The 144179-nt window shown below is 42.4% G+C and overlaps 7 protein-coding genes and 2 long non-coding RNA genes across 15 annotated transcripts; 4 read left to right on the forward strand and 5 right to left on the reverse strand.

The window, feature by feature from the left end:
* The first annotated feature begins 6887 nt into the window (after window positions 1-6887).
* LOC108930322 (uncharacterized) lies at window positions 6888-7569 on the forward strand. Its single transcript, XR_001965834.1, has 4 exons — window positions 6888-6962; window positions 7046-7097; window positions 7228-7323; window positions 7527-7569. It is a non-coding gene; the product is annotated as an uncharacterized LOC108930322 (long non-coding RNA).
* Window positions 7570-11853: 4284 nt separating this feature from the next.
* Window positions 11854-18733, forward strand: spaca6 (sperm acrosome associated 6). Its single transcript, XM_029260100.1, has 11 exons — window positions 11854-11867; window positions 12057-12138; window positions 12424-12499; window positions 12796-12882; window positions 13066-13137; window positions 13387-13410; window positions 15267-15344; window positions 15850-15883; window positions 16569-16768; window positions 17635-17821; window positions 18637-18733. The coding sequence occupies exons 1-11, from the start codon at window positions 11854-11856 to the stop codon at window positions 18731-18733; spliced, it is 951 nt and encodes a 316-aa protein (XP_029115933.1).
* A 5796-nt stretch (window positions 18734-24529) lies between these two features.
* Window positions 24530-39810, forward strand: LOC108930304 (B-cell receptor CD22-like). Its single transcript, XM_018745498.2, has 11 exons — window positions 24530-24594; window positions 30239-30299; window positions 30497-30838; window positions 30933-31181; window positions 32970-33239; window positions 36099-36398; window positions 36673-36939; window positions 37056-37143; window positions 37348-37393; window positions 38177-38391; window positions 39515-39810. Exons 1-11 carry the CDS (start codon window positions 24592-24594, stop codon window positions 39594-39596), a joined length of 1923 nt encoding a protein of 640 aa, XP_018601014.2. The 5' UTR covers window positions 24530-24591; the 3' UTR covers window positions 39597-39810.
* A 19180-nt stretch (window positions 39811-58990) lies between these two features.
* Window positions 58991-63498, forward strand: LOC114912580 (B-cell receptor CD22-like). The gene is made up of 3 exons (XM_029260101.1): window positions 58991-59267; window positions 61711-61881; window positions 63329-63498. Exons 1-3 carry the CDS (start codon window positions 58991-58993, stop codon window positions 63496-63498), a joined length of 618 nt encoding a protein of 205 aa, XP_029115934.1.
* A 10149-nt stretch (window positions 63499-73647) lies between these two features.
* LOC108930316 (B-cell receptor CD22-like) lies at window positions 73648-85881 on the reverse strand. 7 transcript variants are annotated; one of them, XM_029259909.1, is made up of 13 exons: window positions 85825-85881; window positions 85359-85400; window positions 84718-84787; window positions 82040-82387; window positions 81506-81733; window positions 80819-81088; window positions 80117-80383; window positions 78958-79224; window positions 77880-78140; window positions 76747-76831; window positions 75907-75961; window positions 75492-75703; window positions 73648-73857 (listed from the first exon to the last, which is right to left on the reverse strand). In XM_029259909.1, the coding sequence occupies exons 3-13, from the start codon at window positions 84770-84772 to the stop codon at window positions 73797-73799; spliced, it is 2109 nt and encodes a 702-aa protein (XP_029115742.1). In that variant the 5' UTR covers window positions 84773-84787; window positions 85359-85400; window positions 85825-85881; the 3' UTR covers window positions 73648-73796. The 7 variants fall into 7 exon arrangements, with proteins under 7 accessions (XP_029115742.1, XP_029115743.1, XP_029115744.1 ...); XM_029259910.1 differs by lacking the exon at window positions 85825-85881 and having other exon boundaries at window positions 84718-84784; window positions 85359-85509; XM_029259911.1 differs by lacking the exon at window positions 85825-85881 and having other exon boundaries at window positions 75492-75700; window positions 85359-85509.
* A 14822-nt stretch (window positions 85882-100703) lies between these two features.
* On the reverse strand, window positions 100704-110080 carry LOC114912581 (free fatty acid receptor 3-like). The gene is made up of 8 exons (XM_029260107.1): window positions 109920-110080; window positions 109280-109349; window positions 106585-106926; window positions 106273-106500; window positions 105586-105855; window positions 104884-105150; window positions 103197-103463; window positions 100704-101659 (listed from the first exon to the last, which is right to left on the reverse strand). The coding sequence occupies exon 8, from the start codon at window positions 101634-101636 to the stop codon at window positions 100704-100706; it is 933 nt and encodes a 310-aa protein (XP_029115940.1). The 5' UTR covers window positions 101637-101659; window positions 103197-103463; window positions 104884-105150; window positions 105586-105855; window positions 106273-106500; window positions 106585-106926; window positions 109280-109349; window positions 109920-110080.
* Window positions 110081-125067: 14987 nt separating this feature from the next.
* On the reverse strand, window positions 125068-126006 carry LOC114912582 (free fatty acid receptor 3-like). The gene has a single exon (XM_029260109.1). The coding sequence runs from the start codon at window positions 125998-126000 to the stop codon at window positions 125068-125070; it is 933 nt and encodes a 310-aa protein (XP_029115942.1). The 5' UTR covers window positions 126001-126006.
* A 4706-nt stretch (window positions 126007-130712) lies between these two features.
* LOC114912583 (B-cell receptor CD22-like) lies at window positions 130713-140099 on the reverse strand. The gene is made up of 8 exons (XM_029260110.1): window positions 140093-140099; window positions 139406-139675; window positions 138704-138970; window positions 137000-137266; window positions 135603-135699; window positions 131780-131816; window positions 131520-131600; window positions 130713-131174 (listed from the first exon to the last, which is right to left on the reverse strand). The coding sequence occupies exons 1-8, from the start codon at window positions 140097-140099 to the stop codon at window positions 131133-131135; spliced, it is 1068 nt and encodes a 355-aa protein (XP_029115943.1). The 3' UTR covers window positions 130713-131132.
* A 4-nt stretch (window positions 140100-140103) lies between these two features.
* Window positions 140104-143872, reverse strand: LOC114912554 (uncharacterized). The gene is made up of 4 exons (XR_003798316.1): window positions 143727-143872; window positions 143099-143168; window positions 140405-140746; window positions 140104-140320 (listed from the first exon to the last, which is right to left on the reverse strand). It is a non-coding gene; the product is annotated as an uncharacterized LOC114912554 (long non-coding RNA).
* Window positions 143873-144179: the final 307 nt, after the last annotated feature.

A 144179-nucleotide genomic window follows, 5' to 3' on the forward strand; every position in this document is an offset into this window, starting at 1 on the left:
AGCGACACAACCAGCCCGCGGGCAGTCAGTTAGGTTTTTTTGAGGAGTTTAAGGGAAAAACTCGGGGAACGGAGCACGCGTGTGGGAGACACCGCGTTGCACCGAGTTTTTTTTCGGAGTTGTTGGGGAGTGGAAGGTTAGGGTTTGGCCAGCGCGACTGGACCCGGAGAGAGAGTCGCCAGGACTCGCCATCATCGCTCCATCCTCACTGGAGAGTGAGGGTGGCTGTGAGGACGGGTCGCTGTCGGTTTCCTGCACTGCACGAAAACCGTGAGTAACGGCGGGAATTTCCCTCGGTGGTGGACAAGGAGCTCCAGACTAAAAAAGCGCGCCAACGAGACGACGGTACCAGAGACTGAGTCATATAAGGAAATAAACGTGTTCGTTTTTTTTGGTGGTGTGAATAATGTTTATTTGTGTGGACGTTTTATATTAAATGTTTGTTGGGTTTATTTCACCTGTTGTGACAGTCCCTGTGTGGGTGTGAATGTTTTTTTGGGGAAAGGAAGGCGGGGCTGAGGTTGCTAAGTGATGCATGGGGAGGTTTGTACTCACTGTAGTATAACAGTATAGCTGCACGACGCTAACTGGGCCTCTCCTCACCTTAGCGAGAGCCATACCCCGCAATTGGGGGAGCGACAGTGCACGCATCCCAAAGTTGTGTTGTAGACACCACCGATTAACCTCCCACGCTAGTAATGTTAAAAAAAAAAAAGAAATCAGAATTGAGCGGGTGGGCTACGTGTGTGTGTGTATGTGTGTATTATTTCCCCTTTGAAATTTGAAAAATTACAATTGTGAAGACAGTTGGAACTATGAATCAATTGAAAATATAGGACAATGGTAGAAATTTTTAAACCTAGACTTACAATATTTCCAGAAGTACGTATGTTAATTTTTTCCCCACCGCTGACACTTAGAAACACCATCCAATGAAAGTGTTGAGCTATGAATTTAAAATGCTTGTTAGTACAGTACAAATATGCTTCTGAAAGACCACACACATCATCTGAAACCGCTTGTCCCATATGGGGTCGCGGGGGGCCGGAGCCCAACCCGGCAACACAGGGCGTAAGGCCGGAGAGGGAGGGGACACACCCAGGACAGGACGCCAGTCCATCGCAAGGCACCCCAAGTGGGACTCGAACCCACCAGAGAGCATGACCAGGTCAAACCCTCTGCGCCACCACGCCCCCCCTATGTAGTAAATAGGAAGAGACTAAAAAGGAATTCTGTGGTTCTGAATAGAAATGAAATGATGTTGTATTGTACTCTTTACACATGGAGCTGTGCGCCTTGTCAATGGCATTCATCGCTGCTCAGGGATTGTGGAGATACATCACTCAGGGCAGTGGGGGACCGTGTCTGATGATGACTGGGACACAAATGATGCCAGGGTTGTGTGCAGGATGTTGGACTGTGGGGGAGTCAAAGAGGCTCCTGGATCAGCTAGATTTGGGAGTGGTGAAGGAACAATCTGGCTGGATAACATGCAGTGCTCTGGATCAGAGACCTCACTGCTATACTGTCAACATAGAGGTCTGGGGATGCACAACTGTAACCATGGCAAGGATGCTGGAGTGGTTTGTTATGGTAGGGTAAATATTACAGAAAGGGATGCACTGATTCTAATTTGAAAATGGTGAAATATTATGTGTAGTCTGAAACTTTTTCTGTGCAGTTACTTCAGTAACATTGATGTCTGCCAGAAAACTGTGATCAAGCAATCACTGCTAATTGTGTGTCGGTTTCTAAAGGCCTTAATCTGATTTGAAAGGACTTTTACACAGGTTCTGTTGTTTATTTAAAGATTTAATGCAAAAAATTCAAAGAGTTAATGTAAAAAATATAAATTAACAGGGTAGTCAGAAAAAATTATGAGAATTACATTTTATTGTTTTCTTTTAGTGTTAAAGAACTGTTAAGACTGAAGTTCTTCCTTTCTGATTAACCAAAAAAACACTTTCCTTAATTAAAATACAAATAAATCAAAATTTAACACTGCTTTTTCTAAACGGCCATCACTAGGATCTAGTCAGTGTGTTATGGCAGATATAAGCTATAGAAGTATATAGTGACTACAAGTATCAGTTACTATCAGTTCCTTCTTAACTTGAAGCGATTAGAAATATGTTTTTACAGTCCATTGCATGTGAAATACTTTTGATTCAGTTGAAATTTTCTCTGTCAGATGGACCAAAGAAGACTTCAGTATCAGCCAGTCCTTCTGGAGCCATGGTGGAGGGCAGTTCAGTGACTCTAACCTGCAACAGCAAAGCCAGCCCACCAGTAGACACATACACCTGGTTTAAGAATGGAGCTAAAATTTCACAGAGTGGATCATGGCAGAATTTTTACATCACTAATATCACCTCCGAGGATAGTGGACAGTACTATTGTGTCGCAACAAGTGGACATGGAACTGGAACCTCTGGATTATATACTGTAAATGTCCTGTGTAAGTGACAATACTTTACCCAATTATTAGTACTCAAAATTAACAGTGTCTGGAAAAAGGATAGGTAATTAAAATACAAATAAACTAAAATGTATCACTGTTTTTTCTAAATAGACATCAGTAAGACCTAGCTAGTGCACGGTGACAACAAATCAGGAATTGACACACACACACACACATTTTCGGAACCGCTCGTCCAATACGGGGTCACGGGGAACCAGAGCCTACCCGGTAACACAGGACATAAGGCCAGAAGGGGAGGGGACACACCCAGGACGGGACGCCAGTCCGCTTCAAGGCACCCCAAGCGGGACTTGAACCCCAGACCCACCTGAGAGCAGGACCCGGTCCAACCCACTGCACCACCGCGCCCCCCAGGAGTTGACACTCTCACCATAATGTGTACATTCCATCAAGAAGTCTGACTTCATAGCAAATTTAATTTGTACTATAAATCTCTAATAATGAGCTCAAAAATATCACTTATGAGGAGATGTCTTCTTAACAAATATGTCCATATGTGAAACATGTATTGTCTTTTATTATTTCAATTTTCCTCAGATTTCTTAATTCAGTAATCTTTTATTGTTGTGATGTATATTTGAATGTTTTGTAAAGACAGTATATGCATGACCCAAGGAATGAATTTTCTTTTGTTAGAAAAATTGACTTTTTATAGGAATTCCAGAGTTCTCTTTGGAGAGTGTAGTTTTTGTTCTTGAGTTCTGGATGTGGATGTACTCCTAACATGTTGCTTTTAATGTTATGTCCTAATGTTGCAGTGATCCAATGTTGCAACTGCAAAAAATCTAGTGTTGCAAAAAAATTCAAACTGAAATATTCTCTTTCAGATTCCCCAAAGAACACTTCAGTATCAGTCAGTCCCTCTGGAAACATAGTAGAGGGCAATTCAGTGACTCTGACCTGCAACAGCAAAGCCAACCCACCAGTGGACACATACATCTGGTTTAAGAGGAACGGAGCTGAAATCTCACAGAGAGGATCACGGAAGGGTTATTATATCACTAACATCACCTCTGAGGACAGTGGACAGTACTATTGTGTTGCAACAAATGGACAGGGAACTGGAACTTCCACATTATATACTGTAAATGTTCAGTGTAAGTGACAAAATACCTAATTATTAGTTCTCAAGGTTAGTTCTCAAGATTAATAGTGTCTAAAACTCTAATAATGAGCTAAAAAAATCTCACTTAAGAGAAACACCTTATGAGGAGATCAACGACATATGTGAAACATGTATTATCTTGTATTATCAAGTTCAAGTTGTTTAATCTAACCAACCAACCAATGTCTACAACAGCTTGTCCCGAGCAGGGTGGCAACAAGCTGGAGCCTACCTGGCAATGGAGGGTGGAGGTGGGAGGGGACACATCTTTGGCGGAATGCCAGTCTGTCGCAAGGCACCCCAAGCAGGGCTCGAACCCTCATAATTATTAATTCAGTTATTTTTATTGTTGTGGTGTATATTTGATTGTAAAGAATCTACTGTTGCAACAAAAAAATCGAATTTAAATATTCTAAAATGTAACATTGCTTTTCCTAAATGGGCATCACTAGGATCTGGTCAGTGTATTATATTGGCAAGTGGAAGAGTATCATAACTACAGCTGTCAGTTACTATCAATTCCTTCTTAAAATATATTATTTCTAATTGCTTCAAGTTAACATTCCACTGCCTGTGAAATAGTTTTTCAGCTGAAATTGTCTCTTTCAGATTCCCCAAAGAATATTTCAGTATCAGTCAGTCCTTCTGGAGACATAGTGGAGGGCAGTTCAGTGACTCTGGCCTGCAACAGCAAAGCCAACCCACCAGTGGACATATACACCTGGTTTAAGAAGAATGGAACTGAACTCTCACTCAGGGGGACAGCGCAGAATTACATCATTATAGATATCAGACCTCTGGACAGTGGAGAGTACTACTGTGAAGCAAAAAATAAATATGGCACTGCAAATTCTACAGCTGTGTCTGTAAATGTTGTGTGTAAGTAAAGCACATACATTTTACTTATCTTTGTCTTTCTATTCATTATTGCTGACATAACCTTCATCATACAGAAAGATATTCATGTCTCATCTGTCACCACCATTGTGAGATGTCAGGTCAAATGGTTTGGTCGTGAACGTTGAAATGTCACATGAGGTATCATTTTCAGCGCAGGAGGCTCCAGCAGGGATCCTGTGGTGTGTGTTTTTTACCACTGGACAGTGAGTTGAATCTACATCCACACATTGAAAAATCATGTTTGGTAGTTAAAACCAGGCTTTTAGAAGCTTTTTACCTTGTCTGTAGCTGAATCTTGCCAGAATCTTCATCGTCTCCAGACTGAAAGTATGCCTGGTTTTTCATGTGCTGATATAAGTGACAGTATGCCATATTTTGTCACTGCCAGCTGATGTTGCCATTGTACCCATGTTGACGTTTTTCTGTCAGTCAGTCCCAGGTAGTGACATTCACAGTTGTCACACAGAATTGTATCAACCCGCATTACCGGGGGATTTGGGCGGGAAAAATGGTCTATTGTACATAGTTGAACTCTGGGAAAAACTGAATTAAGTGTTCAACCACAGGGGGAACTTACGGGGGCTATAAGGGGGTGACTGTGTTTGCCAGTGGGGAAGGAAGAAAGCCTGAGGAGTGTTACACAGGCTGGTTTGAAGTGTATGTTCTTGAGGAAAAAGGGTTCTCAGATCAAGAGCATTATTTCTTTGCGTGCCAGTGTTTCAACACATGTTCACAATGAACGCTGTCTGTGAGTTCTTCTTTGCCCATCCGAACCCAGAGTACAGTGCTACAGTATTTTGGAGGTACCTCTCCTCTTGTTGAGATCAGCAAAGTTTTGTTGCTGGGTTAAGAATGCTGTCCACAGCACATCATCGGGTTTGTGAGCCAACTGTATGCCATATGTAGAAGTAGCTGGGATGTAATCTTGGATACCTTCTTGATGTAAGGACATGTAATCCACGTGTGTACTGGTGTGTCCTCGGCTTAGGGATGTCTACCATGGATGCATCTTCTGACAAAGATGCGTGGGTACCTGTTTAGTCTGAGTACATACAAGTGTTTCTTCTCAGCTCTACGAAGGGCGTTCATGCAGTATTTCATGGTGCGGTTGAGCTGGGCCCCGATACAGCTCTTCTTGAGGCAGGTGGAATGGAAAGTATTGTAACTGAGCAACAGTGTTTGTTGTTTGTTGCTTTTCTATAGACTAATGATTTCAAGTGTTCTTCGATGCCATGTTTTGCACAAACATCAAGGACAAGGCAGCAATTTTTAAGGTACTTGTCCACTGCATGTGAAATACTTTCTTCAGTTCAAATTTTCACTTTGAGATGTCTGGCTGTTGAAAGAGAAATGCATTGTGAGACATTATGCCCTGGTTCTGTGTGGCTCTGTCCCTTCCCAGAAGTGCTGAAATGGTATTTTTGGCAAACCATTGGCTGATCGATGTGAAAAGGGATGGCATTGAATGAAACTTTTATCTTGTCCTTTTCATCATGCTGTGAACAGACCTTCAGTATGCATTTTCAATATGCTTTTCAGTTTTGACAAAAACTGGAATCTGAAACTAGATGTCAGAGGAACCTAAATAATTCCAGATTTTATGTGGAAGGTCAGGGAAATTATACAATCAGCCAGGGACACCTTCCTCATGGATTTTCGCCCTAAAACTGTGCAATGTTTGTGTCATTAGCCCTCATCTCCCACCTTTCTGTTTCGAAAGCTGCCCCAAGTCCAATAGTTTTGTAAGCATCCAACTGATCTCCAGCTACTCTTAGTTTTGATATTGAATCCGCATTCAGTGTGACATAGGTGGTAGCGTCATTCAGTACTTGTTTTGCTTTGTTAATGTAGTACTCTCTAATGTAGCCAAAGAAAGGGATTATAATCATGGGCCCCTCATCAGGTAATATTATACTTCTGTCCATATGAAGTGCATGGTTGAGATCTTGTTAATGGGAAGTTGTTAAGTGGAATCTTTCTTCTGACAGCTGGTATGACAGCTTGTCGGATCAACTGCTGTGATACCTCTGGAAATTAATACAATCTAGTATGCAAGGCAATCTTTTTGCTCTGCATTTATAGTTGAATTTGAATTCTTGAATGAAGATGTCTTTTTCAGTCAGTTTTAGGGTTCCACTGGAGAAGTTCCTGACCCAGGAGGACCTGTCTGTTCTCAGTTCTTGTCAAGTTATTTTGAGAGTTTGTGTCTCAGAGCTTTTTTCTTCTTTTGCGTTATTCTGTGTTTTCTTGTTTTGTGTTAACCACTATGGTACATGCTCCTCTAAATAGCAAGAGTTAATAATGTATAAAATGTTCACATCATAGTGTTCAAATGTATTTTGTCTTTGAAACACTCTCATTAAACCTTTAACATCGTTCTTACTTTCTAGATAAGTCCAAACCACTTTTAGGTCTTTTTGTAATCGGTCCCTTGGTGGTTATTCAAATTCTGGCATTCATCATTTACATCAAGAGGTAAGTAAGCATCCCATCGTAGCTTGCATATTGTCGTTCATCATGGAAATTGTGTTTGTCAGTGGTGTTTTTCATTCTTTCAGAAAAACATCAAGAACACCAGAAGCAGAAAATGGTGGAACTTCAGTCTCACAAGTAAGCTGTTCATCTCCCTCCCCATGTCTTACAGTATCTTTATCCTTTATTGTCCAGCATCTTGTAATCACACAGGCAGAAAATATGCCTGTTTTACTGAATGCCTAAAAATGGTTCTGCTGTTCCACAGAACTCCAAGTTTGAGACTTACGATAATACCTATGAAAATATTAACATTTATGAAAATTTTAACTGACAAAATGAAGATCTTCATTCTGACAGTTTGGTGAGTTTTAGTGTATTTCACTACTACTGCATATCAATAATAAAGTATTCATTCTAAGGCTGTAAAGGATGCCATATATTTGAAGTTCTGTGTCACATTAATCTACAGAACAGGATTTTTTCTCTTTTCACATCATTTATCTATCCTTACTGTGGTGCAATTTGATGTGACTGGTTCAAGTCTCCATTAGTAATCTTTTACAGATTGTGAAGAATGTGACTAGACACGAAGACGCTGAACCCCAGGAAACAACACAATGCAATGAATGTGGAAATTTGGATTTTACATGAAAGAACCAGATTTTTGAGTTGAAGAAGATTATTTTAAAATTGGATATGTGCTTTATTTAACCTTTACAACTGTTATTTTGCAGAATGTGAAAAAATATATTTAGAATGTCAGTGTGCTCATTTCTTTATTTACACTTGCATATTAAGTAGTCTTCATTTTACTTGTATTATTCTTTTATATTGTTTGCATTTTTCCATTCTTACATATTTTACTGTGAAACTGTACATAGAGAGCTACGGGATACAAAGCACATCCGAATTTGGTAATTTTCTGCAAACATGGGGATCTGATGCTAAAAGACCTTAGATATATCATGTTTTGGGTACAGGAAGAAAAGTTAGTTTCAGGCTGTATTGAAAGACTCAGTTCAACAAGACAGTCAGATTGCAGAAAAGTTAATTTATTCATGCGAGCACATAGGTGAGCCTCCTAGAGAGAGTCACACACCAGCAGTTAAGCAAGCAGATATTTATACATATTCTAGGGCGGTTCTTAGCAAGCATGGTGAGATACATGTTTTGTTTCATCATCCCAGACATGTCAAGGTGCCCCCCCAATCTCCCGTCCTTTGATGAAAACACTCCCAAGCGTTGCCGGTGTTATCATTCTCATTACACACAGTCTCACGGGAACTACGTAAATCTGTATTCCTCCCGATATGTTATAGGAACAGGCTGACACAGAAAGGGACAGACTAGCACCAGACTGCTGCCTGGAATGTGGTGCTTTCTTGCATAGGCCGTTTCACTAGTTAGACATGGTAATACATAAGCATAAAGGCATAGTAAAGCTTTAGAATCAAACTTTCATACCACAGATGGAACATTGAAAGGCTGTCATGCAAGCACAGAGCGCATACATGAGACACACTGGAACATTATCATTAGCGCAGCTGTACATCCTGTGCAAATGTGTGTATGTGTCCTTGGAGAAGTGTGAAATGCACAACACATGATACAATTCTGGAGATCATCAATTGTACCATTTGTTGAATCGTTTTATGCCTCACCATTGAAACTCCAAAAAAAGAAAAAAAAAAAACAAAATTGACTCTAAAGGATCACTAGTCACAAAAATACTGTCATTGGTGAAATGTTTTCATTCAGTGCCTTTAAATTATAAGAAATTATATGCTTAAAAAAATTGCATTTTGGAAAAATGTTATTACATTAAATCATAGATAATTATAGCTGAAGACTTTGCTTTCTCTCATTCTACTCATAATTCAAAAAGTGCACGTAGCATTCAAGTGTCCCAGTCACATGTCTGATGACTTCCAAAGAGTAAACATTTGCATACTGTGGTCTTGTTCACAATAGTAAATACCCGATCAGAGCACTCACATTTTAAATTGGTATTGGTCATATGATCTGAGGAAATAATACAGTTTTGTACTAACATTCTTAATAAATCTTACTTTACATTTTTTTTGGAAAATCTTAGCAAACTGAAAGATGTCTCCCAGCATCTTCACAGCTTGTGATACTGTTCAGTGTTTCACTGTTGTAGTTCTCAAGCATTCATTACGGATTCAATCCAAATCACATATTTATACATAAACACTGCTGCACAAAAAGTATTCAAAGCTTTGAAAGTTATAAATGTTCGCTGGATCACAAATTATACTTACACATAATTTTCCAGTCAGTGTTTTTATTATAAACTCATATGCTCTAACTCTAATTGACAGAGTGAAAACATTTTCTTTGTAGATATTTTAAAGTAAATGGAAAAACTGAAATATGCATAAGCATTTAAACCCAGGGGCATCTGAGTAATAGTGCTGCTACATTTGGATCTGAATGTAACAGATGTTAATTCCCCCACCCCCCCATTTCAGTATCTTTGAGAAAGCTACTTACTCTAAATTGTTCCAATAAAGTTATCCATCTACAATTGGGTTAATTGTTACAGAAAGACCAATTTTGTAAGTTGCTTTGAAGAAAAGTGTCAGATAAATGAGGAAATACAACCTACTGAGTTCTGGAGACACCAAGTTTAAAAATGTCAACAGTGATGACATTTAAATAATGTTTTCTTGGTCTACATGTCAACTGGCACATATAACATTTTTGCATTTTACACTGCAACAGTGTAAGACTAGCTTCATCTAATGAAGCAAAGGAAATGTTGAACACTAGGGCATGTCCATTGAGTGACCAAGGAGAGACTGAGTGTGAGAGGATTTATGGTGCTTCTTTCTGAGCTGAAGAAGCCCAGTCAAACCAGCGGAGCCATCAAATGAAGTCTTTCTCTCTCTCAATTTCAATTTATATCAGAAATAGAGACATACACACACTGTCTGAAACCACTTATCCTGAGCGGGGTCATGGCGAGCCAGAGCCTAACCTGGAAACACAGGGCACAAGGCTGAAGAGGGAGGGGACACACCCAGGATGGTACACCAGTCTGTTGCAAGACACCCCAAGCAGGACTCAAACCCCAGACCCATAGGAGAACAGGCCTCGGCCAAGTCCAATGCACCACCACGCCCCCCACACACACACACTGACTAAAACCACTTGTCCCAAGCAGGGTAGCGGCGAACCGGAGCCCATCCTGGCAACACAGGGCACAAAGCTGGAAGGGGAGGAGACGCACCCATGACGGGACGTCAGTCCATCGCAAGGCACCCAAGCAGGACTCAAACCCCAGACCCGCCACAGAAAAGGACTCGGCCAAGTCCCATGCGCCACCACGCCCCCAGAAATAAATAGGTAAATAATAAATAATTAAAATTAATAAAATGATAATGAAAGTAAAAAAAAAAACTAATATCCAAATTTAGTGACAATAGTAACACTGCTGTTGATACTAGTTACTCACATATATATCTAATACTAGCCAGTACTCCATAATGAGTATCATCATTATTATCATAATATAATAATGGAATAATGATCTCTCAATTGTGTGCAGGTGAGTGCAGTCACTTTTCTTCTCTCTGTTTTTGTAGACATACGTAAAGTGCTTACAGTCTCTTTTTTTCTCCAGATAAGTACAGCAGCAGTTTGCTGTCCCTGAGATTATGAAAATCGAGGTCAGTGTTTGTAATTGTAGGGAGATGTGTCTCTCTGATTTATTTGTGTCTTTTTCAGCTGGTTAGGAAGTGCACCTCTGTTTCCACTGGTCTTGTGTTGCAGTTGGGGTACAGTTGCTCCTCCCTCTTCTCTGAGGTCTGCTTGTCTGTATGACCAGACCATGTTCAATGACTCTATACTTTGTGAAGGTTGCCCCCAGTCAGTCAGTGGTCAGCTCAATCTACAGTGTACTGTCTATTTAGGGAAAAGTAGCACTAAAGTCCGTTTCTGAGCTTTCCTGGCCTTAGTCCAATGGGTCAGATATTTGTTGTTTTTGGTTATTTGGTTATTAGTTTGAGGGAGTCGGATTCCCTGAGCTGGGGTTTCACTGGTCCAGCTGTTCCTGGTACTCTCAGACTGGGTCAATCTGCTGAGCCTTTGGACTATTTGGCTGAGGGGACTCTTCTATATGTTCAACTTCAGGCTTTTTAGAGTTGGGGTCACTTGTTTTTAGGTGATTCCAGAAATTTATGGTTCTTTTTTGGATTTTGATAAATAAGCATGCATTGTTAGGTGCTCTTCTCTGTAACCTGTGGACCTGCCAGCAGGAGACCCCATTGGTACCAGGTATGTTATGTCATGCTGTGTTGTTATGGGGTGCTTTGGTGAGAAAACAGGTAATTCATGTGATCAAAGCAACCGTCTTCCACTTGAAGGACTGTTATTACTGTAGCATCCTTCAGCAGGGTCCTTTGACAAAACTATTATGTCCACCTGACCTGGAAACCCTTAAACTGTGACTTTACTGAAGGTCACAGGTAAGGTCCTTGGGGACAAATGCCTTCCGAGAAAACCTTTGTTTTAGGGCATACCTATAAACACTGTAATTTAAGAAGATTTATTTTTTTCATAGCTGGATTTATGTTTCACTTATTTTAAAGGCTATAAAATTGGTATTTTATGATTGTTATTGTAACTGTTTGTCTAGTGTGAGGGTTGTGAATGTGTACAATTTGACCTCACTGCCACTGTGGGTATAATGTGCACTGTTCACTCTAATATGCTATTTATTTACTCTTCTCCTGGTGTTAAACAGGGGAAAATCTGTATTGTACGGACTCATGCTATTGCTCCTTAGCTTCAAATAAATGTAAATCTATCTAAGTAATAAAAATATGTAGATAAAATGCCATAAGACTTGTGGACACCACTGTGAGAAATGGCTGCTGAAAGGTGAGAAATGACTGGTGCCGTTATTTAATTTAGCAGGGACACATCACATAATACTTACCAGACACCTGAAAAATATACAATAATTTTAAAGTAATAAAATTTCAGAGCTAGTGCCCTGACTAATATTTCAGACAAAGAACCATAAAGTGAGGTATGGAACTGACCCACACTTTCATTATCACGTGAAAGCCATAGAACCTTTGAGTGGGGCAATGACAACAATGAACTTTCTGGGGGCTTCCATGACAACGACAACAACAACAACAACATGGTAACCAAAGAACTCTCTGGTGGTGACATCATGGCTGCTCCTTCGTCAGATAAACTTTTCTCATGCCACTGTGCTTCAGCTCTGTAATGTCATACATTTTTATCCATATATATGTCAATATATGTAGTAACTCTGGATATTTTTCAAGACTCGGTTGTTAAGATGAGGGTCTCAGCTCTATGGATTCTACTTTTGTGTACCCTTGCAGACTTTTGTTTGAGCTGTTTTACATGTTTTGTAGAACCATATGATATTTCTTTAATATGTGATGCCTATTTTACACAGAATCATCGAGACTGTGTTTTAATAGCTGAAAGAAGCATCGATAACAATCAGAAAGTATTGGAAGCTGCCAGAGTTGGTAAGAGCTATTCTATGTACATATAAAACACTCTTGTGCTGCTTGTACCTTATTTATTTTACTCTTATATTTTCACCAACTTTTCTGGGATTTCAGTCTACAACTTTCTGGTGACAGTTTCACTTTCTTAACTTGCTTTTAAATGTATTGTACCTATACCTGCACTTCCATATCAAACTAGATGATCCACTGGAATTCAATTTCACATGTGTAATATGATTAAAAACTTTAGTAAAAAGTGAAGAACTTGTAGGGTACAGCTCTTACCCTAATTCTCTGTGTGAAATTATTCTCAGGGCCAGGCTATGAAAATCAGCTGAAAGACCTCATGAATGCAGAGATCTCACCCTACCTGCAAAAGTTTGATGGGAACTTGAAAGACAGTAAGTGATCATGTTATCACCACTGACTTTCTGCTATTTTACTTTACTGGGGGTGGGGGGGGGGGCAGAGACAAAAGTGAAAATTGTTCACAGTTTGAATTGAAAGAGTTAATGGGTGAGTATAGGAGAAACAATACGAAGAGTCTGGAGAATACCACTGAAAGTAATACTTTTCCCTCATAGACATTTACTATGAAAACCTGTTCCAAAGTATTGCTGACAATTTCACCGCAGAAGCTTCCAAACTGCCCAGAGGTGAAATGCACACATCTTGATCCCTCCTTTGCTTTTCCTTTCCATTTCACATAGATGGACTTCCTTCAGTGCCTAAATTTATTTTTCATTTAGGAATCTTCTCTGCTGAATTTCATAGCAGACACTTTAATCCAACGTAACTCTATGTACATATCTTCTTTTTCTTTGTATTACTACCATTATTATTATTATTGTTGTTGTTGTTGTTGTTGTTTGACGTGGTTGTTCATTTTCTGTATTTCTTTTCAGCACCTGGATGCTTTCCCCCATGTGGTGAGTTGTGCTTATTCTTCTTGTCTTTTTTTAACCAGCATTTCTCTCCTGTTCCGTTTCAGTGAAGTTACACGACAACCCTCCCCAATCTCACGACTTCATTATGTTTTAATACTAACATATTCTGGACTAAAATAATGAGAAAAATAAAAAAAAATGATAATAACGATGTTAATTAAACCTTATTAATGGCTGGAAATATGAATGAATGAATGAACAAACGAATGAATAAATGAATGAACGAACAAACAAATGAAATCCACTTTTACTGCAGCAGCAGGTATTTTTTACCACAAATAAATCACAACTGGTGTAATTAAAAATATAACACATTGGTGCTTAGTCTCCTTTATTAGTGTTTCGCTGCTTAAATGCACCTCCTGAAATTATATTTTCTCAAAACTAAACACACAATTAAAACCTCACACTGGACTCACCAAGCCTTAGCCTTCTTGGATGCATACTTCAGTTTCAATGAAAAAATAAAAATAAATACAAACACTGAACATCAGGTGTAACAAATGGAATGCATTCCTGAATAACCCTTCATAACACAAACTCTTATACCTTGAAAACATAATTACCACAGTTTCAATGGCAAATATATGCATTTCTCAGCCGAAAAAGTGCCACCAAAGTGTCATTTATGCAAAATTATTACTGAATCCCATTAAAATTAACACATTAATGGCAAAATTCAACATAACGAAGCACTTTCCCTTCCGTAATTACTTCTTAATACCTTATTGTTGTTTAATGTCTCTCTCTCTGCTCGTTCAGCTCTTTCCAAGTTCTTACACACCATACCCTAGAACAACATACATAAACACACATGATCATTTGTGTTTACATATTAATTTGCTTCTAGGAGTTAAGTGCAATGTGTCACCTTGGATAGAAGTATCAGCTAAATACAAGTTAATACTCAATGTAATTCCCTTGGAGATAAAAGATCTGCTAAATTATTGTACATGTCTTGCGCTGCTCAACATGTTTTAAGGACTTGTTATGAATCAACTGCAACTATGGTGAGAAATTTTGCTGTGGTCACGGATCAAGGAGTACTGAGAAAGAAAGATATGAAAATTGTGGGTTATCATTTGAATGGCATACAGTATACTTATTATGCATTTATGGTTGTGCTCACGGATGTGGTTAATGGTAGAAATGCTGGCTCTTCCTTGAAAAATTATGTCATTGTCAGTTATGCCTTTCTACTTACTGTATCTTACAAGTCAAATAACATTGTTGTCAGGGTTTATTTTCACAATGGTTTCTATGATGGTTGTCTATAAAATTCAGCAAAAATAAGAGTATGGTTGGCTACCATGCTCCATTTCATAAAATATGATTACTCTCAACTTCATGCATTTTCTAGTCCCATACAGGGGCTGCAGTCACAAAAGAAACACACACCATCATTTACATATTTACATATTATACAGAGAACTAAGAAGTCACACACCTTCCCCATATTTTTACCCCGAGCCTTCAGTCTCCTAAATTTTCCTCTTCCTCCAGCTCCTCCATTTTTCAAAAAAAAAAAAAAAAAAATTCACTAGCGGCGCTACACTTGTACTCATCCTGCGGCTCATGCTCTTTGCATTGCTCACACTTGTACAAAAAAGATCACTTATTCAGAGTGTTGAACACAAAAAAAAAAGACTTTGGAAATTTTTGTGACAAGTCTACCTGTACAGACAAAGGCTTGAAAAGTGGTAATCTGAGAATAAATTTTAGTACGGCACCAATTCAAAAAAGCTGCAAGGGATAATAATAATAAATAATAAATGTGTTTTGGAGAACTTTGACTTCTCTACACCCCCCCACCCTCCCCCCCATTCTCCCACATTCAGGTTTCCAGGCATATGGTGCTGGCTACAACTGCATCAAATGTCAGTACGACACCTGTGAATACCCCATTGACTGCCCAAGTGAGACACAAAGCCTGTCTACAGTCATGTCATTTCAACTGTCTATTTAACCCTGTGTTATCTTTAAGATGATTCATTTCTATATTGTTCTCACTTTCAAATCCTTACCTGCATGGACTAATACTAGATCGTAACTTCTAGAACATTGAATAGGTGCAGTAAATCAAACAGAAGTCCAGAAGCTCTGTGAAAGAGCTTGGTAATGAAACCCTATAGAGAAACTCCCAAGGTGTTCTTTACCACCTTGGCTTCTATATTGCAATACTACTTTCAGACACATATCCTTATTCGCTTTCCATCCAATACACAATACTTGAAAAGTATCTTAATACAGCTTTCTGGGGCTACCACAAGGTGTAGAGCAGGCTAGGTTTAGTCACGATTGTTCTCTTGAGGAAATGGCAGCACATATGAGTGAGTCCTTTGTTTTGGCAGTCACAAGTCTAACAGTCAGTGAAAAGAAAAGGGTTGAGATGCGTTGTGATGCCCCTTTTCCCCTGGCAAGTGATGTGGAAGTTGCCTGGAAATATGCTGAAGAGGTAAAAAAGAACATTGTCACATTATTCCTATGAAGGGGTGGTGGTCCTAGGCCACAAGAAATGGGATATTGGTTGTGATGTCAATACAAAAGACCGATATGCAAAATTAATTGCTGAACAGTGACCTTTTAGAAATATTCTACTTCCTAAAAAAAGGCAATAAATGAGGTTTTGGTTAAATTCTCTGGTGGGTCTGGGGTTCGAGTCCCACTTGGGGTGCCTTGAGACAGACTGGCCTTCTGTCCTGGGTGTGTCCCCTCCCCCTCCAGCCTTACGCCCTATGTTGCCGGGTTAGGCTCCGGCTCCCTGCGACCCCAAATGGGACAAGTGGTTCAGGTAATGTGTGTATGTGTGATTTAAAGTATATAATTGCATATTTTAATAAAGGAAAGATATACACACACACACACTTTCTGAACCACTTGTCCCATGCAGGAGTCACGGGGAACCGAAGCCTAACCCGGAAACACAGGGTGTAGGGCTGGAGGGGGAGGGGACACAAGCAGGACGGGATGCCAGTCTGTTGCAAGGCACCCCAAGCAGGATTTTAACCCCAGACCCACTGGAGAGTAGGACCCGGTCCAACCCACTGCACCACCGCGCCCCCCTCTAGGAGAGATATAATTTATTCGTTATCAAGGCAAATATGCTAATCAAAAAAACTTGTATTGAGGTAAACAAGAAGTAGACAGGGTAGAATGTTTTTAACCTTGAAGTGTCTCTTAAAGGTTAAAACACAGCAGGTGGAAAAGTTCAAGGAGGTGACTGTGGGGATGGACCGACTCTATGCCATTCCATCTGTCCATTTTGACGACCAGGGCACATATCAGTGTGAAGTCTTCTCTCGAGGCAATTCCATTATTAGAATCTACTACTACCTAACAGGTGAGGGAGCAGTTAGCTAATGGAAGGGTACAGAGATATACAAAAACATAGTATACATTTCATTCAATACTGCAACCTTTTTTGGACTTTGTAATGGTTAAGATCAGATTTGGATTTCAGTTTCACCTAACAGAGATTACTGGCACTTGACAAGACAGTTAAAGGATATTTGAAAATGCCACGGTATCAGCTGCCATGATGGAAGATATATGATATGTTTCCAGCTTGTGTGTTCGATCCTGCTGTTATATTATTGAGAAAGGTGCTTAAACTGAAACGGGCTAGACAAAATACAAATGTTTTCCGGGATAAATAAGTGATGCAAAGAAATGATAGGATAAATAATGTCTGCATTCTGAGGAAACTTCATCGCTGAATGTTTGATTGTTTGACATTTTGTGACACCTAAAAGACATTATTACCAATACTGTAAAAGTCCAAGAACATAAAAAGTATGTTTTTGCTGTCAGTATGGTGTTTTCTTGTTAAGCCATAGTAGAATAGAGTTGCTACACACATCTGCTGACTTTAAGCATTTGTACTGTGTGAAGGCTTGTTAGATTAATCACAACTTATAGAAGCAGTTTAATAATTAAGCGCAAACAAGCCCGCCATGTCATATTTGTATGTTTTTTTTAATTCAGATTTTTAAATAATAAAAATTGTGTTATATGTGATTTTAAATTTCAGCTGGAGATTTCTGGAATATTTTGCCATTTTCTGAAAGTATAATACAATATAATAATATAATATTCTGAATGATGACAGAACAGTGATTCCTGTTGTCTCATACCATATTGCCTTAATTGACACAATTCTAAAATATAATGCATGTCTGTCATCCGCTAAAATAATCTCTTTGACAGTGACTCCTCAGGTGGTGGTAGGTCATGCTGAACTGCAGGATATATTTAACATCGCTCTCCTTCCGGGGGGTCAAATCCCACCCCACCTAGTTGCTGCACATGAACTCACCCTGATAGATGTTCCCTCCCCTGCTCTCCTGACTGCGTGTCTGACTGCAATGCTGTTGATGCTCTTCCTTTCCATGGGGTAAATGCAATCTCTTAAACATTCCTGTGAATTGTCTTTCTCTTCCTCTGTGCTCTATGTCTATGCTGTTTGACTTATACTTATTTAGTCTGGAGAAACAACTTCAGTCTTGGACACTGGCAACTGATTGATGTTCTAATAGGTGCTAGTTTTCACCTTAAGTATTTTTGTAATTGTACATGAACAGTTGCGCCTAACATATGCAAAACCAAACTAAATGTTGAAGAGCTGCTAAGAAGATTCTAAAAATGTTGTAGTACTGTCATCTTTTCCAGTGGTCAAGTTTCAGTAAAATAGTGCATACGAAAAAAAGGGTGACGTGGTGGCACAGCGAGTAGTGCTGCTGTCTTGCAGCATCTGGGTGTGGGTTTGATCCCTGCTCAGTTTGTGTGGAGTTTGCATGGAGTTTGCATTATCTCCCTGTGTCTGTGTGGGTTTTCCCCGGGTGCTCCAGTTTCCTCCCGCAGTCTAAAGACATGCTGTTCAGGTTCCCCCATAGTATGTGATTTAACACTGAAAGAGATTGTTCCACTGATGTATTAGATGAGTGACCCATTGTAAGTAGTGCCTCTAGCAGTGTGAGTCACCTTGGGGAGTTAGGTGTGTGAGCTAGTAACATTCCATAGTATTCTTAATTGTAAGTTGCTTTGGAGAAAAGCATCTGCTAAGTGAATAAACATAAAAAAAATGGTTAACCCTGTAATATTAGTAAAGAACACATTTGGCAGGGAGGCTGTTATTAACAGGCAACACATGAATGATTCAGTTTATATGCCACCCATTGATCTTGACTTTGATTTATTTTCTTGGTTTAGGTTTTTGTACTGGTGGTGGACTCAGAGAACAGAGTCCAGTCCTGATGAATATCAAGCTCTGAGCCGCCCAGTGACGAGAACAGTTTTGCTTCAGTGAAGGCCTTCAGATTCTCCAGATTCTTCTTTGAGCGGTTCTGGAATTTGACAATTTCTCACATTCATATAAACCCATTTCCTGGAATTACACTCACTTTTCTCAAAATTACAATCACAAAATCAAGAACTCATACTTCACCAAACAACAAAACAAAAATGACTGAAAAGCACATTAACTTTGTTCAAAATTTGCTTTCCCTTCAGATCACATTAACAGTAAACAAATTTTATGCCTTATTACTTGAACAGCAAAGCTACTTGTGATGCATTAACTTTTGTCTCTCGACATAAAATATTAGAACCTTTATTCTGCATTGCAAATCTGGAAGACATAGAGGTATTCATGTATCAACATCCTGTACTTCCAGGAATTTAACACTGGCCCAAATCCAGACTGTTACATTGTGTATTAGATGACACAAAAAATCTGCTCTGCTATTGTGAAATGAAATATTTCTAAGTCATCTGCAATCTTTTTCTCCCCTGGAAATTTAAATATACTTTTTTCTGAGTTCTGCGTGCAAGTTTTATCTAAATGTACTACCTAAAAGTAAGAGAAAGGGAGACAGGGATTTTGGGATGCAATGAAAGGATGAATCTGTGATAAAAGACCCTCAATTCCAGATTGAAACCTGATGGAAGGATATAGGATGGAGTAGCTGAATGAAGCCACTAGCAGCGGTGACACGTTAAAGTGATCCATGAAGATATGAATAGGGAAAGGTGGGCGATATAGAACACTCACTGAAAGGATACAGAAAAGTGGAGAAATTCAAGCATGAAGGAGGAAAGGGAAGAGATGGGATTCCAATTCATGGAGCAAACCTGTAGCTTGTACCCGTGTTAAAGGGCTGGTGGAAAAAGAATAGTTTGAGAAGTGATACACTGTAGTGGCTGAAAGCAAGATGTAAGCAGACATGAAATCTGCCCTCTGCAAGGCACTCTGTTATTTTCAGATACCATGATGAAACTCAAGAGGGTGGGATGAGCTCTAGGAGGTCAAACTAAGTTGCTAATGTCTGTGATGACATCGATTGCCTATACTGGTATCCTAGGTCAGAAGGAATAAAGCACATTTTCTTAACACTTTTAATACAAATAATGGATATTTCATCATTGGCATCCATCAGTCTAGAAAGACCATGGAATTGCGCCTTGGTTTTGTCCACTTCACGGTGGTTTGCATCGCCGGCCATGACTGTGAAGGCCCAAACGAGAATGACAATCCTTGCCGCAGTTGCAACAGATGTGCTGGGTGCTGTTCATATGTTCCACTTGAAGCCTGACCTTCCTGCGTCTTCGCCTCTCCTCAGCCTGTAGTCGCAGCTTTTGTTCGCCACGTCCCAGACCTTGATGAAGTTCCCGCCTCCAGCTGCAACGATCAGTTGCCAGCTCCTCCCAGCCGTTCACATTAATGTCAAGCTCTCTCAAATCCTTTTTGCACACATCCTTGAAGCGCAAATGAGGCCGTCCGGTTGGTCGTACACCAGAGGCCAGTTCCCCATACAGGATGTCTTTCGGGATCCTTCCATCATCCATCCGACGAACGTGCCCTAGCCACCGTAGCCTGCGTTGCCTGAGGATGGTCTGCATGCTTGGCAATCCAGCCAGATTAAGGACGTCACTGTTAGTAACTTTGTCCTTCCACGAGATCTGGAGGATGCGTCTGAGACAACGCAGGTGGAATGTGTTCAATCTTTTCTCCTGGTGGGCATACAAAGTCCATGTTTCACTTCCGTAGAGCAGAACTCCAAGAACGCAAGCGCAGTAAACTTTGATCTTAGTACGCCTGGAGAGCATGCCATTCATCCACACTCTCCTGCTGAGACTGGACAGAGTCATGGCGGCTTTTCCTATTCTTTTATTGAGCTCAGGCTCCAGTGACATGGTATCTGTGATGGTCGACCCGAGGTAATTGAATGCATGAACAACCTCAAGAGTGTAGTTGCCGATGGAGATTGATGGAGGTTGAGGGGTACTTTGTCCCATAACATTGGTTTTCTCCAAGCTTATTTTGAGACCAAAGGCCTCAACTGTGCGAGAGAAGCAATCCATTTGCCGCTGAAGCTCTTCCTGTGTATGTGACACCAGAGCAGCATCATCAGCAAACAGCATATCACGGATGAAAACCTTTCGTACCTTCGACCGGGCCTTAAGCCTTGCGAGGTTAAACAGGTTCCCATCACTTCGGGTATGTAGGTAGACCCCCTCTGTGGAATTTCCGAAAGCTTGCTTCAGCAGCACTGCGAAGAAGATCCCAAAAAGAGTTGGAGCGAGCACGCATCCCTGCTTGACACCACTTTTGATGCTAAAAGCGTCAGACGTTGATCCATTAAAACGGACTGTGCCCTGCATATCAGCATGGAAGGATTGAATCAGCTTAAGTAGCTTAGGCGGACAGCCGATTTTACTGAGAACCCGGAAAAGCCCACTTCTGCTGACGGTATCAAACGCCTTGGTCAGATCAATGAAAGCGACGTACAAGGGTTTCCTTTGCTCTCTACACTTTTCCTGCAGCTGCCTCAAGGAGAAGATCATATCAACGGTTGATCGTCCGGCACGGAAGCCGCATTGTGATTCCGGGTAGATCCGCTCTGCAATTTTTTGAAGCCTTCTGAGGACAACTTGAGCAAAGAGTTTCCCAGTAACACTGAGGAGTGAGATGCCACGGTAGTTGTTACAATCACTTCGGTCTCCCTTGTTCTTGTAGAGAGTTACAATCGTGGCATTTCGCATATCCTGTGGAACCACACCTTCTTCCCAGCACTGACACAGTAACTCATGGAGAGGTTGCAGAAGAGTATCTCTAGCACACTTGATGACTTCTGGTGGTATGCCATCCTGTCCTGGAGCTTTACCAGCAACTAGGTGGTTGATGGCGTTCTTGAGTTCCTCCACCGTGGGCAGGTCATCCAGCTCACTCATGAGTGGCAACTGTTCAATGGCTTCAAGAGCGGTGTCTGACACTGTGCTCTCGAGGTCATACAGTTCGGAGAAATATTCCAGCCAGCGCTCCATCTGTTTGGTTTTGTCGGTTATAATATCACCTGACTTGGACTTCAGAGGAGCTGTCTTATTCTGCCTGGGACCAATAGCTTGCTTGATGCCATCATACATCTCCCGGAGATGACCGAAGCTGGCATGGATCTGAATCTTGTTACACAAGTTGAGCCAGTAGTCGTTCGCACACCGCCTAGCTGTTCGCTGAACTTCTGCTCTGGCTGCTCTCAGCGCTCGCTTGGTATTCTCGCAGGGTGAACGTTTGTGTTCCAGAAAGGCGGCACGTTTCTTCTCAACGGCTGGAATCATCACGTCAAAGTACTCCTCAAACCAATCGTTCACTTTCCTAGACTTCCTCCCGAAAACTGCCAAGGCCGTGTCACGAATAGTGTCCCTTAGGTGATCCCACTTCGAGGTGACGCTTTCTGTAACGCATGTGGTGGGTAGCGTTTTCTCAAGGCAGTCATGGAATATCTTTGCCGTCTCTACATGCAGTGCCTTGTTTCCATCGATGCGGGGCTTCCCATAGGGTTTCGAATGATGTAACTGCTTGGGCATCAGCTTAACTTTTGAACACACAAGCGAGTGATCCGTATCGCAGTCAGCGCTCTGGAAGCTGCGTGTAAAGAAGACATTGTTCAAGTTTGCACGCCTAGTGATCACCAAGTCCAGTTGGTGCCAGTGCTTCGAGCGTGGATGTCTCCAGGAAACCCTGTGCTGTGGTTTTGTGTTGAAGAAGGTGTTAGTAATGCACAGGTTGTGATATGTGCAGAGTTCCAGCAGGCGCTGTCCGTTTTCATTCATTTTCCCACACCGAAATAGCTTAAGCATGAGGGCCAAGAATCCCGATTAGCTCCTACTCTTGCGTTAAAATCACCCAGAAGGTATACTTGCTCATTTGCAGGTATGCGTTCCAGGACGGCATGGAGATCATCGTAAAACCGGTCTTTTGTTTCAGGCGAAGCACCGAGGGTTGGTGCATAGGTGCTAACTAGGTGAGCACAGCCGGCACAAGTTTGTAGCTTGATGCAAAGTATTCGTTCTGATCCACCCGGACATACTTCCACCAGTTGCAAGAGACCGTTTCTGATAGCGAAACCCACCCCGTGTTCTCTTGGTTCACTGTCTGATTTTCCTTGCCAGAGAAATGTGTAGTCAGCCTCCATAAGGGATCCTGATGCAGCTAGCCTTGTCTCCTGTAGTGCGGCAACGTCAACACGAACCCTCTTCAGTTCATTGTTGATTACGGCAGTCTTCCGTGCGTCACTCACATTTTGTAGATTATCAGTCAGGCCAGTTAGCATAGACCGTACATTCCAGCAGGCAAGCCTAAAGACCTCCCTGTTTTTCTTGGTTATCTTTTTGCCTGGTGCTTTAATTACAGTCCACTTGTCGGGTTGAAAGCCTTAAGCCCCACGCACCCAGTGAGGCAGGTGAACTGTGGCGGGACAGCACCTTATTGGCCGGGGGCTGCCCAGCTTGAGACGGGCGGTAGCTGTCCAGTGAGACGCGATGATCTCTCCCACCGTCGGAGACAATCCCTGGCGTTCATTCTCTACGCCAATCGAGTAAGAACTTATAACCGGTATCTATTGTCTCCCGTGTTGTTTCGTTGGAGTGACTTCTCCAAGGCGCAAACCTGGGCAATGATTTCGGGGGTCCTGAGATGCCCAATGATCAGAACCCCCCCCTTGGCCGAGTTGGCATGTTCCAAAGGAGAGCAATGCAATACATTTGATGCCAGTCTGACTGCAGGAGCTGCCGGTAGGGTGTCAAGGACATCCATCCGCCTTCGGGGCTCCACTCCGGATTTTCTGTCTGGGTTTACTCCCATAGCATTACTGAGACCGCCTTCTTGACCGTTGGACCATTGGACCTTTCGTGGGTCTCATCCGCTCAGTCCGCCGAAATCCATCTTCACATACTTGGGTGAAGATCCCCTAACTCACCGAGGGTTTGAGGCCCATCAGCTACCCTCACCTGGTTTAGCCGGCCTGTCGAAGCCGTTGCCCGGGGTGTGGCCGCTGTCACATGCAAACAGCTTACGGGGAGCCACAGGTGAGAGTCGAGCAACAGGTGGGGACCAAAGGTAGACGAACCGCCCTGAAGAGGGTGCGACATGTTCGTCCACCTGAGGTGCTACCCCTCCCTGATACCCCATACACCCCAATGGATATTTATAGAAAGATATTAATAGAACAGCAGAATGTTCTAAATGTTTATAAGTCCCCAAAAGTCTTGTCATTTCCATGGACAGATATGTATAGTGATTTAACTCTTGTAATTTGCAGAACTCCTCTAACTTGCACATGTTTCAGATATAAAAATCTATACAGTCTTCCTATCAGTTGAACACAGCTATTTCCAGGCCAACCTGACTTTGCCAGGTGGAACACTGGGTGCTCAGCAGATCAAAACCACAAGTTTTGCTTTTTCCCATGCAGACACACGCACTCACACATACAGTTCCTTGCGCTGTCTCTGTAACAGTTGCCAAAAATTTGAGATTATTTTATTTCACTCACACCTTATCGTGTTTATGTCCTGCCTCTGTCCCTACAGCATAGCAAGAACAAAGAGAAGGGAAACAACTAATGATTTCAGTTATTATATTGCATTGTATGTTGATGTGTGTCTAACAATCCAGGCAGCACAAATGGAATATTTGAATAAACCGAAGGCATCCTCATTCTTTATTTGCTGAATAATAAAAAGGGGAAGGAACAACAGGAACAGGAACAGGAACTGAAGTAAATGCGTTCTGAATGTTTAGAACATCATTACCAGTCTGTCTTTGGAAGTGGATATGTCTATAGCCAATATTTTATTTTTGTCTTGGAACCTTTGGAGAGCTCTGTCATGGTGAGTTTATGAAGTTCTTCTCTCAGGTACACATACAATGATATGCTTCCAAAGATTGCTTGTTTATATTTTTGGGCTTTGTAAAAATTAATCATCTTTAAGAAATGGATACATCTGCCAAATCAAAATCCATCACAGCAATTACAGTAACAGTTTCTAGATTTTTTCCTGAGCTTACATAGTTTAATGAATTAATCAGAATCAGAATCAAAATGAGGTTCTGTTTGACAAGTGTGCTGACGCACACAATGAATTTGCTTTGGTGCTTGGTGCTTTCAGTATTGCAGACAATAGACAAGACAGACACCTGACACAGACACAGAATAACTAAATAGCATATTTACAGAGTAAAAAGGATAATACAATAAATTAGTAAATTACAAAAGTGATGGGATGTATTGTACTGATAGGAGACCTATAGGGGAGTGTAACTGTTCATGAGGGTGATGACCCGAGGGAGGAAACTGCTTATCGGCCAGTTGTTGATTGTCCACAGAGTGAGGGGTGAGGTCTTGTAGTCAGTCATGTCTTTCAGGCCTTTCCATGCTGATGCAGAGTCATTAGCTGCAAACTGCTTTTTCAGCTTATCAGAGCTTTTCTTAGCCACTCCTATCTTGTGTAACTGGTTAGAGAAGAGCAACTAAAAACAGGGCAAACAAGCAAAAACAACATAAGTACTGGAGAGTACCACACTGAGGCAGCCATTCGCAGCACCATCTTAGTCATCCAATTAATGAATGTTTGTGCAAAACAGTAGCGTGATGATTCAGAGCCTATTTAGGGAGTGTGGGGTATGAAACAGTTAATTGTGGATACTAGTCCATTGCACTGCAGAGTAATCTCACACATGCTCCTACTGCAAGCAACTTAGCTACACTTGCTGTGTAAAAGCTAATCAAAGTCTTGGTGATACCGAGCCTATCCCAGACGCCCAGGAAGCGAGGTTAGAAAGGATACACTCTTGAGGGGGCACCACTCGATTGCAGTGTCATCATCCATTGATTCATACTGCAGGAAATTTACAGTTATTAGTTCAACTGAAACACATTTTTAGGCTGTGGGAGGAAACCAAAGCACCATGAGAAAACTCACACAGACACAAGGAGAACAGTGAAACTCCACACAGAATAAACACCGATTTCCAGCTAGCTCAAGTACTCCAAGGGTTATGGGGCAACAGGGCTAATTCATGTACCACTCTATCACCCTTTAGATACAGTAAATCAATTGCATTACATTACTTTAAACTGTGGCAGGAAACCTTCAAAAACACATGGATAACAGACAAACTGCATACAGACTGAGCTGGATGCAAACCCACATCCCAGTAACTGTGACATCCCAGTGTTACTCACAGTGCTGCCAGTATACATATGAAGACACACCCAAAACCATTGCACATTAATGAGCATACAGAATTTCAATGCAGTACAATTACAGAACTCATAATGAACCCTTATTCTGTCTCACGTTTGACAAACAAAATGGTAACACTTTAGAATACTGTTCCGTACTTCATAGGTAGTAAATAGGTAGTTACACAGGAATTAATGCAAAACTAACAGATAGTGCTTCATTAACACTGTTGTAACTACTGATAACTAATAAGGAAGAGTGATTAACTAATCAGTAGGTAATATTTGCGTTAAGTAACACATAATTATTAGTTCTGTAGTAGTTACTAATAACTACTAAATCCTGCAGCACTAACAACTAGATAATTATTACTTATTTAGTAGTTACTAATAACTACTAAATGTTGTATGCTTCCTGCAGTACTATACATTAACTGAGGCTCATTTAAAAGAACTATGAATTAACTACTCATCAACAGTCACATATAATTACCTATGGCCAAAAAACAGGCTATATATGGTTCTGTTTATTATCAATAATACAATTTTCAGATCTCTCTTTTACTCCAGGAGGTTGGTCAGAGTATTTTGAACCTTGTACGTCCCCTATCACCAGACTGAGAAGCATGTGGTGGTGGTGCAGTGGTGTGGTGGGTTTGACTGGTGCATGGTTGTGTAGCAGGTCTAGGGTTTGACTCCCACTTGGGGTGCATGGTGGCTCTGTGCTTCTCCCTGCGTTTGCCTCCCCTGACATGCAGAGGAAGGACCTGGCAACCCACCTCCATTCCTCCCTTAACTTGTCTCACAAACCATGCAGGCTGTTGCTACCGGTCTGGTTTGACTCGGCACTCTGCATACATGTATCACTATACTGAACTGAGTAAATCACTTGCTACAATTGTATATTGCCATTAATTAAAGGGGTCTGTTGTGTTCTTTAACCAGAAATAAACCCTTTCTTAATTGCGTCTTGTGGAAAATCATCGCTAGCTAACTTACCTCATAAAAACTACACAGATTCCATGTGTTCTACCTCTGTTTTCTTTGAGACATCTCTCCTTACTACTCTTTATGAGTAAATTACAGTACATAACGACTGGGGGTGAGATTTTCATTATTAAATATTAAAACCCTTGTAACTCCTTAGTAATTACTGAGTAGTTACCACATTCTTTCTCAGGAATTACTCATGATCTGGATCAGTATTCTAAACTGAAAATCATGGTTGGCTTACTAATTACTGAATAGTTACATTACATTTATTCATTTAGCAGACGCCTTTCTCCAAAGCAACGTAAATCTCACTGAAAATAAAATTTGTGCATTACATTTAGAAAGAGACATACCTGCAGATGTGATTCTTAAGTAAACCTAGTTTTTTTTTTTACTTTTCACTTGACGCACAGCTATTCATTGCCTCAAATAGGTGCATACAATGCAGGAAATAAATCCTGATAATCTTCCTACATTTTTTTTTATATACTATAAGGTACACAAACATTCACATAGAATGCAGGAGTAGCGGCTGCGTAAGGCTTATAATCTGGGGATGATCATAAAGTTAACGCCGGTGCATGAACATTTAGTAAATTTACACTATACATGAACTGGAAAGATCTTACCACATCGTTCTTCAGGAACTACTCATGACTTGGAACAGTACTTCTAAAGTGAAAACCATGGCGACCAATTTGTAATTACTTGTCTTACCATATCCATACCATAGTCTAGAACAGTATATTGTAAACATTTAAAAAACTTGAAAAAACTAAGTAGGAAATGATTACCTGGAGAAGCAGTGTAGAAAGATTAGCACACTAGTAAGTGTTTCAATATTTTATTAATTACACTTTTTCAGTAATGCTTAAACATTGTAGAGCGCAGCGCCGTGGGTTTGGATGAGGCGAAAAAGGAATTACAATACATTTCCCACTCAGAACTATAAATTATAATAATTTATAATACCCTTCTACTGTAATAACATTCTGTATTGCTGTTTATGTCGTGATCGCCAGTCCACATGCAGCTCTGAGATGCAAACCTGGGTCCTCTGGGATGTAGTGGCGTCGAGTCCCAAAACAGTATATTCTGAACTATTACCAGTCTTTACCTTCTCGGGTCCTATTTCTTCAGTTGTTTATTGGGTAGCCAGATGTCAATTTGTCATTAGCTAATCAGTGTCAATCAGAGATCAGCGTCACAATTTACCGGGTTCCTATGGGACGGAGAAGAAAGGGTCGGGGAAGAGGGAAAAAAAAAAAAAGAACACTGAGGCGCGGAGCGCTGTTGTAAATTCGCACAATCCGTTAAAGTTACTGTTGTTCGTCGTGTTAAGAGGGGAGGGGGGTTTATCAGTATTGTAACGACCCGTGTTGCTGGTATTTAGGTGGGAAGATGTCTTCTGTAAATAGTTGCATTCTGGGAAATAATGTGAAATGTGGGTATGCAACCACTGGGGGCACTTAAGGGGAAAATAATGGGGTGACCGTGTCTAGGAGAGTGTTGGGTGTAAGGCAGAGGGGGAAGGTTGCCTGCACGCGGAGGCTATGACGGTGCGGGAGTTTTCTGGCCGAAAGCATTATTTCCTTTATATAATATTCCATTATTTTGGTGTTAGTGTTCAAGTGAATCCAGTGTCACAGATGCTCTCTCTACGTCCCTCATCCAAACTCACGACGCTGCGCACCGCAGTATGTAATTCTGTAAAACGGGAAAGTGAGCCGTTTGGTGCTATCTTCGCTCGGTAATTGTATTAAACTACGCGAGCACTAATTTCGGGGTGGACTGTGGCTAGTTTAGCTACCAGCCACGCTAGTTTGGAGGAGAAGAATGTGTGTGTGGGAGAGACGCTTTTGCGCAAAGCTGTCACACAAGCTGGTGCAATAGCCTAGGTGCTCGGGACTCGACACCACTACATGCTGGAGGAACCAGCTTTGCATCTGCACGCGGATAGAGCGTCGGCACGGAACCCTCCATCGCACCGCTACCATTGGTTGTTTAAGCATTAGTACATTAAACTTAAGTTAATGTGAAAGAGTGTAATAACTAATAAAATATTGAAACCAGTTATTGTTACTGTTCTACTAATAGTTTACTATACTTTATACTTCCCTTTTTCAAAGGTTTACAATACTGTTCTAGACTATGTGGATGTGGTAAGACCTGAGTACTAATTACTAATGGATTACCATGATTTTTACTGTTCCTGGTCATGAGTAGTTCCTGAAGAACAATGTGGTAACTACTCAGTAATTACTAAGGAGTTACCAGGATTGTAATAATGAAAATGTAACCCCCTTATGTAATTTACTCAGAGAGAGGAGTAAGGAGATATGTCCCAAAGAAAACAGATGTAAGACATGGAGTCTGTATAGTTTTTATGAGATAAGTTGGCTAGTGATGATTTTCCACAAGATGCAATTAAAAAGGTGTTTATTTCTTAAGTTTCTTTCTGCTTAAAGAATGCAACCAACCCATTTAATTGATGGCAATACTCAGTCTTAATGAGTTATTTAGTCAATTCAGTAGGGTGATACATGCAGGGTGCTGAGTCAAACCAGACCCGTAAGTGACCACTTCCATGGTTTTTGTGGCAAGTCAAGGGAGGAACAGAGATGGGTTGGCAGGTCCTTCCTCTGCATGTCGGGGGAGGAAAACACAGGGACAGGCAAAGAGCCACTGCATACCCAGAGTAGGACTCGAACCCCAGACCCACCACACAGCAAGACACCAATTAAGCCTGCTGTGCCACTACATCCCCCTCAGTTTGGTGATAGGGGAAACAAAAGGTTCAAAATACTCTGACCAACCTAATGAGGTAAATGAATGATCTTAAAATTGTGTTATTTATAACAAACAGGACCATATATAGTCTATTACCATAGGTATTGTACATCACTGTTGATGAATAATTAATCCATAGTTTGTTTTAAATGAGCCTCAGTTAATGTGTAGTACTGCAGGAGGCATACAACATTTAATAGTTATTAGTAACTACTACACAACTAATAATTATCTGTTACTTATCGAAAATATTACCTACTGATTAGTTAATCACTCTTCCTTATTAGTTATCAGTAGTTACTGCAGTGTTAATGTAGCACTACCCATTAGTTCTGCATTAGTTCCTGCATAACTACCTATGCAGTACGGAACAGTATTCTAAAGTGTTACCAACAAAATTATTTAGTAATGGAACAAGTCTCGGTCCCAATTAAGTTTGTAGCCTGGGGACTCTCTTTGTGTGTATGTATTTTATTTATATACGTGCTCTGCATGGTTTGTTGCAGCTTTATGCGGCAATGCATCTGAAAACTGCCAGTTTCATATTTGCATCAATCCTCCTGAAAGGTAACATGCAAGCACAATTGTGTTTTACTGTTTTTTTAACCCAGTCAGACCTCCGTATATCTTATTTTACTGAGCAATGGGGAAAGTTTGCCTGTTTTTCAGAAACACAATCCTGGCAATAAAACATGCATAGGGATGTGAATGATATGCAACTGTTATATTAAAGGTGACTGCAATGATGTGTGACTGTTTTTCAGGTGTTCTAGGCTCAGGTGACTGGGATGTGACTTTCTCCACATTCTCAATCTGTGCCTTGAAGGGGTCATCAGTGGTCATGCCCTGCAATTATTCATATCCCAGTGGTAACACAGTCAAAAAAACCTTCTGGTTTATTCAGTGGCCCTCAGGTCCAGACCCTATTGACCTAACCCAGGACCCAAATTACAGCCAGCGTGTGAATTACCTGGGAGATGATCAACATAACTGCACTTTCAGTATAAGAAATCTTACTGAGATGGATTCAACACTGTATCGGTTCAGGTTTAAAACAAATACAAATAAATGGGCTAGTGAATATGGAGTCACACTATCAGTCACAGGTAATTTTACATGCTGCAAATGTACGGATGTTAGCTTTGTATATATTTGGAAGTGGAAGATGTATTTTGATATCTCCTTTACAACTCTGAGTAGGTCTTCAAGTAACAGTAAATCAAAATAACGTGACAGAGGGACAGAATGTGACGCTGACCTGTAGAACCAACTGCTCTCTGAGTGACCCTCCCACCTTCATCTGGTACAAGAATGGAAATCCAACACCGAACACAAACCCGGTCAGCAGTGTCCTGTACCTACTGTCAGTCAGCAGTGAGGATTCAGGAAATTATTCTTGTGCTGTAGGAAGCTTTGAGACCCTACTTCCATTGTTTCTCAATGTTAACTGTAAGTTGACTTTTTTATTTGCAAAAACAGCAATACTGGGTCACAGTGACATACCAGAGAACCGAAAATTACAATTATTCTCAGAAGTGATCAACACTTGTTGACATTTTTTTCAGTCTATTTTCTTATGTTTGATTTCATCACAAAGCCTTATTGTTTAGGTATAGCTTTAAATACAACTCAGATTGTGTGGAGTATCCATGTTCTCCCAGTCTGTGTAAGGGTTTCCTCCACATGCTTTGATTTCTCCCGCCAGTCCAAACACATGTGTTCCAGGTGAATCAGTTTCAAAATGCCCATAGTATGTGAATGTGAGAGTGGGTGCATGTGTGTGTGGCTACCCTGCAATGGGCCTGCATAGTCTTATGCCCCATACATAAACAGCCCTTTTTAAAGTATATCACCTGTGACAGCTTAAATATTCCTTTATGTCACTCAGCAAGTTTATACAGTAATACTCTCTACTCAACTTTACTGCTTAAATTGATCAAAAATAATGATGAAAAGTTGCGCTCTGAAAATTTGTACTGACTTTTTGCCTTTGTCTCCATATTTTGAAAAGTACTAGATGGTTTTATATCTCAAGTTGAGACTGCAAATTCATATTTTACCATGGTTGTGTAACTTTGACGATACACTTCATGCTATCATTTTCCTATCAGCCCTGCAGAAGTTATTCAAAGAAAAGTGTGACATGTACAAGTGGCAAAGAACAAACTCATTAACAATATAACTGAAAGAGTTCATTGCAAATTTACCAACAACCAGTGTAATAGACACTGTCACGTACTTTTGGTGGCCACTTTTCATGGTCAGAATTGCAGTAGTCTGGAACTCATCCCTGAGTCACTGGCCACAAGACAAAGGGGTAAACCTTGCATGGGATGCTGGTACATTACACGGAAACTGCCCCCACACACAGTCAAACACTACATGCAGCTCAGAGTGTCAAATTCACCTGAATAGTATGTCTTTGTACTCTGGGAGGAAACCCACACAGACACAGTGAGAACATGCAAACTCTACACAAGCAGAACTGGATTTGAACCAGAACAGTCCTAGACACTGTGAAACCATATTATTTACAGCATATCCAAAATAAATATAAGTGTATTGTATACATTTCACCCTCACCAACACAAATGGAAGGAATGTGACTGCCTGCATTCCATGCAGTGGTTTTGATTGTTCCTTCAGCATACCACACTATTCTCTTCATAACCAGCTGTTGAAGCCAAGCTATAGGATCTATCTTTCAGAAGAACTAAAAGCAAGGGAAGTCGTCATAAATAAATTCATATTAAGAGTAATAGAAAGTATGGATTTAAAATGCTTTTCAGCATTTTCACACAAATAACAACCAGTCATACTGTGGAAACAGATTCTACCAGTAAAGTCAGCACAGAATTACATCAGGCAGTACTGGTAGCCCATAGTTTCTGGGCTTTAGGTTCAGATATATGTAGGTTTGAATCCCTCTGTGTCTGCAGTTTACATGTTCTCTCCAACTTTCCTTCAGCAGCCCAAGAAATGTTTAACGTGACTGTTACTCTAAATTGCCCATAGGATGTGCTTGTGTGTTCAGTGAGTGTATTTGGATTACTGAGCAAAAGACTCCCATTGAGGAGGACCTACCTTGCACTTGCTTGTACAGCATCCATTTGGAGCAGAGTGACCCTACACTGGATAAGCTGTTATAGATAATGAATGAATCAATAATACTTCCAACTTTTTTTCCAAATTACATGTACTAAATTTACCCATGCAAGATGCCATTCTCTCTGCTAGATTCCCCAAAGAACACTTCAGTATCAGTCAGTCCTTCCGGAGACATTGTGGAGGGCAGTTCAGTGACTCTGACCTGCAGCAGCAAAGCCAACCCACCAGTATACAGATACACCTGGTTTAAGAAGAAAGTCACTGAAATATCTCAGAAAGGTTCTGGGCAGAGTTACACCATCACCAACATCACGTCTGAGGACAGTGGGCAGTACTACTGTAACTCTGAAAATACATATGGAGCTAAAAACTCCTCACAAGTGGATGTTAATGTTCGATGTAAGTGAAAAAAGTTGAATGTTTTACAAAGAAAACAATGTTTCATGTACCATATTTGTTCCACAAACTGGTAGAACTCACAAAAACTCTAAGAAAGCTACTTTCATCCTGTGTATGGACATGTTCTGGTTCAATGTGTAAATAATACATCCCAGAACACATACAGTACAAGGTCCATGCATATGAGAGGACTTGAGACATTCTATTATGTTATAACAAGCAGCCAGTTCAGAAAAGCATACTGATTTTGTGAGTTCAAGTGAGATGACAGAAAGCAATGTAAAACAGTTCAAATATGTTTCATATGACTTTGACTCTTATGCTCCCACCCCAACAACAGTAGGACTCCAAGAGATGGATGGATGAAGCTGTGGCCAACTCATTGAAATTTTAGATGGTTTCCAAGCCAAGGGAGCAATGGAAGTGGATTGCCCGGGTCTTTTTCCTTGCATACTGGGGGGAGCAAACAAGGGGAGAAGCACGCAAACATCTATGCACCTTACACAGAACTCACACCAATGCCCAGCAAACAGCGCAAGATCTTTACGCACTCTGCTATTATGGATAGGACTAATAATGCCAGTAATAATTGTACCACAATAATGAACAATCAAAGAAACAATTTTCAAAGACTAATTCAAATAATGACAAAACTGGATTATAAACAAACTGCTCAAAAAAACCTTCCTATTAATGCCACTGTGTAATATGGTATTTAGTAAAAGGCTGTACCAACAGATGTGGTGACACAGCAGGTAAAGTCAGTGCCTCTCAGCTCCTGAGCTGCTGCTTGGCAGGTATGGTATTTGAGTCCTGTTCACAGTGTATGCAGTCTGCATGTTTCTCCCTGTGTTTTCACTCTCCCCCTAAACGGCAAACCATTTCTGCTCCTCCCTTGAAACCCAGATTATTTTAAATCTAATTAAACAAGAGAACCAACCTCTGGTTCCATGGTAGTAAAATGCCTGGGGAATAATATTTTACCAGAATGTGGGTGTTTATGTAAATTCTTCTCTATCATAGCAGTGCAGCCTCTGAATAGTCTGCTGTTCGTATAAGAGTCTCTCTCCTAATGTAATGCACACATTGTATTTTCTCTGAGATGTACGTCACTTTGGAGAAAAATCATCTGCCAAATGAATAAATGTAAATGTAAGAGTCAAAAAATGTTCACTCATTTCACTGGACCTGTCCAGAAAATTAAAAAGTGAAGTTAGACAAAATTAGTGAACCCAAACTATGTCCCTGAGTTTGAAGATAATTTTTATCATGGAAAAACAAAGTGATTCTTCAGCAAAATTAATTAAATCTAGTGCTGAGGTTGTGAAAGACAGCTCATTTATGAAATTATTCCATTGCATCTAATACAGGTTGACATATTTCGTACAGATGGGTATATCACCTGATGCTGCCTCTTATTAATTATTTAAAAGCAGTTGGGACTGCACCAGATTGAATGTCATTAGCAGAGCTTGTCCAGAACTGTCACTTTTATTTTACAAAGCATATAACAAAGTCAAGAGTTTTAAAATCCTTCATTCTTTTTAAACATTTTCAGAAACATAGTGTCCCAAAAGCCAAAAATTAAGTGATCTATTGGGGGGGCAGACAGACAGACCCCTAGTCTCCCAGAGCTACCCATTTAGATTAGTACAGTGGACGCACACAATGTAGGAAGGTGAATTATTTCAGTTATAAGGGTTTATGCTATTTATTTTGAATATTGGAGTTTTATTCTGAATTTAGTGTTTTCAATTTTCAGTTTTACTTCTCTGTCACTTTGTTTTCCTCACATTCATCCTCTGTTATCTTTGCTGATAGTCAGTGTCTTTGGTTAGAGGTAATGTTTTGTTTTTTCTTTTTAACAAGAAACATTCACTTTGGATCCTCTTTTTATGAGATCATGCCACATTATGCTTGTTTCCCAGAGCAGCTGCTCCCCATCATACTGTATATACACACAACACACACACAGAGTCCGAAACCGCTCGTCCCGAGCGGAATCATGGTGAACCGAGGCCTAAGCCGGCAACACAGGGCGCAGGGCTAGAGAGGGAGGGGACACACCCAGGACGGGACGCCAGTCTGCCACAAGGCACCCCAAGCAGCACTTGAACCCCAGACCCGTCAGAGAGCAGGACCGGCCCAAACCCGTTGCACCACTTTGTCCCCCATTGTACTGTATACCCATTTAATTTTTCTGAAGAAATTTCTGAATCTGCTCTGACAGTAGAAGTGGGTGGTACAGCGACTAGCACTGTTGTCTCCCAGTGGCTGGGTGGTGTGAGAGGACATGGGTTCAGTCCACATTGAGTTTGTGTGGAGTCTGCGTGTTCGCCAAGTCTGTATGGGTTTCTTCCTACAGTCTAAAGGCCTGCTCTCAAAATAACTGGTAGCTCTAAATTGAACACAATGAGTGTGTGTTTCTCTAGTGTATAGATGAGTGACTCAGTTGTGTCTAGCATTGTAAGTCACCTTGGGTGAAAAGGTGTGGGTTGATACTACTACATAGTGTTCACTTGGAGTTAATCTGGGGAAAAGTGTCTGCTAAATGAATAAATGTAAATACTTAGCAATGTCTTAGCAGGTGCTAAACCTAAGAAGTCTTCTGTCTCAGATGCCACACTGGAAAATAATATTGTATAGTACCCCATGTCTTACACTACATCTCTCTTTATCGCATTTACATATCTCTGTTCCTGGAAATATTATTACTCATTGTCTGTTATTGTAAGATTGATTTAAAATAGCCCTCTTTGCCTTTCAAACAACTCAAAGTATGTAGTGTTGTGAAAAGTGTAGGTCTTATTTGTGCCTGTGTGTAAATATGATTGCTGAACTTGTAATCTTTTCTCCCAGATGCACCCAAGAATGTCTCTGTGTCAATAAATCCATCAGGTGAAATACTGGAAGGCAGTTCAGTAACTCTGACCTGCAACAGCAAAGCCAACCCACCAGTGGACACATACACCTGGTTTAAAAATGGAGCTGAAATCTTACAGAATTATAACATCACTAACATCACCATTGTAAACTCCAGTACTGGAGAGGTTTACATTATCCCCATCATCATCTCTGACAACAGTGGACAGTATTACTGTATGGTGAAGAACAAGTATGGAACTGTGAACTCAGCATCACTTTCAGTTAATGTTCTTTGTAAGTTATGGTCTTTGAATTTCATTACAATTAAAATGCTACGTTCATCAGTAGTCAGTGACAATGCAGTCTTATCAACCTGTCTTACAAATGTAAGAATAACAGGAAAGTGTTTCTGATTTGCCATATTTTCAGTGAGCACCATGGAAAAGTGTGCAGTCTCTAATGAGCAAAAAAAAAGTACTAGTTAACCAGCTAGAGATCGAATGTATCTAGTGTATATTAAGGTGTGTGACAGGTTCCATGATATGAGCCTGAACTCTTCCTTTTCCAGATGCCCCAAGAAACACTTCAATATCAGTCAGTCCCTTTGAAGAAATAATGGAGGGCAGTTCCGTTACTCTGACCTGCAGCAGCAAAGCCAACCCACCAGTGGACACATACACCTGGTTTAGAAAAATTGGAGGTGAAATCTTAAAAAAAGGATCAGGACAGAATTATACCATCAGTAACATCACCTCTGTAGAGGGTGGCGAATACTACTGTGAGGCTATGACAAGACTGGGTGTCCATAATTCTACTTCTGTCATTATTATAGTAGGTGGGTAATGAATGAAAGACCTCTACACAAGAGTCTTCTCTAAAATATTTACAATATTTAAATATTTAAAATATCTTGTTTCAGTTGACTTACAGTGGATGTTTATCGTTTTCCAGGTACTCCCACATTTGTCATTCCAAGCTTCATAATTGGAATTGTAATCGGTTCAACCATTGCATTTATTTTTGTTATTGTGTATATGGGGTAAGTGCTTCTATATATAAACATGCTTTACTTTTCAAAATATATGTTGACATGACATGTCTTGATCATTTAGTGCTCCAGAATTGTTTTGCTTATTTTCAGCAGAGTCAGTTCTAGTTCTCTGTTCAACTCCTCTGCCCATATATCAGCACAGCACAGAAAAAAAGATAGTACTTAGAGTATCTTCTTATCTTCTTTTTTTAGGTCCAAGATATTCCGGTCCTTAAAGAAAACAGAGAGAGATGAACAAGTGAGTAAACTGGAAATGTTTTAAGCTTGTGAATAAAACATGGATCTTGAACTAAGCCATGTGCATGTATTGATTTTGAAATGTGGCATATGTAAGCAAGTGATTATTTTAAAAAAAGGATGAAAGATTTTTAAGATAAACTTTGAACTGACTTTCACTCCATCACATAATGGATAAACTATATTATAGGCCTTGCAGGCTTATTGCAGTATATAGAATGTTCATAAGGAATGCATTACTAAAATAAATATCCCTCTTATGTTCATAGTCATTTTAGAAAGGCAAAGAAGTGGGTATCATTTGCTGACACAACTCACTGTTGTCAAATCAATAGTGCTGAAACTGGAGCCAGGTCCAAAGTCTACATTTACATTATCAACTTCCCTCGATTGTTTGAGAGATGCTGTTGGAAGGTTTTCTGTTCTGCACTTTATTTGCATACTCTCTTATCATGCTATTGGCATTTTAGTGAAGCAGCCAGTGAAGTCTACTGCTCAGTGAAAGGACAGTAGGTGTACTGTATGCTCCATGTACCCCAGTAGGTCTGCATTTTACACACTAAAATTTGATTATGTTGAAGGAAGAAGCAAGCAATATTTACCTGGGGCCTTGTCAGCTGATAGAACAGTTACAGAATTTAACCTGAAATAGGTAGTATTTATTAAAAATATATACTTTTATATACGAGGGTTAGTCAGAAAGTATTGCCAATAATGTTTTTTTTTTTTCTTCTAATGAATCCTTGTAAAATTGCTATTGCATTGAAAATTACTTTTTGTGCAGGTCACTATACAGGATAGCAACTGTGCTGTGTATGCAAATGTGCTGGCAGTGGGTATGCGTGGTCCTTCAGGGCAGACATCAGGTGAACAGGAAAAAACTCATGTCACATCAGATCAGAAGGAGATGAAACGTTCAAGTTGCACTCCATCCAATACTGAAGAAGATGTCCAATATGCCCATGTTCAGTTTTCCCCACACAGGGGTAAGGGTACAGGGTAAGTCTGATGTGCAATTCCAGCAGTAAAAGTACAAAAGAAGCATTTGCAAAAGAAAATGAGATGACAAAGTTGAACCTTTGGAGTAACTATTAACATTTAATGAGGTCAACTATAAAATATACTTTATTTATATACACAAGGAGTATTTCTATGATTTGCTGATCTTTGTGTGAGAACCTACATGGAAGTGAGCAGTACTCCGCTAGTGTCAGGCACAATGACACATGTCAAGGATTCTTCAGTCTGTCACAGACATCACTAATGTGACCTCCATAAGTAAGGATGATGTTCCATAACCACTTGACAACATATTATACATGCAATTGCTTGGAATAGATAAACTTTCCACAGTTTGATATTTAGCTGATATTTTTTCTCCAAAACAACTTTGGAATGGTAAAGCACCTGCAATTATTTACCCATTTACACAGCTGGGTAATGTTACTGGAGCAACTTAGAGTATGTACCTTGCTCAAGGGTACTATAGCTGGAGGTAGGATTTGAACTTGTGGATCCACAGGCAAGAATTCTAACCACTACACTACAACCCTGCCCAATTTTAGGATGAAATGATGAATACAGCATATCCATGGTTCTTTCTCCAGTGGTTGAGGCCTTATAAGTGTGTCAGGTCTTCAGACAGAGTTGACTGGGTCTGAAAAAAGGTCCATAGTGCATGTCTGTATACGCTTAGGGTTGGGCTTTGGCACAAATTCAGTTATATATGCATACATGTGTTTTTTTCCCCTCTCTCCACAGGTGTGCTTTTACTGTTCTCATAAATTAGAGTCCAGGCTGTAATGAAAAATCTTTAGGATTTTTTCATAATTTCAATCTCAAGTGAATTTGCAGATTTGACAAATTTCCGCAAAGGAAAATCTAATTAGACATTCATGTGGAAGTACCTAATTTGGTCAGAACCTTCAAAACACCACATCTGCTAAACTATTCCCTAAAACAGCAGTGTCCCAGGAGCTGCAACACACTGCAGAATTCTGAGAAAATGTTTTCTGTGATAAAATGTGAATGAACACGTTCACCCTGAGAAATTTACAAAAACCCAACATTAATAGAGAAATAAAGTAGATCACTTGCTAACTGTTCTGTTTGCTACCTGCAGGCCTCCAGTCCAGACTGTGGAGAATACCATCTACAGTGAGATCTGCAATGTTCAAGGTGATAATGCCAAGTCAGACGTGTAGGGCTTCACACAGTCACCTACCCTTTCTAAAGATTATATTAGAAAAGTTACAGTTCTTTAATCAGTGGCAGTAGAACTCAGTTTGAGCTGGAAACCAGTGATCTATTTAATTTTTGCACTGCGCTTTTAGTCAGACCACTACAAATATAGGCATGAGATACATTTTAGTACAATAAGGCATGTGTAACTACTAACTACTAACTGTAATCATTTTAAAACATCTTGTATTTTATAATTTTTAAATAAGAATTATGTTCAGTTTGTATGCGTTTAGTTTTTATTATTTACTGTTTGATTTTCCATGGGGGGTGCGGTGGCGCAGTGGGTTGGACTACAGTCCTGCTCTCCGGTGCGTCTGGGGTTCAAGTCCTGCTGGGGGTGCCTTGCGATGGACTGGTGTCCTGTCCTGTCCTGGGTGTGTCCCCTCCCCCTCCGGCCTTATGCCCTGTGCTACCGGGTAGGCTCTGGTTCCCTGCGACCCTGTATGGGAGAAGTCGTTCTGAAAATGTGTGTGTGTGTGTGTGTGTGTGTGTGTTTGATTTTCCCTACATAGAAGTGGCATTAGAATTTGTGGTGTTAAAGCTTTTTATTTTTCATGGATCTAAAAAGACTGTGCAATATATTCTTCAGTTAAGGGTTAATAATCTATGAGAAGGAGCATGTAGAAAGAAATACACATTTTTCCAAACCCCTTGTCCCGTACGGGGTCGCGAGGAACTGGAGCCTAACCCGGCAACTCAGGGAGTAAGACTGGAGGGGGAGGGGACACCCAGGACGGGACGCCATTCCGTCGCAAAGCACCCCAAGCGGGACTTGAACCCCAGACCCACCAGAAAGCAGGACCCGGTCCAACCCACTGCACCCCCCATTAGAAAGAAATAATTTACCAGTATTCAGTCCAGATTTATAATGATTTTGTTAAATTATTTTCAGTATTTCATCTTAGTACTTAATTCATCTTGTACAAATTGCTTTTTTATATTTGTTTACTTGGTTTTGTCTGGTTTATTTTGTTTACCTGTCAAAGGTTGTCTTACCTTTAGGTAAGCCTGCATACCTTTCAGGGGGGTTGCCAGTCCTTTCATATATATATAATAACCCCTGGTTCAGTGCAGATTTTGTATTTGGAGACTACCCTTTCTGAAATTACAAGATTTGTTGATTTTCCTAAGTGAAAAGAAGTTAATGCAACCTCTGCAGGGCAGAACTTAGAAGACATATATCTGCAAATTTTAATGTGCAATTTACTATTTACTTTGCTGAATACCAAAATATGAAAATAAAACATAAATGCAAATAACAATCTACTTATAAAAGAAAATAAAATAATAAAGTTGAACCCTAGAAGTAACTCTCACACACACTGTCTGAAACTGCTTCCCCACAGCAGGGTTGCAGCAAACCAGAGCCTAACCCAGCAACACAGGGCGCAGGGTTGGAGGGGGGGGGATACACCCAGGACAGAATGCCGCTCTGTCACAAAGGCACCTCAAGCAGGACTGAAACCCCAGACCCAGCAGAGAGCAAGACCCAGTCAAACCCGCTGCGCCACCACACTCCCTCCTAGAAGTAACTGTAACACTGAATAGGATTCTTTTACTGAATTTAACCAATAATAAAAACACAACATAAATGCACTCTGTGCAAAGTTTGAGTACCACAGTTGATCCATTAGTGTAATTTTTTGTAAGGTCTCAGAACTTAATTGATTCATTGGGTCTTAATCCGAGTCAGATGAAGATTATTCCGGAATTTAAAAAAATTTTAGACATGTTTAACCTTTCTGGGTGTTATGTTTACACTCAAAAGCCATGGATTGGACTTATTTTCCAATAGGTCAACTGTGATTTTTATTATGTTTTGCTTACCTGGAGAGGTTTGATAGTGGATGGTGGATGATCAGACAGAATAGAGTTGCAGTAGTCCAGGTAGGATATCACCATGGACTAAACCAGGAGTTGTGTAGAGTTTTTTGTGAGATAAAGGTGGGTCCTGTGGATGTTATGCAGGATGTATCTGCAGGACAGGAATTTCTGATTTTGAGATGTTGAGTTGTAGGTGGTGATTAGAAATCCAGGTATTTCCTATTTGTAACCTGTTTTGACTTTGTACTGTGCACAGGATCACTACATTTATTCATTTACTACACTACCAACTGTCCCCTCAAAAAAAGGAGGAAAGATGAGGAAGAGAAGGCCAGAGTAGGGATGAAAAGGGGTAGAAGGGTCTATGTGGATTTTTAATTGCCTTCTGTAATTTGTTGTTACAAGTAGTTTTAGCTGATGAAACAGTAGAGTGGAAGGTCATTAGGAGTTCCTTTTAAATATCCAGGTCTGTGGGAGTTCTGGATTTCTGTCATCATTGCTCCAAAGTCTAGAGTTTGGTCCCGTTGGCATGTTGTACATCTGACAGCGGTGTAGTGGAACTGGGGTGTGCTGGTCTAGATGTTAGAGGACAAAGAGTATAAAGGCGAAGATGAAGCTGAGAGGAAAAAAAATGGAAGCATAGTCTGTGGACAGCTCTTTGAATTGTGCAGCAGAGGAGAGGCAAGGGGGTGAGGGGTCTTCGTAAAGTGGATTACCTCCATAAAGTGAATTTTCAACTCATAATCAGAATTTATTTCAACAAAGAAAAAACTTGGACCAAACTATATACTGCTGAACAAACTTGGTGAAACTCAAAGACACTCAGAGACCTGGCAGTTAACAAGGAGCTCAGAACATCCTTTCTTTGTTTAGTGAGATTAAACTAGATTTTGCCTCACTGGTTAGCTGAGGAATAGCGCTTGCTCGATGTACCCTTGAAATCTCAGAACACTGTCTTTCTATGCAAATATCTGTAACTATTCGTATTAACTTCCCCCCTAAATTTAAATGGAAATGTCATGCTAAACTTATTTGTAGTATGTAAGTCTTCTTACTTTGCAAAAAAGCAACCTTCTGTCAACATAGAGGGGTCTTTCTATGACTCCAGATTGCCTGCAGCAGCTTCCAAAGTCTTGGTTAGTTCTTAGACTTTTAATAGCATTCCCTTTGGTCCTAACACAGATTTGCTCCTTGTGTTTCTAGCCATGCTCTTGAATTCATTCAGTGTAGGCTCTCTTGATATTAATCTCAAACACAGGTTGGCCTGTATTTTCTATATGAGGGATCTGCACTAGATCTTCTTGCAGAAGTTCATAAGGCGCTGCAGATTTCTTGTGCTGCACCTGGACTTACTGAAGAATCTTCAGTCCTCTCTTGTTTTTGTACATTTTCCCACAGAAGCAGCAGAAATGTTGTTGAGCTGCCTCTTTATTCAGTATCCTTTGAACTGGTCAGGCTGTCTCCATGACATCTATGCATGTTCAGAGTGTATTTTAACTAATGGCACATATCATTAGCACTTCACATATTGGTAACATATTATGGGAAAAATTGAGCTTTTTGACTATGCATATTCTGTGTAAGATCACTTCATTGTCCAGACAACATCTGTTTATTTGCTTCACTAAACACATGCAAAACAGTATGGCTGAAGTACGTTATTCTAGTTTACCAGAAGGTCAGGCTTGTGAAAAGCAGAAGAGCATGTGACCGACCACTGTTTCCAGTTTGTTATTACATAAACTGCCAAGTTACTGTAAGAGGGCTGAATACAATACAACGCTCTCCAAATGTTGTGTGAATTTTGAATTGAACTTCCTTTTTCAGTTTGCCTGTAATTAATCAAAATCTTATTTTGTTATGTTCAGTAACTGGGGGGCGCAGTGGAACAGTGGGTTGGACCAGGTCCTGCTTTCCAGTGGGTCTGGGGTTCGAGTCCTGCTTGGGGTGCCTTGCGACGGACTGGTATCCTGTTCTGGGTGTGTCCCCTTACGCCCTGTGTTGCCAGGTGGGCTCCGGTTCCCCGCGACCCCGTCTGGGACAAGCGGTTCAGAAAATCTGTGTGTGTGTGTGTGTGTGTGTGTGTGTGTGTGTGTGTGTGTGTGTGTGTGTGTTTAGTAACTGTACAGTCAAAGACATTGTTTCAGGATTCTACAGATTTTATTCAGTTGGTAATATGACTGTCAAAACAGTTAAATATTCCCATTTAAGAGTGGATTTGTGATGAATCTGTACCCACAAATCGGTTCATGACAAATACAGGATAGTTAGGTATGCAGGAGAAGTAGTTATAGTGGTCATACGAGGTGAGACTGATACGGAATAATACACGCATTACATACATTGGTGAAAGTCTGTATGAGAGGAAATTGTACTCTAATGATTTCTGGGTGAAAATAAGGGCATGGTGGTGCAGTGGGCTTGGCTGGGGTCTGCTCTCCAGGGGGTCTGGGGTTTGAGTCCTGCTTGGGGTGCCCTGCCCTGGGTGTGTCCCCTGCACCCTGTGTTGCTGGGTTAGGTTCCGGCTCGCTGTGACCCCTGCTAGGAACAAGTGGCCTCCGTGTGTGTGTTTGTGTGTGATTTCTGAGTCACTCTCTCACCCCCAGGTATTTCCAATCCTGTTTATTTAAAATCCCACCTACCTGTGTTCAGACTGTTTAAATTTTTCTCTGTAACACTGAGTACTGAGTGAAGCAGGTTCATCTTTTCCTCATAATGTTTCTTGGTATTATTTTAGAAGATATGTTGATAACTTTGTGAAACACTTAGCCATATAAAAGCAAACAGAAGCTGGCGAGATATTTCCATAAGACTAATGACAACGGAAGCATTGTTTCTGGAAAATGACAAAATTTAAAAATATTCATGTGCACCCATAACTTGTTTTTCACATTTACATTTCATGTTGTGCAGTTTTTAGTCTGCAATCAGCTATGTTAACATTTACTTTCCATTCCTCTTCTTTCTGTCTCCTAAGTTTGTATGTGTATGCATTTATGTGTGTGCAGATGCAAGAAGAATTGGTACAGAGTCTTGCTATAATAATGTTTTCATTGGAAGTCCAGTTTATGGGTTGTGATAAATTTAGTGGTTCAAGTCTGCATGATGTCTTGGGGAAAGCATGTGCCAAATCCATACGTGTTACATTTTCTACAAACCCTCGATTCCATTAACATCTATTAGGATAAATAAAACAAACAATAAGAAAAAAACCTGAAAGGTACTCCTTACACATATACGCACATGCACATTTTGGTCCACACACTGGTTGCTGCTGGGAATAGTTAAAACTCCCCCTGTTGGTTCATCCAGGTCATGATAAACTGTATATGCATGGAACCTTCGCTGATTTCAAAAAGAGTTCTATGCTAGAAGTAAATGAATATATAACGCTGTTCATTATTATTAGAGAATTCCATCTATTTTGTTGTTGTGTGTCAGTATGTATAAAGAAGCAAAATTCCACACCTGTTGTGTCCCCTCAGAAATGAACCCGTCTGTGTGAACATGTGGGATATGTGAGGTCAGACTGGAAGACTGAATGGAATGCTCTTGTCTACTGTTGTCAGTGAAGGAATCCTCTATCAAAGATACACACCTAATAGAAAATTCACCAGTCATGTAATAGTTAAAGGGTATTAAAGGACTTCCAGGTTCATTGTAGTGTATAGACTGTTCATTTACATTATATTACATTTACATGTATTGATTTTGCACATGCTTTTCTCCAAAGCAATGTACATCTCATAGAAAACTACCATTTGTGCATTACATTATGAGAAAGAGAGACATAGTTCATGAGGACGTACATCATTAAAAAACTCTCAATTTCCATGCAGTCAGTTCACAAAGTGGGGATTATTTCTTGACTCAGTCAAATCAGTGGTACTGCACACACACACACACACATTATCGGAACCGCTTGTCCCATACGGGGTCGCGGGGAACCAGAGCCTACCCGGCAACACAGGGCGTAAGGCCGGAGGGGGAAGGGACACACCCAGGACGGGACACCAGTCCGTCGCAAGGCACCCCAAGCGGGACTCGAACCCCAGACCCACTGGAGAGCAGGACCTGGTCCAACCAACTGCGCCACCACGCCCCCCATGCAGTGGCACTGCAAGTGGAAAAAATCAAATACTGCAGCACTGTAGCCAGTTTAAAAGTGAATGTTGAGTTAATAAGAGGCCTTCCTTCATTCTTTCTACGATGTTTTTGGTATGCATTTTATTTACATATTTTCCCATGATGCATTGTAGACTTATTTGCATTACTTTGTGCCAAATAATAAAAAGAGTAACCTATGATTTTTCAGGTTTTCAGTTCAGTATTTACATCATGCACTACAAGATGTCTTGGACCAAAGATAAATTTTCTTAACATGGTTTTGTGTGATTCAGTCCTTGCCTGTAGAGGGCAATACAGGGAAGGTCAAACTGTTTACTCAGAATGACGGGAAAAACAAAAAACATCCAGTGAGCTGCAGTTCTGCTGAGGGAAACACCATGTTCATGAGAGAGGTCAGAGGGAGAGAATGGCCAGATTGGTTCAAGCTGACAGAAAGGCTACGGTAACTCATGTAACCACTCTTTACTACTATGGTGAGCAGAAAAGCATCTCAGAATGCACAGCATGACAAACCTTGAGGTGGATTTGCTACAACAGCAGAAGACCACATTGGGTTCCACCCCTGCCAGCCAACAACAGAAAGCTGAGGCTGTAGTGGGCACAGGTTCACCAAAACTGGACAGTTGAAGACTGGAAAAATGAAGCCTAGTCTGATGAATCTCGATTTCTGCTGATGCACACATATGGTAGGGTGAGAAGTTGGTGTCAACAATATGAACCCATGGACCCATCCTGCGTTGTGTCAACAGTCCTTTGGTGTAATGGTGTGGGGTATGTTTTCTGGGCACACTTTGGGCCTGTTAATACCAATCACTCATAACCTATCTGAGTATTGTTGCTGACCATGCGCATCCCTAAAAAGAATGCATTTGATGCATCCTAAAATACATTTCCAGTATAAAACTCCATTTGATTTGAGTTAGCTAAAAGCAAATTAAATGTCTCAGATTCATTTTAGCATTTAATTCAGTCAAGCAGAGGCTTATTTTTTACACATATACATTAGTTACAAAGAAATTCTGAGTGTCCCTTATTTTCCTATAAAGAACCCAAAAGTGTCCCTTATTTTCTTCTGCAGGGGTTGGCAACCCTAGTTGTAATGGCACTGAGGGGGGCTGATGTAAATATTTGGTGTTAGTGTCTATTCTTGCACATAGTCCTGTGTTCCATTATGACTGGTTGTCACGTTACTGATGAGCTGTTTGCCACTGGGGGATTCTGGGGCATTCAGTGGGTAACCCCCTAACGGTTGTGGGGATAGGGTGGCTTAGAGTGGCCCAGAGGAACTCTCGAGTGTTCAGCAGGCTGTCTCATACTGAGTTTTTGTCTTTGCCAGTTGTTGCTACCTGTAGTAGCCTTGGATAGTATGAGGTCACAGTGAGTAGCCTTACTGTCTCACAGCACCTGAGTAGTGCAAGAGAACGTGGGTTTGGTCTGTCTGTGTGTGGTATTTATATATTCTTCCTGTTTGAGTGTGCATCAGTTTCCTTCCATAGCTCAATGACATGTGTGAATGATGGAAAGTGTGTTTCACTGCTGCATGAAAGATTGACTCATTGCAAGTCACCTTGGGTGAACAAGGTGTGGACTGGTACTGTTGCAGAGTATTCATTGGAAGTTGCTTCAGAGAAAAGTATCTGCTAAATGAATAAACATAATATTCTTACCCTAAATTGCTTCAGTAAATTACCCAGCTGTAGGAATAGGTAAATAATTGTAAGTACTTTAATACTGTAAATTGCTTTTGAGGAAAGCATAAGAAAAATTAGTTAATGTAGAAATAAGAAATTAAATAACTGAGTTAAGCAAACAAAGTTCTTCAGAACATCAGTCAAATATGTCCTTCTGGAGCACTATCTTGGCTCCCCTTATGGTTGAGGGAGTTTCCAACTTTGTGTATGTAGTATAGAGGCCCAGTGTGAGAACTGACAAATTAAACAACTCAGGTTGACTGGATGTTGGAGCTGGTAACATGCAGTCCACTCTTTCAAAACCTTGCAACCCCAAGAACAGAAGTCGTGAATCTCCAGATGGCTGATCTGGCATTGTTTGTCAGAGACAGATGATGTGTGACCTCCCACAAGCTCCACATGATTGTGATATCATGTTTGTGGAGACAGAGCTGGTCTTCCAGGCTACAGACCTTTGTCCTGGTATTTTTTATGGTCTGCTATTCAAGTGTGCCTGATATAGTCACAATATCGTTCGCATTCTAATAGTCCATTTGATCAGTATTTAACAGCTAGGCTCATCTGGAGATTTTTTTGCAGAAAATAATCCATTTTCAATAATAATGTCCCTGGGTGCTGTTACACTTCTTTGGACAGAGTTCTTTTGAACTTTGAGTTTGTAACATTCTTCATTCTTTGCATTTATTCTAAAATGTTGCAACGTTATGCTTTGCAAAAGTTGTAAAGAAGTGTGATGGAAGCAGTGTGCTGAAAAAACCATGAGAAAGGACTATAAAAAGGGGAAGACTGATCACTTTGCAGAACTTCTCTATTTTCACTTGTTTTGAGAAAGTCAGTTTATTTCTCCCTTTTTTTGCATGCATTCTTCATGTTTCACATGAAGGTACTGCTCCTTGTGTTACAGGCAATTGTAAGTCACCGCAGGTCTGCTGTAAACCATACTTCAGTAATACTGAAATGTTTAATCTAGAGGCCCTGCCGTATTGAGACACAACACAGTACTGGTGTCCCGTGAATCCGTATCAAATATATTAAATTCTGATTTAATTGCACCGCTTCATGACATCATTTAGATATTGCTGTGGCAGGTATATGCTTGCCACTGCCAGACACCTGGGTAAATTTCTCACCCCAACTCTGCACTTGGTGTCAATTCACTTTTCACCCGTGTTCAGACGTAACAGCAACATCCGTCCGTGTCTAACATTGTTGCAATCACACCTGCTGCGATAAGTAACATTTACTGAAACTCATACTGAGTGCAACTGCAGAAACATCAAAAAAGTAAGTAAACTGTTATTTAGTAGGTGAAGATTTCGTATTTAATATGAAGGTTAACTTAAACGTGTGCATGTGCGTAATTTTTCAGGTTGTTAATTTTGATGGTTGGATTACTTCAATAAAATTAATGTCAATTATGGCTCTTTTTTAAATGAAAGTTAAAACCTATCATGACAAGATGTGGAATTCCTTCACAATAGACTGTATCAGTTTGTACTAAGTCCTATTGCAATTGCTATTTAGTTGCCAGTTTAATCTGACAACACCAACCAAGTTGTCAGAATTTGATACAAACTGCACAAGCTTTATTTTTCTCTTTCCTCAATTTAAGTTCAGACATTTGATGGTTTACTACTTTAATCTCTAATCAGGATTCTGTGGTACACGCTATCATCTGTTAAACAGAACACCATGGGCAGCACGGTGGCACAGCAAGTAGCGCTGCTCTCTGACACCACCTGGGTGGTGCGAGAGTATGTGGGTTAACCCCCCCCGCTCCCCCGCACTCAGTCTGTGTGGAGTTTGCATGTTCTCCCTGTGTCTGTGTAGGTTTCCTCTAGGTGCTCTGGTTTCCTCCCACAGTCCAAAGACATGCTCTTCAGGTTCAGCCATAGTGTGTGAGAGAGTGTGTTCCACTGATATATTGATGAGTGACCCATTGTAAGTAGTGCATCTAGCAGTGTAAGTCACCTTGGTGAATAAGGTGTGTTGGCTGATAACACTGCACAGAGGACATTGGAAGTCACTTTGGAGAAGTTTCTGATAAATAAATGTAAATGACTGTGAATGTCTAAGGCACCCAAGGTGAGGGGAGTTGGGAACTGGTGAAAGTTTTCTTTTTATTTTCAGTGTGTAAAGCATTTCATCCATTTGGGAAGTCTATTTATCATCGGCATGTTGACTAACTTCTAAAACCACAATGTCAAAAGAACAATATGAGCACATTTCTGATTTCAAAATAATTTGGAAGATGTTGTACTGTTCTCCCTGCGTGTTGTGCACACCCAGTACGTTAACGCAGTTTAACAGCAAGCCAAACTCGATTCTCACGAGCCAGGATTATGAGCGTCTTGCTCCTTTATTGTCTCCAAATGTGAAAATGCGAGTGAAAAGTTATTGCTTCCACGGGCGTAGGAAAGCACACAGAACTCAAGATGCTTCCACTATGCCTATCGCGACAGTAGCGCATCATGGAAATAGCGCATGTGCACAAATTGCGTATAACTTACGGAAATAAAGGTTCCGCTCAACAAAGCAATTAATCACATGAACTAAACAAATCTGCGGGCAGAACACTCCCCGTCTGGCATAACTAATGCCACTAAATTTAAGCTGTTTTCTCTCTGTCCTTTTCAATCCCGTCCTTCCCAGTCATTTTCCAGCAGAAGGACGACGTCGGAGATGGGCCGCAGGTAAGTCTTCGAGGTGCCCTGAGATGACGTCCGTACTTCAACTGTGCGGACCTTTCCATCGCTGCTTGGAGAGGTTGACGTGACCAGAGCCATTGGCCACTCATTCCTAGGCGCTTGACTTTGGTGTAACAGCACAATGTCCCCAGGTTGCAGGTTCCGATGCGTTCTGTGCCACTTGCGTCTTGAATGGAGCGTGCTTAGGTATTCGTTTCTCCAACGGCCCCAGAATTCATTCGCAAGCGCTTGCACTTGCCTCCACTGGCCTTTCAGGAGATCTTTTCCAGTGAAGATTCCTGGTGGAGCATGTAGGCCTGGCTTTTGAGTTAGGAGCATGGCAGGGGATAGCAGAACTGGTGAGGAGGGATCCGATGAGATGGGGACCAGCGGCCTTGCGTTGATTATTGCTGAGGTCTCTGCCATCAGGGTACACAGAACCTCATGTGTCAGGTGAGTGCGTTTGTTTTGTAAAAGCATAGAGTCTAATATTCTGCGTGTCACCCCAATCATACGCTCCCACACTCCCCCCATGTGGGAGGCGTGCGGGGGATTGAACTTCCATGTGCAGCCGTTGCTGTGGAGATACTTCAGGATGCTGGTCTGCCTCTCATCAAGACACCCCATGCCCAGTTCCGCGCTGGCAGCGACGAAGTTAGTCCCCCTGTCTGACCTAAGCTGCTTTGCGGGGCCTCTAACTGCAAAGAATCTCCGCAATGCATTGATACAGCTGGTGGCATCCATAGACTCTATAACTTCGATGTGTACTCCCCTGGTACTCATACATGTGAACAGAATGGCCCACCTTTTGCTTTGCGCTGCACCTCCACGAGTGCGTCGAGTGACCACCGACCATGGTCCAAATATGTCCAGCCCCACGTACGTGAAGGGTGGAGATGTGTTGAGCCGCTCCGGAGGGAGGTCAGCCATCTTTTGCACTTCTACCTTCCCCCTGAGCTTTCGGCATATTACACAGCGATGAAGGATAGAACTCACCAGCCTCTTGCCAGCAACAATCCACAGTCCAGCCGCTCTGATGGCCCCTTCTGTGAACTGACGCCCCTGGTGTTTCACTTCCATGTGATGGTGTTTCACAAGCAGCTTGGTAACATGGCTATTCTTTGAGAGGATGATTGGGTTTTTTACCTCTGATTCAAGGGAAGCATGTCTGAGACGCCCTCCGACCCTCAGGAGGCCATCACTGATGTAGGGGTCAAGGGTCAGGATTGGACTTGAATTAGGGACTTCTGTGTTTGCTTGAAGAGCAGCATATTCGTTCGGATATGTGTCTCTTTGAACAGAGTCTAGTATGAGCCTCCTGGCTGCTTCGAGTTCTCCAGGAGTGCGAGGCCTGCTACATTGATGCCATCCTTTACACATGTGCTGCGATGTGTCGGTGGAGCCTGACTTGTGGGAACGTGCCTGATGTATCAAGAGGGAAACAGCTCTCAACAAGGAGTTCCATGTGGAAAAATGCTGGAATCTTTCAGAGCCAACTCGCTTAGCTTCAATGTGGGTAGCGAGAGCCGTTACTTGCGGTCTGACGTCCACGTCCATTTCAGGGTCTATCAGTTCAAAGTGCTCGTGCTTCTCTGGCTTTGGAGGCTTATAGAGGAAGTCAGGTCCCTTGAACCACATTGTGTTCATGAGCTGTGATGCAGCCACAGATCTGGTGGCTAAGTCGGCTGGGTTCTCTTCTGAAGGGACGTAATGCCACTGCTCAGGGGACGTTGACTGGCGTATGCGATTCACGCGATTGTGTACGTAGACAAAGAATCGCTTTGAGTCATTACAGATGTATCCGAGGACCACCCTGCTGTCGCAGTAGAATTGTACAGCGTCCGGCTTGTGGTCCAGTTCGTCTAAGATCAGCTCCGCTATCTCAACCGCCAGGACGGCCCCACAAAGCTCAAGGCGTGGGATTGTGGGCTCCGGCTGCGGTGATAGTTTTGCCTTTCCCAGGACAAATCCAACTTCACAACGGCCATCTTCAGTGACAGCTCTTAGATAAGCTACTGCCCCTATGGCCCAGTTTGAGGCATCGGAAAAAAGACACAGTTCCGTGTACATAGGTCTTGAGAGTGACTTGGGTATATAGCAGCGAGGCACGTGGAGACTGCTTAGCTCCTGAAGTGACGATTTCCACACTTCCCATTTGCTCATCTTTTCATCTGGCAGAGGAGCATCCCAATCCTGAACTCCACTGGACAGCTCCCGCAACAGCAATCTGCCTCTGATCGTCACTGGTGCTGCCAGACCCAAGGGGTCAAAGATGCTGTTGACGACTGATAGCACCCCACGACGGGTGTAAGGCTTGTCAGTGACAGCTACTTTAAAGGTGAACATATCTGTGCTGATGTCCCAGCATAGGCCTAGGCTCCTTTGGGCCGGCAGAGTCTCATCATCTAGACCCAGGTCTTGGATGCCTGAGGCCAGTTCTTCTGGTTTGAAGGCTTTCATCACAGTGATGCTGTTTGATGCGATTTTGTGCAGCTTCAGGTTAGACTCTGCAAGTGATGCACAAGTACGCTTCAGTAGGTCTACAGCTGTAGACTCTGTAGGAAGGGATATGAGCCCATCGTCCACATAGAAGTGTCTTTCAACAAAGTGCCTTGTGTCAGCTCCATACTTTGGTTCTCCTTTCTGAGCAGCTCGCCGCAGACCGTAGATAGCAACCGCCGGGGATGGGCTATTGCCAAAGACATGCACTCGCATGCGATATTCTTCTATCTCTTTGGATAGGTCATTGTCTTTATGCCACAGGAATCTCAGGTAGTCTCTGTGGTCGTGCTTTACCAGGAATCCATAAAACATCTGTTGGATATCAGCAGTGACTGCGATGAGATCCTTCCTAAACCGTAACAGCACACCCAGGAGAGTATTGTTCAGATCGGGGCCTGTAAGCAGCACTGAGTTGAGGGAGACACCGTGTTGTTGGGCGCTTGAGTCAAACACGACTCGTATCTGCCCTGGCTTCTGCGGATGGTACACCCCGAAAATGGGCAGGTACCAACATTCTTGCTTCTCATGGATGGGCGGTGCCTTCTCTGCATGTTTGTTCTCGAAGAGCTTTTCCATGAAGGAGGAAAACTGTTGCTTCATCTCCGCGTTTTTGCTCAGAGTGCGTCTTAAAGACCTAAGGCGGGACAGTGCTTGCTCTCTGTTGTTCGGGAGTGGGGGACGAGGTGACTTGAACGGTAAGGGAGCTACCCAATTGTTCTTTTCATCCTGATGGACTTCTTTCTCCATAATCTTTAGAAAGATCTCATCCTCGAAGGACATGGCACATTTGTTGTCATTGTCTGTACGCTGAAAGACCATAAGCCCGAGCTTGTCTTCAGGTTGCATAGGGTTTGACGTGGATGTAGAGAGACCATACCTGCGCTCCCCGCCGTAGCACGGTTTTTCCTTTACCCTGATGCTGTTATGACAAGGAGTGAGGAGAGACGGGCGTCCGTTCTGTAGGATGTGGGTTCTGAAGACACCCAGAGTTGGTTTATGAGCATTGTCAATACACACGTCACCTACAATTACCCAGCCTAAGTCTAGACGCAGAGCAAAGGGTGCATTATGTGGTCCATTGAGTTGCTCTCGCACCTTGTGCACACGTATCATGTCTCTCCCTAGCAGGATCATCATCTGTGCGTCAGGATCTAGCTTGGGAATGTGGGGAGCAATGTGCCTTAGGTGAGCGTGTGCGAGAGCGACCTCTGGAGTTGGAATCTCAGATCTATTGGTCATTATCTCATTGCACTCAATGAGTGGTGGAAGGTCCATGCACACACCTCCATTCACTGCTTCAATCTGAAAGCCTACCGCCTTTCTTCCAGTCATCTCCGTGGTGCCTGCGCATGTCTTCATCAGGTATGGTGACAGGTTGCTCTCAACCCGGAACAGGTGGAAAAATTCAGAGCAGGCCAGTGAGCGGTTACTCTGATCGTCAATGATGACATACATTTTGATGGAGTGCTCCGGTTGACCCCGGGGGAAGACACGCACCAGGCACACCTTTGAGCAGGACCGCGTGAGGCTGCCCTTTCCACAGACCTTGGTGGATCGTGATGTCACCTCGAGTGGAGGACTGCCTCGTGCTTCTGCGTCTGGTTCTAGAGTGGTCAGTGAAGCAGGAGGTTGGGAGGTGAGAGGGTGCATTGCAGAGCAGTGTCTTTCGCTCTCACACTCGCCGCATTTCAAAGTCGCTTGACAATCCTTGGCCTGGTGCCTTGGAGAGCAGCACTTAAAACAGCGTTTGTGTTCCTTTAGGATGCTTTTTCGTTCCTGCAATGTTTTCATTCTGAATAACCTACATTTTTCCAAAGGATGAGTTTTCTTGTGCACAGGGCAGTATCGGGCTAGATCATTGTCTCCTCTCTCAGCCTCTGTAGTGCTTGTGGAGTCTGCGTCAACTGTGGCAGACACGTCTGTCTTTTGCACAGATATAGCAGTCTTGAATCCGCTGTGCTTTGACTGAGTTCTCTCACCTTTGTTATAAGACTGACCGCTGCCAGACAAGGTGAAACTTGGGTCATTTCTGGCCTTAGCCTGGTCATAGACAAAGTCAACAAAAAATGAAAAAGGAGGAAAAGTTACTCTGTGCTGTTCCTTGTATAGTGAGCCGGTGAAGAGCCATTTGTCTTGCAGGCCTGGAGGCAACTTTTCCACTATGGGCTTTATCCCACGAGGAGTATCGAGGTAGGCCAGGCCAGGAAGATAGCCATCATTTTTAACTGCGAGCAGCTCCATGAGAAGATCGCTGAGCTCTCTCAGTTTTGTGTTGTCCTTAGCCGACAGACGGGGGAAGCTATCCAATCTTTTAAATAGGGCATTTTCCACTATTTCTGGTGTAGCATAGCATTCCTGAAGTCTTTCCCAGGACAGATGGAGGGCAGCTCTGGGGTCAGTAACGTAAACGGCACGGATCCTTTTCACATGCTCAGATGACTCTTTACCCAGCCATTTCACGAGAAGGTCCAACTCTTCACTATATGTGAGCCCCAAGCCCTGTGTCGCGTTGAGGAATGAGGACTGCCATGCTCTGAAGTTCTCTGGCGTGTCATCGAATTTGGAGAGACCAGTGGTCACTAATTCTCTGCGTGCTAGGAACTTGGCAAAGTCTAACATGGTTGAAGTGTTAGCATGAGAAGGATGCTGACCATGTTCTCTGCGTGGGTAATCCGATGGTCGTGAAGTAAGTATGCGTTCAGTTGCACATGCGTGCTGATCTGCTGAGGGTCTGAAGAGATTGAGCGGAGGCTTCTCCTCTGCAGCTACAGGTGTTGTTTGCTGAGTATCATTGTTCGCAGTGTGCCGGATTTCATCGTGATGCGATAAAGCAGGAGTCTGAGTACTGACCTGTGACCGGCACCGCACATATTCTTCCGTGCGCTGCTGAATCACTTGTGGCGAGACAGCGCTCCTCACACTTTGCATGTCACCATTTCCCATAGCTGCGGCTGCTTCTAAGATTTCAGCGTTTACTCGCGCAGCTTCCGCTTCCTTTTCAATCTCCAATGCTTCTAATTCTAGATCTAGCCTAGCTCTCTGCTTTTTTATTTCTAGCTGTCTTTTAGCATAAGCCACCTTGGTAAGAGCTGCTTCAGCTGAGGCTCTAGCCTTGGCAGCAGCCTCCATGATAGATGACTTGGAAGAAGATGAGCGCTTAGAGCTCGCTCTTGATGCTGCATGGACTGAAGAGTTGGGTGAAGATGGACGCTGCATGCTTGCGTTCTTGTATTTTTTCCTGGCACCCACCGCTGGTGTAACTTTTCACTGTACTGTTCTCCCTGCGTGTTGTGCACACCCAGTACGTTAACGCAGTTTAACAGCAAGCCAAACTCGATTCTCACGAGCCAGGATTATGAGCGTCTTGCTCCTTTATTGTCTCCAAATGTGAAAATGCGAGTGAAAAGTTATTGCTTCCACGGGCATAGGAAAGCACACAGAACTCAAGACGCTTCCACTATGCCTATCGCAACAGTAGCGCATCATGGAAATAGCGCATGTGCACAAATTGCGTATAACTTACGGAAATAAAGGTTCCGCTCAACAAAGCAATTAATCACATGAACTAAACAAATCTGCGGGCAGAACAGATGTGATGTTGATATTTCATAAATTAAGCAGCATGCATAGTATGGTTATTTGGGCTGGTACTCCAGTTTACAGTAGACCACCTTCTGATTTTTAACTTTTAACACAAAATTGACCCCTTGAAAATGCTGAGCATGTCCTTCCTAGACATGCATATTGTGCAAGATTTTTTGTTAGTTCTCTGTCTGACTTTTAATTCTTATTTGCTCTTATTTTCATGAAAGCTGATATGCCTTCACAAAACAGATATGGGATGATTACTCTAATTTTCTTAATACCAGGTAATTATCTTTCTTTTCATTTTGGATATACTCTTTGGAATGTCACCTCACTGGCAGGGAAGGAGCCTGAGCTAGTGCAGGAGGTTGAGAGATACCATCTAGATATAGTCGGGCTCACTTCCACTCACAGCTTGGGTTCTGGAACCACTCTTCTCGACCAAGGTGGACTCTCCACTATTCTGGCGTTGCCCAGGGTGAGAGGCGGCGGGCAGGTGTGGGCTTATTAATAGCCCCCCAGTTCAGCTGCTATGTGTTGGAGTCTACCCCGGTGAATGAGAGGGTCGTCTCCCTAAGCCTTCGGGTCAGGGAACGGTCTCTCACTGTCGTTTGTGATTATGCCCCTAGCGGCAGTGTAGAGTACCCGGCCTTTTTAGAGTCCTTGGGGGGCGTGCTGGAAAGCGCTCCCACTGGGGACTCTGTCGCTCTGCTGGGGGACTTTAACGCCCACGTGGGCAGCGACAGTGACACCTGGAGGGACGTGATTGGGAGGAACGGCCTCCCTGATCTGAACCCGAGCAGTGAGTTGTTATTGGATTTCTGTGCTAGTCACGGTTTGTCCATAACAAACACCATGTTCATGCATAAGGGTGTCCATCAGTGCACTTGGCACCAGGACACCCTAGGTCGGAGGTCGATGATCGACTTTGTAGTCGTTTCTCCTGATCTCCGGCCATATGTCTTGGACACTCGGGTGAAGAGAGGGGCTGAGCTGTCAACTGATCACCACCTGGTGGTGAGTTGGATTCGATGGCTGGGGAAAAAGCTGGACAGACCTGGCAGGCCCAAAGGCATAGTGAGGGTCTGTTGGAAACGTTTGGCGGAGGCCCCTGTCAGAGAGGTCTTCAACTCCCACCTCCGACAGAGCTTCAACCAGGTCCCGAGGGAGACTGGGGACATTGAGTCCGAATGGATTATGTTCCACACCTCCATTGTCGGGGCGGTGGTTCGGAGCTGCGGCCATAAAGTCTCCGGTGCCTGTCGCAGCGGCAATCCCCAAAACGGTGGTGGACACCGGAGGTAAGGGATGCCGTCAAGCTGAAGAAGGAGTTCTATCGGGCCTGGCTGGCTCATAGGACTCCTGAAGCAGCTGACGGGTACTGACGGGCCAAACGGAGCGCGGCTCTGGCAGTCGCCGCGGCAAAAACTCAGGCTTGGGAGGAGTTCGGTGAGGCCATGGAGGAAGACTTTCGGTCGGCCTCAAAGAGATTCTGGCAAACCGTTCGGCGACTCAGAGGGGGGAAGCAGTGTTCCGCCAACACTGTTTACAGTGGAAGTGGTGCGCTGCTGACCTCAACTGAGGACGTCCTCGGGCGGTGGAAGGAGTACTTTGAGGATCTCCTCAATCCCTCCGACACGCCTTCCGTAGAGGAAGCTGAGGCCAGGGACTCGGAGGGGGACTCGTCCATTACCCTGGCTGAAGTTGCTGAAGTAGTCAAAAAACTCCTCGGTAGCAAGGCTCCGGGGTGGATGAGATCCGCCCCGAGTTTCTCAAGTCTCTGGATGTTGTGGGGCTGTCTTGGCTGACACGCCTCTGCAGCATTGTGTGGAGTTCAGGGACGGTGCTTCTGGACTGGCAGACCGGGGTGGTGGTCCCTCTTTTTAAGAGGGGGGACCAGAGATTGTGTTCCAACTATAGGGGGATCACACTCCTTAGCCTCCCTGGGAAAGTCTATGCCAGGGTACTGGAAAGGAGAATCCGACCGATAGTCGAACCTCGGATCCAGGAGGATCAATGCAGTTTTCACCCTGGCCGTGGAACACTGGACCAGCTCTATACCCTCACTAGGGTGTTGGAGGGTTCATGAGAGTTTGCCCAGCCAGTCCATCTGTGTTTTGTGGACCTGGAGAAGGCATTCGACCGTGTCCCTCGTGGCATCCTGTGGGGGGTACTTCGGGATTATGGGGTTCGGGGTTCGTTGCTACGGGCTGTTCGTTCCCTGTATGACCGGAGCAGGAGCTTGGTTCGCATTGCCAGCAGTAAGTCAGACCTGTTCCCGGTGCATGTTGGACTCCGCCAGGGCTGCCCTTTGTCACCGATTCTGTTCATTATCTTTATGGACGCTGCTCCTCCGCATCGAGAGGAGCCAGTTGAGGTGGCTCGGGCATCTGTTCCGGATGCCTCCTGGACGCCTCCCTGGGGAGGTGTTCCTGGCATGTCCCACTGGGAGGAGGCCTCGGGGCAGACCCAGGACACGTTGGAGAGACTATGTCTCCCAGCTGGCCTGGGAACACTTTGGGGTTCCCCCAGAGGAGCTGGAGGAGGTTTGCGGGGAGAGGGAAGTCTGGGGGGCTCTGCTTAGACTACTGCCCCCGCGACCCGGTCCCGGATAAGCGGAGGAAGATGGATGGATGGATATACTCTTTAAAATGGCTTTCTTGAGCACATCAATATTAATATAAAGCATCCATTTTAAAACTTATTCAATTATAGCCTCTAACTTTTTTGAAATTAAGAATATTTAGTTAAAATGGTGTAGTGCTGTAAAATACGGCTTGTACCCTGTTGGCTAAGTGTGGCTGTATAAATAATTTTTATTATTAATGGAGATTTATGGAGAAGTATGATTATTTTTCAGGTTGTTTCAGTCAGAATTACTGGGCTATGACTTACTTGTCAAAATCACTCTGTGCTTTGAAGACATCATCAGTGGTCATGCCCTGCACTTACAGATATTCCCAGTATCACATAGTGAAAGAAACATTATGGCATAATAAACAAGAGAAGGGTAGAGAGCCTCTTGCCCTAACCCTGCACCCAAAGTATAGTCAACATGTGAAGTACCTGGGAGATACACAACATAACTGTACTTTTTCAATAAGAAATGTCACAAAGGAAGATTCAGCAACATACTGGTTCAGGTTTATAACAAACCAAGCTCATGGAAGATACACTGGAGAGCCTGGAGTTAAACTCACAGCTAAGTCAGTCAGTCACAGCTAAGTGCAATTTCACCTGCTACTTTTCCAGTAAAAATATAATGTACTGTGAAGCAGAATAGCATGAAAATCAATGTAACTGTGTTGCATCATTTTAATAGCGGCTCAACACACCAATACACAGGTGGTCCCTGATTTATGATGGGATTATGTTCCCCAAGACCCGTCATAAGTTGAAAATGCATTTAATACACACCTCTGTGTGACATACTGGGAGATGCATCCGCTGCCAAGGATCAAAGCTCTGTGTATTGCTCTCCCAGGAAAAATTCGAAGTACAGTTTCTACTGATTGTCTGTTGCCAGCTCACCATCATAAAGTCAAAACTCGCGAGTCGAACCATTGTAAATCGGAGACCACCTGTATAGATCATATTATCTGTGCTGGACCCACTGAAGATGGGTGAAATAAAATGCACATTGAACAGAACTCAAAATTCTGTTAAATGTAATCATCACACTATTAAATTTAAACACAAATGCATTTCGCTCTCAGGCCTTCATCAGTGTGCGGTCATTAATAAACATTTGATTGTGTACTGTTTGTATGTCTGTGTGCAAGCTCTCTGTAAACACTAGTCCAAAACCTCACTGTAGCCTCTGTATTTAAAATTCTGGTGAAGCTATCTGCCACCTTCTTCTAATTTACCATCTGTATGCTGGGATTTAGGTATGTCTGCTGGAAACTGCTAAAGTGCAAGAATGTGTTCCTATCTATTTCTTCACTGTGAACCTTATTATGAACAAAAGTGACTTTTTTTAAATAAACATCCAATATGGAACTTCAACAGCATTAAACCCCAGACCAAAACTGTTGAGGAATATAGCACCTTTATCCTTGGGCTTAATCAGTATGTTGTCGTCCATCGTGACTTGAAAATCTCTCTTTCCGAAATTAAAGGGTTTAAGTGGAACTGTTTCAAATATATTAATTTGAGAACCTGTGGTCTAAGCAATTTTAGGATTATTATTTGCTGTCCCCTGTAGATTATGCTATCTTGAATGTTGATTTCAACTCTGAACATTCCAAATTCTCAGACTAAGGCTGAGATACCCTCCTCTAAATTTGACCATCCTGACAAGACTATGGCCTTCACGATCTGCAAGGTTTTGTCTTCCATAGTATGCTGCCAAACCTTTGCAGTCTGTGGTCTGTGACATTCACATAATGAGTCTGGATGATGCATTTAACATTGTGGTGTTCCTGTTCGAAGCTGCATATGCCATAAGAATTGCATGAACTCTTTTTAGGGTTTCACCCATGTACATGTCTGACCCCATCTTGTAATCTACTTATAGCTTTGGAGAGTTGGCATCATGCTGTGAAGGTGCTTTAGTGCAGATAGCAGGGGCTTTTAAATATAGAGATCAGTGACTCCTTTTAGATAGCTCAAGCACACCTCCTCAATTTATGTGAGTTCTTGAAGTGAATGCAGCTGGCTGTCCCTCTTCTGTAAGCCGGCACCCTAGTCCCATTTGGTATGAGTCACTCTGCACCATGATAAACTTCTTCACATCATTGCATTTGAGCATGGTGGTCACAGTTATCAGATGATTTATTTCCTGAATTGCCTCATCATGCTTAAGAAGCCAGTGCCTGATTGTCTGCTTTTTTCAGCAACCTTCTCAGGAGCTCACAAACTTCTGATAGTTGGAGGAAAAGCTTTGACATGATGCCTCCCACCCAGTATGTCATTGTAGCATCTTGGCATTTGTACCTGTCTGCATTTCTGGAATGGTTCTGGTTAAGGGCTCCTTCTTGTCATGCCACTGGCAGCACACTCCTCCCCTGCACCTGCTAGCAATAATCAACAGTAGGCAATTAGAGGAGTAAGCTGCTAGAGGACAGACTGCGGAACCTCTTCGGACCCTGCTCTCCTATTGCCTCACGCTCTGTTCTCTAGCCTTCATGTTTACCCCTGATTCCTGCTCCAGTCCCCCTCAACGTATCCCTCAGCTCCCTGACCCATTTCTCTCGTCTCTCTGATTTCTATTTCTGTGAAATCCCCCTGACAACGTTTGCACCTTGGCTGATCCTTGCTCGTTCCTAGACCACTCCCTTGCCTCTCCCCAAATAAAACCTGCACTTGAGTCCGGTCTCCTCTCCCGTCCTTCGGAGCGATGACGGTTCTGCCTCATACTTGTGTGACACTGTGTTTAAAATAAGAGATGCAAGGTGAGTATCACCCACAAACAGATTGCTGAATACTATAAAAGGACAAATTCCGGGGTAAAAGCAAACACGTTAAAACAGAACAATTAAACCTTGTAACAAGGTAGTGACGGGGAAAGATGATTCCTCTAAAGGGAATCAAAGTATATTCATATATTTTACATAGCATTCTTGCTTGGTATAAATGATCTACAATACAAGGATATTTTAAACTACACCACAGTAATTTTTTACATAGCAATGTAATGTTTACTGTTGTTAAAGGTCTAAAGGTGAAAGTGAACAGAAAAGTGACAGAGGGACAGAATGTGACACTGACCTGTAGAACCAACTGCTCTCTGAGTGACCATCCCACCTTCATCTGGTACAAGGATGGAAATCCAACACTGAACACAAACCCCATCAGCAGTGTCCTGTACCTACAGTCAATCAGCAGTGAGGATTCAGGAAACTATTCTTTTGCTGTTAGACATTATGAGTACCTTCCTTCGTCTGAAAGCATTCTCAGTGTTATGTGTAAGTGAGTTACATCCCTACCGTCTTACTATTGTGTGTGTGTTAACGTTGCTCTGCATTATTTATATTTATTTATATAGCAGACGCTTTTCTCCAAAGTGTGAGGAAATTTAAAAACATATTGGTTTTCCCTGATTTTCTGTGGGTTCCCTCCAAAGATGTGTGTTTCAAGTGAATGGGAGGTCTGAATTGCCCTTTGTTTGTGTTACATTTCTCTGTTTCATAGAAAAGCATTGGATAAATAAATGTAAATCTAAATGTCTCACCCAGCTGAACTGCTGGGAGGTGGGGAGAATCTAAGTTCAGTCCTCATGAACACAAAGAAATTCCTCAGAAGTTGAAGGGGTGGTGATTCATAACTCAAATGGCCATATTTCGACATATAACAACAGAACAAGAGTTAATGATGCAGTCAAGTGATTTTTCAGCACAGTCTAATATTGTTTTTGGAGACGAGGAGATGAGGAAACAAGTGGGTCTGCAAAAGATGCATTTTGTGACATTTCTTGAATATTGAAAGAGATTCAGCATTTCTGAGGTAGAAAAGGAGCTGATTTCTCTATAATGGAGCCAAAATTGAATATCTGGCTTTTGATTTTGGACATCTCGTGACCACCAAACTACAACATGCGGAGGACCATAAAGGTCTTGGTGGGACCACATTATTTTTCCCCATTTAAAAGAATTAGAATTAGACCTTTAGTAGGCATAAGTAAGGGGGTGCAGTGGCGCAGTGGGTTGGACCACAGTCCTGTTCTCCAGGGGGTCTGGGGTTCGAGTTCAGCTTGGGGTGCCTTGCGATGGACTGGCGTCCCGTCCCGGGTGTGTCCCCTCCCCCTCCGGCCTTACGCCCTGTGTTACCAGGTTAGGCTTTGGTTCCCTGCGACCTCGTATGGGACAAGCGGTTCTGAAAATGTGTGTGTATGTGCAAGTTTGGTATCCCCACCATTGTCTGAAACTGTTTATATTTGTAAATCGAGGGGTTGCTGTATTTGATTCTGAGTCCATTTTCAAAATAAATGGTATCATGAACTTTACAATTTTGCATTTTGCCCAAAAACTCCCGCTTTCTGCACCACATGACTGATTTAGCACAGACTGACCCTTCAGAATGCCAGTGACTCCAAAAACTTGACAAAATCAACAAGTAAATTACCTAAAAAGAAAATGAACATTTTCAGTTCACTTTCAGTCTCTGATAATAAACCTGATCCAAATCTTTGTGTTTCAGGCTGAAACAAATTGGAAAGTGCTGTCCATATGCATGGGTGGTATTACAATTTAAGGATGTTTATTGTAGTAATGTTATAATTGTTACACAAGAATACGCATTAAAATTGTAAATGTACTTGTTTCTCTCTCTCAGATGCACCCAAGAATATTTCAGTGTCAGTCAGTCCCTCTGGCGAAATTGTAACAGGCAGCTCAGTGACTCTGACCTGCACTTGCAAATCCAACCTACCAGTGAAGAATTTCACCTGGTTTCAGAAGAATGAAACTAATATTTCAGAGAGAGAACAGAATTACACCATCTAATAATATCAGATTCGAGGATGGAGGAGAGTACTACTGTATGTTAGCGAATAAAATCGGAGCTCAGAACTCCACGTGTGTTTCTATCACCGTTATAAAAGGTATCACTGTACAGTGAGAACACAATGCTGCATTCTTATTAGATCTTTTCCAAGGCTTTGTTATTTTTACGCTTATGAAAATTAAAGCAAGGATGAGAATGCTTTATCCAAAAAGGCTCCATGGAGATTCTGTGCAGCCAACTGGACTATAGACACTGTTTTCAGCTTTGTTTAAATAGATGGATAATTCTTCAAATACAGGAATTTATCAGCATTTGTAAGCCTACCCGGCAACACACAGGGTGTAGGGCTGGAGGGGGAGGGGACACACCCAGGACAGGATGCCAGTGTGTCGCAAGGTACCCCAAGGTGGACTTGAACCCCAGACCCACTGGAGAGCAGGACCCAGTCCAACCCACTGCACCACCACACCACTGCACCCCCATGCCCCCCTGGTGTTAAAGACATTATCTTCAAAATAATAAAAAAGTTTGAAGTATAAACTGCCTTTGGTATTTGAGGGCCAGGTTCACCAAGAAATCTTTTCCCCATATTTCCCAATGCCCTCTATCCAGACTAAATGTTTAAAATACTGAAAATGAAAAAGGCTTTTCAGTCTTCACAGTAAGAATCCTATTAAGACTTAAAAGAAATTAAGCATGAAGTCAACACAGCTTGGTACTTCACAAGCCAAGCAGTTGTTTTCACCTTTCAGAAACCACAAATTCAAAGTCATTAAGTCATAATTCAGATACAGTATCACTTTTTAAAGAATATTCAGTTTTTTCCAGTTTTAATGTATCTTGTTTCTAATTCTTTAGTGTCTTAAAAAACTGAAAATATTTTTTCTGACTGTAGGCTGAATCTTTTGGCAAAGAGCAAGCTTGAAATAAAATACTATTTTATCCTTTCAGGAAAAATAATTCCAGGCCATCAAAAGCGAAAACAGTAGAGGTGAGGCAACTAAATGTGATCACCATCCAAAAAACAGACATTACAGAGATTGCGTGACATTTAAGTGATATATTTCAGATATATACAGACATTTCTGTGTATCTGCCATTAAAAAATGGTGGAGGACTCAACATTATAACACTAACATCTTTCAGAGAAAATAATAGTGTATTTCAAGAAGAGACAGAGACATGTAGATTCAGATGTGCGACAGTCTAGGTGGAATGGCCAGCTTTGAATCCCGAATGATAAGTACCGAGGAGATCATTCTGAGCAAGCAGTACAGATAACTGGTTCTAGGCTGGAAATTACAGAGTTTTTGATGTACACTTTGAGTGTTCCTTTATTAGTAGTGAGATCAGGGCACTCAATAATGGAGATGGAAGACCCTGCAGCTAAGGAGCTCAACAAGATATCAAGGCAATCTAGGAAACAAGCAAGAAGGCTGGCAGGACGATCAAGAACAAGCACAAGAAGAAATTGTTGGTGGAGAGGGCTATAGGGGTGGTAGTATTTTGTGGGGTGATCTGCATTTCAGTCATAGCTAGGAGGTTGAGTGAGAGATAGGAGACAGGATGAAGTCACCCTCCTTCACAGTACACTGGCAGTTCCAGAGATCCATAAGGAAACTGAAACAGGTTTCAGAAGTTGAGAGAGGAGGCTACATCATGTTACTATTGCAGTGAAAACATTTGGGTCTGCATTCACAGTGATAACTCTTGTTCTGGCTGCCACAGACAGCTTCAGTGTTGGGCATTTTTGAAATAGGATACATTGTGTAACACAAAATGGATGCAGAACTCATGAAGTATCAGTGATCTCCTTTGGTGGACTCCTGCAAGTAGGCTGCCTTGTCTTTGCATGCCTTTGTCTTGCTTTTATTTTGCAGGAAAATGAAACCGCTTTGTACGAAAGTATCTCTGGGGCAGCTGGGAGTCAGAAAGCATCAGAGGAACCAAAGACTGAAAATGCAACTGTTCAGTCCTACTGCAGTCACCAGGTAGAAGCTGATTTGATCCCAGATTCACAGAGTCAAGATGAAATTCATTATGCCAATGTTCAGTTCACTTGCTCCAGTGCTGCTATGAGGTATGGATACCTTTCCATTGCAGCTGAACCTCTGTTTTCTTTGGTTTCTTAATCTAGTTAAATTTTTTTATACTTGAAATAAATAAACAAATGTTCAGTGCACTCGCTGTAAACTGAGAATAATTATTTACACACAAAAGAATAAAAAAATCAGCTGTGTTTATTAGAGAAAATCTGCAAATTTGTATCCACAAGATCTGAGAGGCTATACAGGTATGCACAAAACTGGTGAAGTATTTCCTCCTTTTTTCCTTTTACAATATTATAAGTACCATAATTACTACAGCAAGGAATCAAGGATGTATAATGTGTGGTTTGCAGCAGTGGAGCTGATATATATTACTGACAGGGCCCTTGTGGAACGTTTTAATGATTCTTTGATGTTTTGAAAATGTGTATGTTGTTCAAGAATGCAAATGTTCAAAATGTATGCTTTTTCTGTTACTGCAATTCCTTTGTTATTCATTCTTTATTGTATCATTAGGACTGTAGTAATTCAGAGGACAACTGCCTCCCCCCAAGGAAATTTAACTGGAGAAATCTGCCACCCTTTCTGCTACACTATCCTCACCTCTGCCAGTGTTTGGGCATACCAAAGCCATTTGGAAAGCCACATCTTCATGTTATGCTTTTCTCTAGTTGTTCTGTTTACTGCTTACACATCACCAGGGGCAGCAGATTTTTCAGCTATATACAGCACAGTTAAAAAGGACAGAGTCTGAACGCAAGAAAGCCGTCTTCTTCCACGTGATCATTTGAGGAACCAGGCCTCAGCTGTTCAGCATCCCAGCACTGGGCTCACTGCTTGGTGAAAAATGTTGTCAAAAGTGTCTGTTTCTGAGAATTCCGTGTATTCTGTATGCTGGACTCTGTATTCTATGTCTGTTCTTTAAACATCTCAGATTATTGTGAAAATATTATTTAAAAATGTGTAATAGCCTTACGCCCTGTGTTGCCGGGTTAGGCTCCGGTTCCCCGCGACCCTGTATGGGACAAGAGGTTCAGAAAGTGTGTGTGTGTGTGTGTGTGTGTGTGTGTGTGTGTGTGTGTGTGTAATAGGATTTGGCAAAAGACAGAAATACACTTAAAATCAGCATTCAAACAGTTATGCCCAACTCGCAAGGATTTGCGTTTTGAAACAATATCAAGTTCCTCTATATCCACAAATCTAAAAATGAAAGGTTCAGCACGTTTACTAATTTCAGGTGTGCTAACAGTGGAGGACAAGTTGTCAATAAGTACATTGACCTTGGAATTTGGTACTCTAAATACAGGCAAGATTTTTTCTCAAAAAGAGGAACATAAATTTCTAGAAAGACAGATCCAGACCTAAATGGAAGGATAGACTGCAGTTTTTTTGGGGAAAACTGCAAATTATTTTTCACAAATGGAGAAACACCACCACCAGACTAGTTAGTTCTACAAAAACTGTAATGATTATAGTATGACTATAGGCTGAAACCAGTCATCCCAAGTGGGTTGCGGCGAACCGGAGCCTAACCTGGCAACACAGGGCGCAAGGTTGGAGAGGGAGGGGACGCACCCAGGACACCAGTGCATTGCAAGGCACCCCAAGCAGGACCCCAGACCCACCAGGGAGCAGGACCCAGCCAAACCCACTGCACCACCACACCACCACACCCCCCTCCTTTCTTTTTATGACCTTGAAAATACACACACACACATTTTCAGAAAAACTTGTCCCATACAGGGTCACGGGGAACCAGAGCCTAACCCGGCAACACAGGGCACAAGGCCAGAGGGGAAGGGGACACACCCAGGACAGGACACCAGTCCGTCACAAGGCACCCCAAGCGGGACTCAAACCCCAGACCCACCGAAGAGCAGGACTGTGGTCCAACCCACTGCGCCACCGCACCCCACGACCTTGAAAATAATATTATTAAAATAATATTATTACAAATATTATGAAATATATTGGTGTTCTTATTCTCATAGTTATTTTGTCTCTAAGAAATAATGGAACAGAAATTGACCTTCCAGATTGACTTTATTGAACAAATTAACAGTGTTATATAAAGGATTAATGTTTACTGTTCCAGGGGGTTCTGGAGCTGAACAAGTCTGTAAACTTTAAGTTCCTCTCACTGTTCTTTCAGGTATAATATTTTAGCCTGTCAATATATTTCATAACAACCTGTTCCATAGTATGACTTTTTACAAAAAAATTACAAAACACATTTACTTCACAAAATAACACAAAAATAAATATATTGAGAAATCAAAATTGCATCAACTATTATTTTACTTTCCTACTGCATTTAACAATATGGCCAATGCTACCCTGTCCACATTTACTACAAGTCGTTCGCTTCCCTGATGCCAAGTCTTTCCAAAGTAAAATATACTAGCATCATACACAAACTCCACACAAATTACATTTAGAATAAAAATTATGTGTCCTCTTAACTTGTAATGATGCATTTATATTTCAGTTATCACAGCATTAGTCTTCCGTCTAGAGTAAGGTGTACATTTACGTTTTAAGATTCTTCCAGTCTTACATGTCAGCTTTTGATGTACTAAGAGAGATCTGTCATGCTAAGCTTTTCCTCATTTTAACCTTCTGTACCATCTGGTGTGGTGTTGATTCCTGTAGACACTTTGATAACTTTGTGAAGGCACACTGGCAGTAATGAAACAATGATAGCTAGGATGTAAGAGTGTGTGGCAATAATGTCCTCAGAAGGATTACTGAATCCTAGCAGTCACCAAAATAAAATAAAACAAGTCATTTCATTTCAATGACTTCAGAAGAAAGAAAAAACTTGTCAGAGACAAACACTGCTAAGAAAAGCTGCAGGAAGTTACGATACGGACAGTGAAACGAAGTGTACAGGAAGCTCGTCTCACACTTCAATACTCTTTTTACTTGGCTGATCTTCGTCTTAGACTTTATAAAGACTGAGTGGATATGGTTTTGCTATTAAGCTCCCCTCCAAAAAAACCCAGGCAGTCACTACCGTATCATATTTATGCAACAATTTAATCACACATTTAATCTTTTTGTTTTTTCGTTGCTAACATTTTATTTGTACATATTGCCTTTATATATAATGTCTTCAGCAAATGCATGTTCCATGTGATGGTTTGTAATTTGATTTATTTATACCCTTTTGAATGAGCTCAGAGTTTGTCATCACAATAGAGCTCTGTATGAATAAATAGCATCATATCATATTTTACAGTTAGTATGATTGGAATTTGGGTTATTTTGGGTACTAAAAGCATTTGAATATTTATTTTATCTATAAATAGTTTATGATAACATATAGACGTTAAAGACCAACCAACAAAAGTCAACAAGTGCTTGTCCTGAGTAGGATCACAGTGAGCTAGAGCCTATCCTGGAAGCACAGGGCGGAAGACTGAGGAGAAGCTCTCTGGACGGGATGCCAGTCCATCACAGAGCATCCCAAGCAGGACTTGAGCCCTGGATCTGCCACACAGCGGGCACCGGCCAAATCCGCTGTGCCTCCACCCCCTTTAAAGACGTGGGATTCAAATATTATGACTGCTGTACAAAAATGTTCAACAATCTTTATTTTCAAAACTGCTGGTTTTATTTAGAAAGCAAAAAAAGCACGGTGCTCTTAAAAGTCATTATGTAGAATACGGTGTGATGAAGGTTACAGGTGAAATCATGTATAACTGAATCTAGAGAGTCAAATAAAGACACGAAGCAATCACTTTGCTCCTGCCTAGTATAAAAGTTTTTGTTGTTTTCTGTCTTTCAGTCTATTTCTTACATTACATAATAACATTTACATATTTAACAGTACTTACAATTCAAGTGAGAGTGTGTTCCACTGATACGGATGAGTGACCCATTGTAAGTAGTTTATCTAGCAGTGTAAGTCACCTTGGTGAATAAGATGTGTGCGCTGATAACACTTCATAGAACTCATTAGAAGTCACTTCGGAGAAAAGCGTCTGCTAAATAAATAACTGTAAATGTAAAATTTTTAATGGGGGTGCGGTGGCGCAGTGGGTTGGACCACAGTCCTGCTCTCCAGTGGGTCTGGGGTTCAAGTCCTGCTTGGGGTGCCTTGCAATGGACTGGTGTCCTGTCCTGGGTGTGTCCCCTCCCCCTCTGGCCTTACACCCTGTGTTACCGGGTAGGCTCCAGTTCCCTGCAACCCTGTATGGGAGAAGTGTGTGTGTGTGTGTGTGTGTGTGTGTGTGTGTGTGTGTGTGTGTGTGTGTGTGTGTGTGTGTGTGTGTGGCTACCTTTCAATAGACTTGCATCCCATCCGGTGACATGACGTAGTACCTGGATTTATGAACAAATCAATTTAATATTTGTATATTACTATGGGGGGGGTGCGGTGGCGCAGTGGGTTGGACCACAGTCCTGCTTTCCGGTGGGTCTGGGGTTCGAGTCCCGCTTGGGGTGCCTTGCGACGGACTGGCGTCCCGTCCTGGGTGTGTCCCCTCCCCCTCCGGCCTTGCGCCCTGTGTTACCGGGTAGGCTCCGGTTCCCCGTGACCCTGTATGGGACAAGCGGTTCTGAAAATGTGTGTGTGTGTGTGTATATTACTATGGAATGATAATAGTTGATAGTTGCCATCACAATACATAGCAAGATTGGTTCATATGGTGGAAAGAAACTAACTGCATTTAAGAATCATGCATCTGCATCTGTGGCTCTCTTTCTGCTAATACAATAAACAAATTGTATTTTCTAAGAGATGTATATCACTTTGGAGAAAAGCTTCTGCTAAATGAATAAATGTAAACTGTAAATGTAAGATCTTTTGTACCATTTTCGAGAGACATTTAATCACTGAGTAGTAGTGTTTTATAATGAGCATGGGCATTTTCAAACTCTTAGGGGTCATTCTTTGAATAAGGAACGGGAGAGATATTGTTTGACTGACCTAGCTAGTTTAATTTTTGATATTTGCCCGTATCTGATTTGGTGTTTAAAATCCATGTGTATTCTGTATGTCACAGCAGTGCCATCATTTGGTTTCAAACTAGTGAAAATGAAACTGTCCTGTTCTTTTAAAGAGTTCAACTCCATTCTTCTTAAACCAAGCATATTACTCTCTCTTTGCAGGTTGGCAATTTTGCTGGAGGCAGCTGTCACTCAATTGCTTTCTGCTACTTCAGTAGAGAAACTAACTGAAATTAAGATGTTCTTTAATAATCATTTTTCTAATAGTGAAGACAAAAGTTTCAGAAGGCATGTGTATTAAATAAAATCAAGAGTTGCGGTGGGAGGATGGCAATTCTGAACCCCACAGGCAATCCTGCTCTTGTGAGATTTGTTGTATAAATGGCCCTGTTGAACCTATAAATATAAACTCTGTGAGTCTTGATGGCCTATACATGTAACCATAGTAACCAAAATTCTATTATTGAATGTATCATCTATATATACTTCTAAATATCTTAAATTAGATTCTTGTAAAAGTAAGTCAGCTAAAAACAGTACTTTCAGCTTGCAGTGGGAGAACAATGGACAAAGATATTTTGTCTGTCTTTTTAAAGAAAATATCCACCAGAAAGCTTCTTCCCTATTCAAAGAGCTTGATGCTTTAATTACATGTTTTATACAGTATTATACTATGACTATATTGTACAATACAGCAGGAAACAACTATACCATCAGTCAGTGTCAACTAAATAGTAAACAATTGTATAGTGCTTTGAAGAAAAGTGTTTGCTAAATCCATTAATGCAAATAAATATGCTGTAAATGTACAGCAATGCTAGTTAATACACATTTTTTTTGTGGAATTCCCCTCAAGGCCCTCTGGCTTATGTGTAATATATACTATGGTTGGCATATATTGAAGGAGGTTGTGACACCACAGGTCAGGTGTGGGAATTTTCAGTATAGTTACATAATAAAGTTTTTTTCGCTGCTTTAATGTCAACCCTTTTCTATTCAAGCAAAAAGCTCACGGTGCTTGCATTATACAGTATATGACTGCCTTCCCCTTTCAGATTCTCAGTTCCTTTAAACTGCAGCTCCATTTTATTTAAGTAGCCCATGCCTGGCAGTCTGTCTCACAGTACTAAAGTGGCACTTTTCAGTTCCAGGAGCGGCTCTTATACTCTACCGCAGCAATAACTAATAAAGGGAATGTAAAACATGCTGTTCATAGAATCCTGAATGGTCCTAATCAGTTAAGCATACCTAGTTGTTATTAACTTGCTGAACTTACCCTGATAACAAGGTTCTTATTTTATTGCATACTTATGTAAAAAATTATTAATTCTGACAAACTACATGAAGTTAATACAGCTAACATACAACTTAATTGTTAATTAAGATCTTCCTTTTTACCTTGTTTTTCTCCCATTACAGTTGGATCCCGATGTTATTCCCTATCTTTACTTCCCCTCAAAAAGCATAAGATCTCTGCCTAAAGGGCAGAAGAGAACAAATGGTCATACCTTCAAAAATGTTAAAGCTGTGAGCCAGCTCGGTACAACCTGGTAATTAATGCAATGTCAGTCACCCAAGGGAATATGAGTCATTTTGTTTTCCCTGGGCTTTTTAGTAGCAGATGTCTTTCCTTCCTCTTTCTTTGTGTCAAAAATGTGATTTTTTTTAACGAGGCACATCCATGACATAAATGGGTGAATAATTGCTAGTATCTTAAAATTGTAAGATGCTTTGGAGACAAGCGTAAGAAAAATGTAAAATATTTGTTAAATGTTTAAGGCTGCAGGTTTATGCACTGTGTATATTGAAGTAAAATTACATGCCATGCTCGTTATGTTTATATTTTCATTTGCATCACCATTTGAAGAATGTATTGTGTTTTTTTATAAAGGTTCTCGATGTCATCTGCAAATTTTTGGTCAGATTATTTTTAATTTTAAAAATCTAGACTTCTCACAAGAGAGATGTGGTGGTGCAGCGAGCTTGGCCAGGTCCTGCTTTTTAGTGGGTCTGGGGTTTGAGTCCTGCTTAGGGTGCCCTGCAGCGGACTGGCATCCTGTCCTGGCTGTGTCCCCTCCCTGTCTAGCCTTGCACCCTGTGTTGCCAGGTTAGGCTCTGGTTTGCCATGACCCTGCTTGGGACAAGCGGTTTCAGACTGTGTGTTTGTGTGACTTCTCACAACCACTTGAGTGCTGGTTAAGAAATTTATAAATGCTAGATATACCTCAATATACTTTGCCTTGTATGTATTTACTTCCCTTTTCAGAAGTGCTTGACTGAATAAATAATTGATAAGCTTATGGTTTAAATGCATGGTAATATTATGGTAATTAAAATGTTACTCATTTATCTGACCATTGAAACTATTTTTCAAAGAAGTTAAATTTTCCTGTTATGTATTCTTGTATAGGCACCCATGAATAAAATTTCCAGTTCTAGTTAGACCAGTTTGTGTTGGATTGGAGTTCTCCATCCTTATCCATCTTGTCCATCGCAGATAGAGGGGAAAGAATCACTGACAGTGCAAATGCTTCTAAAATGTCACCCATTGTCCTCCTTGGTACTGTTCTAGGCATTTCTACAGCCCTCGACCTTCACAGGAAACAAGAGTATTTAAAACCTCTTTCAGATTTTTACTAAGCACTTCTTCTGTAATAATTAATGATTAAGGAAATGTATGTAATTTCTGAATTAATGCTGATTAATCTTAAAAAAAAAAAAAAAAATAAAAAATGGCAGGACGTGTATACTTGAATGTTCAGTTATGACCATGAGGTATGCTTCAGCTGTTTTCAGCGACTAACTGTGAGTTAACTGAAACATAAAGACGTTCTATACGACACATTACAAATTCCTGTGAATTAAGATCTTAATTTCACCAATCCTTTGTAAGTTGGTGAAATCAGGAACAACGGCATATTATTATTCCATATAGATGATTAAACTAATCAATAACCAATCAGTGATAAATAAGGGGAACAATAATGCTCAACACAAAATGTGCAAATAAAAAAAATACAGATGGTTAAGTACATCAAATCTATTTTAATAAAAAGTACTTTCACAAATGAAAGCGGTAAGGAAAGAAGACAGCTATAACACAATATGAATAAAACTTTATAAATATCAATTTCTATAGTTTCCCTTGAGGTTTTTACTATAGTAAACCAACAAAAGATAAGCTGTAACATATAATATTAAAGTAAAATGGGTGCAGATGCAATAATGTAGTACAAAAACATGGATGAAAACATTGAAATGTGTCAAGACAACTGATATGTAAAGAGAATTGTTTCTTATTTTTTGGAAACTGTGCTGTAGATGACAGAATTATCTTGTATCTGTTGAACTGCTGACCTGGAAGAAAAGAAATGTGATTGAAGAACAGTTGGAGTCAAAACCTACAGCAACCCATACACAAATCTTTGGGCTCCTCAGTTGAATGACATGTTTCACTGAATTTTGATGTGAAAACAAGTTAACACAACCTCTACAAGGTCCAAACTTAAACACAATTATTATTTGTTTGCTGAATTCAACAGCTCAAACAACAAAACGGTGAATTTGGCATATGTAAAATTTCCATACAGTCAGAATCTAACGCCACTTTTGTCGGCAATCTGTGAAGACCATTCCAGAGCTTTAAATATTCAGTCCTCTCAGTACTTCTTGGATGATTGTGAAGATTGTTTTGGACTGTTGTCTTCAAACATGCAGCCTCCGTTTCACATTTTCCATTGACTCTGAGACATTAGTTCATAGGAGTTGTCTATATTTTGTTGAATTCCTCTTTCCTTCCATCAATACAATATTTCCTTTGCCTCTGGCTACCAAACAACCTCACAGAATAATAAATCCAGAGAAAATGTTTGGCAAGGAGTTTCTTTCTTCAGATCATTCACCTCTTTTTCTCTAGATTTATCTTTTGCAGTTTTGTCCTCAACACCTTTTTACAAAAAGTTTGCAACTCATTTAAATATTGTTTTCTATAATCCAGACATTGATTTCTTTCTTGAGCTTGTAGGAAATGTTCTCCTCTGATGGCTCTTCACCACAGATCACTAGACCAGTGGAGCATTACTCAAAGAGTCAGCTAAACCTTCTTGCAGCTCTTTTGCAGTTAGAATATTTGACCAATTTATGATCAGCAGTTATTTTTTTCTGGCTTTAGATCTACCAACCACTATCATTAACTGCTTTTCCACGTCAGGAATGCAGTGATCCAGAACCTATCTCTGAATCGCAATCAGGTTACATCCTGATTATACCATTGTATGCCTGTGCTGCTAGAATAAGCTCTGGAGCACCATGACCGTGACTTTTACATGGGGGAAGCTGATAGAATAATGGCTACAGCTACTGCTCTTGGGCCTCAGTGTTACAAGATTGAATCCCACCTCCAGCTGTAGTACCTTTGAGTAAAGTACTTACTCTAAACACTCACACACACACACACACAGACACTGGCTGAAACTGCTTGTTCCGAGTGGGGTTTCAGTGAACCAGAGCCTAAACTAGCAACACAGGGCACAAGGTTGGAGGGGGAGGGGACACACCCAGAACGGGACGTCAGTCCGTCACAAGGCACCCCAAGCGGGACTCAAACCCGACACCCACCAGAGTGCCTGATCCGCCCAAACCACTACACCACCACACCCCCCCTTTACTCTAATCAGCTCCAGGAAAATTACCCAGCTGTGAGTAGCTTAACATGATAAGGTGCTTTGGAGAAAATGTCAGCTACTGTAAACCAGTAAATGTAAATGTTTGACAAGAGTGAATGTTAAATTCAGAAAATAAAGAGAAATTAAGTTTATGTTTAGGTTTATATCTTGTAGAGGTGGTGTTAATTGCTTTTTCATGGAAATTAAGTGAGACAAGAAATTTGACCAAGACTGCTGAAACTTTTCAGACTTTAGCAGACAACTACAGCATGCAGTATTTTGACACACCACTGGAAACAACATCTATTTTCATCATTAGTTGCTTACCTGCTGCCAGTACTGGTAGTGGGGAATTGAATACTGCAGTACTGAAGCTCATCCTCATTGTGGGAGTATGGTTGCTGCACCGTGGAATACAGAACATCTTTACTGCTCTTGGAATGGGGTTGAACTGTGGAGTATAGTGTCAAATCCTGTTGATCAGTGGGTCTCATGGGCATTCCTGAGACATTGGCATACACAGGGCTTGCTGCATCCTGCTGGATGAAAAATCTGACATGTAACTTTGTGCAATCATCTAACAGGAAGAGCTTTCTCATTCTAATCTATCACATATCTGTTATGAGCTGCACACCACAAATGCAATAAAACAATTAAGTCTCAGTTCCTTAACCCACAGATATTTTACAAAATGTTACTGTGCATGTTGCATGTCAGTCACATCTTGAATGCACTGACTTACCTCTCCATGTTGTGTGCTTCCTGTCTCTTTTGTTGCTTTGGAGCATTTTCCCCTGCTGTTAAACCAACATATTACAGCAAGGAAAAAGAAAACAATATATTCTAGTAAGAAAAGTATATTTTCAAGAACTAACACTGGTTCTGACAAATGTTAAGGCACCTGAAGAAGTCTATAACAGTTTTCTTGAATGGATATAAAGAGGTTTACGTTCACTTGTAAACAAGTAAGTTATTTTTAAGTCAGCAAAATAATGGTTTGTAGTTTGTTAGAATGAAGCATATCAAATTATGTAAAAACTATAGTTTGTAGTTGCTGTTACAAATATGTTCTCATACTCTGTACTGTCCAGAATCCCTCAAGGCAACACAACAAATAAATTAACATTTATACATGTGACAGTTGCTTTTCTCCAAAGCAAAATAAAATCAGAGTAAAATACTACATTCCAGCTTTTTCTAATTGTTTAAATGAAAAATTAGAAAACACCAGAAGCTGGCAAAAACTGAGGAGAGCTGTACATGTTCACGGAATGAATCAGTTAACAGCCTGACAACTAAAGAAAGTTGTGTTTTATAATCTTAACATTTTTAATTAGTTTTACTTTTATGTTATTATAAGTTAAAATTTTTGAGTGTTTTAGATAAGTTAGTGACAAACTTGTCCATTGTCTGAGTGAATGTATGAGTGAATGAGGGTGTGTAACTGCCCTATGATGGACTGCTTCTGTGACAGGCTGCTGATCATCACTATGATGCATTAGTACAAGTGGTTATCGATCATTAGATAAAATGCATATGAATATTGTCTGACTTAAATTACCACAATTCCACAGTCTCTTACCTCTTGCACACAACAATAATAAGAACCACAAGAACCATGACAGCAGTTATTCCACCAACTGACCCTATGACAATTGCCTGATTCCCTGAGAAGAGACAAAAGATATGGTGCTATGATAACTTCTAGATATGGGTAAATCCTCATCACAGCTTTGCATTACCTGTAATCATGAGGTTTTAGTGAACATTTCAAAGTGTGGCCAAGTTACACATAAAGCAGCTACTCGCAATCTATTATTCCATTAAAACAAAACAATTGAGTGTTAGAATAACCAGCTCAGTGCTCTTGAAAGCTTATTTTGGACAGCTACTGCACAATATTATTTGCAGCAAATACAGGTAAGACAGTATAGCATGCATTTTACTTGTTTTCATTTAATGATTAACAACTAGGTTTAGAAATGATTGTTTTCAGCACTGAGCAGAAAGATTCAAACACCTTTGCAGAAAAACACAACACCACTACTGAGGGGCTAGGAGCACTGATAGTGGGGTGAATGGTGGTGATAATTCCAGGGGCCGAAACCCAGAACTGACCTCCAGTAATAATCACTTTATTTTATTTGAACGAGGGGGGCAATATTCTGTTAGGGAACCCAAAGATCCTCGCTACACTCCTGCCAAGGGGTATTGAGGTCATGTGGTGAAGTGGTTCACTGATTCTTTCTTTGGAGCAGAGAACTACTGCATGAAACTGTGCCATTCTGTGAGCTAGCCAGAACAAAGGGATGAACTTGATGGACAGCTCTCCACTACCCACCCAATGCCTCTTCAAGGTAATGACAACCAGCTGCAGATAAGTGAAGGAAAATCAAGATGGACATTGAAGGCAGCTGGTCTGATGTCTCTGGGCAGAAGCAAGAGAACTTCCTCTAACTGAATGAGGGATATTATTGGTATTTAGATTTAAATTGTTGCTGCCAGTTCACTTCAGTGACTCTTTTTTGACTTAAAAAGCAAACTCACTTTTTGTTTGGTTTGCCTTTTTGACAATAAAATATTTTTTGAATGTGAACATTCTCTCTTTGGCATTAATTTTTCCCATGTGTTCACCACCACCCCAAATCAGACCACAAAACTATGTTTTTGCAAAAAATTAAACCACCTTAATGAAACACACACGTATATACATACCATCAACGTTGACTATTCCATGATTAGACATGTCAGTTCCAACTTTGTTACGCACTACACAGTGATACTTCCCACTGTCTGCAGATTTGATATTTGTGATGGTGTAATTCTGTCCTCTCTGTGAAATTTTAGCTCCATTCTTAAACCAGGTGTAGGTATTCACTGGTGGGTTGGCTTTACTGCTGCAGGTTAGAATCACTGTAGCACCCTTCTTGATGTCACCAGAAGGAGTTACTAACACCAATGTGTTTTTTGGTGCATCTGAAAGAGAAAATTTCCACTGAAAAAAGTGTTTTACGTGCAGTGGGCTGTTAAAAACTTAAAGTGATTAAAAACAATATTAGTTCTGAGGAAATTATAATCTTACATAATTTTAAGAAGAAACTGATAGTAATTGATACCTGGAGTCCATATGGACTACATATGTAGTAATGAGCTGCATTTGTGTTCATTTAAATTTTAATTCTTTTGTTCATTTTTTTCTGATATCTCTTGTACTAATACGTCTGGCCTACTGTAGAATTCTGGCTATGACTGATTACTAAATAAACAAATATAATTATTGGAGGACTGACCACATGACTAAGGCTGGCATACTTTGGATATATCATTGTCACAACCAAATTCCTCCAAACAGACTGCAGTGCTCTTTAAAGGTGAAGGAAAACGAAGAGGACAACTAGGAATGACACGGACAAACTCAGCAACTACAATAATGGATGCGCCCTTTGTAGTCATGAAGGACACCAGTGGAGGACAGATGTTTCTGGAGACATTCTTTTTATGCATGAGGCAGCTGGGAGCAAAGTGGTTAGAGCTGCTGCTGTTGGACCAAAAGGTCGCTCAAAGGTCATACCTCACCCCTTCTGTAGTACCCTTGAGCAAGGTACTTACCCTAAATTGCTCAAGTACAATTACACAGCTGTATAAATGGGTAAACAACTGTAGATAGACAAACATTGCAAGTCTCTTTGGAGACAATCATCAGCTAAATGAAAAAATATAATGTGGTTGTTATCATTGAATCAATGATACTTAACAGCATCAACCTGTATAGGATTGTGATGAAGTCACTTACACACAACATTTACAGTGTATAATGCAGAGCTTCTAGTTCCAAGTGAATGAGTTGCATTACAATAGTACTGTCCACTGTCCTCAGACGTGATGTTAGTGATGTTATAATCCTGCCATGATTCTCTCCGTGAGATTTCAGCTCCATTCTTAAACCAGATGTATGTGTCCACTGGTGGGTTGGCTTTGCTGTTGCAGGTCAGAGTCACTGAACTGCCCTCCACTATGTCTCCAGGGGGACTGACTGATACTGAAGTGTTCTTTGGGGAATCTGAAACAGCATATTCCATATTGGACATGCAATTAAATGTTAATAAACCCATTAGAAACTTTGTATACGTATATTAAGCACAAACCATAAGTAGACAATCACTGTATCTGGTTAAATTGTGTGGAGTTTGCATGTTTTCCCCATATTTACATGGGTTTCCTTTGGGAACTCTGGTTTCCACCCACAAGTCAAAAACACATTTCAGATGGAGTGGTGACTAACTTGCCCATCATGTGTGACAGTGTGTGATTGCATCGTAATACAATGTTCCCCTCCCCAGTTTACCCTGCGTCCATCATGATCCTGCATTAGAATAAGTGCTTGCAACAAGATTAAATCTTGCTCACCTTCCCAGAGAACAATTGTTCCGTAACAGCAATAAATAAGATTCTGAATATATGAACAACTTTGGATACTAATGGTTTTGGGGCAACATGGTGGAACAGCGAGTAGTGCTGCTGTCTCACAGCGCCTGAGTGGTGCGAGAGAACATGAGTTCGACCCCTGCTCTGTGTGTGTGGAGTTTGCATGTTCTCCCTGTGTCTGTGTAGGTTTCCTCCGGGTGCTCCGGTTTCCTCCCACAGTCCAAAGACATGCTGTTCAGATTCCCCCATAGTCTGTGAGTGACACAGAGAGTGTGTGTTTCACGGATGTATGGATGAGTAGTGTATCAAGCAGTGTAAGACACCTTGGTGAATAAGGTGTGTGGGCTAGTAGCACTACATAGTATCCATTGTAAGTTGCTTTGGAGAAAAGTGTCTGCTAAGTGAATAAATGGATATGATAGTAAGTTTGGTAGACAGTACATTGCTGAGTAGACAATGCAGTTTAAGTATTATAGAGCCCTCTTACCTGTGTAATTGTGTGATGAAATAGAAAATTTGTCACTTACACTGAACATCTACAGTATATAATGTGGAAGTTCCAGTTCCATATCTATTCGATGCATTACAATAGTACCGTCCAGTGTCCTCAGATGTGATATTAATGATGTCATAATCCTGCCATGATCCTCTCTGTGAGATTTCAGCTCCATTCTTAAACCAAGTGTATGTGTCCACAGGTGGGTTGGCTTTGCTGTTGCAGGTCAGAGTCACTGAACTGCCCTCCAATATGTCTCCAGAGGGACTGATTGATACCAAAGTGTTCTTTGGGGAATCTGAAAAGGAAAAATCCAGTGGACCATTAAAAATATATATCTTTGACATCTGTCATAAATGTGAGTGAAGAAGAAATTATAAAACTGATATTTGAACTCAAAATCCACTCCTTGCTGCATGTTGGTTTAATTGTGGTTTTCTCACGGCCGCATGGTGATGCAGCAGAAAGGACTGGTGCCTCACAGGTGCCTTCAAATGTGGGTTTGAATCAAGCTCATTTACAAGGATAGTGCTGTTTTTATCCCACTTACAGCCACAGCTAATGTTTCAGGAATAGTGATTTACTCACTGTATGGTTTTCTCATTCTTACTGTCATTTCTTGCACTTAACATAAAAATTAAAATGGTGCATAGGTGCTTTGTCCAACTGTGCTGTGTCACATATGCGATTCATTTTGAGTAATAATAAATAAGAAAACTCTTTTGTCACTTACACTGAACATCTACACTATACAATTCAGAAGTTCCAGTTCCATGTGTATTTCTTGCGACACAACGGTACTTTCCACTGTCTTCAGATCTGATATTAGTGATGGTGTAATAATTCTTCTGTGATCCACTCTGTGAAATTTCAGCTCCATTCTTAAACCAGGTATATCTGTACACTGGTGGGTTGGCTTTGTTGTTGCAGGTCAGAGTCACTGAACTGCCCTCCAGTATCTCTCCAGAGGGACTGACTGATACTGAAGTGTTTTTTGGAGAATCTAGGAGAGAGAATGGCAGATTTGGTGGTCACTTGAAATAATACAAATTGCAAATGATGCCACATACTGAAGTGTCTTTTGGGACATCTAAAATAAACGATAAAAATTAGCAATAATACATGCATGATATCTGCACTTTTTATGAGCTATGGTAAATTTGTGAACTTCATGAAAGAAAGAACACACATTGAATTAGGCATTTCAGGATCCTGCACATTTATAGTCTTTTTCTATACTGCCTACAGGAATGCAATTTCAACAACGTAATTTTATTGTTACTATATCTTAATCTTCTGATACTGTTGTGCTCATAATTGTATCTGTCGAAAAATATATCCATTCCTTGTACATTATTTAACAATAGCTTCAGTCTTGTTTTTTATTATTTTCTTGTAAAAATTGGTAATCAAGACTTACATTCCATGGAGACCTTAACTGGTGCAGACTGAACATTCTCAGATCTTCTCAGAGCACATGAATACTTTCCATTTTCTTCAGGTACTAAAACACTCTCATACTGATTGAGTACATATTTCCCATCTCTAAACCAAACATAGTCATTATGGACTTTTGGAAAGCAGGTGTTTTTACAGGTCAGTGTCGCTTGGCCCGTCGCAGATTGTTGACTCTTTTCCACCTGTAGAGCTTCATTTAAGACAAACACAATTCAATTTCTATTCTTTGTTCACACACACATTTTCAGAACCGCTTGTCCCTTACGGGGTCACGGGGAACCGGAGCCTAACCCGGCAACACAGGGCATAAGGCCGGAGAGGGAGGGGACACACCCAGGATGGGACGCCAGTCCGTCGCAAGGCACCCCAAGCGGGACTCGAACCCCAGACCCACCGGACAGCAGGACCGTGGTCCAACCCACTGCGCCACCGCACCCCCAGTCATTCTTTGTTCATTTATTTGTTAATTATTTTTGACTTTTGAAATTAGAATTACCTGTCACTGACAGTGTCACTCCAGGCTCACCGATCCATTTTCCGCCCACTTTATCTGTAACAAACCTAAACCAATATGTTGCTGAATCACGCTCTCCAACATTTTCAATTCTGAAGGTGCAGTTTTCAAACACATCTCCTAGGTACGTCACACGATTATGGTATTCTGAATTCTTTTTCAGGTCCTCAGGCTCTTTATTTGTCTCTCGTTCATTAGTCCAAAATGTTTCATTTACTCTATGACCACGGGGATACTGGTAAGAGCAGGGTATTGTCACTGATGATCCTTTCAAGGCACAGATGTGTGGCTTTTCATAAGTAACTTTCCAATCTTTAACACCCAGAACACCTGAAAGAAATTGCACTTCTTGTCACATTTTAATCTCTGTGCTGCTTCATTCAGACAGAATCAGACAGGTATTGAAAATATGACAAAACTGCACATGAAGACACAGAAATAAAATATATATAAGACAATTATAAACTATAAATAAAACAAGGTACATATATACCAAAGCACTAACAGGAAATGATAAAAAAAACAGAACCACATATTAACAGTGAGTTCTGCAATACTTGTACTGGAGTGACTGTGGTGGCATTAGTGTCAATTAGTGTTAAGTGAAGTGTCAAGCAAAAGATAAAAATGGATTAAAAACTTCTTGCCCAACTGACATGTTTCTCACTTTTTCTGCTGCATAAATGAGAAAATGTCCGCTACTGTCATGCAGAAACAGCACTACTATCAGCTAGTGACAAAAACTAGTATTTGAAGTATTCTTAAAAAACCCATGTTACCATTGCTTTGCTGTAAGGCTCTCTTATTTACATTTATTCATTAAGTTGATTCTTTCTTCTAAATCAGCTTACAACATTAAGATACCTGCAATTATTTACCCATTTGCACAGCTGGGCAATTGTTGCTGGAACAATTTATGGTAAGTACCTTGTCCAAAGGTACTAGAGCCAGAGGTGAAATTCAAACCTGTGACCTTTGGGTCCAAAGGCAGCAGTTCTACACCACTACACAACCAGCTGTGCCTCTTATCTTGATTCATATTATTTGAAACAACAATATTAATAATATTAATGATAATAACAGATGGTGCACAGTGGCGCTGCTGCATGACAGAGCCTGTACTGCTCAGGTGTAGATTCGAACCTGGCTTAATTTATGTGGAGCTTGCATTTTCTCCCTGCCTCTGTGCGGGTTTCCTCCTGCATTTTGAAGACATAGAGTCTGTACAAACTGGCGACAGTGAATTGCACAAAGTGTGTGAATGCATGAGTAAGTGTGTGTGCATGTGTGACTACCCTGTGATGGACTGGCATCCTGTCCAGAGTAAACCCAGCGCCTTGCACCGAGTGATTCTAGGATATACTTTGGACCACCGTGACCCTGATCAGTTAGTGAAAATGAATGACTCAGTAAATAGTGATAACTATTATTTAATAAGGGTAGCAAGGTGGCGCAGCGGGCTTGTTTTCTGCGGGGTTTGAGTCCCGCTTGCGATGGACTGGTGTCCTGTCTGGGGTGTGCCCCCTCATTCTCCACTCTTATGCCCTGTGTTGCCTAGCCAGGTTAGGCTCCGGCTTGCTGTGCCCCTGTTGGGACAAGTGGCTTCAGCAAATGTGTGTGTGTGTGTGTGTGTGTGTATTAGTTAATTATTCATGTACTGAGTAAATCTGAATCTGTAAGTTCAGCAGTCTCCCCTGGGTCCCCTCTTAGTTCAGTTCTTGCTGTGGCCACATTGTGCACATATTCTGTCCATCTCAAAGAATTCTGGGACTTAACACATAACATAGTAGTGCATCCTTAAGTTAGCAAGTTCAATAGAGAGTGAGATGATAAAGCGTTTTGCCTTCCTCGCCACTGTCACACTATTTTCACTGCGTGCTAACAATTCTTTATAAATGTCATGGCTAAAGCATCTGTCTGATAACAGGTGAGACTAAAAGTAAAATAACGTTCAAGAAGTGTTACAGTTTATTGTGGGTGTAACAAAAAAACTGTGGTTAAAATCTGCAGTTTCTGAGGAACTTATGAAGGGCATCTCTTGTGGTGTTGAAGGCCAAGTTGGCTTCTGCGAGCTGGTTCTGTCCATGACAAATACAGGCATATTCTGGAGGAAAACTGTTCAATTCTGTGAAGGACTTTGGACTTTGTGGGTCTGGCTCCGATATGATGGAAAGACCTCCCCATCTCACTCAGAACTACTGAATCTCTCTCTACATCGAATAAGTGCAGCTACGCATGTAATGTATCAAAGTTCATACTGTGGTATGAGAGAAATTGACTGGACTCAAGAAATATGTGCTTGCATTTAGATCTCTGTTGATGTTGTCTGTTGATGTAATGCACTTTTTGTTGTTCTCTGATATGTATTTCACTTTGGAGAAGAGTATCTCTTAAAATTATAAATGTAAATGTAAAGAAATTAAAAAAGTTATTTTATGCTGACTGTGTATTACATACTGTGTAAAAGAGTGGAGCAAATGGTAGCAAATTGATAAATCACTAAATTCTAAAGCCTTATAATCTCTATTCTGAGTTGTTTTTCTCCAGTACTTACGAAAACACATTATGATGTATATTACTGCACCACTGTATCTATTTTATTGCACACACAATTACCACATTTTTACACAGCAAAATGAGTTACAGATAAAACACTTTACCTGATAGCAAGAGAAGGATGGTGACACATATACAGGATGATGTTGTCAAGGACATTTTTATTCCAGTCTGCTAGATATTGAAACACTCAATTAATGACAAATTACAGAACAGCAGTAACATTTTGAGACATCAACATTCAATACATTTTTTAAAAAAAGTCACAGTACAAACAAGCAATAGATATAATATAGTACATAGTTAGTAATAATATAATATAATATAGATATCATATAGATATTACTGTGCAGTTCTGTGAAGCTACAATAAAACTCATCTTTCTTTCATAAGCATTTGATTTGTGTGTCAGACAAAATATAACCTTCCTGGTTAATACTGGCAGAATATATTAGTGCATTAATACTGCTGGAAGCTACCGGACTCTGTTTCTATCATGTGTATAATAAGAGGAAAAGACGCCCCTGGTCTGTGAAATCTCCACAATTTTAGAAAAACTCGTCCTTTCATCAACTTTTATAAGTATGACGCAGGTGACCCTGTCTATTACCTGTTTATTACCTCTCTATTACGTGTTTATTACCTAATCAGCTGCAGACAACATTGTAACCCGTTAAGTGACCAAGAAAGAGTGACACCACTGTATTTAACAGCACTTGTTTTTAGCAAAACTGGTAAAACTTACCTCATTAGCCTAGGCTTAGCGGAATCCTTATTTCCAGGCGTTCTGACAACAAAAGAAAGAAGGCAATAAAAGTTAGGAGACTCGTCCGGTTTTCCAAAGCGACTCACGCACTTTGTACACCACCAGTTTTTGGTCCTGAGCTGCTCATGTTCATCACTTTTCCTTCCTGTTTTGCGAGTTTTGCAAACGAGTCATTTCCCGGAAAGAAGCGACGATTCGATTTCACTTTTTTAATAAATATTACAGCACAAAATAAACATCTTCGGTTTCAATGAATGTGCCAACACAAAGTTTATCAACATTTAATTTTATCCTTGTGTAATGTCTTTTTTCTGAAATGTCTGCTTTTTTATTGTCAAAGCGCAGATTACAGTTAATTTAGGTTCATTTGAGTCATTGCACAGTTTCCCGAAGTCCATCTGTCTTCATTCTTCTTTTAATGTTATGGTTAAAAGAAATTACTAACATGATCTCTACTCAAGCAGAGAGACACCGGCCCCCGGTGCGAATCCGCGATCCCGACATTTGGACCGGCCTCGCGGGAGCGCGCAAACAACGCGCTTCGCTCCACGGAAGCAGCGTCGAGAATGAGCGGAGCGGTCGAAGGCGGTCATGCGGGGTGGAGGAAGGTCCCGGGAGCCCCAGGTGTCGGTGGAGGTCTGGGAGAAGTACTTGACCGCGGCTCCACAACAGCGACCGTTTCTACCACACAGTGTTTGACCATGGCATGTTTTCCCGGCGTTGCACGAACGCCTCTGTCTCGCGCGTCTCTACACAGCCGATTATTCGTTCGCTTCGTATTTCAGGTTTTTTCTCCTGATCCCACTGTTAATGTTTGCACACAACTTCTGTCAATTTGCGTGAGAGGAACGCGGTGGCGCGGCAGCGCAGCGGGTTTGATCGGGTTCTGCTCTCCGGTGGGTCTGGAGATCAAGTCGCGCTTGGGGTGCCTTGACGGACCGGCGTCCCGTCCTGAGTGTGTCCCATCCCCCCTCCGGCCTGGCGCCCTATGTTGCCGGGTTAGACTCCGGCTCCCCGCGACCCCGTGTGGGACAAGACGGTGTGTGTGTCTCTATTAAATCAGTTTAATGTACATTATACATCAGCAAGAAAGCTTCTAATAATATGAATCTGCTGTTTCTTTCTAAATTGAAAGAGTTTATGATAGTACAAATCAGACAGGTCACGGTAAAAAAAATCTCATCCTAACAAATAGTGTAACTGGTTTCTTTTCAAATTCTGTTTCCTTTTAACCAAGGTACCAGTTGCAGCATGGTCAGTGTCATCATCTCAACATTGACTCATGGTAAACGCTTGCATGGATTTCATGGGAAGGGAGGAAATGAATGTGGTTTACCGTTACCTTAAACACATCTTTTGGTTGCAAACACAGGGAGAACATGGAAACTCCACACCTCTGGAGCTGCATTCAAACCTCTTTCCAAACACACAAAGCTCAGAAGCCGCGAGGTACCGGTTTTACCTGCTGCGTTACCATGCTACAAATGTACCAGGTTGTCTATGTGATTTTTTTTTTTGTTTATTTCACAAAAGTCACTCCTCATTCTTCCAAAATGCATCCACCTGTTTGGTTCTTGTGTCTTTTCCCAAACTACTCTTACCTATTTTGAATAACCACTAACTAGATTCTAAATGTACTTTTATTGACGTTCTCACAATATTTTATCAGCAGTGTTGCCATCTACTGGCTATAATACTGCTGGTAAATACTGTACAGTACTGTCTTTGGACTGTGGGAGGAAACCCATGTGAACATGGAGAGCTACCTTCCAGAGAGCTACATTTTGACTGTCTTGTCACAGTTTTGACATGTGTTTTATAATTTTTATACAGTTTGATGGATTACCAAAACCAGAGCTGATCTAAACACGACACACAGACCAGAAACTTGATTTTCATGTTGATATGGAGGTGTGGAAGTTTGTGACTCTTGTGCAGGCTTGTTTACACTGTTTTACACAAGTGCAAAACACAGCAGGGATCAGTGGAGGATATGAGCTCTAATAACATGAAGCCTTGAGTGCACTGCAACAAAGAGACTTGGGAGACACATTGGCTTGATGGACATTAGAAGATGAGGAACTTGGAACACAAGGAGATTGAGTCAAGTTCTCCAAAACACAGAGAACACAGCAGGAACTGGACACTTGAGTGTCTGTCTCCTGTCCTTTTGTTGAAGGGTGGATTAACTCTGAGGGACCAGGTGACACACACACACATCAGAACTGCTTGTCCCATACGGGGTCACAGGGAACCAGAGTCTAACCCAGCAACACAAGGCGCAAGGCTGGAGGGGGAGGGGACACACCCAGGATGGGATGGAAGTCCGTTGCAGCACACCCCAAGCGGGATTCAAACCTCAGACCCACTGGAAAGCAGGACCCGGTTCAACCCACAGTGCCACTGCACCACTGTGGGACCAGGTGAGTTGTGTTCAATCAGGTCACTTAAAGCGGGATGTCTGGTGATGACTGGGGATATTGCTCCTTGGGTCATGACACAGTTGCCATTCAATGACAGTGAGCACTGCCTCTCTTATTGCCCCAGACTGTTGGGAAAAGAGTAACTGCCTGGAGTAGTTGCACGATCAATATGAACTATATGAAGAAGCACTTCTGGCATCTAAATTGTACAAAGGAAAGTGTATGAGTGGCCGGTGGTCGAGCTCTTTTACCCAGTATTGAGCAGCAAGGGTACTGGTCCTTGGATCGCATCACTCACAATCAAAAGCAGAAGCAGTGATGAGGTTAATACTGAATGCGACGTGGTGGAACATTATCCCAGCAGCTACGACTAAGATCATCAAAGTTGTGTGCTGTTTTTAGCATGTTTACTGGTCAGAAAGAAGAGAGCTGATGAGTACAGACTTTTCCTTTTTTCTGACTTGAAGGAGACTTGGAGAATCTGTAGGCAGGTTGTTCCAGTCCTACATAGATTACTGAGTGTCTTTGTAGATAGCCTTGCTAGTACACATTACTTTCTTGGGTTTTGTACGTGCAGTGGTTCATGGGTTAAAGTGCTTCACAATATTTCCATTTATGGTTTGTTTGCTTTTATGTTTCAGGATGGAACTGTGATCACAGTTACCTGCTGGACAACTAGATGTGTGACTGACAGCTGCAGGCCTCCCTAGTTTGCTTACTTTATTGTTTATATTTCTATTTTATTATCTTTTTTTGTAGATGAGGGGTGCGGTGGTGCAGTGGGTTGGACCACAGTCTTGCTCTCCAGTGGGTCTGGGGTTCAAGTCCCGCTTGGGGTGCCTTCCGACAGACTGGCGTCCTGTCCTGGGTGTGTCCCTTCCCCCTCCGGCCTTACGCCCTGTGTTGCTGGGTAGGCTCTGGTTCCCTGTGACCCTATATGGGACAAGCGGTTCTGAAAGTGCGTGCGTGCGTGTGTGTATTTTTTTGTATAGCATGTTCTTGTTTCAAGTGAACTTGTGCTGAATTAATGAAATAAAATACTTTACAATCTTCCTGGTGTTGGATGGTCAGACTAGGGAATCTAAAGTGGTAGCTGAGCCCTCTTAGCATTTACTTGTCACGTTCTCCGCATCTGGCACATCTGCGACACCTGCCGTTCCCTGATGGGAACGACTATAAAGAGGGAAGCCGAGGAAGCCCAGACGCGGAACCTTGTTTTGCCTCCTTGTTTCCTTGCGAACCATGTTACCAAGAAACCCATTCCGACTTCGACCCTTTGCCTGTTGTTTCCTGACCACGTTCTGTGCCTAGCCCTTTGTACTCCGTTTGCTGATCGCCTGCCCCTCGACTCTGATTATGGATTTTGATTCGGCTTCCGTGCACGTCGATCCGAGAACTCTGCACTTGAGTCCGTCCGCGCTACGCGCAACCGTGACAGAAGGTTCCGCCTGCTACCAGGACTCAGCAGAGTATGCGCAACTGCGTACAGCGCTCACCAAGCAAGGCGAGTTTTTGGGAACGCAATCCCAGTCGTTGCAGCGCATACAAGAAAAGGTCGACGGATTAATCCAGGTCCTCCAAACCGGAGTTATTCTCAACCCCGCCTTCCAGGGTGCACCCGTGACTCCTGCTGAGCCGGTCCCGCCCACACCCCCCGAGGCTTCGGGGACGGTCACAAGGATCGCGACCCCAGAGAGGTATGACGGTTCGCCCGATCAATGTCAGGACTTTCTGATGCAGTGCGAGTTGGTTTTTGAGTGTTCTCCGCGCATGTATCAGACGGACGCAGCTAAGATCGCTTTTGTCTTGTCGTTGTTAACCGGTCCAGCCCGGGCGCACTCGCCCAAGAACTACCTATGACATTTTCCGCGAGAAGTTCGAAGCGGTTTTTGACCACCCGCACGCGGGGAGCGCAGCGGGTAATGATCTCATGTGTCTCACCCAGGGAAGTAGAAGCGTGGCTGAGTACGCTCTTGAGTTCAGACCCCTCGCGGCCAAGAGTGGCTGGAACTCCCCTGCCCTCCTCACCTGCTTCTTCGAAGGGCTGAATCCCCGGATCCAGGACGAGCTCACGTACAGGGGTGAGGAGGGGGACTTCGACCGGTTTGTGGAGACAGCCATCGCCATCGACAATCTTGGCAGGAGTCAACAACCCCTGGGGACCAGCCCAGCGGAGGACCGGCTCAGGAAAGAAGAAAGGAGACGGCGCCAGGTGGGGAGACTGTGTCTCTATTGTGGGTCCCCGGAGCATCTCCGTGCGGCGTGCCCCGAGCGACCACCTCAGGGGACCTCCGCAGAAACGAAGCCGAGCCCAGGGGAGCACCGGGGACAGCTACGTCTGCCGGTGAGTCTTTCCTGGGGGGCAAGCCGGGTGCAGACGAGCACCCTCATAGATTCCGGAGCCGCAGGCTGTTTCATGGATGTAGGCTTTGCCCAAGCGCACCATGTCCCTATTAAAACATGTGAAGTCACCCTGAGTGTGAAAGCCCTGGATGGTCAACCCTTGGGTGATGGGGTGGTTGATACCCGGTCGGCACCTCTCGTGCTCGAAACAAGTGCGTGTCACCACGAGAAACTCACCTTCTTTCTGATCCGAGCTCCAGACACCCCTGTCATTTTAGGTTACCCCTGGTTGGCACGTCATGACCCCGTCTTTAGGCGGAGTACCAAGGAGCTGGTTTCTTGGGGAGGGTCCTGTCACGCATCCTGCCTCACGCTTCCTTGCCAGGCCACGTCGGTGGAAGGGGTAGAGGGCCTTCCCCCGCCGGTCATACCCCCGGACTATGAGGATCTACGAGAGGTCTTCAGCAAGGTCCGCGCCGCCAAACTGCCTCCTCACCGGTCCTGGGACTGTGCTATCGATCTCTTGCCAGATACCACACCACCTTGGGGTCGGGTGTATCCCCTGTCGTTACCGGAACAACGGGCCATGCAGGAGTACATCAGGGAGGCCCTCGAAGCTGGTCTGATCCGGCTGTCAACGTCACCAGCAGCGGCGGGGTTCTACTTTATTGGTAAGAAAGATGGGGGACTGAGGCCGTGCATAGATTACCGAGGGTTGAACGCCATAACTATCAAGTACCCGCACCCCTTACCATTGATTACCTCAGCTCTGGAGGGGATCCATGGATCCACCTGGTTCTCAAAATCAGACCTCCGCAGTGCGTATAACCTCATCCGGATCCGTGAGGGGGATGAATGGAAGACGGCCTTCTCCACTTCACTAGGTCACTATGAGTGCAGGGTCATGTCTTTTGGCCTAGCTAATGCCCCCTCAGTTTTCCAGGCCTTTCTAAACCATGTGTTGGGCGATTTCCTTCATCACTGCGTCATCGTCTACCTGGACGATATACTGATCTACTCGAAGACCCGAGAGCAGCATATCCAACAGGTCCAGGCGGTCCTCAGGCGGCTCCTACAACATCGATTGTATGTGAAGGCAGAGAAGTGTGAATTCCACCAACGCCAAATCTCCTTCCTGGCTACATCCTGAGCCAGGAGGGAGTTTCCATGGACCCCAGGAAGGTGGGTGCAGTGACCTCCTAGCCTCGACCTACCACGGTAAGGGCGCTCCAGCGCTTCCTTAGGTTCGCCAATTTCTATTGTCGGTTCATACGTAATTTTAGCACAGTAGCCGCACCCCTTACCGCTTTAACTGCAAGCAAGGACCGAAGACTCCCTTGGAGGGCGGAGGCGGAGAAGGCTTTCCAGGAGTTAAAAACCCGGTTCACCTCCGCCCCCGTGCTGAAACAGCCGGACCCTTCCTTGCCGTTTGTGGTGGAGGTCGACGCCTCCTCGGTAGGGGTGGGTGCAGTCCTGTCACAACGGCAAGGGGACCCTCCCAAGTTGTACCCCTGTGCCTTCTTCTCCAGGAAGATGACCCCTGCCGAACGGAATTACGACATTGGGAACCGGGAACTCCTTGCTATCAAGCTCGCGCTTGAGGAGTGGCGTCACTGGCTGGAGGGTGCGATCCATCCCTTTGTGGTACTCACGGACCACCGAAATCTAGAGTACCTAGAGACCGCAAAACGGTTGGACTCCCGCCAGGCCCGATGGGCCCTGTTCTTCACCCGTTTCCGCTTTACTGTTTCTTATCGGCCAGGTTCCAAAAATGGGAAGGCTGATGCTTTATCGCGGGTTCATGACCCAGGACCACTGTCCCCCAACCCAGAGGAGATCCTACCCCAGGGATGCGTGGTGGGTCCGGTCCACTGGCAACTCCTCCAGGACATCCAAGAAGTCCAGGACAGCGAGCCAGAACCGCCCGGGAGGCCAACCGACCGTGTGTAAGTCCCCAGTTCCAGAGGCTCTGGAGGCCGGGCATCCCGGGATCCGCCGTACCTTATCACTGGTCCAAGGACGGTTCTGGTGGCCTTCACTGTCCAATGACGTCAGGGACTTCGTCCAGGCCTGTGCCACCTGCGCTCAGACCAGGACCGTGCCCGAAAAGGCAGCGGGTCTCCTACAACCCTTGCCTACGCCGACCCAACCCTGAACCCATCTGGCGCTGGATTTCCTAGTGGACCTACCGGTCTCAGAGGGTAAGATCGTGATCCTCTCCATCATAGATCGTTTCTCCAAGGCTTGCAGACTGGTGCCCCTTCCAAAGCTGCCTACCGCTCTCGAGGTATCGGAGATCCTGTTCAAACAAGTATTTAAACTCTACGGACTCCCCGAAGACATTGTATCCAATCGAGGTCCCCAGTTCACCTCTCGGGTATGGAAGGCCTTTTGGAGCCGGCTCGGAGTGACAGTCAGCCTTACATCGGGATACCACCCGCAAGCCAACGGTCACGTCGAACGCTTACAACAGGGGTTGCAAGGTTTCTCCGAGCCTACTGCTCCCAAAAACCCCACCACTGGGCTCGCTACCTGGCCTTGGCAGAGTATGCCCACAACTCCGCGCCTCATACATCCACAGGTATGTCGCCCTTTCAGTGTGTGTTAGGATACCAACCTGTCCTGTTCCCTAGCGAGACCTCTCCAAGTCCTGTTCAGGCTGTGGAGACATGGCACAACGAGAGCACCCGCGTCTGGAGGACAGTCCGGGCCCACCTGCTCCGCAGTGCGGAACGCCACAAACGTCAGGGTGACCGACACCGGCGCACTCTTTCGTTCTTGCCCGGGCAAAGAGTTTGGCTCTCCACCCGAGACCTTCACCTGAAGATCCCCTCCAAGAAACTCGGGCCCTGCTACATCGGCCCTTTCAAGGTAGTGCGTCGTGTCACTCCGGTTACCTACCGCCTTCAGTTACCTCCTGACCTCCGAGTGCACCCAACGTTCCATGTTTCCCTCCTGAAACCGGTTGGGGTGTCCTTGCATCAGCCACCAGTAGAAACCACGCCACCGTCGACACTACCCCTCGCAGGGGATGATGTCTATACGGTCCGAGCCCTGCTAAACTCCTGCCGACGAAGAGGTTGACTGCAATATCTGGTGGATTGGGAGGGGTAAGGTCCGGAGGAGCGTTCCTGGGTAGCTGCTTCGGACATCCTGGACCCCGACCTGGTGGCCGCTTTCCACAGGGACCATCCCGAGTGCCCGGCTCCGCGCCCCCGGGGGCGTCCTCCTTCCCGGCCCAGGGCGTCCGGAGCCGGGGGGGGTACTGTCATGTTCTCCGCATCTGGCACATCTGCGACACCTGCCGTTCCCTGATGGGAACGACTATAAAGAGGGAAGCCGAGGAAGCCCAGACGCAGAACCTTGTTTTGCCTCCTTGTTTCCTTACAAACCGTGTTACCAAGAAACCCATTCCGACTTCGACCCTTTGCCTGTTGTTTCCTGACCACGTTCTGTGCCTAGCCCTTTGTACTCCGTTTGCTGATCGCCTGACCCTCGCCTGCCCCTCGACTCTGATTATGGATTTTGATTCGGCTTCCGTGCACGTCGATCCGAGAACTCTGCACTTGAGTCCGTCCGCGCTACGCGCAACCGTGACATTACTATTGTCCACCCCCTCATGGGCAATGCACAAACTGGCAGAAGTGCAACACAGCTGGGCGATCCTGGTTTTGGGTCCCTGCACTGTTACAGGAAGGCTTGATTTGAAAGCTCACAGTTTGAAAACGTATACACGGTGCTTTCCAAAGATATTTAGACCCCTCCACTCTTTCTACTCTTGAGTTATGTTGTAGACTTATTTCAAAATGGATTGAACCAATATTCTTTTTGTTTTTTTCCAGGGGGGGTGTAGGGGCACAGCGGGCTTGGCCTGTGCCTCGTTTCTGGTGGGTCTGGGGTTCAAGTCCCAGTTAGGGTACATTGTGACAAAGTGGCATTATGTCTCTTTCTGCCCTGCATTACTGGTTTTTAATGACAAAATACATTTTTCAGAATTTTTTGCAAATTTATTAAAAATAACAAATGCTAAAATTTCCCACGTACTTCAGCATTCAGACCCTTTATGCAATACTTTGTATGAGCACCTTGGCCGAGGCCTGCTGTGTGGTGGGTCTGGGGTTTGAGTCCTGTTTGGGGTGCTCTGTGGCAGACTGGCATCCTGTCCAGGGTGTGTCCCCTACCTCTCCAGCCTTGAGCCCTATGTTACCGGGTTAGGCTCCGGTATGCAGCGATCCTGCTCAAGACAAGCGGTTGTAGACATTTTGTGTGTGTGTGTGTGTGTGTGTTTCTTACTGGATATGTTTCTGCCAGCTTTGCACACCAGGATTTGGTCATTTCTCTCGATCTTCCTTGCAGATCCTCTCAAGCTTTGTCAGTTTATATGGGGAGCTTCAGTGAACTTCAGTCTTCAGGTCTCTCCACAGAATTCCTGTGGGGTTCAAGTATGGGCTTTGGCTTGGCCAATAAAGGACATTCAGAGACTTGTTCTGAAACCACTTGTTTGTGCTGCTGCTGCCCTCTAAAGGCAGTCCATTAGTTCCAGGTCCTTGTTTTCCAGTCTCCCCACAAAGTTGAAGGTTTCGGCCAACTATTGCAACAGGTAATCGGTGTTGCTTTTTAGCTCTGTGTCCATAAAGTGATCTTTGAGCAGAATACTTGAGTCTGCTTCTTCTCATTACACCACTGACACCAGTATAATTACCTGTATCAACCAAGTTGTTGGCAGGGTTAGAGAAGAACAGCTCAGAAAACAAGTATGGGAACACACATTTTACCACATTTCAACATGTCTAACGACAACCTCTGTCCACATCAGTGGGGTGGAAGTGGAGAGGGTTAAGAGTTACAAGTTCCTGGGTGTACGCATTTCCGAGGATCTCTCCTGGAGCCTCCACAGAGATATATAACTGTGACAATAACAAATAAATGACTCTGATTTTGATATGGCCAAACCACAATTAGCGATATCAAATAAAAAAAAAAAAAAACCTTCTAACAAGCAGAACAACAAAGAGGTCAGCAACTTCCCCACAACAGTTTTCCATGGAACCATTTACAACATATCAGCTGCAAAGCATCATGGGAGAGTCACAGGTTTACACACCACTGCTGCAGTATGGTTCATCTCAAGTTACCACACACACACACACACGTTTTCAGAACCGCTTGTCCCATACAGGGTCGCGGGGAACCGGAGCCAACCCGGCAACACAAGGCATAAGGCCGGAGGGGGAGGGGACACACCCAGGACAGGACGCCAGTCCAGCGCAAGGCACCCCAAGTGGGACTCGAACCCCAGACCCACCGGAAAGCAGGACTGCAGTCCAACCCACTGCGCCACCGCGCCACCGCACCCCCCTCAAGTTACCAGTGTTTACCAATTCAAAACAACCTTTTATCATAGTATTTTTAATTTTTGTATTAGTGTGAGTATTCTGTACTGTTCATATATCAGATGACAGATCATATTTCCTTCCTGTTTTCTATTTGTCATATAAAAGGATTTTATACAAATGAAAAAATATGTTTAATATTTCAGGACATCAGGAGGACAAAAAGATGATATAAGTCAATTAAGGGTTTTAATACAATTCTTTTCATTGTTTCCAGTCATACATACTTGTAGAGTTAAATATTTTCTTAAAAATTCCAGATCAACAGACTTATTCTGTCATTTAAAAAACTCATTTCAAGATCAGATCATTAAAATATGATTATACTGTATATATTACATTTCCTCCATCATCAGGGTGTTTATTCTGACTCTCTCAATGACACCTACACAAGTCTGGATATGAAGACTGAATTTTGATTATGGCACTCTTGTGGTGAGTCTTCTTCACACTGCCCTGAAGGTCACATTTAGAATAAAGAGAATTTACACTGATGATTGGCACCGTGATGGTTTTCCGCTGCTACAACTTCTGGTTTAATAACTAAGAAATGTACAATATAAATATCACAGTGACAGCACTATATTTTAGTTCCTTGTGCAAAGGAATCCGTTTTCAGAAAAATAAGGAACCAAATTTTTTAACCAAAGTTTCCAACCAAAGTTTAATGTTTTATTGTAGCATTTAAAGACTTGCTCCTATATAGCTTTCATTCAAACCCTGCACAGACTCAGCTGCATTCAAAACTACATCCAAATATTTGAGGCACGATGAGGCAGTAATGCTTTGTGAATGTGCTGCTTACCCTTTGACGGATTCAAAAAAAAAAAAAAAACCCACTCTAACAAGCAGAACAACAAAGAGGTCAGCAACTTCCCCACGACAGTTGCCCATGGAACTATTTATAACACATTACCAGCAGGGCATCATGGGAGAGTCACGGCTTCACTCACCATCGCCGCATTATGGTTCAATTTAAGTTCCATGGTTACCAATTCAAAATCCCCTTTTCTCATAGTATTTTTAGCTCCTTCCACTAGTGTGTTATGAGTATTCCGTATTGTTTGTATATTGGATGACCTGTGTATGAACACAAACTTCTGAGCGACGTTAATATGTCCTTGAGTCAGGTTGGTTTTGCCTGATGGCCATGTCATTTTCACACCAGCAAGCCATTGGGCATGTTGGCAAAGAACACAGTTTCCTTCCTGTGTTTACATTAGTCATACAAAAGACATTTCTTGCAAATTAAATAATGTCTAATATTTCAGTACATTATTGAATTCATAGTTCTGCTCATTTATATTTTTCAAGAGACAAGTCTAATTGTGTGAAAACTATAACTTTCTGTAAAACAATCTGTAACCCCAGTTCCCCTTGAATATATTTCATGTTACCTCACGCAAACTTGTCTTTGTATCATTTCCAGTAGAAATTAGTGAGTATTTTTAAGACATTATGCTCAGATACAGACTATGTCCAGTCATTTTATCAGCTCTACACACTGAGAGGGGCAGCATGGTGGCACAGCAGGTAACACTGCTGCCTCAAAACACCTGGGCTGTTCGGATGATCATGAAAGACACTAGCATGGATGGCTGAAGAAACTTTAAAAGCTTGAGCTTACTCTGACTCCCAAATCGTGGAACTTGCAATGGTGTATTGCATGGAAGACATCCAGAAATGAACAATTCTTCATTCCATTATGTAACTGTGCCCCAGACAGCTTCAGCCCGGACCAGAACAAACAATTAAAATGAATGAGTGAATGAACTTACCTTTTTGGAATGTTCATAAACCCATTACAAAAGTGTCATAAGTCAGTTTGGCTCTCATTCATCAATAATCACTTCAAGCACCAAAGCTTACAGTTTTGATTTTATTGCCTCTGAGAGCAAGCATTCAAAATGAGGAAGAAAATATCATCCACATCTAAGGATTTTAGCCTACGTGCCTATAAGTATGTCAGCATTCAAATGTAATTTACAAATTAGTTCTTTCAAACAACTGAGTCAGATATAGGTGTATCAGCAAATTTGTTGTTTTTTCTGTACTAGGGTAAGATGTAACGGTAAGACAAGAGGTGTTCTATTTAGGTCAGGTTATTTCGGTGCCTTCACACATTTCAGTCTATGTTTCTTGTAATTACTTATTGACGTCTTTATTTTAGCTTTATTGGCTTTCTCTTTTTCCAGTGAGTCCTTACTCCATCTACATGTTCTGCTCTACGTGTGTGTTTTACATGTATTTCTTTCAAGGTCATTACGAAGGAAATGCAAATATTGAACACATAGACTCTTTCCAGAGAATGTGTTATAGTTTTCCCTCATGGACAGATAAGTCCCTTAGTGTGTCACATATAACAAGTACGCTATGCTGTGGTCGCTGTGCCCTGTGTGTTCAAATATTAAAAAAGAGCAAAGGTTTGCTCATTACTCAGGCTGCAGTGTAACTGCTTTCCTTCTTAGCTCTGCACTGCAAGAAGTTAAGGAAATCATATGAGACATGAGAAAATTATATATTATTATATACAGTATACATACACACATGCATATACAGTGTGTACGTATATTTCTATATATATATATACACACATATTGTTTGTTTATCTTATTATATTAAAAAGAAAAAAAAATTGGTAGGAGAGTCAGGATTTGTCTATCTTGTGTTTTATGTACCTACTTCAACGATGAACATCGGTGTAGTAAGTGGTAGGTAACAAACAAGGTTTACTTAAGAGTCACATGGTTCTCAACAGGGGGGGCGCGGAGAGATCGGGGGGGGGCAAATTGTTTCCAAGAAAAAAGCACAGAGACAGGTCATCATTTGGGTACTCAGTGTATTTTATTGCTTTTCAATTATAATGTGCATAAAAAAAAGAAAAACCTATAAAAAATCTATGGAAAAATCTCTTCATTATTTAAAAAATATAATTTAAAAATACACACACACACATTTTCAGAACCGCTTGTCCCTTACGGGGTCACAGGGAACCGGAGCCTAACCCGGCAACACAGGGCGTAAGGCCGGAGGGGGAGGGGACACACCCAGGACGGGACGCCAGTCCGCCGCAAGGCACCCCAAGCGGGATTCGAACCCCAGACCCACTGGAGAGTAGGACTGTGGTCCAACCCACTGCGCCACCGCACCCCCTAATTTAAAAATATTTAAAAATAATTCTAATTAAAAACATTTTAAAAATGAATGCGTTTTTTTCTCCCTCTGCATTTTCTTTCTGAGTTGGAGAGGCAGAGCTTAAGCCCGCCTTTTATTTATAGCTGGCAGTGTAGACACCGGTCAGAACGTCAGCGATACCAGTCGAACTAATCCATGGTGATAAATTGGTATGGATAAGTTCATCACACATGCTAAAAGGAGTTGTGGCGATGGTCCATCATCAGCACCTCCAGCTAAAAAGTCTATAGCTCTTGCTCTCTGCCTTCGTTTTGGTTGACTGTGATGACTGAATATCCTCAGTTGTCTGACACCGCCGTTAAATTGCTGCTTCCATTCGCCTCAACTTATCTGTGCGAGGCCGGGTTTTCAAAATTGCGTTGAAAACAAAATACCGAAATCGCCTGCAGGTGGAGGATGACCTCAGGCTTGCGCTGTCCAACATTGAACTGCACATTGTGCTTCTTTGTAAAAAGAAGCTAGCACAGGTTTCCCACTAATTTATAAAAGCATGGCTAGCAAAACGCACCCTACGTCCCAGTTTGCATATCACATTACATTACACGTAATGTTACAAATTAGTTCTATATTGTTCAAAAACATTTTTGATAAATTATGGGCGTGTTCTACTATTGTCCGTCATATAGTTTTAAAAGAAAAAAAACATTAAAGTTAAAAAAGTAAAAAAAGTGCAAAAAACCAAAAATCTCAAAAAAATTATCTATCTACTTATCTATCTATCTATCTATCTATAGTCATTGGGGGTAGGGGGTGTGCCACATAATAGGAGAGGATTGGGGGGGCTTTAGTTCCAAAAGTTTGAGAACCACTGCATTAGCAGGAAGAGAAGCATAGATGCAGACATGTGATTCTTAGGTGCAATTAATTTAAAAATTTCCACCATATGAACCAATGTTCATCACAGGAGTAGCTGCATAAGCATTCATGACATTTTTCAGTAGTCCTTACTAAGCGACAATTATACTGAAGACAAGTTCCAAATTACTTTACAGAATTAAACCAGTCTTACGATATTACTTAATATTCTGTCAACATTCCACCAGCAGATGCATTTACAAAGCTGCTTACAAACATGAAATTTTGGGCAATATTTCAGTTTAATTCTATACAATTGTAAATATATCATCACTATTATTGCTATATAGCTGAATCATAGAAAAACTAAAAAAGAACAGAAATTTTTGTGTGCAAATTTTCTCAGTGTTTTTGTCTTTTCTTGTAGTGGGAAACATTGACTGCTACTCACAATTATTCCTTGCATGTGCTGTAAAATACCATGCCTTTTTGTAAAGAAAAAAGAAGGGCTTTTCATAGGAAGAGCTACGAAATTCATAGCATCCAGCGCTGGTTTTTTAATAGGCTAATTTGAAAGCTTATGAATGAAATCACAAAAAAATAAAGATATCTTTCTAATGCACATGTTATATTTAGCTGAGATGTTTCTTGAAAGCAACTTACAGTGTTAAGCTACTTATAATTATTTACCTATTTATACAGCTAGGCAATGTTATTAAAGCAATTTAGTGTACATGCCTTGCACAAGGGTAATACAGCTGGTAGTGGGTATCAGATCTGCAACCATTGGGTCCAAAGGCAGTCGCTCTAACCACTATAACACCAGCTGTGCAAGCTGTCTAATGTCAAAGATTCTCAGGAATTAGATTCTGATATTCACTGAAAACACAACCAGTGAAGAGACAGAGCAGCTGAAAATTGAGAAACTGCACGTACACCTATTGAAAAAAAGTTGTCTGTAGAGGTCTTGAACACACTGCATATATAAACTATTCACATCCAAGAATACAACAATTAGTTGTGTTACAACCTGAAATTACAACACATTTGAATTTTATAATAAAAGTGATGCCCCATCAAAAATGTTACAAAACATGTATCACATTTTTAACTGGCCATCACTTTTATTATAAAAGGAAATTTAAAAAAAAATATTCTGACAAACACTTGGAAATTCAGGGATCATATCCATTTCCAGTTTCTGGTGTTGCCTTTGATTGTCTTTCAGACCTCAGTATGCTTTTACGCAGTCCAAGGACCTTGAAAGGGAGATATTTGACCATGTTCTGGAAGGTGGAAGAAGAAAAGTAGAAGATGATTGGGTCCAGGCAGGTGTTGAAGGTGCTGAGCAGTAGAGTGTAGGACCTCCAGTCTGGGCTCTTCCCCTCCAGGAAGCCAATGACATGGGAGACATTGTATGGTAGAAAGCAGATGACAAACACCAGCAGGGTGCCCAGGGCCATGCCTATGGCCTTCTTCTTCTTCTGGCAGATCCTTGGCTGAGAGTAGAGGATTCGAATACAACTCAAATAACAGAAGGTGCAGATTAAGAGAGGGGCCAGGAAAATGACAAAAAAGGATTCAAGCCGGACAGGGAGCAAGATGTTCAGCTGCTCTCCAGAGAAGTTATCGTAACAGATTTCAGTGTTCAAGGTGGTGCTCCGTGAGAGAAGGTGCTCTGTGATGAAAACAATACTACAGTGACCTGAGCTGACAACCCAGATGATCACACTGGCTATGCCACCATACAGTGGTTTCTGCATCAGCCTATAGTGGACAGGGAAAGCCACACCCAGGTAGCGGTCCACGCTGACAGCCATGAGCAAAAGAGAGCTGGTGTAGATGGTCGAAAAGAAGAAGAAGGAGGTGATGGGGCACAGGAAGTAGGGGAACAGCCACTTCATTTCTGAAGCTGCCTCATGCATCTTTAGCGGTAAGACAATGAGAAAGAGGAGGTCTGACACAGTGAGGTTGAGCAGTAGGATATCGGTGGACATGGGCTTGCTGTGTACTTTGATGGAGAATGCGCACAGTGACAAGATGTTGGTTGGCAGGCCAATCAGGAAGGTGACAATGTATACAGATAGTATGACCGCACGATTTGTCATGTTGGAGACCAACTACCAGAGACCTGCAAAGGAGAGAAGCAAAGGATAAAATCCTGCTCAATTGGTTTGTTTCTTCAGACAATACCTGAGCTAAGAACTGTATCATGTAAGGCTTTCAAAACATGGCGCTTGGTGTCCAGTTTATGGAAATTAACTGTAGCTGATTGTGCAATTTCATAATTCTTCTTCGTTTTTTTGGAGAGATTCCCATCAAAGTGAACAATGTCTTCTGAAGTTTATGCACAGTGGCTGTCCTCTGCATTATATAAACATTCTATTAAATGTGGGAAAACAAATCACGCTCCTCACCACCACACCATGACAGATGACTCCTATTTTTATCTCTTTGCCTCTTTGTTCACCATCTTCTTCAAGCAGCAAGTGGCTTCTGTTTTTATTACATAATTCAGTATTTTTCTTTAATTTTTCATTATTTCATGATGATGATCACAGTGATAATGCTTTTTCATTATCATTACATGATCGTCTGAAATAACATCATAAGTAAACGGGGGGGGGGGCTTGGCTGGATCCTGGGGTATGGTGGGTATGGGGTTCGAGTCCTGTTTGGGGTGCCTTGCGGCGAACAGGCGTCCTGTCCGGGGGGGTTCTCCCTTCCCCCCTTGGTCTTGGGCCCTTTGTTACCAGGTTAGTCTGCTGTTTGCCGCGACCCCGCCTGGGACAAGCGGTTTCAGACAGTGTGTGTGTAAAAGAGAGACGGCACACTGATGTGGAGTGTACATTTATAACACTTGCAGAGGTAAATGAAGTGCGCTAGCTCCTTGTGAGGGGGGCAAGGTGGTGTAGTGGGTTTGACCGGGTCCTGCTCCCTGGTGGGTCTGGGGTTTGAGTCCTGCTTGGGGTGCCTTGCAACGGACTGGTGTCCTGTCCTGGGTGTGTCCCCTCTCCCTCCACCCTTCTGCCCTGTGTTGCCGGGTTAGGCTCCAGCTCCCCACAACCCCGTATGGGACAAGTGGTGTGTGTGTGTGTGTGCAGTTTTGTTTTTCATGTTTTGGTAATTTTTTTTCCTTATAAAGCTGCAAATATGGTGATAAATTTCACTAAATACCTTTTAATCACCAACAAAAGTTAGGAACTACTCACTCAGCAGTTTTGGAAAACAATATATAGCTATAGGAAATCTATAGTATATGGCATATACACACACACACATTTTCAGAACTGCGTGTCCCATATGGGGTCGCGGGGAGCCGGAGCCTACCCGGCAACACAGGGCGTAAGGCCGGAGGGGGAGGGGACACACCCAGGACGGGACGCCAGTCCGTCGCAAGGCACCCCAAGCGGGACTCGAACCCTAGACCCACCAGAGAGCAGGACCTGGTCCAACCCACTGCGCCACCGCGCCCCCTACTGCTTCAGTGACTCTTTTATTTTGAACTTAAAGAACTTATTCACTTTTTGACAATAATATTTTTTTTGGTGAGAAAATCATTTCTTTCTCATTTGTTCTGCCCATGTGTTGAAAACCACCACACACCAGGTTACCCTATTATTCCACTTTCATGAAACACACACATGCACATGTATGTATATACATACCATGAATGTTGAATATTACATTATTAGACTTTTGAGTTCCAACTTTGTTACTTGCTTCACAGTGATACTCTCCACTGTCTTCAGATCTGATGATACTGATGTTATAATTCTGCCATGATCCTCTCTGTGAGATTTCAGCTCCATTCTTAAACCACGTGTATGTGTCCACTGCTGGGTTGGCTTTGCTGTTGCAGGTCAGAGTCACTGAACTGCCCTCCACTATGTCTCCAGAGGGACTGACTGATACTGAAGCGTTCTTTGGGGAATCTGAAAAGGAAAAATCCAGTGGACCATTAAAAATATATATCTTTGACATCTGTCAAAAATGTAATTGAAGAAGAAGTTATAAAACTGATATTTGAAATTAAAATCCACTACTTGCTATATTTACAGGGGGCGCGGTGGCGCAGTGGGTTGGGCCACAGTCCTGCTCTCGGGTGGGTCTGGGGTTCGAGTCCCGCTTGGGGTGCCTTGCGGCGGACTGGCGTCCCGTCCTGGGTGTGTCCCCCTCCCCTTCCGGCCTTACGCCCTGTGTTGCCGGGTAGGCTCCGGTTCCCCGTGACCCCGTATGGGACAAGCGGTTCTGACAATGTGTGTGTGTGTGCTATATTTGGTTAATTTTACATACACACATTCTCTGAATCGCTCGTCCCATACGGGGTCACGGGGAACCGGAGCCCAAGCGGTTCAGAAGATTCTGTGTGTGTGTGTGTCTGTGTGTACTTGCTATATTCAAGGCTGCATGGTGGTGCAGCGGAAAGTACTGGTGCCTCATAGCTGCCTTTGACTGTGGGTTTGAACCCAGCTCAGTCTGTGGAAACTACATGTTCCGCTGTGATTATGTGTTTCCTCCATGGTTTGAAGATGTGTGTCTCTGCCTTGATTACACTGTGTTTATGAATGACTGTGTGCATGATCATCTTGTGCTGGGCTGGTGTCTCATCTAGGCTGTACCCTGAATTGTGGCCAGTGTCTCTGGGATAGGCTCTAGATCACCATGATGCTGACAGGGACAAGTGGTCATTAACATGCTCCTCCTGTATTGTATGTAAATGTTTATGTACCTTAAAAAAAAATTGTAGGAAGGTTATGAGGATTCATCTATCCTGCGTTTGATGCACCTGCTCGAGCGAAGAACATCGGTGCATCAAGTGGAAAGAAACAAACTAGGTTTACTTATGAATCACGTCGGCAGCTATGTCTCTTTTTCCTAATGTAATGTACACATTGTATTTTCGCAGAGATGTATGTCGCTTTGGAGAAAAGCGTCTGCTAAATGAATAAATGTAAATGTAACAGTGAGTATGTTTCCTTCCTTTTTTACTTTTGAAAACTCCAGAAAACCGTCAACATTTATACATTTTCGGCTGTGATTGTCATATTACAGAACAGAACATTAATACACCGTATGCGATAAGTGCCATGTTCATCATTGCTTTATTCTGGCAAGAGGCTAAAATTTCTCATCACAGTACATTAACTGGAGTAGAGCTGTTTTAATCTCACTTACAGTGAATGTTTCAGGAGTAGGGATTTACTGACTTGATGGTTTCATACTGTCATTTTCTGCACTTACATTGAATATTAAAATGGAATCATGCAAAGGTGCTTTGTCCAATTCTATGCTGTCCCACAGACACTATTCATTTTGAGTAATAATAACTAAAAAGACTATATTGTCACTTACACAGAACATTTACAGTATATACTCCAGAGGTACCAGTTCCACGTATATTTGTTGCGACACAGTAGTACTCTCCGCTGTCCTCAGAGGTGATGTTAGTGATGTCGTAATCCTGCATTGATCCTCTCTGTGAGATTTCAGCTCCATTCTTAAACCACGTGTATGTGTCCACTGCTGGGTTGGCTTTGCTGTTGCAGGTCAGAGTCACTGAACTGCCCTCCACTATGTCTCCAGAGGAACTGATTGATACCAAAGTGTTTATCGGGGAATCTGAAAAGGAAAAATCCAGTGGACCATTAAAAATATATATCTTTGACATCTGTCATAAATGTGAATGAAGAAGAAATTATAAAACTGATATTTGAACTCAAAATCCACTCCTTGCTGCATGTTGGTTTAATTGTGGTTTTCTCACGGCCGCATGGTGATGCAGCAGAAAGGACTGGTGCCTCACAGGTGCCTTCAAATGTGGGTTTGAATCAATCTCATTTACAAGGATAGTGCTGTTTTTATCCCACTTACAGCCACAGCTAATGTTTCAGGAATAGTGATTTACTCACTGTATGGTTTTCTCATTCTTACTGTCATTTCTTGCACTTAACATAAAAATTAAAATGGTGCATAGGTGCTTTGTCCAACTGTGCTGTGTCACATATGCGATTCATTTTGAGTAATAATAAATAAGAAAACTCTTTTGTCACTTACACTGAACATCTACACTATACAATGTAGAAGTTCCAGTTCCATGCGTATTTCTTGCGACACAACGGTACTTTCCACTGTCTTCAGATCTGATATTAGTGATGGTGTAATAATTCTTCTGTGATCCACTCTGTGAAATTTCAGCTCCATTCTTAAACCACGTGTATGTGTCCACTGGAGGGTTGGCTTTGCTGTTGCAGGTCAGAGTCACTGAACTGCCCTCCAGTATCTCTCCAGAGGGACTGACTGATACTGAAGTGTTTTTTGGAGAATCTAGGAGAGAGAATGGCAGATTTGGTGGTCACTTGAAATAATACAAATTGCAAATGATGCCACATACTGAAGTGTCTTTTGGGACATCTAAAATAAACGATAAAAATTAGCAATAATACATGCATGATATCTGCACTTTTTATGAGCTATGGTAAATTTGTGAACTTCATGAAAGAAAGCACACACATTGAATTAGGCAATTCAGGATCCTACGCATTTATAGTCTTTTTCTATACTGCCTACAGGAATGCAATTTCAACAACGTAATTTTATTGTTACTATATCTTAATCTTCTGATACTGTTGTGCTCATAATAATATCTGTAGAAAAATATATCCATTCCTTGTACATTATTTAACAATAGCTTCAGTCTTGTTTTTTATTATTTTCTTGTAAAAATTGGTAATCAAGACTTACATTCCATGGAGACCTTAACTGGTGCAGACTGAACATTCTCAGATCTTCTCAGAGCACATGAATACATTCCATTTTCTTCAGGTACTAAAACATTGTCATACTGATTGAGTACATATTTCCCATCTCTAAACCAAACATAGTCATTATGGACTTTTGGAAAGCAGGTGTTTTTACAGGTCAGTGTCGCTTGGGACGTCGCAGATGGTTGACTCTTTTCCACCTGTAGAGCTTCATTTAAGACAAACACAATTCAATTTCTATTCTTTGTTCATTTATTTGTTAATTATTTTTGACTTTTGAAATTAGAATTACCTGTCACTGACAGTGTCACTCCAGGCTCACCGATCCATTTTTCTCCATGTGTAACTAACCTAAACCAATATGTTGCTGAATCACGCTCTTCAACATTTTCAATTCTGAAGGTGCAGTCTTCAGACTTATCTCCTAGGTATGTCACACGATCGTGATAATGTTGGTCCTGTTTTAGGTCCTCAGGATCTTTATTTGTCTCTCGTTTATTAATCCAAAATGTTTCATTTACTCTATGACCACGGGGATACTGGTAAGAGCAGGGTATTGTCACTGATGATCCTTTCAAGGCACAGATGTGTGGCTTTTCATAAGTAACTTTCCAACCTTTAACACCCAGAACACCTGAAAGAAATTGCACTTCTTGTCACATTTTAATCTCTGTGCTGCTTCATTCAGACAGAATCAGACAGGTATTGAAAATATGACAAAACTGCACAGGAAGACACAGAAATAAAATATATATGAGACAATTATAAACTATAAATAAAACAAGGTACATATATACCAAAGCACTAACAGGAAATGATAAAAAAACAGAACCACATATTAACAGTGAGTTCTGCAATACTTGTACTGGAGTGACTGTGGTGGCATTAGTGTAAAATTAGTGCTAAGTGGTGTGTCAAGCAAAAGATAAAAATGCATTAAAAACTTCTTGCCCAACTGACATGTTTCTCACTTTTTCTGCTGCATAAATGAGAAAATGTCTGCTACTGCCATGCAGAAACAGCACTACTATCAGCTAGTGACAAAAACTAGTATTTGAAGTATTCTTAAAAAACCCATGTTACCATTGCTTTGCTGTAAGGCTCTCTTATTTACATTTATTCATTAAGTTGATTCTTCCTTCTAAATCAGCTTACAACATTAAGATACCTGCAATTATTTACCACTGTGCACAGCTGGGCAATTGTTGCTGGAACAATTTAGGGTAAGTACCTTGTTCAAAGGTACTAGAGCCAGAGGTGAAATTCAAACCTGTGACCTTTGGGTCCAAAGGCAGCAGTTCTACACCACTACACAACCAGCTGTGCCTCTTATCTTGATTCATATTATTTGAAACAACAATATTAATAATATTAATGATAATAACAGATGGTGCACAGTGGCGCTGCTGCATGACAGAGCCTGTACTGCTCAGGTGTAGATTCGAACCTGGCTTAATTTATGTGGAGCTTGCATTTTCTCCCTGCCTCTGTGCGGGTTTCCTCCTGCATTTTGAAGACATAGAGTCTGTACAAACTGGCGACAGTGAATTGCCCAAAGTGTGTGAATGCATGAGTAAGTGTGTGTGCATGTGTGACTACCCTGTGATGGACTGGCATCCTGTCCAGAGTAAACCCAGCGCCTTGCACCGAGTGATTCTAGGATATACTTTGGACCACCGTGACCCTGATCAGTTAGTGAAAATGAATGACTCAGTAAATAGTGATAACTATTATTTAATAAGGGTGGCACGGTGGCGCAGCGGGTTTGACAGGGTCCTGTTTTCTGGGGGGTTTGAGTCCCGCTTGCGATGGACTGGTGTCCTGTCTGGGGTGTGCCCCCTCATTCTCCACTCTTATGCCCTGTGTTGCCTAGCCAGGTTAGGCTCCGGCTTGCTGTGCCCCTGTTGGGACAAGTGGCTTCAGCAAATGTGTGTGTGTGTGTGTGTGTGTGTGTGTGTGTGTGTATTAGTTAATTATTCATGTACTGAGTAAATCTGAATCTGTAAGTTCAGCAGTCTCCCCTGGGTCCCCTCTTAGTTCAGTTCTTGCTGTGGCCACATTGTGCACATATTCTGTCCATCTCAAAGAATTCTGGGACTTAACACATAACATAGTAGTGCATCCTTAAGTTAGCAAGTTCAATAGAGAGTGAGATGATAAAGCGTTTTGCCTTCCTCGCCACTGTCACACTATTTTCACTGTGTGCTAACAATTCTTTATAAATGTCATGGCTAAAGCATCTGTCTGATAACAAGTGAGACTAAAAGTAAAATAACGTTCAAGAAGTGTTACAGTTTATTGTGGGTGTAACAAAAAAACTGTGGTTAAAATCTGCAGTTTCTGAGGAACTTATGAAGGGCATCTCTTGTGGTGTTGAAGGCCAAGTTGGCTTCTGCGAGCTGGTTCTGTCCATGACAAATACAGGCATATTCTGGAGGAAAACTGTTCAATTCTGTGAAGGACTTTGGACTTTGTGGGTCTGGCTCCAATATGATGGAAAGACCTCCCCATCTCACTCAGAACTACTGAATCTCTCTCTACATCGAATAAGTGCAGCTACGCATGTAATGTATCAAAGTTCATACTGTGGTATGAGAGAAATTGACTGGACTCAAGAAATATGTGCTTGCATTTAGATCTCTGTTGATGTTGTCTGTTGATGTAATGCACTTTTTGTTGTTCTCTGATATGTATTTCACTTTGGAGAAGAGTATCTCTTAAAATTATAAATGTAAATGTAAAGAAATTAAAAAAGTTATTTTATGCTGACTGTGTATTACATACTGTGTAAAAGAGTGGAGCAAATGGTAGCAAATTGATAAATCACTAAATTCTAAAGCCTTATAATCTCTATTCTGAGTTGTTTTTCTCCAGTACTTACGAAAACACATTATGATGTATATTACTGCACCACTGTATCTATTTTATTGCACACACAATTACCACATTTTTACACAGCAAAATGAGTTACAGATAAAACACTTTACCTGATAGCAAGAGAAGGATGGTGACACATATACAGGATGATGTTGTCAAGGACATTTTTATTCCAGTCTGCTAGATATTGAAACACTCAATTAATGACAAATTACAGAACAGCAGTAACATTTTGAGACATCAACATTCAATACATTTTTTAAAAAAAGTCACAGTACAAACAAGCAATAGATATAATATAGTACATAGTTAGTAATAATATAATATAATATAGATATCATATAGATATTACTGTGCAGTTCTGTGAAGCTACAATAAAACTCATCTTTCTTTCATAAGCATTTGATTTGTGTGTCAGACAAAATATAACCTTCCTGGTTAATACTGGCAGAATATATTAGTGCATTAATACTGCTGGAAGCTACCGGACTCTGTTTCTATCATGTGTATAATAAGAGGAAAAGACGCCCCTGGTCTGTGAAATCTCCACAATTTAGAAAAACTCGTCCTTTCATCAACTTTTATAAGTATGACGCAGGTGACCCTGTCTATTACCTGTTTATTACCTCTCTATTACGTGTTTATTACCTAATCAGCTGCAGACAACATTGTAACCCGTTAAGTGACCAAGAAAGAGTGACACCACTATATTTAACAGCACTTGTTTTTAGCAAAACTGGTAAAACTTACCTCATTAGGCTTAGCGGAATCCTTATTTCCAGGCGTTCTGACAACAAAAGAAAGAAGGCAATAAAAGTTAGGAGACTCGTCCGGTTTTCCAAAGCGACTCACGCACTTTGTACACCACCAGTTTTTGGTCCTGAGCTGCTCATGTTCATCACTTTTCCTTCCTGTTTTGCGAGTTTTGCAAACGAGTCATTTCCCGGAAAGAAGCGACGATTCGATTTCACTTTTAATAAATATTACAGCACAAAATAAACATCTTCGGTTTCAATGAATGTGCCAACACAAAGTTTATCAACATTTAATTTTATCCTTGTGTAATGTCTTTTTTCTGAAATGTCTGCTTTTTTATTGTCAAAGCGCAGATTACAGTTAATTTAGGTTCATTTGAGTCATTGCACAGTTTCCCGAAGTCCATCTGTCTTCATTCTTCTTTTAATGTTATGGTTAAAAGAAATTACTAACATGATCTCTACTCAAGCAGAGAGACACCGGCCCCCGGTGCGAATCCGCGATCCCGACATTTGGACCGGCCTCGCGGGAGCGCGCAAACAACGCGTTTCGCTCCACGGAAGCAGCGTCGAGAATGAGCGGAGCGGTCGAAGGCGGTCATGCGGGGTGGAGGAAGGTCCCGGGAGCCCCAGGTGTCGGTGGAGGTCTGGGAGAAGTACTTGACCGCGGCTCCACAACAGCGACCGTTTCTACCACAGTGTTTGACCATGGCATGTTTTCCCGGCGTTGCACGAACGCCTCTGTCTCGCGCGTCTCTACACAGCCGATTATTCGTTCGCTTCGTATTTCAGGTTTTTTTCTCCTGATCCCACTGTTAATGTTTGCACACAACTTCTGTCAATTTGCGTGAGAGGAACGCGGTGGCGCGGCAGCGCAGCGGGTTTGATCGGGTTCTGCTCTCCGGTGGGTCTGGAGATCAAGTCGCACTTGGGGTGCCTTGAAGGACCGGCGTCCCGTCTTGAGTGTGTCCCATCCCCCCCTCCGGCCTGGCGCCCTATGTTGCCGGGTTAGACTCCGGCTCCCCGCGACCCCGTGTGGGACAAGACGGTGTGTGTGTCTCTATTAAATCAGTTTAATGTACATTATACATCAGCAAGAAAGCTTCTAATAATATGAATCTGCTGTTTCTTTCTAAATTGAAAGAGTTTATGATAGTACAAATCAGACAGGTCACGGTAAAAAAAAATCTCATCCTAACAAATAGTGTAACTGGTTTCTTTTCAAATTCTGTTTCCTTTTAACCAAGGTACCAGTTGCAGCATGGTCAGTGTCATCATCTCAACATTGACTCATGGTAAACGCTTGCATGGATTTCATGGGAAGGGAGGAAATGAATGTGGTTTACCGTTACCTTAAACACATCTTTTGGTTGCAAACACAGGGAGAACATGGAAACTCCACACCTCTGGAGCTGCATTCAAACCTCTTTCCAAAGACACAAAGCTCAGAAGCCGCGAGGTACCGGTTTTACCTGCTGCGTTACCATGCTACAAATGTACCAGGTTGTCTATGTGATTTTTTTTTTTTGTTTATTTCACAAAAGTCACTCTTCATTCTTCCAAAATGCATCCACCTGTTTGGTTCTTGTGTCTTTTCCCAAACTACTCTTACCTATTTTGAATAACCACTAACTAGATTCTAAATGTACTTTTATTGACGTTCTCACAATATTTTATCAGCAGTGTTGCCATCTACTGGCTATAATACACACACACACACACACACACATTTTCAGAACCGCTTGTCCCATACGGGGTCACGGGGAACCGGAGCCTAACCCGGCAACTCAGGGCGTAAGGCTGGAGGGGGAGGGGACACACCCAGGATGGGATGGAAGTCCGTTGCAGCACACCCCAAGCGGGATTCAAACCTCAGACCCACTGGAAAGCAGGACCCGGTTCAACCCACAGTGCCACTGCACCACTGTGGGACCAGGTGAGTTGTGTTCAATCAGGTCACTTAAAGCGGGATGTCTGGTGATGACTGGGGATATTGCTCCTTGGGTCATGACACAGTTGCCATTCAATGACAGTGAGCACTGCCTCTCTTATTGCCCCAGACTGTTGGGAAAAGATGAACTGCCTGGAGTAGTTGCACAATCAATATGAACTATATGAAGAAGCACTTCTGGCATCTAAATTGTACAAAGGAAAGTGTATGAGAACTGAGTGGCCGGTGGTCGAGCTCTTTTACCCAGTATTGAGCAGCAAGGGTACCGGTCCTTGGATCGCATCACTCACAATCAAAAGCAGAAGCAGTGATGAGGTTAATACTGAATGCGACGTGGTGGAACATTATCCCAGCAGCTACGACTAAGATCATCAAAGTTGTGTGCTGTTTTTAGCATGTTTACTGGTCAGAAAGAAGAGAGCTGATGAGTACAGACTTTTCCTTTTTTCTGACTTGAAGGAGACTTGGAGAATCTGTAGGCAGGTTGTTCCAGTCCTACATAGATTACTGAGTGTCTTTGTAGATAGCCTTGCTAGTACACATTACTTTCTTGGGTTTTGTACGTGCAGTGGTTCATGGGTTAAAGTGCTTCACAATATTTCCATTTATGGTTTGTTTGCTTTTATGTTTCAGGATGGAACTGTGACCACAGTTACCTGCTGGACAACTAGGTGTGTGACTGACAGCTGCAGGCCTCCCTAGTTTGCTTACTTTATTGTTTATATTTCTATTTTATTATCTTTTTTTGTAGATGAGGGGTGCAGTGGCGCAGTGGGTTGGACCACAGTCTTGCTCTCCAGTGGGTCTGGGGTTCAAGTCCCGCTTGGGGTGCCTTCTGACAGACTGGCGTCCTGTCCTGGGTGTGTCCCCTCCCCCTCCGGCCTTACGCCCTGTGTTGCTGGGTAGGCTCTGGTTCCCTGTGACCGTATATGGGACAAGCGGTTCTGAAAGTGTGTGTGCGTGTATTTTTTTGTATAGCATGTTCTTGTTTCAAGTGAACTTGTGCTGAATTAATGAAATAAAATACTTTACAATCTTCCTGGTGTTGGATGGTCAGACTAGGGAATCTAAAGTGGTAGCTGAGCCCTCTTAGCATTTACTTGTCACGTTCTCCGCATCTGGCACATCTGCGACACCTGCCGTTCCCTGATGGGAACGACTATAAAGAGGGAAGCCGAGGAAGCCCAGACGCGGAACCTTGTTTTGCCTCCTTGTGAACCATGTTACCAAGAAACCCATTCCGACTTCGACCCTTTGCCTGTTTTTTCCTGACCACGTTCTGTGCCTAGCCCTTTGTACTCCGTTTGCTGATCGCCTGCCCCTCGACTCTGATTATGGATTTTGATTCGGTTTCCGTGCACGTCGATCCGAGAACTCTGCACTTGAGTCCGTCCGCGCTACGCGCAACCATGACAGAAGGTTCCGCCTGCTACCAGGACTCAGCAGAGTATGCGCAACTGCGTACAGCGCTCACCAAGCAAGGCGAGTTTTTGGGAACGCAATCCCAGTCGTTGCAGCGCATACAAGAAAAGGTCGACGGATTAATCCAGGTCCTCCAAACCGGAGTTATTCTCAACCCCGCCTTCCAGGGTGCACCCGTGACTCCTGCTGAGCCGGTCCCGCCCACACCCCCCGAGGCTTCGGGGACGGTCACAAGGATCGCGACCCCAGAGAGGTATGACGGTTCGCCCGATCAATGTCAGGACTTTCTGATGGAGTGCGAGTTGGTTTTTGAGTGTTCTCCGCGCATGTATCAGACGGACGCAGCTAAGATCGCTTTTGTCTTGTCGTTGTTAACCGGTCCAGCCCGGGCGTGGGCCGCCGCTGGGTGGCGCACTCGCCCAAGAACTACCTATGACATTTTCCGCGAGAAGTTCGAAGCGGTTTTTGACCACCGCACGCGGGGAGCGCAGCGGGTAATGATCTCATGTGTCTCACCCAGGGAAGTAGAAGCGTGGCTGAGTACGCTCCTGGGTTCAGACCCCTCGCGGCCAAGAGTGGCTGGAACTCCCCTGCCCTCCTCACCTGCTTCTTCGAAGGGCTGAATCCCCGGATCCAGGACGAGCTCACGTACAGGGGTGAGGAGGGGGACTTCGACCGGTTTGTGGAGACAGCCATTGCCATCGACAATCTTGGCAGGAGTCAACAACCTCTGGGGACCAGCTCAGCGGAAGACCGGCTCAAGAAAGAGGAGAGGAGACGGCGCCAGGTGGAGAGACTGTGTCTGTATTGTGGGTCCCCGGAGCATCTCCGTGCGGCGTGCCCCGAGCGACCACCTCAGGGGACCTCCGCAGAAACGAAGCCGAGCCCAGGGGAGCACCGGGGACAGCTACGTCTGCCGGTGAGTCTTTCCTGGGGGGCAAGCCGGGTGCAGACGAGCACCCTCATAGATTCCGGAGCCGCAGGCTGTTTCATGGATGTAGGCTTTGCCCAAGCGCACCATGTCCCTATTAAAACATGTGAAGTCACCCTGAGTGTGAAAGCCCTGGATGGTCAACCCTTGGGTGATGGGGTGGTTGATACCCGGTCGGCACCTCTCGTGCTCGAAACAAGTGCGTGTCACCACGAGAAACTCACCTTCTTTCTGATCCGAGCTCCAGACACCCCTGTCATTTTAGGTTACCCCTGGTTGGCACGTCATGACCCCGTCTTTAGGCGGAGTACCAAGGAGCTGGTTTCTTGGGGAGGGTCCTGTCACGCATCCTGCCTCACGCTTCCTTGCCAGGCCACGTCGGTGGAAGGGGTAGAGGGCCTTCCCCCGCCGGTCATACCCCCGGACTATGAGGATCTACGAGAGGTCTTCAGCAAGGTCCGCGCCGCCAAACTGCCTCCTCACCGGTCCTGGGACTGTGCTATCGATCTCTTGCCAGATACCACACCACCTTGGGGTCGGGTGTATCCCCTGTCGTTACCGGAACAACGGGCCATGCAGGAGTACATCAGGGAGGCCCTCGAAGCTGGTCTGATCCGGCTGTCAACGTCACCAGCAGCGGCGGGGTTCTACTTTATTGGTAAGAAAGATGGGGGACTGAGGCCGTGCATAGATTACCGAGGGTTGAACGCCATAACTATCAAGTACCCGCACCCCTTACCATTGATTACCTCAGCTCTGGAGGGGATCCATGGATCCACCTGGTTCTCAAAATCAGACCTCTGCAGTGCGTATAACCTCATCCGGATCCGTGAGGGGGATGAATGGAAGACGGCCTTCTCCACCTCACTAGGTCACTATGAGTGCAGGGTCATGTCTTTTGGCCTAGCTAATGCCCCCTCAGTTTTCCAGGCCTTTCTAAACCATGTGTTGGGCGATTTCCTTCATCACTGCGTCATCGTCTACCTGGACGATATACTGATCTACTCGAAGACCCGAGAGCAGCATATCCAACAGGTCCGGGCGGTCCTCAGGCGGCTCCTACAACATCGATTGTATGTGAAGGCAGAGAAGTGTGAATTCCACCAACGCCAAATCTCCTTCCTGGCTACATCCTGAGCCAGGAGGGAGTTTCCATGGACCCCAGGAAGGTGGGTGCAGTGACCTCCTGGCCTCGACCTACCACGGTAAGGGCGCTCCAGCGCTTCCTTAGGTTCGCCAATTTCTATTGTCGGTTCATACGTAATTTTAGCACAGTAGCCGCACCCCTTACCGCTTTAACTGCAAGCAAGGACCGAAGACTCCCTTGGAGGGCGGAGGCGGAGAAGGCTTTCCAGGAGTTAAAAACCCGGTTCACCTCCGCCCCCGTGCTGAAACAGCCGGACCCTTCCTTGCCGTTTGTGGTGGAGGTCGACGCCTCCTCGGTAGGGGTGGGTGCAGTCCTGTCACAACGGCAAGGGGACCCTCCCAAGTTGTACCCCTGTGCCTTCTTCTCCAGGAAGATGACCCCTGCCGAACGGAATTACGACATTGGGAACCGGGAACTCCTTGCTATCAAGCTCGCGCTTGAGGAGTGGCGTCACTGGCTGGAGGGTGCGATCCATCCCTTTGTGGTACTCACGGACCACCGAAATCTAGAGTACCTAGAGACCGCAAAACGGTTGGACTCCCGCCAGGCCCGATGGGCCCTGTTCTTCACCCGTTTCCGCTTTACTGTTTCTTATCGGCCAGGTTCCAAGAATGGGAAGGCTGATGCTTTATCGCGGGTTCATGACCCAGGACCACTGTCCCCCAACCCAGAGGAGATCCTACCCCAGGGATGCGTGGTGGGTCCGGTCCACTGGCAACTCCTCCAGGACATCCAAGAAGTCCAGGACAGCGAGCCAGAACCGCCCGGGAGGCCAACCGACCGTGTGTATGTCCCCAGTTCCTTCCGCGCAGCGGTGCTGAAATGGGCCCATGAGGCTCTGGAGGCCGGGCATCCCGGGATCCGCCGTACCTTATCACTGGTCCAAGGACGGTTCTGGTGGCCTTCACTGTCCAATGACGTCAGGGACTTCGTCCAGGCCTGTGCCACCTGCGCTCAGACCAGGACCGTGCCCGAAAAGGCAGCGGGTCTCCTACAACCCTTGCCTACGCCGACCCGACCCTGAACCCATCTGGCGCTGGATTTCCTAGTGGACCTACCGGTCTCAGAGGGTAAGATCGTGATCCTCTCCATCATAGATCGTTTCTCCAAGGCTTGCAGACTGGTGCCCCTTCCAAAGCTGCCTACCGCTCTCGAGGTATCGGAGATCCTGCTCGAACAAGTATTTAAACTCTACGGACTCCCCGAAGACATTGTATCCAATCGAGGTCCCCAGTTCACCTCTCGGGTATGGAAGGCCTTTTGGAGCCGGCTCAGAGTGACAGTCAGCCTTACATCGGGATACCACCCGCAAGCCAACGGTCACGTCGAACGCTTACAACAGGATGTTGCAAGGTTTCTCCGAGCCTACTGCTCCCAAAAACCCCACCACTGGGCTCGCTACCTGGCCTTGGCAGAGTATGCCCACAACTCCGCGCCTCATACATCCACAGGTATGTCGCCTTTTCAGTGTGTGTTAGGATACCAACCTGTCCTGTTCCCTAGCGAGACCTCTCCAAGTCCTGTTCAGGCTGTGGAGACATGGCACAACGAGAGCACCCGCGTCTGGAGGACAGTCCGGGCCCACCTGCTCCGCAGTGCGGAACGCCACAAACGTCAGGGTGACCGACACCGGCGCACTCTTTCGTTCTTGCCCGGGCAAAGAGTTTGGCTCTCCACCCGAGACCTTCACCTGAAGATCCCCTCCAAGAAACTCGGGCCCTGCTACATCGGCCCTTTCAAGGTAGTGCGTCGTGTCACGCCGGTTACCTACCGCCTTCAGTTACCTCCTGACCTCCGAGTGCACCCAACGTTCCATGTTTCCCTCCTGAAACCGGTTGGGGTGTCCTTGCATCAGCCACCAGTAGAAACCACGCCACCGTCGACACTACCCCTCGCAGGGGGTGATGTCTATACGGTCCGAGCCCTGCTAAACTCCTGCCGACGGAGAGGTTGACTGCAATATCTGGTGGATTGGGAGGGGTAAGGTCCGGAGGAGCGTTCCTGGGTAGCTGCTTCGGACATCCTGGACCCCGACCTGGTGGCCGCTTTCCACAGGGACCATCCCGAGTGCCCGGCTCCGCGCCCCCGGGGGCGTCCTCCTTCCCGGCCCAGGGCGTCCGGAGCCAGGGGGGGGTACTGTCATGTTCTCCGCATCTGGCACATCTGCGACACCTGCCGTTCCCTGATGGGAACGACTATAAAGAGGGAAGCCGAGGAAGCCCAGACGCAGAACCTTGTTTTGCCTCCTTGTTTCCTTACAAACCGTGTTACCAAGAAACCCATTCCGACTTCGACCCTTTGCCTGTTGTTTCCTGACCACGTTCTGTGCCTAGCCCTTTGTACTCCGTTTGCTGATCGCCTGACCCTCGCCTGCCCCTCGACTCTGATTATGGATTTTGATTCGGCTTCCGTGCACGTCGATCCGAGAACTCTGCACTTGAGTCCGTCCGCGCTACGCGCAACCGTGACATTACTATTGTCCACCCCCTCATGGGCAATGCACAAACTGGCAGAACTGCAACACAGCTGGGCGATCCTGGTTTTGGGTCCCTGCACTGTTACAGGAAGGCTTGATTTGAAAGCTCACAGTTTGAAAACGTATACACGGTGCTTTCCAAAGATATTTAGACCCCTCCACTCTTTCTACTCTTGAGTTATGTTGTAGACTTATTTCAAAATGGATTGAACCAATATTCTTTTTGTTTTTTTCCAGGGGGGGTGTAGGGGCACAGCGGGCTTGGCCTGTGCCTCGTTTCTGGTGGGTCTGGGGTTCAAGTCCCAGTTAGGGTACATTGCGACAAAGTGGCATTATGTCTCTTTCTGCCCTGCATTACTGGTTTTTAATGACAAAATACATTTTTCAGAATTTTTTGCAAATTTATTAAAAATAACAAAAGCTAAAATTTCCCACGTACTTCAGCATTCAGACCCTTTATGCAATACTTTGTATGAGCACCTTGGCCGAGGCCTGCTGTGTGGTGGGTCTGGGGTTTGAGTCCTGTTTGGGGTGCTCTGTGGCAGACTGGCATCCTGTCCAGGGTGTGTCTCCTACCTCTCCAGCCTTGAGCCCTATGTTACCGGGTTAGGCTCCGGTATGCAGCGATCCTGCTCAAGACAAGCGGTTGTAGACATTTTGTGTGTGTGTGTGTGTGTGTGTTTCTTGCTGGATATGTTTCTGCCAGCTTTGCACACCAGGATTTGGTAATTTCTCTCGATCTTCCTTGCAGATCCTCTCAAGCTTTGTCAGTTTATATGGGGAGCTTCAGTGAACTTCAGTCTTCAGGTCTCTCCACAGAATTCCTGTGGGGTTCAAGTATGGGCTTTGGCTTGGCCAATAAAGGACATTCAGAGACTTGTTCTGAAACCACTTGTTTGTGCTGCTGCTGCCCTCTAAAGGCAGTCCATTAGTTCCAGGTCCTTGTTTTCCAGTCTCCCCACAATGTTGAAGGTTTCGGCCAACTATTGCAACAGGTAATCGGTGTTGCTTTTTAGCTCTGTGTCCATAAAGTGATCTTTGAGCAGAATACTTGAGTCTGCTTCTTCTCATTACACCACTGACACCAGTATAATTACCTGTATCAACCAAGTTGTTGGCAGGGTTAGAGAAGAACAGCTCAGAAAACAAGTATGGGAACACACATTTTACCACATTTCAACATGTCTAACGACAACCTCTGTCCACATCAGTGGGGTGGAAGTGGAGAGGGTTAAGAGTTACAAGTTCCTGGGTGTACGCATTTCCGAGGATCTCTCCTGGAGCCTCCACAGAGATATATAACTGTGACAATAACAAATAAATGACTCTGATTTTGATATGGCCAAACCACAATTAGCGATATCAAATAAAAAAAAAAAAAAACCTTCTAACAAGCAGAACAACAAAGAGGTCAGCAACTTCCCCACAACAGTTTTCCATGGAACCATTTACAACATATCAGCTGCAAAGCATCATGGGAGAGTCACAGGTTTACACACCACTGCTGCAGTATGGTTCATCTCAAGTTACCACACACACACACACGTTTTCAGAACCGCTTGTCCCATACAGGGTCGCGGGGAACCGGAGCCAACCCGGCAACACAAGGCATAAGGCCGGAGGGGGAGGGGACACACCCAGGACAGGACGCCAGTCCAGCGCAAGGCACCCCAAGTGGGACTCGAACCCCAGACCCACCGGAAAGCAGGACTGCAGTCCAACCCACTGCGCCACCGCGCCACCGCACCCCCCTCAAGTTACCAGTGTTTACCAATTCAAAACAACCTTTTATCATAGTATTTTTAATTTTTGTATTAGTGTGAGTATTCTGTACTGTTCATATATCAGATGACAGATCATATTTCCTTCCTGTTTTCTATTTGTCATATAAAAGGATTTTATACAAATGAAAAAATATGTTTAATATTTCAGGACATCAGGAGGACAAAAAGATGATATAAGTCAATTAAGGGTTTTAATACAATTCTTTTCATTGTTTCCAGTCATACATACTTGTAGAGTTAAATATTTTCTTAAAAATTCCAGATCAACAGACTTATTCTGTCATTTAAAAAACTCATTTCAAGATCAGATCATTAAAATATGATTATACTGTATATATTACATTTCCTCCATCATCAGGGTGTTTATTCTGACTCTCTCAATGACACCTACACAAGTCTGGATATGAAGACTGAATTTTGATTATGACACTCTTGTGGTGAGTCTTCTTCACACTGCCCTGAAGGTCACATTTAGAATAAAGAGAATTTACACTGATGATTGGCACCGTGATGGTTTTCCGCTGCTACAACTTCTGGTTTAATAACTAAGAAATGTACAATATAAATATCACAGTGACAGCAATATATTTTAGTTCCTTGTGCAAAGGAATCCGTTTTCAGAAAAATAAGGAACCAAATTTTTGAACCAAAGTTTCCAACCAAAGTTTAATGTTTTATTGTAGCATTTAAAGACTTGCTCCTATATAGCTTTCATTCAAACCCTGCACAGACTCAGCTGCATTCAAAACTACATCCAAATATTTGAGGCACGATGAGGCAGTAATGCTTTGTGAATGTGCTGCTTACCCTTTGACGGATTCAAAAAAAAAAAAAAACAACCCACTCTAACAAGCAGAACAACAAAGAGGTCAGCAACTTCCCCACGACAGTTGCCCATGGAACTATTTATAACACATTACCAGCAGGGCATCATGGGAGAGTCACGGCTTCACTCACCATCGCCGCATTATGGTTCAATTTAAGTTCCATGGTTACCAATTCAAAATCCCCTTTTCTCATAGTATTTTTAGCTCCTTCCACTAGTGTGTTATGAGTATTCCGTATTGTTTGTATATTGGATGACCTGTGTATGAACACAAACTTCTGAGCGACGTTAATATGTCCTTGAGTCAGGTTGGTTTTGCCTGATGGCCATGTCATTTTCACACCAGCAAGCCATTGGGCATGTTGGCAAAGAACACAGTTTCCTTCCTGTGTTTACATTAGTCATACAAAAGACATTTCTTGCAAATTAAATAATGTCTAATATTTCAGTACATTATTGAATTCATAGTTCTGCTCATTTATATTTTTCAAGAGACAAGTCTAATTGTGTGAAAACTATAACTTTCTGTAAAACAATCTGTAACCCCAGTTCCCGTTGAATATATTTCATGTTACCTCACGCAAACTTGTCTTTGTATCATTTCCAGTAGAAATTAGTGAGTATTTTTAAGACATTATGCTCAGATACAGACTATGTCCAGTCATTTTATCAGCTCTACACACTGAGAGGGGCAGCATGGTGGCACAGCAGGTAACACACACACACACACACACACACACACACACACACACACACACACACATTTTCAGAACCGCTTGTCCCATACGGGGTCACGGGAAACCGGAGCCTACCCGGCAACACAGGGCGTAAGGCCAGAGGGGGAGGGGACACACCCAGGACGGGACGCCAGTCCGCCGCAAGGCACCCCAAGCGGGATTCGAACCCCAGACCCACTGGAGAGCAGGACTGTGGTCCAACCCACTGCGCCACTGCGCCACCGCACCCCCTTGCAGGTAACACTGCTGCCTCAAAACACCTGGGCTGTTCGGATGATCATGAAAGACACTAGCATGGATGGCTGAAGAAACTTTAAAAGCTTGAGCTTACTCTGACTCCCAAATCCTGGAACTTGCAATGGTGTATTGCATGGAAGACATCCAGAAATGAACAATTCTTCATTCCATTATGTAACTGTGCCCCAGACAGCTTCAGCCCGGACCAGAACAAACAATTAAAATGAATGAGTGAATGAACTTACCTTTTTGGGATGTTCATAAACCCATTACAAAAGTGTCATAAGTCAGTTTGGCTCTCATTCATCAATGATCACTTCAAGCACCAAAGCTTACAGTTTTGATTTTATTACCTCAGAGAGCAAGCATGCAAAATGAGGAAGAAAATACCATCCACATCTAAGGATTTTAGCCTACGTGCCTATAAGTATGTCAGCATTCAAATGTAATTTACAAATTAGTTCTTTCAAACAACTGAGTCAGATATAGGTGTATCAGCAAATTTGTTGTTTTTTCTGTACTAGGGTAAGATGTAACGGTAAGACAAGAGGTGTTCTATTTAGGTCAGGTTATTTCGGTGCCTTCACACATTTCAGTCTATGTTTCTTGTAATTACTTATTGACGTCTTTATTTTAGCTTTATTGGCTTTCTCTTTTTCCAGTGAGTCCTTACTCCATCTACATGTTCTGCTCTACGTGTGTGTTTTACATGTATTTCTTTCAAGGTCATTACGAAGGAAATGCAAATATTGAACACATAGACTCTTTCCAGAGAATGTGTTATAGTTTTCCCTCATGGACAGATAAGTCCCTTAGTGTGTCACATATAACAAGTACGCTATGCTGTGGTCGCTGTGCCCTGTGTGTTCAAATATTAAAAAAGAGCAAAGGTTTGCTCATTACTCAGGCTGCAGTGTAACTGCTTTCCTTCTTAGCTCTGCACTGCAAGAAGTTAAGGAAATCATATGAGACATGAGAAAATTATATATTATTATATACAGTATACATACACACATGCATATACAGTGTGTACGTATATTTCTATATATATATATATACACACATATTGTTTGTTTATCTTATTATATTAAAAAGAAAAAAAAATTGGTAGGAGAGTCAGGATTTGTCTATCTTGTGTTTTATGTACCTACTTCAACGATGAACATCGGTGTAGTAAGTGGTAGGTAACAAACAAGGTTTACTTAAGAGTCACATGGTTCTCAACAGGGGGGGCGCGGAGAGATCGGGGGGGGGCAAATTGTTTCCAAGAAAAAAGCACAGAGACAGGTCATCATTTGGGTACTCAGTGTATTTTATTGCTTTTCAATTATAATGTGCATAAAAAAAGAAAAACCTATAAAAAATCTATGGAAAAATCTCTTCATTATTTAAAAAATATAATTTAAAAATACACACACACACATTTTCAGAACCGCTTGTCCCTTACGGGGTCACAGGGAACCGGAGCCTAACCCGGCAACACAGGGCGTAAGGCCGGAGGGGGAGGGGACACACCCAGGACGGGACGCCAGTCCGCCGCAAGGCACCCCAAGCGGGATTCGAACCCCAGACCCACTGGAGAGTAGGACTGTGGTCCAACCCACTGCGCCACCGCACCCCCTAATTTAAAAATATTTAAAAATAATTCTAATTAAAAACATTTTAAAAATGAATGCGTTTTTTTCTCCCTCTGCATTTTCTTTCTGAGTTGGAGAGGCAGAGCTTAAGCCCACCTTTTATTTATAGCTGGCAGCGTAGACACCGGTCAGAACGTCAGCGATACCAGTCGAACTAATCCATGGTGATAAATTGGTATGGATAAGTTCATCACACATGCTAAAAGGAGTTGTGGCGATGGTCCATCATCAGCACCTCCAGCTAAAAAGTCTATAGCTCTTGCTCTCTGCCTTCGTTTTGGTTGACTGTGATGACTGAATATCCTCAGTTGTCTGACACCGCCGTTAAATTGCTGCTTCCATTCGCCTCAACTTATCTGTGCGAGGCCGGGTTTTCAAAATTGCGTTGAAAACAAAATACCGAAATCGCCTGCAGGTGGAGGATGACCTCAGGCTTGCGCTGTCCAACATTGAACTGCACATTGTGCTTCTTTGTAAAAAGAAGCTAGCACAGGTTTCCCACTAATTTATAAAAGCATGGCTAGCAAAACGCACCCTACGTCCCAGTTTGCATATCACATTACATTACACGTAATGTTACAAATTAGTTCTATATTGTTCAAAAACATTTTTGATAAATTATGGCGTGTTCTACTATTGTCCGTCATATAGTTTTAAAAGAAAAAAAACATTAAAGTTAAAAAAGTAAAAAAAGTGCAAAAAACCAAAAATCTCAAAAAAATTATCTATCTACTTATCTATCTATCTATCTATCTATAGTCATTGGGGGTAGGGGGTGTGCCACATAATAGGAGAGGATTGGGGGGGCTTTAGTTCCAAAAGTTTGAGAACCATTGCATTAGCAGGAAGAGAAGCATAGATGCAGACATGTGATTCTTAGGTGCAATTAATTTAAAAATTTCCACCATATGAACCAATGTTCATCACAGGAGTAGCTGCATAAGCATTCATGACATTTTTCAGTAGTCCTTACTAAGCGACAATTATACTGAAGACAAGTTCCAAATTACTTTACAGAATTAAACCAGTCTTACGATATTACTTAATATTCTGTCAACATTCCACCAGCAGATGCATTTACAAAGCTGCTTACAAACATGAAATTTTGGGCAATATTTCAGTTTAATTCTATACAATTGTAAATATATCATCACTATTATTGCTATATAGCTGAATCATAGAAAAACTAAAAAAGAACAGAAATTTTTGTGTGCAAATTTTCTCAGTGTTTTTGTCTTTTCTTGTAGTGGGAAACATTGACTGCTACTCACAATTATTCCTTGCATGTGCTGTAAAATACCATGCCTTTTTGTAAAGAAAAAAGAAGGGCTTTTCATAGGAAGAGCTACGAAATTCATAGCATCCAGCGCTGGTTTTTTAATAGGCTAATTTGAAAGCTTATGAATGAAATCACAAAAAAATAAAGATATCTTTCTAATGCACATGTTATATTTAGCTGAGATGTTTCTTGAAAGCAACTTACAGTGTTAAGCTACTTATAATTATTTACCTATTTATACAGCTAGGCAACTTTATTAGAGCAATTTAGTGTACATGCCTTGCACAAGGGTAGTACAGCTGGTAGTGGGTATCAGATCTGCAACCATTGGGTCCAAAGGCAGTCGCTCTAACCACAATAACACCAGCTGTGCAAGCTGTCTAAGGTCAAAGATTCTCAGGAATGAGATTCTGACATTCACTGAAAACACAACCATTGAAGAGACAGAGCAGCTGAAAATTGAGAAACTGCACGTACACCTATTGAAAAAAAAGTTGTCTGTAGAGGTCTTGAACACACTGCATATATAAACTATTCACATCCAAGAATACAACAATTAGTTGTGTTACAACCTGAAATTACAACACATTTGAATTTTATAATAAAAGTGATGCCCCATCAAAAATGTTACAAACATGTATCACATTTTTAACTGGCCATCACTTTTATTATAAAAGTAAATTTAAAAAAAAATATTCTGACAAACACTTGGAAATTCAGGGATCATATCCATTTCCAGTTTCTGGTGTTGCCTTTGATTGTCTTTCAGACCTCAGTATGCTTTTACGCAGTCCAAGGACCTTGAAAGGGAGATATTTGACCATGTTCTGGAAGGTGGAAGAAGAAAAGTAGAAGATGATTGGGTCCAGGCAGGTGTTGAAGGTGCTGAGCAGTAGAGTGTAGGACCTCCAGTCTGGGCTCTTCCCCTCCAGGAAGCCAATGACATGGGAGATATTGTATGGTAGAAAGCAGATGACAAACACCAGCAGGGTGCCCAGGGCCATGCCTATGGCCTTCTTCTTCTTCTGGCAGATCCTTGGCTGAGAGTAGAGGATTCGAATACAGCTCAAATAACAGAAGGTGCAGATTAAGAGAGGGGCCAGGAAAATGACAAAAAAGGATTCAAGCCGGACAGGGAGCAAGATGTTCAGCTGCTCTCCAGAGAAGTTATCGTAACAGATTTCAGTGTTCAAGGTGGTGTTCCGTGAGAGAAGGTGCTCTGTGATGAAAACAATACTACAGTGACCTGAGCTGACAACCCAAATGATCACACTGGCTATCCCACCATACAGTGGTTTCTGCATCAGCCTATAGCGGACAGGGAAAGCCACACCCAGGTAGCGGTCCACGCTGACAGCCATGAGCAAAAGAGAGCTGGTGTAGATGGTCGAAAAGAAGAAGAAGGAGGTGATGGGGCACAGGAAGTAGGGGAACAGCCACTTCATTTCTGAAGCTGCCTCATGCATCTTTAGCGGTAAGACAATGAGAAAGAGGAGGTCTGACACAGTGAGGTTGAGCAGTAGGATATCGGTGGACATGGGCTTGCTGTGTACTTTGATGGAGAATGCGCACAGTGACAAGATGTTGGTTGGCAGGCCAATCAGGAAGGTGACAATGTATACAGATAGTATGACCGCACGATTTGTCATGTTGGAGACCAACTACCAGAGACCTGCAAAGGAGAGAAGCAAAGGATAAAATCCTGCGCAATTGGTTTGTTTCTTCAGACAATACCTGAGCTAAGAACTGTATCATGTAAGGCTTTCAAAACATGGCGCTTGGTGTCCAGTTTATGGAAATTAACTGTAGCTGATTGTGCAATTTCATAATTCTTCTTCATTTTTTTGGAGAGATTCCCATCAAAGTGAACAATGTCTTCTGAAGTTTATGCACAGTGGCTGTCCTCTGCATTATATAAACATTCTATTAAATGTGGGAAAACAAATCACGCTCCTCACCACCACACCATGACAGATGACTCCTATTTTTATCTCTTTGCCTCTTTGTTCACCATCTTCTTCAAGCAGCAAGTGGCTTCTGTTTTTATTACATAATTCAGTATTTTTCTTTAATTTTTCATTATTTCATGATGATGATCACAGTGATAATGCTTTTTCATTATCATTACATGATCGTCTGAAATAACATCATAAGTAAACGGGGGGGGGGGGGCTTGGCTGGATCCTGGGGTATGGTAGGTATGGGGTTCGAGTCCTGTTTGGGGTGCCTTGCGGCGAACAGGCGTCCTGTCCGGGGGGGTTCTCCCTTCCCCCCTTGGTCTTGGGCCCTTTGTTACCAGGTTAGTCTGCTGTTTGCCGCGACCCCGCCTGGGACAAGCGGTTTCAGACAGTGTGTGTGTAAAAGAGAGACGGCACACTGATGTGGAGTGTACATTTATAACACTTGCAGAGGTAAATGAAGTGCGCTAGCTCCTTGTGAGGGGGGCATGGTGGTGCAGTGGGTTTGACCGGGTCCTGCTCCCTGGTGGGTCTGGGGTTTGAGTCCTGCTTGGGGTGCCTTGCAACAGACTGGTGTCCTGTCCTGGGTGTGTCCCCTCTCCCTCCACCCTTCTGCCCTGTGTTGCCGGGTTAGGCTCCAGCTCCCCACAACCCCGTATGGGACAAGTGGTGTGTGTGTGTGTGTGTGCAGTTTTGTTTTTCATGTTTTGGTAATTTTTTTTTCTTATAAAGCTGCAAATATGGTGATAAATTTCACTAAATACCTTTTAATCACCAACAAAAGTTAGGAACTACTCACTCAGCAGTTTTGGAAAACAATATATAGCTATAGGAAATCTATAGTATATGGCACACACACACACACACACACACACACACACACACACACACACATTTTCAGAACTGCGTGTCCCATACGGGGTCGCGGGGAGCCGGAGCCTACCCTGCAACACAAGGCGCAAGGCCGGAGGGGGAAGGGACGCACCCAGGACGGGACGCCAGTCTGTCGCAAGGCACCCCAAGCGGGACTCGAACCCTAGACCCACCAGAGAGCAGGACCTGGTCCAACCCACTGCGCCACCGCGCCCCCGCGCCCCCGCATGGCATATACATATGTATACAAATATGTGTATGTGCTGTATATATTTACACATGATAATATATAATAGCAGACTGTATAATGTTATATTATTATATTATTATATTTGGGATCCAGCCTTCCATATTCAATAACACCCTGTCCTAATAAGAGTTGCAGCCTATCCTGGAAACACTGGTCTCAAGGCTGAGGGGGCTAAACCCTGGACCGGATTTCAGTCCATCGCAGGCTGGGCACTCATGCACACGCTTACTGATGCAGTTACATGCTACAGACAATTTAGAGTCACCAATCCACTTGACCTGCATGTCTTTGAACTGTGTGAAGGAACCAGAGCACCCAGAGGAAACCCATAAAGATATGGGGAGAACATACAAACTCCACACAGACTGAGTGTCACGCCCTCGACCGCACCCCAACCACACACACCTGGAAGGAATCAATGAGGCAGAGTATAACGCAGCCATACCACCACTCACAGGTTGCGAAATCTCTCAGAAACAACTGTCCCCTCTATGTTTGCAAGTGTTTTTCAACCCTTCACCTTATGTCTCCTGCCTTTTCCCCCCTGCCCTAAATCTCTGAAAAATTCAGTCTTCTGACATAATAGGGCAAGATAACACGTGAATAATTTATGTGGGCAAAAACTTCCCTGTATAGCCCCAGACCAGTTAGTCTTATAGATGATCTGCATATGTTCTGCATATGTATGTTAATGCCTCTCCCAGAATGACAATATTAATTGGGCAGAAAGCTGGGGGGTTACACCTTGGACGAAACTCCAGTCCGTTGAACAGGATGAAATTCCAGTCCATTGAACAGTAGCCACACATACATAATCACACGGTACAAGCAATTTAGTGCCTCAAATTCAACTGTACTAAAATACAGGGCTTTGGACTGTGGGAGAAAACCAGAGCACCCAAAGGAAACTCACACAGACACAGGGAGAACATGTATACTTTACACTGACTGAGCTGGATTCCAGCCGTCACAGCCCAGATGCTGTGAGGGGCCATGTTGGCTTAATATTAAGTCAGAAGTCTAATTAATACTGTTGTCCATGAGAGTAATATGAGAAGCAAACAGCTGTAACTCACCAGATCAGTGCAATTAAGAGTGAAAGAAGATCAGCATGGTTTCCGCTCACTTGAGCTGGTGATCCTCCTCAAATGCAAAGACTTTTCTTGACTGTGTACGCTAGTTCAGGAAAAATATTGCATGTGATTTTGATAATGCAATGCATACACAAATATGTAATCCCCTGTCAGAATATTCAAACCTCCTGAGAATGATGTCGCTCAGAAAATGTAATAATAGATAAGCATAGATATGATAGTGTGTTAACCATTGACTAAAAGACAAATCACTGATGCTATAATGCAGTTTGAAAGTACACCAGCTCGGATGATCATGAAAGACACTAGCATGGATGGCTGAAGAAACTTTAAAAGCTTGAGCTTACTCTGACTCCCAAATCCTGGAACTTGCAATGGTGTATTGCATGGAAGACATCCAGAAATGAACAATTCTTCATTCCATTATGTAACTGTGCCCCAGACAGCTTCAGCCCGGACCAGAACAAACAATTAAAATGAATGAGTGAATGAACTTACCTTTTTGGAATGTTCATAAACCCATTACAAAAGTGTCATAAGTCAGTTTGGCTCTCATTCATCAATAATCACTTCAAGCACCAAAGCTTACAGTTTTGATTTTATTGCCTCTGAGAGCAAGCATGCAAAATGAGGAAGAAAATATCATCCACATCTAAGGATTTTAGCCTACGTGCCTATAAGTATGTCAGCATTCAAATGTAATTTGCAAATTAGTTCTTGATGCCCTGGCAGAATAAGTGCTTTATTCCAGGAAATCCAAGAGGCGACGTCGCAGAACAGGCAAAAGGTCTCCAAGGTGCAAACGTCGTTGAAGGGGTAATCCAAAAGACAAGGTCGGTACACAAGCAGAAGGTCAAAAATCATAGGGAGGCACTAGGACTAGGAAGAAGGGACTGAAGCAGGATAAATGAATCAGGAGGGAGCAGAGCACTAGCAGGTCACGAGTAGCAAGACTGAACAAGGTTCCACATCAGTCCCTGCTCTGACGCTGTCTTATATGCATCAGTCTGGGCCATGCCCCAGGTGTTCTGCATTGGCTTGGTGGTGTGGGCGTGGCAATATCTTCCAGACTTAATTTGAATTAGAATTTATTTGAAACAGTCAAGTTAAATGTTGACTTTTCTAGGAAGAAAGTTAGACACTGGAGTAAAACACATTTCTGGAGGAAGGATCCATGTAGGCCATCACAGTCAACTGCCAATCTTAGTTTTTCTGATTAAAAGACTTTATTATTCACATAGTGTAAATACCGTTCCAGTAACCACATTCCCAGAATAAATGTATGAGTGCAACACCCACAGTATCTGAAACCGCTTGTCCCAAGCGGAGTCACGGGAAGCCGGAGCCTAACCCGGCAACACAGGGCGTAAGCAGAGGGGGAAGGGAACACACCCAGGACGGGATGCCAGTCCGTCGCAAGGCACCCCAGGCAGGACTCGAACCCCAGACCTACTGGAGAGCAGGACCCAGTCCAATCCACTGCGCCACCACGCCCCCCTTTTATGAATGAAACATTTTGTAAATATCCTTTGATGATGTGCTGGAATAAGATAAATTCTTTGAGCCAATATGAAGTTTCATTCCTGAGTATGTTGAAGGCTTCGGAAAGTTCATCTTTGGTGAAACTCCTTGTCAGCTTAGCAAAACATTTCCTTTGGGAGATCCTTAATTTCCTTCTGTTTAATTAGTCTTGCATCTTGCTTATCTTTGTGGGCAGTGGTGCCTAAATGCACCTGGTATCGACTCAATAACCAGCCTGAAATCATTCCTGCATGTATGTTTTTGGGGGGCTGATACTGTATCTTCTCATTCTTACATTTTGTTGAAAGTGTTTTATCTTTAGCCTTAAACCTGATTGGTTCATGAGCCCCAGCCAAGAGGTGAACATGGGCCTCTCTAGGCATAAACATCTGTCCTCTTTGATGGGGTTCGTGGAAGCATTTTGTGATTTCTTATTGCTGGCAGTACTATACGTAGTGCTGAATCTCGATTGTATTAATAAAACACCTGACTTTCGACATTTTGAAATGTTTTTGTAAACATCTTGTGATGACTGGAATTAGGTAAAATCTTTGAGTAAATATGAAGCTTGATTATTGAATAATGAGAGATGCAGATGTTTAAAACTTTTCATAGAGCGATAGCTGTGAAATTACAATAAAACACAGGACCATCTTGTGCACCCATGTTTCCTTTAATCAATTATAAGAGGAGGAGAAGAGAAGGTAAGGTGTAAATGGAATAGAGTGTCCTGGACCCTCTTTTCAAAATCACCAAATCTTTCATAAGACAACACACATTCATTTATAAAGCAAAGAAGCCACTACTTATTCTCAAAGGGACTCAACACTATTAGAAGCAACAAACAAGGATTATACTAATTTGGGACCACAAAAGATTCCAGCTCGTGTTTTACGGTGCCATTGTCCCTCAGCTCACACATTACCTCAAGGACATGTAGGTTAAGCATTGTAAACCACTTTGGATAAAAGTGAGAGTCAAGCAACACATGAATAAGTCATATATCAAAGCCATAAACAGCACATGCTCTTCTTCCTGAGTCCAGTCAGCACAGTAATTGCTGAGAACAGAGTCCATTCTACATGTCATTTTTCTGGGTTTGTTTTACTGGCCGTACCTCTTACAGTCTGTAAGACAAACAAAATGTAAAAGTGTTAACGAGGTGCAAAACAACTTATTTAAACCTTATGCAAATAAACCTTGATATCTAGAGCTACATATGAACCCTTTGAGCAAGTCTTTAAACCTGACACTAAAATCATTATTAGATTCAAGGAAGCTTTGCTTTTTTTATTATTTTTCTGAAAACAGATTGATTGTTCAAGGAACTACAATATTTTGTGGTCACTGTTATATTTATATTGTACATTTCTTTGTCATCAAACAGGAAGTTGTAGCATCAGGAAACTATCACGGTGCCAGTCATCAGTTTGTAAATGTAACCTACAGGGCAGTGTGTGAAAAAGACTCACCTTAAGAGTGTCATAATCAGAATCCAGAGTCTTCATATCTAGACTTGTGTAGGTGTCATTGACGGGGTCAGAATAGACACCCTGATGACAGAGAAAATAGAATACATAGAATAGTATTTTAATGATGTGTGCTTTAAATTATTTTGTAAATGACAGAAAAAGTCTGCTCATCTGGAATTTTTAAGAAAATAACTAACTCTGCAAGTATGTATGACTGTAAACAATGAATAAAGTTTTATTAAAACCCTTACTTGACTTACATCATCTTTCTGTCCTTCTGATCCATTTGTTGCTGATCTGCAACACAGAAACCAACACTTGAACTAATAACATTTTTTTTTCAAAATTGTTTTTATTAAATCAAATAAATAACCCAGTAGATGTTGTTAACCATCCTGTGTGAGAACCAGGGGCGGACTGGCCATCTGGACTTTCTGGAGAAGTCCAGAACGGCCGTCCGTCCGACGGCCGTCGGCCTGGCTGGTTCATCATCAAAGAAAAAGTGTCAGATTAAGTGACGTTGACAGCCGACAAAAGGGGACGCTAATGCAATCTTTTTTTGCTTATAATAAACCGAAACTGACGCAAAGGAGAGTGGGCTCGTGATGGCAAGCAAAAAACGTAAAGATAAAGGCGGTTGGGAGAAGCTAAAAGAAAAAAAAGCAAAGTCCTTCGAGACCGACGCTACAAAATGCAAAAAAATAACAGAGATGTTTGGCAATAGTGTTGCCAGCAGCAGTGCAACTGCAGGCAGCAGTAGCCCTAATCTTGAGCCTGATGAGCAAGAGACAGCAGCAGTTGCTCCTGAACCAATGGTTCTGGTGAGTCGCCTGTCAGGACGGTTACATCAGGTTACCTTTGCCCGCCTCTCTCACTATAGAGCATGTAGCCTATGAACAGCGCTGTAGTAAAATCCCAGGACATCCCTAGTCCGAACGTTCACTGCTATTTATCACTCCGCATTGTCTGACGTGAATAATTCCATTCATTCATAACGAGACAGCAGCGATTCTACAACGGGTTACAACATTGCGAGTGAGTTAGAAAATAGAGTAAATGAAGTAGCCTAAGGCGATTGCTCCGATTAACATGTAACATGAGAATGAGCGAGTTTGCAAATAATTTGTGCACACATGGTCACTCTCACTCAGCTTGGCTGCAGCATGACTTTTGTCGTTGCGTGGCAACAGTAGACGCCAAAACGATATTATTTTGATCGTGGCATGTAGGCTAACCCAGCCAATATCCAAATTCACACCCATTCATCCCGTTTTAAATTGCCCACGAACTGGTCACGAACTCACATTAAAACAAACAGAATTTAACAGTTCTAATGGTGCTACGTGTCAGTTTGCACAATCAGGTGTTCTCACGTTATCTACAGCTGAAATTATAGCAAAACATAAGCTATAATTCTCCCCAGGACTGAGATAACATCATGCAGACAACCATTTTGTCTGAAAATAAACCTAAAATAATGTGTTTGCTTTCCATAACATTCAAAGTGTTATAAGAATATATCAGAATATATAAATAATTTAAAAGTAATTTAGGATTGGTTTAATATTAAGTGACAGATGTTATACTGAGACTTATCTGAAATCAACTGATCCGTATTCATTTGCTTATTCAGGGTGAAGGTAGTTGCAGGAGCGATAAGCATAGTGTCGATGACACACACACATGCACACACACACACACACACACACACACACACACACACATATGAATACTCAAATTGTAGAATAGTTCTGTTGTTTCTAGATTCTAGGTTTATGTTTATCATTATATGTCATATTATACATTTTTGCGTTCTGCTCTTTTTATGTAGATTTCAAGTATTTTAGTTATAATAAATTTATTTCAATCACCATGGGTTGTGTGATGTTATTTGCCATAAATGCGATACATCGACTCCTGTAATATTGTGAGATAGTAGCGGCTGTTTGTAGTTGTGGTGGGGCCTATTTGGGGGAAAATCCTGGGCCGTTTTTCACTCCCAGTCCGTCCCTGGTGAGAACCCAGACATTAAGAGATGCTAATAAAAGTTTTTCACTGAGTTTAAAAAAAGTGCTTCAGCTATGAAAGATGGGAAACAGCTGATGTGAAGACAAACGTAACAAAATTCTCTTGCTCTATGAACAAGAAAAACTCAAGTGGAACATATCACACCTTTCTCTAAATTGTATCACAGTAGTTATCCTTGTGAATTTTGTGACCATTTTGTGAAAAGATATAAACAAGGTCTTGCACAATATAACATTTTCTTGTAATTTCTCATAACCTCAAACGTGACTTCGTGATTTACTTGTAATATGAGTTTTTCTCATTGCTTTGGCCATATTTTCCGCAATACTCACATATTTCACATATTTCCACACCCCCGTCAGCAAAGCCAAGCGACTGCACGTGCTGCCGATCAGCATGACCAGGTGTAAAGGGAGCGCTGTCACAACACAGGGTTGTGGAACCTTACAACACTGACCTGCTTGGCTTGTGATTCAGCGGTCTACTCCCAGTTCCCTATTCCTGTTCAGTGTTCCTGACTCTCCTGGCTTCTGACCCCTGCTTGCTCACCCGGTTACTGAGATCTGATTCGCCCTGCAAAATCGACGTCCACGCCTTGGAAGACCCGTGCCTGTCCCTAACCTCCGATCTCTGTCTCATCCTGTGACTGCACCAAAATAAACGTACCCGCACTTGGGTCCAAAACCCTACCTCCTGTCTCCCATCCCTGTTTGACTTTGACACACCTGCAGAATTGCTTCCTTCAAGAAACAACCATGCCATTTTGTGGGAGATACCGTAAGAAGATACCGTATTATCATATCGTTAGTTTGTATTTGGGTAAATTTACATTTATTCACTTAGCAGACACTTTTCTCCAAAGCAACTTACAATGGATACTATGTAGCATTACTAGCCCACACACCCTATTCACCAAGGTGATTCACACTGCTAGACCCACCACTGACAATGGGTCCCTCATCCACACATAAGTGGAATACACTCTCTCTGTATTACTCACACACTGTGGGGAAGCTTAACAGCATGTCTTTGGACTGTGGGAGGAAACCCAGGCAGACATGAGGAGAACATGCAAACTCCACAGTGACTGGGTGAGGATTGAACCCACGTTCTCTTGCACCACCCAGGCGCTGTGAGGCAGCAGCTCGACTCGCCGTGCTGCCCAAAACCCTCACTAGACTTATGCAATAGCTGCAGTGCTGCTTTTTAACTGACCAAGCAAGTACACTTAAATCATAGGTTTTATATTGAACTCTTTTGGGGTGGCAGGAATGCTGCTTTTTAAAGCAAGTGTCATTGCGAGCAGAGGACACTGAAGAGGCTGGACCCAAGTGCAGGAATTATTCAAAACCAAAGGACTAGGCTGATTCTCATGGTTGGTGACAGGCGAATAGTCGGTCAACTGGCAAACAGGCATAGAGCGAGTCACTAACGTAGCAGTCAATGGACAAAGCAAGCAGGCATTACCAGGGAGACGTGAAGCTGGGCTAGGGAGCGAAAAAGAGCAGGACATGGGACGAGGTAGGTTGAAGAGCGCAAAGGGGACGGTTGTCTCAAGTGAGATTCCGCAACCAGGCAGTGGTAGAGTGGTGCTCTTTATACCTGCTTGCTCTAATTACAACCAGGTTCTGCTGGGTGATGTGCGAGTGTGGTCATCTCAGTAAGCAAGCAAGTACACTGAAGTCATAGGTTTTATAATGACCTCTTTTGGGGTGGCAGGAAATATGGCATAACCTTAAGGTAGCAACTTTATGGAGAAGAGAAGAGAGAATTGCGAGCATTCCATTTGCAGTCACTTTCAGTGCTTATGTTTTATGAGATTTTATAATTTCCCTCAAGCTATTGGAGAGCTTACACAAAATCAGGACCAAATCATGCATCTGTGCAAATTTTGCATTCTTTTCTGTTATATCAATCACGTAGAAATAAACTAACAACTTAGATTGTTATAATTTTGACTTAAAATCTGCATAAATTTATCTGGCAGTATCATAAATTGTATAAATGAATACAGCATATGTAAAAACATGTGACAGTAGTTATTCAGACTCTTACCTCTTCCACACAACAGCAATAAGAGCTGCAAGAACCAGCGCGCCTGCCGTTCCACCAACTGTCCACATGACAACCGACCGGTTCCCTGACTGGTTCCCTGTGACGAGCCACAAGTGTTAGTACGACTTCCAATTTTGAGTTAATCCAATTAGATCCTCACCAGAGCTAAACAGTAACTGTAACCTTGCAGTTTTCATATTGGTTTTAATCAGCAAGAAACACAACAGCCATAAGACACATCATGGCAGAGATCCCATCAGCTGGCCCAATGACAGCTCTCTGTTCCCCTGTGAAGAGGTAAAAACACGTGGTACTATTATGATTTTCTGATATGGGTAAATCTTCACTACAGCTCTTTATTAGTTGTTGTCCTGCAGTTTTACAATTCATTTTCAAGATTTACAAAGTTACACTTGAACCAACAACCTGCTATCTGAATTATTACATCAATAACACAATTAATAGTGCTATATGAGGAAAAAGCAGCTCAATGCTTTTGAAAGTTTACATTTCAGAGCTACTCAAATATAGACAGTAAACACAGGAAAGATAGTATGGCATGTACTTCCCCTGTCTCCATTTAATGATTTATAAATTGGTTTTCAAATGAGTGTTTTCGGTATTGACCAGTAAGAATCAAACGCTATAGTACACGACTACCAAAACTACTGAGTTGATGTGGTGAAGTGACATATTCGAAGGCAGGAAAAGGAACTGCACTATTTTGTGAGCTAGCTAGAGGTGGAGCCAGAACAAAGGTGTGGGGATGAACTTGATGGACAGCTCCCCACTACCCACCCAATACCTCTTCAAGGTAATGACAACAGGCTGCCAACAACTGAAGGAAAATCAAGATGGGCATTGAAGGCAGCTGGTCTGATGCCTTTAGGGGGAAGAGCAAGAGAACTTTCTCTAACTGAAAGAAGGATATAATTATTGGTAAATAGGCTTAGGTTTTGCTGCTAGTTCATTTCAGTGACACACACACACAGAGTCCGAAAACGCTTGTCCCAAGCGGGGTCACGGCAAACCAGAGCCCAACTCATCAAGGCAGGGCGCAAGGCGGGGGAGCGGTACACAACCGGGTTGGGATGCCAGTCCGATTGAAGGCACCCTCAGCAGGACTCAGAACCCAGACCCACCAGAGAGCAGGACCCAGCCAAACCCACTGCACCGCCGCACCCCCCACCACTTCAGTGACTCTTTTATTTTGAACTTAAAGAGCATACTCTTTACATTTTGTTAGGATTCTCTTTTTGACAATAACATTTTTTTTGGTGAGAAAATCATTAATTTCTCATTTGTTCTGCCCATGTGTTGAAAACCACCACACACCAGGTTACCCTATTATTCCACTTTCATGAAACACACACATGCACATGTATGTATATACATACCATGAATGTTGAATATTACAGTATTAGACTTTTGAGTTCCAACTTTGTTACTTGCTTCACAGTGATACTCTCCACTGTCTTCAGATCTGATGATACTGATGTTATAATTCTGCCGTGATCCTCTCTGTGAGATTTCAGCTCCATTCTTAAACCAGGCATATGTGTCCACAGGTGGGTTGGCTTTGCTGTTGCAGGTCAGAGTCACTAAACTGCCCTCCACTATGTCTCCAGAGGGACTGATTGATACCAAAGTGTCCTTTGGGGAATCTGAAAAGGAAAAATCCAGTGGACCATTAAAAATATATATCTTTGACATCTGTCATAAATGTAATTGAAGTTATAAAACTGATATTTGAAATTAAAATCCACTACTTGCTATATTTGGTTAATTTTACATACACACATTCTCTGAACCGCTCGTCCCATACGGGGTCACGGGGAACCGGAGCCCAAGCGGTTCAGAAGATTCTGTGTGTGTGTGTGTCTGTGTGTACTTGCTATATTCAAGGCTGCATGGTGGTGCAGCGGAAAGTACTGGTGCCTCATAGCTGCCTTTGACTGTGGATTTGAACCCAGCTCAGTCTGTGGAAACTACATGTTCCGCTGTGCTTATGTGTTTCCTCCATGGTTTGAAGATGTGTGTCTCTGCCTTGATTACACTGTGTTTATGAATGACTGTGTGCATGATCATCTTGTGCTGGGCTGGTGTCTCATCTAGGCTGTACCCTGAATTGTGGCCAGTGTCTCTGGGATAGGCTCTAGATCACCATGATGCTGACAGGGACAAGTGGTCATTAACATGCTACTCCTGTATTGTATGTAAATGTTTATGTACCTTAAAAAAAAATTGTAGGAAGGTTATCAGGATTCATCTATCCTGCGTTTGATGCACCTGCTCGAGCGAAGAACATCGGTGCATCAAGTGGAAAGAAACAAACTAGGTTTACTTAAGAATCACGTCGGCAGCTATGTCTCTTTTTCCTAATGTAATGTACACATTGTATTTTCGCAGAGATGTATGTCGCTTTGGAGAAAAGCGTCTGCTAAATGAATAAATGTAAATGTAACAGTGAGTATGTTTCCTTCCTTTTTTACTTTTGAAAACTCCAGAAAACCGTCACCATTTATACATTTTCGGCTGTGATTGTCATATTACAGAACAGAACATTAATACACCGTATGCGATAAGTGCCATGTCCATCATTGCTTTATTCTGGCAAGAGGCTAAAATTTCTCATCACAGTACATTAACTGGAGTAGAGCTGTTTTAATCTCACTTACAGTGAATGTTTCAGGAGTAGGGATTTACTGACTTGATGGTTTCATACTGTCATTTTCTGCACTTACATTGAATACACACACACACACACACACACACACACACACATTTTCAGAACCGCTTGTCCCATACGAGGTCACGGGGAACCGGAGCCTACCCGGTAACACAGGGCGTAAGGCCGGAGGGGGAGGGAACACACCCAGGACGGGACGCCAGTCCGTCACAAGGCACCCCAAGCGGGACTCGAACCCCAGACCCACCGGAAAGCAGGACCGTGGTCCAACCCACTGCGCCACCGCACCCCCTGGACTTACATTGAATATTAAAATGAAATCATGCAAAGGTGCTTTGTCCAATTCTATGCTGTCCCACAGACACTATTCATTTTGAGTAATAATAACTAAAAGGACTATATTGTCACTTACACAGAACATTTACAGTATATACTCCAGAGGTACCAGTTCCACGTGTATTTGTTGCGACACAATAGTACTCTCCGCTGTCCTCAGAGGTGATGTTAGTGATGTCATAATCCTGCATTGATCCTCTCTGTGAGATTTCAGCTCCATTCTTAAACCAGCTGTATGTGTCCACTGCTGGGTTGGCTTTGCTGTTGCAGGTCAGAGTCACTAAACTGCCCTCCAATATGTCTCCAGAGGGACTGATTGATACCAAAGTGTTCTTCGGGGAATCTGAAAAGGAAAAATCCAGTGGACCATTAAAAATATATATCTTTGACATCTGTCATAAATGTGAATGAAGAAGAAATTATAAAACTGATATTTGAACTCAAAATCCACTCCTTGCTGCATGTTGGTTTAATTGTGGTTTTCTCACGGCCGCATGGTGATGCAGCAGAAAGGACTGGTGCCTCACAGGTGCCTTCAAATGTGGGTTTGAATCAAGCTCATTTACAAGGATAGTGCTGTTTTTATCCCACTTACAGCCACAGCTAATGTTTCAGGAATAGTGATTTACTCACTGTATGGTTTTCTCATTCTTACTGTCATTTCTTGCACTTAACATAAAAATTAAAATGGTGCATAGGTGCTTTGTCCAACTGTGCTGTGTCACATATGCGATTCATTTTGAGTAATAATAAATAAGAAAACTCTTTTGTCACTTACACTGAACATCTACACTATACAATTCAGAAGTTCCAGTTCCATGCGTATTTCTTGCGACACAACGGTACTTTCCACTGTCTTCAGATCTGATATTAGTGATGGTGTAATAATTCTTCTGTGATCCACTCTGTGAATTTTCAGCTCCATTCTTAAACCAGGTATATCTGTACACTGGTGGGTTGGCTTTGTTGTTGCAGGTCAGAGTCACTGAACTGCCCTCCAGTATCTCTCCAGAGGGACTGACTGATACTGAAGTGTTTTTTGGAGAATCTAGGAGAGAGAATGGCAGATTTGGTGGTCACTTGAAATAATACAAATTGCAAATGATGCCACATACTGAAGTGTCTTTTGGGACATCTAAAATAAACGATAAAAATTAGCAATAATACATGCATGATATCTGCACTTTTTATGAGCTATGGTAAATTTGTGAACTTCATGAAAGAAAGAACACACATTGAATTAGGCATTTCAGGATCCTGCACATTTATAGTCTTTTTCTATACTGCCTACAGGAATGCAATTTCAACAACGTAATTTTATTGTTACTATACCTTAATCTTCTGATACTGTTGTGCTCATAATTGTATCTGTCGAAAAATATATCCATTCCTTGTACATTATTTAACAATAGCTTCAGTCCTTTTTTTCATTATTTTCTTGTAAAAATTGGTAATCACGACTTACATTCCATAGAGACCTTAACTGGTGCAGACTGAAAATTCTCAGATCTTCTCAGAGCACATGAATACATTCCATTTTCTTCAGGTACTAAAACATTGTCATACTGATTGAGTACATATTTCCCATCTCTAAACCAAACATAGTCATTATGGACTTTTGGAAAGCAGATGTTTTTACAGGTCAGTGTCGCTTGGGACGTCGCAGATGGTTGACTCTTTTCCACCTGTAGAGCTTCATTTAAGACAAACACAATTCAATTTCTATTCTTTGTTCATTTATTTGTTAATTATTTTTGACTTTTGAAATTAGAATTACCTGTCACTGACAGTGTCACTCCAGGCTCACCGATCCATTTTTCTCCATGTGTAACTAACCTAAACCAATATGTTGCTGAATCACGCTCTTCAACATTTTCAATTCTGAAGGTGCAGTCTTCAGACTTATCTCCTAGGTATGTCACACGATCGTGATAATGTTGGTCCTGTTTTAGGTCCTCAGGATCTTTATTTGTCTCTCGTTTATTAATCCAAAATGTTTCATTTACTCTATGACCACGGGGATACTGGTAAGAGCAGGGTATTGTCACTGATGATCCTTTCAAGGCACAGATGTGTGGCTTTTCATAAGTAACTTTCCAACCTTTAACACCCAGAACACCTGAAAGAAATTGCACTTCTTGTCACATTTTAATCTCTGTGCTGCTTCATTCAGACAGAATCAGACAGGTATTGAAAATATGACAAAACTGCACAGGAAGACACAGAAATAAAATATATATGAGACAATTATAAACTATAAATAAAACAAGGTACATATATACCAAAGCACTAACAGGAAATGATAAAAAAACAGAACCACATATTAACAGTGAGTTCTGCAATACTTGTACTGGAGTGACTGTGGTGGCATTAGTGTAAAATTAGTGCTAAGTGGTGTGTCAAGCAAAAGATAAAAATGCATTAAAAACTTCTTGCCCAACTGACATGTTTCTCACTTTTTCTGCTGCATAAATGAGAAAATGTCTGCTACTGCCATGCAGAAACAGCACTACTATCAGCTAGTGACAAAAACTAGTATTTGAAGTATTCTTAAAAAACCCATGTTACCATTGCTTTGCTGTAAGGCTCTCTTATTTACATTTATTCATTAAGTTGATTCTTCCTTCTAAATCAGCTTACAACATTAAGATACCTGCAATTATTTACCACTGTGCACAGCTGGGCAATTGTTGCTGGAACAATTTAGGGTAAGTACCTTGTTCAAAGGTACTAGAGCCAGAGGTGAAATTCAAACCTGTGACCTTTGGGTCCAAAGGCAGCAGTTCTACACCACTACACAACCAGCTGTGCCTCTTATCTTGATTCATATTATTTGAAACAACAATATTAATAATATTAATGATAATAACAGATGGTGCACAGTGGCGCTGCTGCATGACAGAGCCTGTACTGCTCAGGTGTAGATTCGAACCTGGCTTAATTTATGTGGAGCTTGCATTTTCTCCCTGCCTCTGTGCGGGTTTCCTCCTGCATTTTGAAGACATAGAGTCTGTACAAACTGGCGACAGTGAATTGCCCAAAGTGTGTGAATGCATGAGTAAGTGTGTGTGCATGTGTGACTACCCTGTGATGGACTGGCATCCTGTCCAGAGTAAACCCAGCGCCTTGCACCGAGTGATTCTAGGATATACTTTGGACCACCGTGACCCTGATCAGTTAGTGAAAATGAATGACTCAGTAAATAGTGATAACTATTATTTAATAAGGGTGGCACGGTGGCGCAGCGGGTTTGACAGGGTCCTGTTTTCTGGGGGGTTTGAGTCCCGCTTGCGATGGACTGGTGTCCTGTCTGGGGTGTGCCCCCTCATTCTCCACTCTTATGCCCTGTGTTGCCTAGCCAGGTTAGGCTCCGGCTTGCTGTGCCCCTGTTGGGACAAGTGGCTTCAGCAAATGTGTGTGTGTGTGTGTGTGTGTGTGTGTGTGTGTGTATTAGTTAATTATTCATGTACTGAGTAAATCTGAATCTGTAAGTTCAGCAGTCTCCCCTGGGTCCCCTCTTAGTTCAGTTCTTGCTGTGGCCACATTGTGCACATATTCTGTCCATCTCAAAGAATTCTGGGACTTAACACATAACATAGTAGTGCATCCTTAAGTTAGCAAGTTCAATAGAGAGTGAGATGATAAAGCGTTTTGCCTTCCTCGCCACTGTCACACTATTTTCACTGTGTGCTAACAATTCTTTATAAATGTCATGGCTAAAGCATCTGTCTGATAACAAGTGAGACTAAAAGTAAAATAACGTTCAAGAAGTGTTACAGTTTATTGTGGGTGTAACAAAAAACTGTGGTTAAAATCTGCAGTTTCTGAGGAACTTATGAAGGGCATCTCTTGTGGTGTTGAAGGCCAAGTTGGCTTCTGCGAGCTGGTTCTGTCCATGACAAATACAGGCATATTCTGGAGGAAAACTGTTCAATTCTGTGAAGGACTTTGGACTTTGTGGGTCTGGCTCCGATATGATGGAAAGACCTCCCCATCTCACTCAGAACTACTGAATCTCTCTCTACATCGAATAAGTGCAGCTACGCATGTAATGTATCAAAGTTCATACTGTGGTATGAGAGAAATTGACTGGACTCAAGAAATATGTGCTTGCATTTAGATCTCTGTTGATGTTGTCTGTTGATGTAATGCACTTTTTGTTGTTCTCTGATATGTATTTCACTTTGGAGAAAAGTATCTCTTAAAATTATAAATGTAAATGTAAAGAAATTAAAAAAGTTATTTTATTCTGACTGTGTATTACATACTGTGTAAAAGAGTGGAGCAAATGGTAGCAAATTGATAAATCACTAAATTCTAAAGCCTTATAATCTCTATTCTGAGTTGTTTTTCTCCAGTTCTTATGAAAACACATTATGATGTATATTACTGCACCACTGTATCTATTTTATTGCACACACAATTACCACATTTTTACACAGCAAAATGAGTTACAGATAAAACACTTTACCTGATAGCAAGAGAAGGATGGTGACACATTTACAGGATGATGTTGTCAAGGACATTTTTATTCCAGTCTGCTAGATATTGAAACACTCAATTAATGACAAATTACAGAACAGCAGTAACATTTTGAGACATCAACATTCAATACATTTTTTAAAAAAAGTCACAGTACAAACAAGCAATAGATATAATATAGTACATAGTAATAATATAATATAGATATCATATAGATATTACTGTGCAGTTCTGTGAAGCTACAATAAAACTCATCTTTCTTTCATAAGCATTTGTGTGTCAGACAAAATATAACCTTCCTGGTTAATACTGGCAGAATATATTAGTGCATTAATACTGCTGGAAGCTACCGGACTCTGTTTCTATAATCATGTGTATAATAAGAGGAAAAGACGCCCCTGGTCTGTGAAATCTCCACAATTAGAAAAACTCGTCCTTTCATCAACTTTTATAAGTATGACGCAGGTGACCCTGTCTATTACCTGTTTATTACCTCTCTATTACGTGTTTATTACCTAATCAGCTGCAGACAACATTGTAACCCGTTAAGTGAACAAGAAAGAGTGACACCACTGTATTTAACAGCACTTGTTTTTAGCAAAACTGGTAAAACTTACCTCATTAGGCTTAGCGGAATCCTTATTTCCAGGCGTTCTGACAACAAAAGAAAGAAGGCAATAAAAGTTAGGAGACTCGTCCGGTTTTCCAAAGCGACTCACGCACTTTGTACACCACCAGTTTTTGGTCCTGAGCTGCTCATGTTCATCACTTTTCCTTCCTGTTTTGCGAGTTTTGCAAACGAGTCATTTCCCGGAAAGAAGCGACGATTCGATTTCACTTTTTAATAAATATTACAGCACAAAATAAACATCTTCGGTTTCAATGAATGTGCCAACACAAAGTTTATCAACATTTAATTTTATCCTTGTGTAATGTCTTTTTTCTGAAATGTCTGCTTTTTTATTGTCAAAGCGCAGATTACAGTTAATTTAGGTTCATTTGAGTCATTGCACAGTTTCCCGAAGTCCATCTGTCTTCATTCTTCTTTTAATGTTATGGTTAAAAGAAAT

This window comes from Scleropages formosus, chromosome 18, assembly GCF_900964775.1.
Source record: "Scleropages formosus chromosome 18, fSclFor1.1, whole genome shotgun sequence".
Classification (NCBI taxonomy): Eukaryota; Metazoa; Chordata; class Actinopteri; order Osteoglossiformes; family Osteoglossidae; genus Scleropages; species Scleropages formosus.

Coding starts and splice junctions, on each gene's coding strand:
- LOC114912583 (XM_029260110.1), bottom strand. Junction 131,817..135,602: donor ATTGCTGTTGTGTGGAAGAG/GTAAGAGTCTGA, acceptor TCTGTGTTGCAG/ATCAGCAACAAATGGATCAG. Junction 131,601..131,779: donor CAGAAGGACAGAAAGATGAT/GTAAGTCAAGTA, acceptor CTCTGTCATCAG/GGTGTCTATTCTGACCCCGT.
- LOC114912581 (XM_029260107.1), bottom strand. CDS start 101,636: ATGACAAATCGTGCGGTCATACTATCTGTATACATTGTCACCTTCCTG.
- LOC114912580 (XM_029260101.1), top strand. CDS start 58,991: ATGCCCTGCACTTACAGATATTCCCAGTATCACATAGTGAAAGAAACA. Junction 59,268..61,710: donor ACTCACAGCTAAGTCAGTCA/GTCACAGCTAAG, acceptor CTGTTGTTAAAG/GTCTAAAGGTGAAAGTGAAC. Junction 61,882..63,328: donor GTACCTACAGTCAATCAGCA/GTGAGGATTCAG, acceptor TCTCTCTCTCAG/ATGCACCCAAGAATATTTCA.
- LOC108930304 (XM_018745498.2), top strand. Junction 33,240..36,098: donor AGTGGATGTTAATGTTCGAT/GTAAGTGAAAAA, acceptor CTTTTCTCCCAG/ATGCACCCAAGAATGTCTCT. Junction 38,392..39,514: donor CACAGGGGTAAGGGTACAGG/GTAAGTCTGATG, acceptor TGCTACCTGCAG/GCCTCCAGTCCAGACTGTGG.
- spaca6 (XM_029260100.1), top strand. Junction 13,138..13,386: donor AGCTTCCAAACTGCCCAGAG/GTGAAATGCACA, acceptor ATTTCTTTTCAG/CACCTGGATGCTTTCCCCCA. Junction 15,884..16,568: donor CCTGGAAATATGCTGAAGAG/GTAAAAAAGAAC, acceptor GTAAACAAGAAG/TAGACAGGGTAGAATGTTTT.
- LOC108930316 (XM_029259909.1), bottom strand. CDS start 84,772: ATGTCCTTGACAACATCATCCTGTATATGTGTCACCATCCTTCTCTTG. Junction 81,089..81,505: donor AGTTAAGGTCTCCATGGAAT/GTAAGTCTTGAT, acceptor TCTCTCTCCTAG/ATTCTCCAAAAAACACTTCA. Junction 75,704..75,906: donor GAAGCACACAACATGGAGAG/GTAAGTCAGTGC, acceptor TTTTTCATCCAG/CAGGATGCAGCAAGCCCTGT.
- LOC114912582 (XM_029260109.1), bottom strand. CDS start 126,000: ATGACAAATCGTGCGGTCATACTATCTGTATACATTGTCACCTTCCTG.